Source organism: Melanerpes formicivorus, unplaced genomic scaffold (genome assembly GCF_026170545.1).
Source record: "Melanerpes formicivorus ecotype bairdi unplaced genomic scaffold, bMelFor1.0.p_v2 SCAF_49, whole genome shotgun sequence".
In the NCBI taxonomy this organism is placed as follows: domain Eukaryota; kingdom Metazoa; phylum Chordata; class Aves; order Piciformes; family Picidae; genus Melanerpes; species Melanerpes formicivorus.
The window spans coordinates 2,017,574-2,154,938 of record NW_027142401.1 but is presented as its reverse complement, the minus strand read 5'-3'; the positions used below and the strand labels follow the sequence as shown (position 1 = coordinate 2,154,938).

The window sequence follows — 137,365 nt, the reverse complement described above, 5'->3', positions numbered from 1 at the left end:
CTGTCAGGACACAGTCTCAAGTTACACCAGGGGAGGTTTAGGCTGGATGTTAGGAAGAAGTGCTTCACAGAAAGGGTGATTGCCCATTGGAATGGGCTGCCCAGGGAGGTGGTGGAGTGACCATCACTGGAGGTGTTTATGAAGAGACTGGGTGGGGTGCTTGGTGCCATGGTTTGGTTGATTGGATAGTGTTGGATGATGGGTTGGACTCAATGATCTCAAAGGTCTTCTCCAACCTGGTTAATTCTATTCTATCATGTAGGAGACCAAGTGGACAATGCATACTGTATGTTCTAGTGTTACAACAGGTTCATTACTCTTCAGATCCTTGTAAAAGTGCTGCTATAAGCCCATGAAAACCACACTACTGAACTTTCTAGGAATGATTGCTCCACAAACTACCTTATACCCAGACATACCTCTGATTACATCTGCTTTCAAGGAGAGGTCTGCCAGGAGCTAGCTCAGTATCAGCACAGCTGGCATACCAGAGGTTGCTTAAATGAATTGGAGATAAGGAGGAGAGAGAGGCATAGAGGTAAGTCTTCAATGCTTAGAAAGATGACATCTACATCATATGGTAAATACATGACCCAGCTGTAACTAATCAGCTTTACCTGAGAGCTACCAGCTGCTTTTCAGTCAGTGTCATCCTTGTCACCAGATTTCATGCTGTCAGACAAAATGCTGCTGAGCCACACACTTCCAAAGGGATTGCTATTGGGAAATTATTATGTTGAAAGAAAACCCAAATCATTACATCTTATTTTTTAATGGGCTTGATGTTCTGTGCAACTCAGCTGAAGGCATGTTTCTCAGATTTATTCTGCTCACTGAATTTTGCCTTTCCCTTTTTGTTAGCTTCAGGATTATTTGATCTGTACTTGCTCTGGGCTTAATCTTCCTTGCCACAGGACTGGCCAAATAAGTTGGAGGCTGTGTGCTTCTGGAATATCAGGAGATGGATTTCTTCACCAAGAATCCTGGAGTCTTAGAATAGAATAGAATAGACCAGGTTGGAAGAGACCTTCAAGATCATTGCATCCAACCTATCACCCAACACCACCTAATCAACTAACCCATGGCACCAAGCACCCCATCAAGTCTCCTCCTGAACACCTCCAGTGACGGCGACTCCACCACCTCCCCGGGCAGTCCATTCCAATGGGCAATCACTCTCTCTGTGTAAAACTTCCTCCTGACCTCCAGCCTGAACCTCCCCTGGTGCAGCCTGAGACTGTGTCCTCTTGTTCTGGTGCTGGCTGCCTGGGAGAAGAGACCAACCTCTGCCTGTTTACAACCCCCCTTCAGGTAGCTGTAGAGAGCAATAAGAGTCCTTTCATTTCTCCCCTTTTTTCCTGTCTCAGTTTCCTGTAAGCCCAGTCTGTCATAGGTGTGTGGGAGAGCACCTGATTCTTGTAATATTTCTACTAGCTTATCTGCTAGGAAATTAATCTTCTTGTCTCTGCCCTGTTGTTTGGGGGAGTAGGTATAAAAAACGCCTGTAGAACACTATTTTAGGCTTCCAAATAAGTTTGGTTTTGTTTTCCCTCCATGCTCACCTTACCTCCAAGTTTAAAATTGGCTTTTCACATTTACTGACCTCACCATAACCAAAAATAACGCAGCTGATACCTCTGTAACCTTTCACTGGGGTCCCTTTGCCATTTGCTTTCATTTATTTTAGCAAAATGGAGAAAAATTAGAAAAGGCATTTGGGAAATATTCCTGCTTCAGAAAAATAAGATTAACTCACCACTTGAATACTTTCCTAACTCTCTTGGCTCAGATCTGCAAAATATCTTGGTATAGATCTTCCAGATGAGTACTTTGACTTAATCTGTTAACTTTGGCAGCTACCAGTAGTGTCGAGTAGACTGTCTTCTTGCTGATAATGATGAAGCAGTTGTGGTTGTGATGGCTTTGTTGTCAGAACAGTTTTCACATATGTAATAGGCTCTGAAGGGCTCATAAATAAAGCCAGGGGTAGTGAGAGCAATCTCGGTCTCAGTTTTGTGGCACTGTGTAGAAATTCTGCTGAAAAGTCAAATAATTTTTGTTTCAGTGTGGTGTTTGGTTTTCAGTGGAGACTGTGTCATTGGAGGTGTTCAGGAGGAGACTTGATGGGGTGCTTGGTGCCATGGGTTAGTTGTTTAGGTGGGTTGGATTGGTTGATGGGTTGGACACGATGATCTTGAAGGTCTCTTCCAACCTGTTCTGTTCTATTCTATTCACCTTTTATCCTTCCCTTTTGAATTTGTGTATGTTACCCTTCCTTAAAGTTTTCTGGATGTGCTGTAGGCTTTCGCACACATGCAGACGAGGAGGCAGGGCAGCTGACATCTTGGCTAAAGGTGAATTTTGTGGCAACACCCCAGCTGTGCAGTGCCAGAGATGAAGTACCTTGAGTACTGTGTCCAGTTCTGGGCCCCTCAGTTTAGGAAGGACATTGAGAAACTTGAACGTGTCCAGAGAAGGGCAATGAGGCTGGGGAGAGGCCTTGAGCACAAGCCCTGTGAGGCGAGGCTGAGGGAGCTGGGATTGTTTAGCCTGGAGAAGAGGAGGCTCAGGGGAGATGTTATCGCTCTCTACACTTACCTGAAGGGTGCTTGTAGCCAGGAGGGAGTTGGTCTCTTCTCTCAAGCAAGCAGCACCAGAACAAGAGGACACAGTCTCAAGCTGTGCCAGGGGAACTTTAGGCTCAAGGTGAGGAGAAAGTTCTTCACAGAGAGAGTTGTTAGCCATTGGAATGTGCTGCCCAGGGAGGTGGTGGAGTCACCGTCCCTGGAGGTGTTCAAGAGGGAATTGGACATGGCATTTGGTGCCATGGTTTAGTCATGAGGTCTGTGTTGACAGGTTGCACTTGATGATCTTTGAGGTCTTTGCAGAGCTAGCAGAAGGAGCCAGGGAGCTGCACAGTTTCCCTATGTTCCATGAGGCGGTAGTTGGAACTCTCCTTAGCAGCTTGGATCCCCACAAGTCCATGGGACCAGATGGGATTCATCCTAGGGTGCTGAGAGAGCTGGCAGATGAGCTGGCCAAGCCACTCTCCATAATTTTCCAGCAGTCCTGGCTCACTGGCGAGGTCCCAGAGGACTGGAAGCTGGCCAACGTGGTGCCCATCCATAAGAAGGGCCGGTTGGATGAGCCAGGGAATTACAGGCCTGTCAGCCTGACCTCAGTGCCAGGCAAGATCATGGAACAGGTCATCCTGAGTTCAATAACACAACACTTACAGGATGGCCAAGGGATCAGGCCTAGCCAGCATGGATTTAGGAAGGGCAGGTCCTGCCTGACCAACCTGATCTCCTTCTATGATCAGGTGACCCGCCTGGTGGATGTGGGGAGGCCTGTTGATGTAGTCTACCTGGACCTCAGCAAGGCCTTTGACACCGTCCCCCATAGCAAACTGCTGGCCAAGCTGTCAGCCCATGGCTTGGACGGGAGCACACTGCGATGGGTTAGGAACTGGCTGGAGGGCCGAGCCCAGAGAGTGGTGGTGAATGGTGCCACATCCAGCTGGCAGCCAGTCACTAGTGGTGTGCCCCAAGGATCAGTGCTGGGCCCTGTGCTCTTTAACATCTTTATTGATGATCTGGATGAGGGCATTGAGTCCATCATCAGTAAATTTGCTGACGACACCAAGCTGGGGGCAAGAGTTGATCTGCTGGAGGGTAGAGAGGCTCTGCAGAGAGACCTGGACAGGCTGGACAGATGGGCAGAATCCAACGGCATGAGATTTAACACATCCAAATGCCGGGTTCTGCACATTGGCCACAACAACCCCATGCAGTGCTACAGGCTGGGGTCAGAGTGGCTAGAGAGCAGCCAGGCAGAGAGGGATCTGGGGGTGCTGGTTGATGGTAGGCTTAACATGAGCCTGCAGTGTGCCCAGGCAGCCAAGAGGGCCAATGGCATCCTGGCCTGCATCAAGAACAGTGTGGCCAGCAGGAGCAGGGAGGTCATTCTGCCCCTGTACACTGCACTGGTTAGGCCACACCTCGAGTACTGTGTCCAGTTCTGGGCCCCTCAGTTTAGGAAGGAGGTTGACTTGCTGGAACGAGTCCAGAGAAGAGCAACAAAGTTGGTGAGGGGTTTGGAACACAAGCCCTATGAGGAGAGGCTGAGGGAGCTGGGGCTGCTTAGCCTGGAGAAGAGGAGACTTAGGGGTGACCTTATCACTCTCTACAACTACCTGAAGGGAGGTTGTAGACAGGCTGATGATGGTCTCTTCTCCCAGGCACCCAGTACCAGAACAAGAGGACACAGTCTCAAGCTGCGCCAGGGGAGGTTCAGGTTGGATGTTAGGAAGAAGTTCTATACAGAAAGAGTGATTGCGCTATGGAATGGGCTGCCCGGGGAGGTGGTGGAGTCGCCGTCATTGAAGGTGTTCAGAAGGAGACTTGACGGGGTGCTTGGTGCCATGGGTTAGCTGTTTGGGTGGGTTGGATTGGTTGATGGGTTGGACACGATGATCTTGAAGGTCTCTTCCAACCTGGTTTGGTTTATTCTAATATTCTAAAGGTCTCTTCCAACCTTGGTGATTCTGTGAAGCTTGTAATGTTCAGAGGGTGTAACTCACTGAGTGCAAGGAGCAGGATTACACCAGGGTAGCAAGAAATGAAACAAGTTTTACCACTAGAATTTTACCTGTGACTGTTTTCTTACCTGTAAGGTTTTAAAATATAACTTCCGAGTGAATTACTTGGCCTTTTCAATAATGGTTTCAGGAGGAAAAAAGCAAATTCCCTTGTCCTGCCTCCCTTCAAGGCTTCATTACATGATTGATTTTTCAGGATTCACAAATTGCAAAAATCCCTGGGCTTCTGGCACTTGACTCTCTCCAAACCTAAGTGGTCTCAAACCAGTTGTGTTTTATCCTTGATGAAAATTTCATTGAAGCAAATTCCTTTTTTTTGCCAAAAGAATCCCTCTGTCTGGCAGCAGACAGGGTTTGCAAAGCATAGATGTGGAAAAATGCATCAATGTCTCTGCTTGACTGAGAAATGCATTTAGAATAGGATAGAGTAAACCAGGTTGGAAGAGACCTTTAAGATTATCATATCCAACCTATCATCCAACACCACCTAATCAACTAAACCATGCAACCAAGCACCTTATCTCCTCCTGAACACCTCCAGTGATGGTGACCTGTGGTGGGTTTGAGAGAAGGGCTCAGCCTTCTCCCCCCCACAAAGAGGAAGAAAGAAACCACAGCTAGCCAGCTGGAGGAGGAAAAGGGAAATGCTATATTTTACAGGCAATGTTGGGGAATGCAGGATATATACACAATTTACAGTATTTACAATATATACACAGAAATGTACAACAAAGTAAAAAACCAACAATAATACAGGAATGAAATTCCCTCCTCTGGAGGATGGTTCCCCCCCCCCATACCCCCTTGTCTCCCCTTTTTCCCCAACAAGGGTTAGAAAGGGAGAAAAAGTGCAATTATTACTACAGCAGAATATTAATAGGCCTTAGTTGCTTATCTGTCCAAGGTTTGTCTTAAAACTGCTTAAAACTGCATTTTTACCAATCCACCAATGAAATTAGTTTAGAATATCTGGTTGTTTCTGTTAACATTCCAAAACATTCAGCCATAGTGTCCCAGCACTGTCTCTTTTCTTAAAGGCACAGCCTCAAACGGTCACAGTGACCCCACCATCCCCCCAGGCAGCCCATTCCAATGGGCAATCACTCTCTGTGTGTTAAACTTCCTCCTAACCTCCAGCCTAAACCTCCCCTGGTGCAGCTTGAGACTGTGTCCTCTTGTTCTGGTACTGGTTGCCTGGGAGAAGAGACCAACCTCTGCCTGTCTACAACTCCCCTTAAGGTAGCTGTAGACAGCAATAAGGTCACCCCTGAGTCTCCTCCTCTCTGGCTAAGCAACCCCAGCTCCCTCAGTCTCTCCTCATAGGGTTTATGTTCCAAACCCCTCACCAACTTTGTTGCTCTTCTCTGGACTCATTCCAGCAAGTCAACCTCCTTCCTAAACTGAGGGGCCCAGAACTGGACACAGGACTCGAGGTGTGGCCTAACCAGTGCAGTGTACAGGGGCAGAATGACCTCCCTGCTCCTGCTGGCCACACTATTCCTGATGCAGGCCAGGATGCCATTGGCCCTCTTGTCTGCCTGGGCACACTGCAGGCTCATGTTCAGCCTACCATCAACCAGCATCCCCAGGTCCCTCTCTGCCTGGCTGCTCTCCAGCCACTCTGACCCCAGCCTGTAGCACTGCATGGGGTTGTTGTGGCCAATGTGCAGAGCCCAGCACTTGGATGTGTTAAATCTCATGCTGTTGGATTCTGCCCATCTGTCCAGCCTGTCGAGGTCCCTCTGCATTTAAAGGCAGATTGTCATGTCTAATGATTCCCATTTCATATGATTGAATAATTTAAGATACTAGTACCTAGATAAAGAAAAGCATTTCCATAGATGGATGCTGGTTTTTGGAGGGTGAAAGGGAGATTTTTCTACCTGAAATCTGTAGGACTTCTCAGGAGTTCTCCCTTGCCGTTAGGTCAGTTCGGTCTTTCCCCACCACTCCACATCCTTGTTTTTCTTTCATGTTGGTTTAAAAGGATTTTAATCCTCTGGCTTTTAGCTCTGCCCTGTAGTATTTTACATGCCAAGTGGAGTTTTGCAAGTGAGAAAGAGAAAATCTGCATGTGAAAAACGTCTGGGTCGAAAGCAGAGAAAAGAAATTAGAGTGGAGAGGAGAACTTGGTAGAATCATTTGTCTGGAGAAAATTAACAAGTCAGCAATGGGCAATACCATTAGCATCAATAGTGCAATGATTTTGGTATGGCTCTTTAGTTTCCTAGAAGTAGTGTCATAAATGCTGAAATGATAAAAGCCACAGCTGGGATTAAAAAAAACCATATGCAATTTGTGCTTTCAAGAGAAGAAAAAGACACTAAATATTTACTGGTATTTAAATTGCATCTCTTCTGTCTGTCATGGTGGTGAATAGGTCCTTGATGCCTCAAGGATCTATTAGCAGTGGCAGCCACCCTTGTAAATTTTGGATTGGCTTCCTACAGCTGTCGAAGCATTTGATTCTCAGAAGGCTCAGATTGTTGCTGCTTTTCTATTCATCTGTGGGCAAGTGGGAGAGGTGACTGGGACTCTTTTGGGTGTTGATCTCCCAGTGCCTTGTCTCATGGGCAGAGAGATATATTGCGCTGTCCTCAGTGTTTGCAAATGCGTAAGTGAGCTGTCAGTTGGCATTGTTGTTTCACCTGGAGACAATGTTTGTGTGTTTTGTGCATATATTAGGGATTTTCAAGAAGGGCTCAAGTTGGGCTGTTACCCTTGGAGTTGTGAGTAAAACAACAATGGGGGGGTGGGGTGGGGAAGGACACAGATGTCATATCTGCAAACTGTCTGTGAGAGCAAGTGCTTGAATATAGTAATTGTAAGGACAAGGGTTTTGTTTATGGCTTATGAAATATTGAGAGCTTGGAGTAATTTGTTGCTAGCAGTCAGTAGTGGTTGGAAATCTGCATTAGAACCAAGCTGTAGGCTGCAGAAATGTTTTGTCCCTAAAGCTGCTGGTACTGCCTGTGCTGGAGGTGCTGGGCTGGATGGCTTGCCTGCTCTTGCTGGTATCACTGTTGCTATTTCCTGGGGGTGGATGCATTTGAATACTCTGCTGCTGCCAGTGTTGAAGGACATTTGAAATTGCATTGTAATTTCTGCCTGTAAAAGTGTTAGGACAAGATTTTTCTGGGGGGAAGAAAAGGCAGTGAAATAGTTCAAATGTCTTTATGTGAAAGGTGCTGGTCAGGCAGAGAGGCTTGGCAGCAATACATTTATGGTGGGGTATGAGGCAAATAACACATTTTGATGCCCACAAACCTGCAGAAGCTGTGGGGGCAAGGAGGACACTGACCACCTACAGCCTAAGCCCTGCGGAGGTACCCGCGCCTGGCCACGTGGCCACTCCCAGGCCTGTTGTCAGACAGGAAGAATTAATGAAATTGGGGAAATTCTTGAGTTCCTTTCCACTTAAATAGTGGTTCATTTATTCAGACTTCTGCTAACCAAGCCCATGCTGTACACCTTTGCTTGCTTTTTGCTTACGAGCAGTGCCACTGCTTCGGCAAAGGCCCGTTTCAAAACGGAAGCCGTGGAAAGGTCAGATCTAGTTTATAGCATTGGTATTCACCAGTGCTTCTCTGGGAAGTGCATTCAGACACCTGATTGATGCAAAAATAGTTTTGCAAAGTGAAAGCTCTTTTTCCTGTGCTAGTTTTGAATTCCAGAGAAATGCATTATTTCACCAAGGCTCCAGAGCAGTGTGTGAAAAGCAGGTTGGTACTGTTGGTGCGCTTCCCTTTAATAAAGCCCATTCTCCTTCTGGTGGTACCTTTCTTGGCCTCCTACCCTTCCTCCTCAAACAAAAGTCTTTAGCTACACGTAGCATACCAGCTTAAGTACACTTTAAAAATGATAATTTAAAAGCCCTGTATAGCCAAAATAGCTCTGTTCCGGAACGACTCACAGCATGGTCTTTAAAACAGAACACCCAGCCACTAAGCTGTTCTGTGTCACCTCAAAACATCTGCTGGAAAACAAGGCTATAATAGATACATTGTTCTCAGATGCTGTTTCTTCTTTTTTGTTAAATCTTGTTAACTAGCCAGTATTTCATTTCAGTAGAACAGGGCCCTTTTCTCTTGCGATAGGAAAAACTTTCCTCCTACAAGGATAATTCTCTGTGCGTGCATGCCTCTACTTTCTTTTACATCTTTCCTTTTAAGAGACTCCAATTAAGAGCTAATCTAACTCAAATGGTGGCTGTTTACCCCTCTTGACTATTTCTTTCCTACAGTGCATGTGGCCCCCTCCTTCTTTCCCATGCCTTTACTTGCACTGGTACTCTTGCCTCGCTCCCTACAAAAGGATGGTGTTCATGCATGTGGCTGTGGTGCATTTTACCTTTGCTCTTCACCCTGTCACTCTAAATGTCTGCTGCTCTCTAGGTTCTGTTCTTCATCTACAGCCCTCAAAGCTGGCACCAACTGTGTCCAGTTCTGGAGCCCCTATTACCAGAGGGATGTGGAGGTGCTGGAACGTGTCCAGAGAAGGGCCACAAGGATGAGCAGAGGGCTGGAGCACCTCTCCTATGAGGACAGACTGAAGGAGTTGGGGCTGTTCAGTCTGGAGAAGAGAAGGCTCCGAGGTGACCTAATTGTGGCCTTCCAGTATCTGAAGGGGGTCTACAGGAAGGCTGGGGAAGGACTGCTCAGGATCTCAGGTAGTGACGGGACTAGGGGGAATGGAATGAAGCTGGAGGTGGGGAGATTCAGGCTGGATGTGAGGAGGAGGTTCTTCACCATGAGAGTGGTGAAACCCTGGAATGGGTTGTCCAGGGAGGTGGTTGAGGCCCCATCCCTGGAGGTGTTTAAGAGCAGGCTGGATGAGGCTCTGTCCAGCCTGATCTAGTGTGGGGTGTCCCTGCCCATGGCAGGGGGGTTGGAACTAGATGATCCTTGTGGTCCCTTCCAACCCTGAATGAAACTATGAAACTATGAAACCATGTATTTCTCCTACAAACATACCCTCTTCTGTGGTCCATGAAGCAACAACCTGGTCCTATGATGGTCAGATCAACTGGGTACTCACACTGTGGCATTGGTGTCCATCCACAACTCCCCTTCCCCTCTTCCTTGAGAGCAGAGTGTGAAGTAAGCTGAGCTATGCTGAATCTACAAGGAAGCTTTGTAGTTGCTTTTAAGTCTAGGTTTAGAAATATAGAAGATAAAATTAGAAATTAAAGTAGCTTTGTGACTCAGCTTGTAACCCAAGAGGGACCCTTTGGGGGTAGCCAGCAGAGGAGGAATCTCCTGAGGCCTTTGTTTTTGTTATTCCTTTGATCAGGAGTGTTTGCCTCTGAAATGGCAAAGGAGGGCCACCAAAATGATCAGAGGTCTGGAGTACCTCTGCTGTGAGGGCGGGCTGAGGGAGCTGGGGTTGTTCAGCCTGGAGAAGAGAAGCCTCTGGGGAGACCTAATAGTAGCCTTGAAGTACCTGAAAGGGGCCTACAAGAAAGCTGGAGGGGGGCTGTTTACAAAGGTCTGCAGCAATGGGATGAAGGACAATGGGTTTAAATGAGAGGAGAGTAGATTTAGATTGGATGTTAGGAGGAAGCTCTTTACCATGAGGGTGGTGGAACACTAGAAGAGGTTGCCCAGGGAGGTGGTTGAAGCCCCATCCTTGGAGATATTCAAGGTCAGGCTGGACAAGGCTCTGAGCAACCTGATCTAGTGGAGAATGTCCCTGCTTACTGCAGGGGGGTAGGCTTGGATAACCATTGGAGGTCCCTTCTAACTGCAACCATTCTTTGTTCAGACTTCAAGTACAACAAAGGTACTTGCATGAGGAAGGCAACACATTCATCTAGAGTAAATGAGACATGGAAAGTGTTAAGATTCCTAAAACCATGCTTTGTGTTTAATCATGAGCTTGGCTTTTGCCCTTAGGTGTGCGAATAGATATTGCATGTCTGTGTGTACAGATATTTCTGAGGAGTTTTGGGGATGAACAAAAGGACACACAAAGATATTACAGGTGGATATTCCTTGGCTGTTGTCCTTTGTTACATTTCAGGAATTTGATTCACATAGAGCTGGGTATTCCTGTAGGAGTACCAGTCTCTCCAGAACACTTAGGGCCATGATCAGGAACAGTGTGGCCAGCAGGAGCAGGGAGGTCATTCTGCCCCTGTACACTGCACTGGTTAGGCTGCACCTCGAGTACTGTGTCCAGTTCTGGGCCCCTCAGTTTAGGAAGGAGGTTGACTTGCTGGAGTGTGTCCAGAGAAGAGCAACAAAGTTGGTGAGGGGTTTGGAACACAAACCCTATGAGGAGAGGCTGAGGGAGCTGGGGTTGCTCAGCCTGAAGAAGAGGAGACTCAGGGGTGGCCTTATTGCTGTCTACAACTACCTGAAGGGAGGTTGTAGACAGGCAGAGGTTGGTCTCTTCTCCCAGGCAGCCAGTACCAGAACAAGAGGACACAGTCTCAGGCTGCACCAGGGGAGGTTCAGGCTGGAGGTTAGGAGGAAGTTTTACACAGAGAGAGTGATTGCCCATTGGAATGGGCTGCCTGGGGAGGTGGTGGAGTCACAATCACTGGAGGTGTTCAGGAGGAGACTTGAGAGGGTGCTTGGTTGCATGGGTTAGTTGATTAGGTGGTGTTGGATGATAGGTTGGAAGTGATGATCTTGAAGGTCTCTTCCAAGCTGGTCTGTTCTATTCTATGCCTCACAAGGAGGACTGCTGGCATAAACTGACATTTTCCTGCATCCAAACAGCTGTAGCAGTATTTGTAGCAAAAGATAACTTCTGTTTGTAGCCAGCTTCTTCCTGATGCATGGAGCTAGTTGAGAGTTTGTTTCCTTTCCAATACAGGGCTTGCAGCAAAGTAACAGCAGGACCAAACCCAATGTTTTGATTTTTTTTTTTTCTCCTTTGGTGCAATATCTTGGAGCCACCTGTAGTCATTTGAGCTGTGTTTTCTTCTGTTGACAGCAGATCTGCAGGCTCTCTTTGGATAGGCAGCATTCATTTTTTCCCTGGTATTCAGTGCTGTGCCTAAACATGTGAAGTTGTTAGATAGTTCCTTGGTAGCTGATTCTTCTAGTGAAGGATGCCAGTGTGTCCCCAGCCTCATCCCTGGATCAGCAGGATGTGATTTTAGGTGCTGGAGTCTCCCTTCTGTCCCTGTTTGGTGACAGTGGCTACCAACCATACATGCTCATTAGAGGTTCATGACTCAGTGCCCTGCTCCTCTTCTGGCCATCCTGCTGTGGGGGAGAGAGAAGAAAGGGAGAGAGATGGCTCCGGAGGGATGGGGCCCACTATTGTCGGTGTTGCTGCTGGGTTATGCGCTAATTGCTACTGTGGAAAGTGCATGGGAGCCTGCATAGTGTCTCTGCAGTCTTGCTGACTGGTAGTACCATTACTTTCTGTCCTTGCCTTTCATTTTAGGGTAGAATCTCTCTCCTTTTATGATCCCTCCCCCTTCCCGCACTCCTGCTTGAACCATCTTTACATCTTGACGCCTTAGGGAGGGCCTGATTCTCCACTGTAAGGGAAGGGTGGAATCCCTTCAGTTACCAACCTCACCTGTGGTTACACTGAACAATGAGCATTTGACTGTTCCAGAGCTCTTCATAAACCAAAAAAACTAGTCCTAAGCCTGCCAGCCATGTGAATGCTTCCTTCTGTTTGTGTCATCCCAAGACCTTCTGATCTGGGCCTTCAGGTGGGAAAAGGAAGGTGGCTCATCTTGACCTACCCTTACTGATGCCGCTCGAGTTCCCTACCCAGGCATCAAAGCTTTCTGTGCTGTCTGGCTTTTAGACCACGGCACTGGGCCTTACAGAATACTGTTCCTCAAGCTTCAGAGGCGCTGGAGTTTGAGCAGCAAGGAAATCCTTGTCCTGGACAATCTGTGAGTTGCAGAGCTGAGATCTAGGCTGTGTTGAAACTTACAGCTCTAGCAGTCATGGGGTTGCAGACACTGCCAAACTAAGGTGGTATTGAAGATGCAGCTACAAATCAGTCCTCCCATCCCTCTCCAGTTTAACCTTCAAAGTGAGGAGCCAAACAACCCAAACCCAACAAGCCTGAGACGTTGGCATTTGACGCAGTGACTGCTCGCTTACAGACGTTAGGATGCAGAAGTGGAAGTCTTCTCACATTTAGGAGCGTGATCAGAAAAATTGGAACACTGTGTGTAGAAGGGGTAAATTTTAGGGAACTGGTAAAAATACTTGAACACAATGGAATCCCTTCAAGGCAGTGATTTTAAGTACAAGGATGGGGGAGTCCTAGGGTAAGACTGTCTTTTGGTGAATACCTTTTTGAGGTCATTTAACTTTTCTATTGATAGTGTGTGTGTGTGTGTGGGAAAGATGTATCTGAGTATCACAAAAATGTGACCTATTAACTAAATGATGGAGACATTTGCTGTTGGTTTCTGTCTTTGATAATTTCCAAAGAATTCTGGATCCAAGGCAGCCCAAGTTGCATTTACTTTTTTTACCACTGTTTTTGTTCCCCAAACAAGCATTTATTAGTAATAGGTGACAGAAAGCAAGGTCATCGTGTGCTAAATCTCATGTGTTGTTTTTTTGCTTCAGGAACTTTGGATGTACAAACACTTCTGTGGGTTTGGGAAGGGAACTAGCTGTTTCCTTTGAGGTATCAGTCAGTGTGAGCATTTTGGGGCTAAATCCTTGTCTCTGCTGGGACACTGAAATAGGTTTCTAAGGCCCTTTTATGCAGTTTAGGGCTCACACCAGTGTTGATGAAAACCCTTTAAAAACTGTCAGGCTCTGAGGAAGGCCTGGCTAGGATAGTGATGAGCTTGGCACTTGAAGCCCAGATTCCAACCAGATAGAGACCAGGCCAGGAGCATAGCAGAACAAATTACAAATGACACCTAAAGCAGGAAAAGGAACTTGGAAGACATTGTGGATTTGGTGTTCATGGCTGGACAGCCACAATTGCAAAACTACATCAGTTTTCATCAGGTTTTCACTGACTGGTTGACTAAGCAGGATACTATCCCACAGTCCAGGGAGTGTGCTTTTGATCATTGGCATTGCAGTGAACTGAAGGGGAGAGGCAAGGGAAAAAAAGACAGACACACTTAATTCTAATTAACAAGCAGGAGATTTTATCACCAAAAGAACCCCAAAACAAACACAAAGAAACCCCCAAAATGTCTCTGCAGGAGGGTGACTTCCTTTTTGGTTCACCTATTTTCATGCTTGTGCTCTGAGCCTGCTGAATTCAGCTTTTCCAGTGAGGGGTGAGTGTGGCTAAAGATCTGAGCACTCTCTTTTCACCGAGAGTCCTGGGCTGATGACAACACACTTTTTTTTTTCTTGCTCCATGCAAGGCAAGATTAACAGATTCCCTCCCCTGGGGAGAAAACATGATCTGCAGAACCATCAGAAAGCTGTTGAAGTGCCTAGCAAAGACTGGTACAATTTTCCAATGAGGGCTTCAGAACAATCCCCAGGCATACAGTGAGTATCCGCCAAGTGTGTTTGTCTTTGATGCTCCTAGATTTCCAGTTGTTTTTCTTTCCTCTTCTCTTTCAAACTCCCATGTATCTCCCACCTAATGGTTCCAGTAACCACAAATTCCCTGGAGGTGTTCAAGGCCAGGATGGATGAGGCCTTGGACAACCAAGTCTGGTTGAGAAGTATCTCTGCCCAAGTGGGGTTGGAGTAGATGATCTCTGAGGTCCCTTCCAACCTAAGCCATCCCATGTTCTAGTTTGAGGGTGAGTTCACATCCCAGCTGGAGCTCAATAGTTTAGCTGTCAACACTCACAGGAAAATGAAACAAAAGATCCTCCTGGGGGACTGGAACATACTGCTTAAGGAATCTGAAGAAAATGTTGTGCCAGCCATCTTTCACATCTTTCATATATAGAAATCAAGGCTCTATTTTAGTGTGAGCAAACCTGGCACCACAGCAACAAGCCTTGCTCAAATCCACAAAAAGTATGCACCTGCCTGTGAAACATGCCAGAATCCATCATCTGTTGTTGCTATCTCTCTCTTGTATGGTTTTGTGACCTAGGATCATTGAATGGCTTAGGTTAGAAGGGACCTTAAGGATTATCCACTCCAACCCCCCCACCGTGGGCAGGGATGCCTCTCAACTAGAGTCAGCTCCTCCAGGCCTTGTCCAACCTGGCCTTGAACACCCCCAGGAAGGAGGCAGCCACAGCCTCCCTGTGCAACTTATTCCAGTCTCACCACCCTCCTACTGAGGAACTAAGATCCAGTCTAAACCCTCATCTTAAAACCATTCTCCCTTGTCATGTTGCTGGATACCCTCATGGAAAGTCCCTCTCCAGCCTTCCTGTAGGATCCCTTTTAGGTAATGGAAGGCATCTCTAAGGCCCCCACTGGAGTCTTCTCTAGGCTAAACAACCCCAGCTCCCTCAGCTTATCCTTATAGCACAGTGACTGGCTATAAACTGGTAAGCTTGCCAAAGAGCCACTAACAATGTTTACCTCTAAATGAACCATGGAGAATTCTTGTACAACCTTCTACACTCCCAATTTCACAAGAGGTACTTGGGGTGAAAGACCATGGCACAAACCCCACCCTGCCATAACACAGGTTGTCAGAAGAGCAGTAGCATCACATACACCGTTACAGAGAGAGGGAATAGTGAATCTGAGATTTTAATTGTAACTGAGTTTTAGGACTACTAATGCAACCCAGAAAATTAGTTTTGAGAGGAAAGAGAAGTATGTTGGAGTACAAAAACTGTATTTATTCATCTTTTAAAAGAAACAAACCCAGAACTAACCATGCTAGCACCACAGGCCACCACAGATGACCCAGCCACAAACAAAACCTATCTCCAGAGGCAGTGTAAAGACTGCAAAGAAGTTCTTGAAGACAGCCATGCAAGTAATTTCTGGCATCTTTACAGTTTACTGAAACAGCACATTCTGCAAGCTGTAATTTAGGAGTGCTCCTGGTTTAAAGGAATAGAGTCCATCATATCACAGGCAGCCACAAGATCTGGACAGAAAGTGGGCAGCAGTTTTTTTCAGGAGTTGGCCGTCAGCTGCAGGGTTAAACCTCTGCAGAAGAAACTCAGTTTTCTTGGGGATGGGTTATAGTTCAAGCTCCCACAACAAACTCCCATAGGAAGCAATAAACACCTTAAATGTCATTTTCTTTTCCAAAAGCACTTTGTCCTTGTTTCACTAACAGATACATTAGGGAATAGAGTAACAAACTGCATTTGACACAGTGAGGTCTTGCTGGCTGAGGTATGGGAGCGTGCTAACATACATCAACTATAATTAACACCACAATATTTAGTGACTTGGCAAAGTTAGAAGTTTATAGCAGTGCATGGAGTAGCTTACACCACTGGTTAATTAAATAACATTATTACTTTTTGATGACACAGTCTATGCATTGTTACACTCTTAAGGAACAGCTGAGTTTCTCATAGGAGTGTTCTGGGAAAAACATCTAGCTGGAGGAAAAGTATTGCCCTTAGAGAAAAACTAACATTCAGCACTGAAGACTAGTGCAAAAAGCACTGCTGAAAAATGGGTGAGTCAGGCACTCTCAGGATCTCACAGTTCAAGAAACTCATATGTGTGGTTTTTTGTTTGTGTGTGTGAGGCCTCACTTTGAAGACTTGATACTGCAGCAGCAGTAGCACTGCTGTTTCATAGAATGGTCTGGGTTGGAAGGGCCTCCACAGGTCATCTAGTCCAACCCCCTCTGCAGTAAGCAGGGGAATTCTCTACTAGATTTGGTTACCCAGAGCCCTGTTGAGCCTCACTTTGAATATCTCCAGGGATGGGGCCTCAGCTACCTCCCTGGGCAACCTCTTCCAGTGTTTCCAGAGAGGATGTTTCCAGAGGCAGAGACCTACATCCATAAAGAAATGTTCTTGCCTTCTCTCAATTCCTGTATGTTCTGTACAGAGCTGTAATTACTGGCAAAATGTAATTATATCATGAGGTTCTTCAAACTTCTAAACCACCCCTACCTCATGCAGTTCTTGCAAACTACCTTAAGGATGTGATTATGAAACAGAGCTGTTCTGTGAGAATGACTTGGTTTCTTCCCCAATGTAACAGTCAAAGCAGGTACAATAGAAAGTGCAGAAGAAATGATTAAGGATTTCACTGCTTTTCAGTTCAAAACTGACTGTGTAGGCAAGCATTCTTCTCTTAACCTTAAGAGAAAAGCTAAATTAATCTATCAGAAACTGGTACTGAAGGTATCTTCAGGTACATCTTTGGATCATCAAGCAAAGCGTGCACAAGTCCAAGTACAATGACCGGGGTGAAATAAAAGGGTAAGAAGTAGGAGTGGCTCTCTTGGACTAAGGCTGGCTGTGGTCCTGAAAGGCTGGTTTGTCCTTTTCAATTCTGTTCAGTAAGATAATCTGGCTTTCAAGAAGAACATATCTCCTAAAGACAGATTTGACCTTTTCATCAAGCTATTGCTTTGTTTACTGTAACAGAAGCTACGTCTAAGAACTTGATTTCAGCCAGCTCTGTCACACACCACAGCTAATACTGCATTTGGAATGTAATAACAATGTGAAACTGAGCCCCAACACAACCACAGCAGGTTTCAAGGTTTATTTGTGAAATGCTGATATACACTGCATTAATTACAGATCTTGTTGGAGAGGTTAGCATAAGAAATGGGTTAAACTTTTAATACAATGACAAAATTAGAGATAAGAAGACGTCTGAATGTTGTAACAATTCTCTGTTGTCAGGTTGCCATCCAGGTAATGGTGTTTCAGCCTTATTTCTGGCCAAGTTGGGACAGCTAAAGATAAAGAGACAGAAAACCATTAGGCTGCTATCGTATTCCTTTAGTCAAACTCATCTGCAGTGCATACAGTAAGTAGTTCTGTCCTATAAGCTGTGTTTGTCTCTTACAACCAAAAATATGCTGGCAATAGAATATTTCATGCATTCTCCTCACAGGAGAGGATCTGAGCTTCAAATCTTAAGATCTGAACAAACCTCAGAGGTAAAGGTGCAGTATCCAGTCAAGCCAACAAGAGTTAGTGTTACAAGCTGGTGAGTACCATTTGTCTCCTTCAAGTGCAACAAGAATCAACTTTAGTTCTTGAAAGCATGGGTTTGAATAGTAATTTATTCACATCTTAGTAGGAAGCAAAACCATAGCTGGGTCCTGCTTATGACCACCATGAATAAATTCTTCTTTCCCATTTGTGTTGGAATAAGGGATAGAGAAGTCCTGGGGATGGCAATGTTTTTAACAGCACTGAGAGACTGATTTTTGTTTAGGCACAGACATCAACCTCCTACGTAGGCCAATTAGTTATAAACAGCAACATTTATCACAGATGTTTAATGCCAGTTTTTAACTTGGCACTAGGATAGCCTGGAAAGGTACCCACCTGTTTGATAAACTGTGTGGCATTAAAAAGTTCACTGCAGCCATACAGGACGTGTTTGCCTTGTTTACCCTAAAGAAAGGACAGGAAGGAAGGAGGTGTTTAATGGAGTAGCAGAAGTGTTTTAAGCTCTCTGTATACCAACAAATAAAAACAGCTTGATGATATTGACAGAAAAAAGAATAGCTGTCCCACCAAAGGAAGAAAAACAGTTCCATGGAAGTGGAAACTGACAGACCCAGGGTAGAAAGTGGGAAAAAAAGTAGGGCATTTTACACATTTAAGCTCACTAGAATACTAGATTCCCTGACATATCTCTGAATGGCTTGGGGAAGCAATACCCTTACTTCAGCAAACCCTGCCCCTTAAAATAACTGGGCACTGTGCTAAGACCAGTAGCAACATATTTATTGTGTTGTGTTAGAGCCTAGAGAGCTTCCACCTGCAATTCATTTCCATATGCTGGGGACATTAAGACCTGCACTTTTTCTGGGTAAAGGGATTCTGAAGCAAACCATGATGTTCATTTCAGCCCAATGCGTGACAGACAGTTTGCTGTTTACCAATACTCGCTTGGCAGTAAGGTTACCAAAGTGCTGTTAGCATTTTGGAAGTGAAAATTGGCTTAAGTAATACATAGTTTCAAACTGACTTTATTCCCAGTGTTGGGTAGTCAAGACAGTAGAATAGGCTGCCCAGGGAGGTGGTTGAGTCACAATCCCTGGATGTGTTTAAAGATAGTTTAGATGTGGTGCTTGGGGATGAGGTTTAGGGGTGAGCTTTGTAGCGTGGGGTCCATAGTTGGACTTAGCAATCCCAGGGGTCTTTGCCAACCTGAATAAATGACTCTAATAAGCACACCTATTCTGACTTTATAGTCTTCAAGATTTACCTGGACATAAATCTCTCCTGGGCTTGTTTTGTGGAAGAAGTGTTGGGTTTTTTTTCCTCCATATTTATTCTTTTGGGTGAAAAGCCTCAGTCTGGTCCATCACAGGACAGGATAATTGTACTATGAACAAGGTTAAGAGCATGAATGAATGATGGTGTGCTGCTGCTCTTAGAGATTCATTACCTACTTCAGAATTTGATCAAGATTCCTTTTTGTATTTACTTCTGGACAGTGCTTGAATGAAGACCACTCCTGTAATGGCACAGAGTTAGTCTTTTGCTATCCAGGCGTTCTGCTAGGCTGGCCAGCCAGAACTAGAAACCTTAACTCTGTTGCCTAGAAGGTTACATATGTTGTTGTATGTTACATATTTATTTGTGCATATGACCTCTTAGGATTTTAACACACAGATTCTGCAGCACATCAAGAATAAGCTTCCATCAATTCATTAAACTTCTGAATGTGGGTAAATACTAAATGCTTGGATATTGATGCCAACCTGATCTTTGCTTTGACAGCAGAGGATTTGCATGACATTGGCTTCTGAAACAACAGAACTTGTGCTCAGGTAAGATTGCTTGTAAAATAAGATACTGTTATCTGCAGGCCTCCTTCTGAACTGACTTGGTCTTCATATGTTGGATACAAAGGAGGACTGGAGTGTGTCTTTGGTGAGATTTAGGGAAGCGAGAGAATTCTGAGCAGTTCCTGATTTTTCAAGGCCATGACACTCTACAGCTGCTTTATTTAACAACAACAAAATAGTAACAGCACTCTTAAGTAACTCAAGTAACAGAGTGACCACCAGACTGACAGCATTTGATGTATCAGTACAGAGTACACTTTTCAACCATGTTGTATAGCACGAAGAGGAAACAAAGCCCCATGCAGTTTATTTACTCAATTTGGAAGTGCAACATGAGCAAAACCATCAGAAACAGTAACTCTTTGTTGGTCTGAATGAGTAATCCATGTTTTCTACTAATACCTTTTCCCCAGACTCTGTACATAACAAAAAGGTTAAGGCTAATTTAATAGACTTGATCTTCTAAATGCTACATGTTACAGACAACCTACTCTTATCAGTAAGTTGTGGGTGACAACTGACAGCAATGCACATACCTTTATGTAGTCAATAAGATTCTGATATTCAATGTAGTTGCCTCCTCCAACTACAAACACTATGGCCTAAAAGGCAACACACACATCATCAGAGTATGCAAATTCTGAAAGTTCCAGCAGTAAAAGATTAGCAAAACCATTAACCCTGCAGCAAAAATCATCCTAACCCCCCTGCAGCCAAGTAACAACTGCACACAGAAGCCCTGTGTCCCTACCTGAAAGAAGCTAACAGGAGTGTCTTAGCAGGATGCAGAAGAGCAAGCTGAGAGCTTTTAACACATCATTACCGTCTACTAAAGAAAGATTTGAAACAGATGCAGTTTCAAGGTGTTACTTTTTTCCGAGGAGATGTTTGCAGTGTCCCTAGGAACAGTTACAATATTTCCTTGGACACTTAAGAATGAATTTGGGGCACAAATAAAATACATCAGTTACAAAGGAAGACAGCTTTTCATTATTGGGTGTAACAGCTGATGAGAAGCTCACCATGAGCTGCCAGTGTGCTCATGCAGCCTAGAAGGCAAATCCTATCATAGACTGCATCAAGAGGAGTGTGGCCAGCAGGTTGAGGAGATTGTGCTCTTGTAAGACCCCACCTCAAATACTGTGTCCAGTTCCCCAATCTCCATCATAAGGACACAGAACTGCTGGAGCAAGTCCAGATGAGGGCTACAAAGATGACCCAAGGGCTGGAACACCTCTGCTGTCAGGATAGGCTGAGGGAGCTGGGGTTGGCTCAGCCTAAAGAGAAGACTGTAGGGAGACCTTAGAGCTGCCTTATGATACCTGAAATGGGGGATCCTACAGGAAGGCTGCAGAGGGACTCTTCATAAGGGTGTCTAGCAATAGGACAAGGGGGAATGGTTTGAAGCTGAGGGAGAGCAGGGTTAGACTGGATCTTAGGAAGCAGTTCTTCAGTGTGAGGTTGTAGATGCCTCCTCCCTTGGGAGTGTTCATGGCCAGGCTGGATGAGACCTTGAGCAGCTGAGTCTAGTTGAGGGGCATCCCTGCCCATGTCAGGGAAGCTGGAGTAGATTTTGGTTATGAAACTTTGTAGTACAAGCAGGTAAGCAAGACTTTTACTATTTGCAAATATTTATCTTGAAAAACACTGAAAGCTAGTGGCATGTGTGTGAAATGACAACATCTGTTGGTTTGCTTTTGTGCTTTAATTGCAGAGACTCTTGAAAGCACTGCCAACTTAACCCAGGGGCTAACACTGCTGTTTAAGAAAAGGATTAAATCCAGAGAGCATTCTAAAGATCTGGTATAAAAAAAAGGAAGAGTTTAAATTTTTGTGTACCTGATTCTGCCAAACAGAAAGGGACTGGGGGTGCTGATTGACAGCTGACTGAACATGAGCCAGCAGTGTGCCCAGGTGGCCAAGAAGGCCAATGGCATCCTGGCCTGCATTAGGAACAGTGTGGCCAGCAGGAGGAGGTAAGTCATTGTGCCCTGTACTCTGCATTGGTTAGGCCACACCTTGAGTACTGTGTCCAGTTCTGGGCCCCTCAATTTAAGAAGGACAGCGAAACACTTGAACGTGTCCAGAGAAGGGCAACAAGGCTGGGGAGAGGCCTTGAGCACAGCCCTGTGAGGAGAGGCTGAGGGAGCTGGGATTGTTTAGCCTGGAGAAGAGGAGGCTTAGGGGAGACCTTATTGCTCTCTGCAACTACCTGAAGGGTGGTTCTGGCCAGGAGGGGTCTGGTCTCTTCTCCCAGGCAACCAGCACCAGAACAAGAGGACACAGTCTCAGGCTGTGCCAGGGGAGGTTTAGGCTGGAGGTGAGGAGAAAGTTCTTCACTGATAGAGTCGTTAGCCATTGGGATGTGCTGCCCAGGGAGGTGGTGGAGTCACCATCCCTGGAGGTGTTCAAGAGGGGATTGGATGTGGCACTTGGTGCCACATGAGGTCTGTGGTGACAGGTTGGACTTGATGATCTTTAAGGTCTCTTCCAACCTGGGTGATTCTGTGATTATGATATTAATAAATCCCTGTCATTACCTCCAGAGGAAATAGCTGATTTTGTTCCACTCCAGTTTTAGTTAATGCTGATACAGTTCTTTGAAAAGACTTCTTTGGAATAACAGCTAATTGTAATTAATAGTGGAGAGAATTGGTGTAAGTGGTTTTTGTTTTGAAAGACTTCTCATTTTCTATGACTGGCACTTCAGAATTAATTTTTTTTCCCAACAAAAATGAACACTGAAAAAAAGGTCTCTGTGACTTACCTCCTGGAATGGATTTTTGTTTCTTGGAACTGAGCTGTAAGAAGAAACAGAAACAAATTACAACTTACATTAGCTATCAATGTGTAAAATAAATATCATGTACACATCACAGTTATGGAACACCATGTAATATATGAACCACTATATAGTATTAGATTAATATATTAAACAGAGCAGTAATTGCCTGGCCAAGTTATTTTACCTATTAGGTATGGAAAAGGCTGGAGGATGCTGGAGTGGAGAGCAGCCCTGAAGAAAAGGACTTGGGGGTGCTGGTGGATGAGAGCCAACAGTATGAGCTTGCAGCCCAGAAGGCCAGTGGCATCCTGGGCTACATCAAGATGAGAGAGGTGATTCTGCCACCTTTACTCTGCTCTGGTAAGACTTCACCTGGAGTACTGCATCCAGCTCTAGAACCCTCAATATAGGAAGGACATGGGCCTGATGGGAGTGGGTCCAGAGGAGGGCCACAAAGATGACTGGGGGGCTGGAACACCTCTCCTACAAGGGCAGGCTTAGGGAGCTGGGGTTGTTCAGCCTGGAGAACAGAAGGCTCTGGGGAGACCTAATAGCAGCCTTCCAGTACCTAAAGGGGGCCTACAAGAAGGCTGCAGAGGGACTGTTCCAAAAGGCCTGGAATGATAGGACAAGGGGCAATGGCATCAAACTAGAGAAAAGTAGGTTTAATTGGATGTTAGGAACAAGCTCTTTACCATAAGGGTGGTAGAACACTGGAACCTGTTGCCCAGGGCGACAGTTGAGGCCCCCTCCTTGGAAATAGCCAAGGTCAGGCAAGACAGGGCTCTGTACAACCTGATCTAAGGAGGATGTCCCTGCTAAGTGCAGTGGGGGTTAGAGTAGAAACTTTTGAAGGTCCCTTCCAACCCAACCCATTCTATGATGCTATGATTCATTCTACAGAACTTAATACACAAGTAGCTAGGGGGGTTTATGCCATCAGCTTTAAGGTTACTGTTTGAATCCTAAGCTTTATGACAGCTCTTGTTTTAGAGCATGAATGCTCCAACTGCAGTGCTCCTGTGCCATCCTTTCAGAGGGCAAGGCCTGTTTACACCTGACATAGGCTTTACTCAGGATACAAGGAGACTGTTTTGCTAAGACTAAATTATAGTAATGCAGTTCCTACTCTTTTGGAGAAGAAAAGGTAGAAATGCCAGGAGTTCTTCAAAGAGAAGCAGGTTTGGGGGAGGGAAAATCAGTCAATTTTCAGTGCCATCCCCTTGACTTTACCATTTGACATTGTTATTTCACACCAGTAACATTTTTCACATAGCTAACCTATTTTTTTTTATCATCTACAAGAATACTTGAAGAGAAAATTAGACAAACCTCTCTACTGCTATATTAGAGTTTTCTTGTCATGCCCCTGTATGACTTAAGAAATGTAATTTATGTTCAAAATCCAAACCAACCTCAAATCAGATTTTGTTCAAAATGATTGTTATAGCAGTCCAGAATGACACCTTTCTGACCTGCTGTAAATACTTATCTCCATCTGTAAAGCAACATAAAAAAAAGCCCCACATAAAGCAACATAAAAACCACAGGGAGTGGGTAATAGTCCTCATTTACATGACAGAAACCCTTTGGATTTATACCTCCAAATCTTGGTACTTTTGCAGACAATTCTCCACCAACACTCTAGAAGTGTAATAAAATAATGACCCTTGCAACTGAGATGAAACATAAACCGCTGGGAATTCTCTTCTTTGGTGCTTTCAAAATCTGCTTATCTTAGAAGCTGTCCAAGATAACACTTTCAACAGAATGTTACCTGAAATTTGTCTCCAGTTCCTGATTATGCTGTCACAAATACACCTTTCACGTTTCAAGAACTGAAGAAGCAGGGACAGGTTTTAATAGCAATAACTAAGACCTGCTCCATCAATACACATTCTGTAACAAACCTTTGCTGATTGTTCTTCCACAGGTCTGATTAAAATGGTTTTAGGAGGTTCTGCTAAAATGAAGCAGTTCCAGGATATCAGAGGTGAGATTGTCAGCCACAGTTATTGGTCAAAGATATAAAGAAAATGAGTTAGATTTACAAATTTCTGGTGTAATTCCTCTTCCCCTCTTTTTTTTTGGGCAAAATAAACTATATCCAACTCTCCCTTGATATGCACAACACTATACAATGTGCAAATGCTTCAAGAAAAGCAAATGCAACCAATTTTTAATGATTTTGTTTTTCTTTTGCATCCTTACTAGCAAATTACTAAGGAAGGGTCATTTTCAGATTCATATTTTAACTGTTTAAAAAGGGGTAAAAGAAATTTTGGTGCACTGTGCAATGACTTTGTAATTTAACAGTGAAAAATCTCCCAAGGTTCAAATGAACCAAATGGTGCTACTCTAAAGAATTGTAACACTGATTACTGCTAAGCAGGAGTAGATACTGCTGTGACTTATCTGATGTACAACGTTAGGAGCATCTTCAGTCCCTGGCCTGCATCAAGAACAGTGTGGCCAGCAGGAGCAGGGAGGTCATTGTGCCCCTGTACGCTGCACTGGTTAGGCCACACCTCGAGTACTGTGTCCAGTTCTGGGCCCCTCAGTTTAGGAAGGAGGTTGACTTGCTGGAGTGTGTCCAGAAAAGGGCAACAAAGTTGGTGAGGGGTTTGGAACACAAGCCCTATGAGGAGAGACTGAGGGAGCTGGGGTTGCTCAGCCTGGAGAAGAGGAGACTCAGGGGTGACCTTATTGCTCTCTACAACTACCTGAAGGGAGGTTGTAGCCAGGCGGAGGTTGGTCTCTTCTCCCAGGCAGCCAGCACCAGAACAAGAGGACACAGTCTCCGGCTGCACCAGGGGAGGTTTAGGCTGGATGTTACGAAGAAGTTCTATACAGAGAGCCCATTGGAACGGGCTGCCCGGGGAGGTGGTGGAGTCACCTTCATTGGAGATGTTCAGGAGGAGACTTGATGGGGTGCTTGGTGCCATGGGTTAGTTGTTTAGGTGGGTTGGATTGGTTGATGGGTTGGACGTGATGATCTTGAAGGTCTCTTCCAACCTGGTCTGGTCTATTCTATTCTATTCTATTTGCAGCATTCTAGAAATGGATCTGGTTTATCTGAGCTCCCCCTGTGAATTTCTTTCTAAGTCAAGTGTCTTGACTTAGAATTAATTATTAAAATGAATAATTGTGGTCAGCAAAGGGGTTTTTTCCCTCTTAATTTGTCCTTTTCACAGGGTACAAGGAGGGAAGCAAAACTCAAAGTGAACTCACCTGTCGCTGCCTCGCAGCATCTTGGGGTCAAAATACCGGTAGTCATCTGTCTCCTGTCAAAAAGGATGGTTTTATCTCAAAAGAGGATTTCTGCTTGTACCTACTACACTCAACATCATTCAAACCAAGGCTGCTTCCCACATAGCAAGCACATCATTCAAAAGTGATTGTGTGGTCCACTGATGTTTACAGGCTTTGTAGAGAACAGAAAGCGGATTGCTCTGAAAGGTGCTATTGTGCTGCTTTGCTTCTGGTTCATCTAGAATGAGCTATTACAAAAAATACACTGGCTGCTTAATAAATCCCAACAGCAAGGCAGGATGCAAAGAGGAAAATTAAGGCGTTAGCAGCTTTAGAAGGAAATGACATGGCTAGTTGTAAATGCTAAGTTTTTCCATGCTACAGAGAGCTGCTGTTGATTTAAGATTACAAAACACTTTAATGGCAATGAATGCTAAATAGAAGATTGATCAAAATCTGCTACTGTTATGTAACTCACCCTTTTCATGTCATGATTTATGACTACTATTAAACCACAATTAAGCTCTTGATTCCACAAGAACTGGGAAAGTCTGACTGTCTAAACTGTATAAAACTTATTTTGCTTCACACAAAACACTGAGGCACTTCCACTGTTTTTATTGGCAATGAGCAGGGGGGTTGCCAATTACTATGGATGAAAACCAAAACTTCTTAGTAACTCCTTCTGACAACTACTTGGTTTCGTTTCTCTATTTCATTTTGATCCAGGTACTGTGAGGTTTAGTTTGTGGACAAACTGCCTGCAGAACTACAGTTGATTTCATCTGCGTGCTTACATGCAAGATCTCTGTCTTTTGAGGATTCTGTAGAGCAGAAGTAATTCTTCTTGAGCAGCAGACAGATTATCTGGGAAGCCTCTGAGAGCTCACAAAGCCTGTCTCTAGTACTACAAAATATTTAGTATGCACGTGGTAGTTACAAATGTGGAGAAGACATCTGCTTGATCTTATGGACTTTTATGCACTTACATTAACTAAGTCTCTAATCCTCCAATTTGGCTTTAAAAAAACCCAACCAAACAGATCTGATTCCCACTGAACCTCTGTAAAATGCTTTAATATGCTCCACTGGCAATTTAGGCTGCATTTGAAAACTCTGCCAGCATACATGATTTTGGCAGCCTCATACGTGAAGGTGGTACAGCAACTCTGAAGTAAGGAGAGAGCTGGGAACAGACAAATGCTGCTAGACTAAAAGCATGGCCTGCAGATTGAGAGAGGGGATTCTGCCCCTTTACTCTGCTCTTCTGAGACCCACCTTGAACATTGCATGCCCATCACAAGAAGGACACAGAGCTGTTGGAGTGAGTCCAGAGGAGGGCCACAAAGATGATCCAAGAGCTAGAACACTTCTGCTGTGAGGATGGGCTGAGGGAACTGGGGTTGTTTAGCCTAGAGGAGACGCCAGGGGGACCTTAGAGCTGCCTTCAGATACCTGAAAGGGATCCTACAGGAAGGCTGCAGAGGGACTTTTCATAAGGGTGCTTAGCAATAGGACAAGGGGGAATGGTTTGAAGCTGAGGGAGAGTAGGTCTACACTGGATCTTAGGAAGAAGTTCTTCGGTACCAGAGTGGTGAGATTGTGGAATAGGCAGCCCAGGTAGACTGTGGCTGCCTCCTACCTGGGGGTGTTCAGGGCCAGGTTGGATGAGGCCTTGAGCAGCCTAGTTGACAGGCATCCCTGCCTCTCAACCCCTGGGAGGTTGAAGTACATAGGACCCTAAGGTCCCTTCTAATCTAAGCCTTTCTGTGAATGTTTCTAAGTATTTAAAGAAGAAGTCTAACTATAGGTTAACAGTCAAACAAATTTTCAGAATCACAGGATGGTATTGCCCAGAACCTTGCAGAAGCAGCAATAGGCAGAACAATGTAGAAGAGCCCAGGTGAAGACTCAGCTGTCCTTTCTGGCAGCTGACAACAGAAGCAGCAGGGGTAAGTGATTTACAGACAGCCCTACAGAGTTTTGCACACTGTAACATTCTGGTTAGGTTTAAAATTCCAGCTTGTGGCTGTTGGTGGCACGAGCTGCATGTTCCACAGATTGAATTTATTGCTGCATTTTGTATCTAGAATATAACTTAGGTTATTTACATTCCTTGTGAGAGTTGTTTGACTTCTCAATAACGTGCTCTAATTTTGCTTTATGACTTTGAGCTGTATGTATGTTTCATATTATATTAATCACTGTGGTAGTAAGAGTCAATGAACTGTACAGGAGAATTTTTCTGTATTGTAAAAAATCCCAAATCTGAAGCTTTTTTCCCCCCTGTTTTGTTTTGCCTGCAATGCAGCAATCTTCTGTTCTGGGTAACTGAAAAGGACTTCAAACATCAGAAGATGAACAGAGGCCATAGTGATGTATTTCTACACATTGACCTTTTCCAGATACAATTTCACTTCTGTTAATGGCACAGCAAGTCTAAAAATATTCCACAATTACTCTCTGGCTTGCTTCTGTTAGCTGAAACCTACTCAAAAAGTTGCTGCCAATTTTCCTACAGGTTAGGAGAATCACTGCATTTAAGGCTTGCCTGGTCTTGTACAACATCAATAGCAGGACTCCCCATTTTGGGCACTGAATTCCAGTCTCTGGCCAGGCAGTGAGATGTAAAGCTACTGACTGGCTCAATCTCTGCTTTTTCAAGTAAGAAGTTCACTGTTTTCTCCAAATTATTGACATGATGGTGGCTTATTTCTACTAAGTGAAATGTGATCCTATCAAGTCAACAAATTACCCTGTGTATGACTTGGAAACTTTTCCAAATCAATTCCTAAACTTGTACCCTGAGCAAGCTGGTATTGAGTTGAACCCCCCCAGCTGTTTCATTTTTCACCTACATGTAAGTTATCTGTACTTCCTAACTTTGGCTTCCTCTGTTATGTGTTCTGAGTGGCCTCTGCTGGTTGACCAGGTAAAATGAGCCCTGTACATCTTTTCCAGGGCTTGCAAACAGGAACAACAATTCACTGCCACTGAAATTCATTGGCATTAAAACCAATGCCAGTTTGTTTGTTAAAAGCAAGCACATTTTCTGCTAGTAATCATGACATATATTCATAAAATCGCAGAATGCACTGGTTTGAAAGGAACCTTTAAAGGCCATCCAGTCAAACAACTGCCCTGCAGTAAGCAGGGCCATCCCCAACTAGATCAGGTTGCTCAAAGCCTCATCAAGCCTGACTTTAAATGTCTATGAAGGACAGTTTAAGGAAAGCTAGGGTTACTTCCATGGTGATAACTTTCATATTTTATCATTATTGAACTCCCTTTATACCCAGTGAATGGTGAAAGTGGACTACAAAGGTTTTTAATCTTCTCATAACCAGTATGAGATATTACAACTGTATCTCTCTGCCTGATGCTAATGCCATGAAGACAGCAAGACTGACAGGATGTGGCAAACATAGTAAAGCTTTCTAGAGGAATGCTACTGGTGGCTTTTTCAGAACAAGTTTGTACAGGGGGTGGTCTGAAGGAACAAAGTACACAGCAAGGCTGCTTTGACTACACAAGGAGTATAAAAAAGGCTAGGGGCTATTTTTAACTGCAAATCTAGCAAATGCCTTGACTATTTAGCTAAAATGGAAACATCTCAGAAGTTTGCAATTTATGGGACTCTGAGTAAATTTTCAGAGAAACAAGAGGAAAAGAGGACTTTTCTTACACAAAACCAACTCTGCTTGCAAACAGCAAGAGGTGGGGGTTGGTCTCTTCTCCCAGGCAACCAGCACCAGAACAAGAGGACACAGTCTCAAGCTGTGCCAGGGGAGGTTTAGGCTGGCTGTTAGGAAGAAGTTCTTCATAGAAAGAGTGATTGGCCATTGGAATGTGCTGCCCAGGGATGTGGTAGAGTCATCATCACTGGACGTGTTTAAGAGGAGACTGGATGAGGCACTTGGTGCCATGGTTTAGTTGATTAGATGGTGTTGGGTGATAGGCTGGATGATCTCAAAGGTCTTTTCCAACCTGGTCTATTCTATTCTATGCTATGCTATGCTATTCTATAATATTTTCTTCTAAGTAGCAAAGCTTTAAAGATGTTGGAAACCGAACTTAAAATTTAAAAGGACTGATTCTGTGTGGTTAGACTTAATTGGTTCATCATGAGAAGAAAAGGCCATGGTCTATTACATATTATAGCCTAAATATTTCATTGGTTGCACCTCTTTCCTTGCAGTTATACTCACAGGGTTTGACTTCATCTCCATAAGGTTGTCCAATATACGTGTGACTGGCAGGTTCTGGAAAACATAATGGGAAATTAGTGAGGCTGAAATGCTTACTGAGAATTAGTCACAGGCCACACTTACTTATGGAATAGTTACAGAGGATGTGAAATACTAAACACATGTTTTGTAGAATTTGAATGTTTTTATCATCACCTGTGTAGAAAAGGCAAACAGCTGCCAAGCATCTAGCTAGAGGATGAACAGAAAGTGGAAAAGAAGTGTGAAGACAGGAACAGAACTGTATTTGGGTATTACCTATATATATACACATATATATATATACATGCAGACATGTGATGAAATATTAATTCCTATTAAAGAAATACCTTGCAGTTTAAGAAAAGAATTTTAAAGCTGAAAATGAAAACTAAAGTGTGAACCTAAGCAAAAGAATTAATGTTGTCAAGCAATCCTGGCAAAAAAATGTTTGGATGAACTGGAAAGGAATACACTGAGGTGAGATTCAAGATCATTCTTGCTTATTTAAGACAGGCAACGTTAGCTTGGACAAAAGAGCTGAAGTATTAAACAGTCAAACCACCGAGGGAGAGAACTGGAAATGTATCTTGTTGACAGAATACATCAAAACAGGATATTCCAAAGGAGGATCTATGAGTAACATTGAAAAATGCTTTGCAAAAAGCCAATGTAAATCTCTGGAGGACTGAATAAGAATAAAAAAATTAACTTTAATAGAAATACCACAGACCTACACTGGACTTAGAAATATGAGGAAGAGCAGCATTTTACTTGGCTACCCTAAAAATACCTGGAGAAAGAATTAAAAGCCAGAAAAAAACATCCTGAAAACATCAGCAGTGTGGTTTCTTACTCACAACCCAAAACAAAGCAAGCCATTTTGTCAAGAATAACACTAATGTTCTTAAGCCATACATGTTAAGAGAAACAATGTTTAATAGAAGAGGGAAAGAAAGTTTCATTGAGGTTACAATTATTAGACAAGAAACAGTTATCTGAAGATATCTCTATAGAAGATAACATATTTCAGGCCATACCACTTCTCTGTAACTGCCCACTGCAACTTACCCTATGTAGCTACAGCAAAAGTCCTGCAGAACTGATTTCACAGAATGGCTTAGGCTGGAAGGGACCTCAGAGATCATCTACTCCAACATCCCCACCAGGGGTAGGGACACCTCTCAACCAGACTCGGCTGCTCAAGGCCTCACTCAGCATGGCCTTGAACACCACCAGGGAGGAAGCATCCACAGCCTCCCTAGGCAACCTATTCCAGAATCTCACCACCCTCATACTGAAAAGCTTCTTCCTAAGATCCAGTCTAACCCTACTCTCCCTCACCTTCAAACCATTCCCCATTGTCATATTGCTAGACACCTTAATGAAAAGTCCCTCTGCAGCCTTGGATCCCTTCAGGTATTGGAAAGCAGCTCTGAGGTCCCTCTGCATGTGCCTCTTCTCTAAGCTGGACACCCCCAGACCTTGAATCATCTTTTGATTTCCTTGACTACTCTCCAAAAGCCACAGACACAATTTTTAAAACCTTTTCTGTGAGAGCTGAATCTTTTCATGCATTAATTATGTGCAGAATGGGATGAGAAAATGAACCACAACTATCCTAAGATTAACTACGTCAGAAGGCTGCACACATAGAGGTGAGATTTTACTTAGTACTGTATTTCTAAGTTAAATCCTGATTCTTCCACTGAGAATTCTAATGTGAGGAGAGTGATCTTTTGCTTTAAAATGTTGATGTTCACATATTACAGAAGTAAGATTTTAAACTCTAAGGATTTATTTAATAGCCATCTGATCAAAGTGTATATTGGAGGAACCCTGTCTGCTATAGGCAAGCAGGATCCTGGGAACCCCAACTCTGAACTTCAGCTAACATGACTCACACCACCAGGTGTCTTATTGATGTTGTGTGTTTTCTTTTGGGGGGTGTATAGTGAAATTTGCAGGCAAGTTATGCTTGAAAATATTTTCTGAAGTGAAGTGAATGTTTGAAGACAGCCAGGTCATTATAAATCCACTCTGAGTTTCAAGCACATCTCAAGACTTTGGCTGCTGTAGATGTGAGAAAACTAGAAATGCTTGCAATTTAACTGAGCAGAGAACAAACACTGTCAGCCTTTCAGTCTCTCTGGAATAGATGCATTTAACACATGCTGTTCTAAGTAAAGACACAGAGGGGTTTTTTATTGCTTATGAAGGTCTCCTCTATTTTGAGTATGCCACAGCTGCTCTTTCTAGAATGCTGAAATCAGTCTTAATTGCATGCACAGAAATCTAGTTCCTTACAGGGGTATCAAAAGAAAACTGGAGCACTGTTCATTATTGGTCTAAAAACTGGAAGCTACAAAGTGATAGATCTACCTACCAACAGAGCTTGATGGCTTGGGGTTTTTTTTCCTGTGCAATTAATGTTATTAATATGACAGAGGTATTTAGTTGTTTTTCTAAATGCTGACAATACTCAGGTGATAGACCTTTTGTTAATTGTTTTTCTCACTTACTTGTTGCTTCAGTACCAAGTTCTTCACTCCTTCCATTACAAACTGTGATCCTGTATTCATAACAAGCGAGAACAGCCTGAAAGACAAAATAAAGATGATGTGTAAGACATTGTTTTCTTCAGTTTGCATTCTTAAGCTTTATGCTGACATTGAGTTTCCATTAAAGTCGATGAGACTCAATTGCCAAGCCCTTCCATCTGTCATGAAACATGGTCTTCAAATCACATGCCAACCAGGTGTATGGGAATACATCTGTCATCTAGCAGTTAGATCCTCACCTAGCAATAGGAGTCTTGAATTCTAGTCTCTTATCCATTGAACAGTTTAGTTTACAACTTCAGTAATGCAAGGATTTGAGTGCTCCTTTCAAGAGGCTGTCCTAATCACCAGTTAACAGAGGTGCTCAGTGTCTCCAAGCAAACAGTAATTTTCCCAAGTGAGACAGCACTGGAATTCTCTCTAATCATACTGCACCACAGTTTCCTCGTGGCAGTGCATTCCTGAAAGCAAAGTTAGTAATGAGGATTCAAATCCTCTCAAGCATGGAAATACTCAAGTCCCTCATCCTGTACCCTGTATGGAATATCTGTACCCTTAGCACAGGCAGTATCTTTCCTTTTCACTTCTTGAACTAAACAACTACATCTTTGAACAAGCAGCCAGACACCCAGGCCAGGAGATCCTAATGAAGAAGCAGTGTATTCTTGCATTCCTGACAGGCTCCAAGCCCTGGAGATAACCAGTTCTGAACACACAGGGCTGTTCTTCTGCCTTTGACTAAAGGCTCAAAATGGTGACAGTCAGAGATGCTGTGCTGGTGCCAGATTCTTCCATGAGAGTACATTTAAGGTGCAGGTGCAGACTGTCCCTGTATTAAGTTACTCTGTGGATTTAGTCACAGATACTTCTATTTGCTTTTGGGTAAGTCCTACGCAATGTTAAGGGGAGATGAGTGCTTGTAATTGTAACTTAAAACCTTTTACAAATAGGGAAATGTTTTATTCTGGGCCTTGTATAGCACTAATCACACTTCCAGGACTACTAAAATAAGCTAAAGAACCCAAAGGCTTACACACAACTAATAAAACACATACCCCGAAGGTTTAGGCTTAGTGTTTCCATAGCTGGTTGGAGCTGAAGCCATCTTTGTGAAAGCCCTGTGAAAGCAGAGAGAGAAATCAAATGTTTATCTCATGGCACATACTGCTGTAGAACATTCTACTCTGGTCATCTGTGAAAGTGAAAAAACTTCTCCAACACTTCCAGGAAGGAACTATTTATTACATGCATCCCTCTTGTGTAGAAATAGAATAGATAAGGAACTGAAACTAATTAGAATTCACACCTCAAAGACAAGAGACTTTATTTTGGTACCAACTAGAGTGACAGGCAGCATGGCCCTCTGGTATGAACCAAAAAAAAGTGGAGTGTGAGTGAGCACAACTTTCCAGGAAGTTGTTTCTGTCTTGGATCATTAAATAAACTACTGTGTGTCATGTTCAGGAGCATGCTGGAATTACTGGAGTTTAATTTGAAAACAGGATTTGATAACAATGTTGAGTTCTATAAAGTTACCCAGCTATAGTGTCATGTAGGAGAATGTGTCCTGAGAAGGGCCATGAGGATGATCAGAGAGCTGGAGCTCCTCTCCTATGAGGACAGGCTGAGAGAGTTGGGGCTGTTCAGTTAGGAGAAGAGAAGGCTCTGAGAAGGCCTTCTTGTGGCCTTCAAATATCTGACAGGGGCCTACAAGAAAGCTGGTGAAGGACTTTTTAGGGTGTCAGGTAGTGATAGGACTAGGGAGAATGGATCCAAGCTAGAGGAGGGGAGATTTAGGTTGGACATTGGGAAGAAGTTCTTCACCATAAGGATGGTGAGACACTGGAACACATTGCCCAGGAAGGGGATAGAAGTCTCACCCCCGGATGTTTTTAAGGCCAGGCTGGATGTGGCTCTGAGCAACCTGATGTAGTGGAAAGTATCCCTGCCCGTGGCAGCGGGGTTGGAACTAGATGATCCTTGAGGTCCCTTCCAACCCTAACAACTGTGTGAGAAAAAAGAACCTACTTACTTCCATTGTTTTATGTAGCTCAAAGGAGCAAGGTTACAACCTGCATCCGTCAACGCTTTTTTGTACTGCTCCAAATCAATCTGAAATGATCAAGTGGAGAATTGCAAAATGTTGAAACTACTCTTAACTCTCTGTGTGGAAAGACCAAGATAACCTTAACTAAATTTTCAATAAGCAATGTAAAGTTAGAGCATTAACCAAACTTCAAAAGCAATTGTGAGTCTTAATCCCACTTTCTACCGAGTATGAAAAGAGAACTCGAAATGCAGTTTGCTATGAGCAGATCTCATTGAACTTAAGAGTAGCTGTGGAATTAAATCACGTGTACTTTCACATGTTTGAAGAGCCTTTTACATCAGCACCTTCTGAAAACCTGGCAGAAAATTGGTTTCTGTAAAACGCCACAGCAGCAAATGATAAAAATGAAGGGGAATCAATATACATTCATCAGAGCACATTCTCTTTGCCCAACTCAACACATCTTTTCTACCACACAATACTTCTACAGTACAATAAAAGTCTTCCTTGAAACTAATCATCCTAACTTCAAAGGAGATATTAAGAAATGGTTTCCTGAATTATTCAGATATGGGCACAAGAAGCCAATCCTTGAACACACAAGGATAGAGTGAAGAGAGTCCCATTAACATTTGGGCTTTTCTAATTCTATTGGGCAAGAAGAGCAGAATAATGGGAAGTGTGCAGTAACTGTGAACTCAATCTGAAAGAAAATGTCCTTCTTGCTGGCCATCCAAATTCTTTGAAATGGTGGCAAATTAAGCCTTGGGAGTAGATTCTCTGACAACACTTCAGCATTTATTTGAAGCTTCAGTATTTCCTGGGCATTTAATACTTTGCCTCCAAGAGAAGCAGAAATACCAAGCAATACCAAAAAAAGTCCTTTGGTGTGGGAAGCTGTAAATGATAAATACATACCTCTGAGGGTGCCTGAGCTGAGCTGATGTAATAGATCAGAAATAATCGCATTTTGTCTTCTGGAGTGCCTGCTGCAGTGACAGGGGAGGGAAACACCACAGTTAAAACTATACTGCTGTGTGACTTGCTCATCAGTACTAACTTAGGTACATCCAGGCCTGTAGTTATGACAACAGCTGTTACCTATAACCATGGCCTTGTTCAGTGGACAGACATTTAGCAGTGTTATTAGAAGCTGGGTTAGACTGGCTCATTGTCTCTTAGAGTTTACTTGCACTTCCCCCTTTTGCCTGTAGTTAATGTTACCCTTCAAGTGATATACTACTCTTAGGTAGTGGCCTTACTTTTTATTTAATGCAAGGACTGCAAGCATGAGCAGGGAGTAGATCCATCAAAGGGGGAGACTAAAGAAAACCCAGCAAAGTAAAAGTCACAGCAAGTTATTTTTTAGCTCCACAATTTGTTTATGCAGCTCTGTGGTTGAATGTACTGAAACATGAGGGCTGCAAAAGCACTTAGGAGAACTTCTGGTCAGGAAAAAAATCCTACACTTCCAACTTGCCTTCAGGAAGGACTCCGCCTCCTAAATCATCTTTGGTCACGCCACTTGATGGACAAAAACACTGCTGCAAGTTCTTGGGAAGTATTATCAATGGCAATCAAAATTCCTCTCTCTCAGATCATAACAATGATGTGGCTGTAAGCTATAACCTACCCTGGCAGATTCTGACTTGTCTCTAGGAGAGAATCTCTGCTGGTGAAGGACCATAGATTGAAATGAGGATTTCAGAAGTATAGCTTCTCAGAACAAACATTTCCAATTTGTACTGCAATACTTCAATTAACAAGCTCAATACCTTTAGATATGCTACAATATATTACAGAAGTGCACTTTGTTGTGCTTGGGAGAAAAGAGGATGGTTTTCAGTTTGGTTGGCTTTGGGGTTTTGTGTGTGTGTGTTTGGGTTTTTGTGGATTTTGTTTGGTTTGGGTATCTCACTTCCCCAGTATGGAATGTGGATCATGTCAGCAGGGGATCATCTAATCTAATCTGCAGCTTCTGTTTATGTATGAGCATATATTTAGTTTGACAGCAGTTAAGAGTAGGTACTGTCAAAATGAACATTTATTTGCCTGGAAAAGCTGTACCAAGTCATAAGTCTTATTAACCTTTACAAAATAGAATCATAGCATCAGTAAGGTTGGAAAAGACCTCAGAGATCATCAAGTCCAACCTATCACCCAACACCTCATGACTAACTAAACCATGGCTTCAAGTGCCATGTCCAATCCTTTTCTGAACACCTCCAGGGACAGTGACTCCACCACCTCCCTGGGCAGCACATTCCAATGGCCAATTACTTTCTGCGAAGAACTTTCTCCTCACCTCGAGCCTAAATCTCCCCAGGCACAGCTTAAGACTGTGTCCTCTTGTTCTGTTGGTGGTTGCTTGGGAGAAGAGACCAACCCCCACCTATCTACAACCTCCTTTCAGGGAGTTGTAAAGAGCAATAAGGTCTCCCCTGAGCCTCCTCTTCTCCAGGCTGAACACCCCCAGCTCCTTCAGCCTCAAGCCAGAAGATCAAGAACTGAAGAAACTCAAACCCCAGTTTTCAAGTTAGACATCCATGTGGGAGTTCACTTAGATATAAAAAGCACTTAAGCATTCTAACTACAGTAATTGACTTGGGTACCTCAAGGGTATTGGAACACTGGAACAGGTTGCCTAGGGAGGTAGCTGAGGCCCCTTCCCGGGAAATATTCAAGGTGAGGCTTGGCAGGGCTCTGGGCAACCTGGTCTAGTTGAGGAAGCCCCTGCTTACTGCAGAGGGGGCTGGACTGGATGACCTTTGGAGGTCGCTCCCAACTCAGAGCATTCTATGATTCTAAATGACTTGAAAACTTGGGTTTCTAGCTTGTTTCATGACTTCCCTGATCACTGCCTTTGTTTCAACTGGAACGTGCCAGCCCCTAGCGTGTCCCTCCCTGGGCCTATTTACCACATTCACAAACTCCTAGAAGGTTTATACTCACAGGAGTGTAAGCGGTCTCACAGAGTGTAAGTGGTATTTTGTTTTACTACAAGATAATAAAGTTAAACAAATCTGTGGTTGTATTATGCACACTTTACTGAATCTTAGGAAAACCACTTTGTCTGGCAAAAGTCCTTAACTCTTTGCATAGCAGTGATGCAAAGCATAGCTGTGCTGAACAGCTATGACACCCAGGTCAGTTGCCTGTAAAACCTTCATTATTTTTTGCTAGGTCTCTGACAGCATAGAGAAAGTAAACTTAGCTTGGTAACCTAGAACACAACAATCTTATTCTATCATCAAAATCCTGAAGGTACCCTGTAAGGCTACTAATTAAGTGATGAAGCAAAACAAAACCTCAGGGTATGAGAGGCTGAAAGGAGAGCTGATGCTGTGATACTTTGCAAAGCTGAGAAGGCCCATTCTGGTCTCAGCCTTTTACAGAATGACCCCTACTGACTCTTGCTAACAGAGAATCTGAGCATCACCCAGTGTGCAAGCTTTGTTATGTATGGACCACACAGGAAACAGAAGCTGGGGTGCATTGCTCTTGGATGATGGAAACAGACATGCCACAGCTGGGTCAACAAATGCAAAATTCCAGGCGAGCCTCTCAGCGAATTGGCTGATTTATGCCTTCCCTTCTCTCCACCTTCTCCCAGCCATCTTTTTCCTCACAGACAAGCAAGAGCTACCTACATCACAACTCCTTGCTTCTATGAAATGCCCTTTTTCATTCTGTCTGTGAGATATGTTAAGTGATAAAACATGCAGTAGGGTTTTAAAGCATCCTATTGTTCAGACCACACAGGTCCACGCTATACCAATAAAAACTGTAGCACCAAAGTGAAAATACTTTGACCTTCAGACACAAGGAGTTAGGAAAGCATTTTAGTGGAGCTGCAGAGGTTGCCAGTATTTTGGACATTACTCAACCAAAATACTCAACTCTCTAGACTGATACTAAGAAGCAATAAAAAGCTGTTTTCTTTTCAAGTCTTGCAAAGGTTGCACCTAAGCTCTTTACAACTCTGAGGTCCCAGTGGGCACAGATTTGTTGTGTATCTTGACAAGTTTTATACCAAATTGAGACTGAAAAGTACTCACCATCTGGGTCAGAAATCATGTCCAGAAGGGATTTATCCAGCGTGGATTTGCTCATTATTTTTTCCTCATATTCAAAATAGACATCCAGCTTTCGACTCTGATTAACAGGAAGTGTTAGGGTTAGCATCTTTAGGACTATGAAGGAATATTTCTCTCCTCTTTAAAAAAAATTACCTAAATTACCTAAATGTATTTTAGAATAAAACTTCAGTCACAATAACTAATGCCTGCAGTACAACATACTTGTATTAAGCCTCAGGAATTGGGCACTTCTGTGATTCTTACATTAAAAGTGACAGTTCAAGTCAAAAAAGGGATGTGTGACGTGGAAATGAACTCGAAGAGGAGCTTTGTTTTCAACTGTGGTCTTGCCATAGCTGCAAACTACATGCTGCAACAAGAAATCAAGTGAATATGATGTCCAATCTAGGCTGAACCTCGAGTGTCTCGCTCTACATTTCTGTCACTTCTGTAATGTATAGAAACCTTTTATGTTTGGTGAAAATACAGAGGAAAAATGTCTTTACTGAAAGAGTGGTCGGGCATTGGAACAAGCTGCACAGGGAAGCAGCAGAGTCATCATCTCTGTAAGTATCCAAAGTGCCTTTGCATTTCAGGACACGGTCGTTGTGGTAGTGTTGGTTGATGGTTGGACTTGATGATCTTAGAGGTCTTTTCCAATCTTATTGATTCTATGTCTTCTATGTCTTACAAGGCAGTTGCTGACTTGGGCTGGTCCCAAGCCACCTTAGGTCAAAGGCTTGCTGCAGTGGGCAGTAGTGTCCTCCCTACTTTAGTCATGAGGTCTGTGGTGACAGGTTGGACTTGATGATCTCTGAGGTCTCTTCCAACCTTTGGAATACTGAATACCTCTTCTAATACATTCATATCAGAGGACTTCACAATTGGATTCTCTTGCTAAAACTGCAAAAGAAGTCTCTCATTCTGCAATGAAACATGAAGATCAAGCTGTGAGAGTCCTTTTTTAGGGAGGATGGCACAAGGAATTAATGAGGCAAAAGCTTTGTGGGAGACATCACATGGCTGTGCAACAAAGGACTGCACTGCAATGCATCTGCATGAACAGACAAGCTTTGCACTTCTCAACCACTGCATCACTGCCATACAGCCTAGAGATAAAAAGACACATTCCCAAACTTCTTGTAAAACCTTCTGTTACATCACAGATCATTCTGAATGTTTGAACATTGAAATGTAACATCACAACAAATGTTACAACTACTTGGCTTACAAAAATCTCAATATTCAGGAACTAGCTAAATCCTGGTGTTTGGATGCATTCAGCTTTCTCTTGGCTCAAAGAAGAGAGGTTCTCCATCTCCATTCCCACAAAACTGGGAGGAGTGGCTGACACATTCCATAAGGCTGTGCTGCCATTCAGTGGGAGCTGAACAGGCTGCAGAGTTAGGTGGAGAGAAATTGAATGAAATACAAGGCCAGATGTCTTACACCTGGGAAAGAATAACCCCATGGACCTGTATAGGTTGGGACTGACCTGACCTGAAAGGGTCCTGGGAGTCCTGGTGGACAGAAGAATGACCACGAGCCAGCAATGTGCCCTTGTGGGCAAGAAGGCAAATGGCATCCTGCGGTGTATTAGAAGGGGTGTGGCTAATAGGTCAAGAGAGGTTCTCCTCCCCATCTACTCTGCTCAAGAAGATGATGTTAAAAGAGTTTGAAGTATAATAGTACTGGTGAGACCACATCAGGAATATTCTGCTCAGTTGTGGGCCCCTCACTTTAAGAAGGACCTCAGGGAACGGCTTCATAGAGTCCAGCAGAGAGCCACAAAGATGCTGAAGGGAGTGGAACATCTCCCTTACAAGGAATGCTGAGGCAGCTGGGAGGAGACTTTAGCTTGGAGAAGGGGACACCAAGGGGTGACCTCATTCATGTTTATAAAGATGTGAAGGGTGACTTCCATTGCATTCCCTTGCTTTTTGTATTTTAACTACATTTCTATCTCCTTACATGGAGCTAAATTCAATATTTTAACGGTTAAATTCTTTTTTTCTCCAGACAAAAAGCGTCCAACAACAACAACAAAAATCCTCTTGACATGTGGAAACTTAGTAAGATAAATATATTAGAATAGAATAGAATAGACCAGACCAGGTTGGAAGAAACCCTCAAGATCATCATGTCCAACCTATCATCCAACCTGATCAACTAAATCATGGCACCAAGCACCATATCAAGTCTCCTCCTGAACACCTCCAGTGATGGTGACTCCACCACCTCCTTGGGCAGCCCATTCCAATGGGCAATCACTCTCTGTGTGTTAAACTTCCTCCTAACCTCCAGCCTAAACCTCCCCTGGTGCAGCCTGAGACTGTGTCCTCTTGTTCTGGTGCTGGCTGCCTGGGAGAAGAGACCACCCTCTGCCTGTCTACAACCTCCCTTCAGGTAGTTGTAGAGAGCAATAAGGTCACCCCTGAGTCTCCTCTTCTCCAGGCTAAGCAGCCCCAGCTCCCTCAGTCTCTCCTCATAGGGCTTGTGTTCCAAGCCCCTCACCAACTTTGTTGCCCTTCTCTGGACACACTCCAGCAAGTCAACCTCCTTCCTAAACTGAGGGGCCCAGAACTGGACACAGGACTCGAGGTGTGGCCTAACCAGTGCTGTGTACAGGGGCAGAATGACCTCCCTGCTCCTGCTGGCCACACTGTTCCTGATGCAGGCCAGGATGCCATTGGCCCTCCTGGCTGCCTGGGCACACTGCAGGCTCATGTTCATCCTACCATCAACCAGTACCCCCAGGTCCCTCTCTACCTGGCTGCTCTCCAGCCACTCTGACCCCAGCCTGTAGCTCTGCATGGGGTTGCTGTGGCCAGTGTGCAGAACCCAGCACTTGGATGTGTTCAATCTCCTGCCCTTGGACTCTGCCCATCTGTCCAGCCTGTCGAGGTCCCTCTGCAGAGCCTCTCTACCCTCCAGCAGATCTACTCCTGCCCCCAGCTTGGTGTCATCAGCAAATTTACTGATGATGGACTCAATGCCCTCATCCAGATCATCAACAAAGATGTTAAAGAGCCTAAAATGAACAACTAAAGGTACATGTACACTTGCTCACCTCAAAAATTTTAGACAATTCTGAAGTGTGAACTTAGCACTCTGGGGGAAAAAATAACCCAGAAACAAAGTGAAAATCCTAAAACTCCAGGCCCTTTATTCCTACCTGCAAAAGGTAAGCAACAATCTAAAATCTTCAAGACTCTGATGAGACAGAAGCATGAACTAAAGAGAGAGATCAATATGGTGAGTTTAGTCAGCTGCTTCCTCACTAGGTAACAAATGAAGGTCACCAGCAAATATGCTGATGAGCATCTTAACACTGTTTTGCTCAGTTAGATGGGCACCTAATCAAATTTCATATGGGTTACTGAATAACCTTAAACACTTCAGGTTACCTTTTGACAGATTTCCCAGATATGCCACAGCAATGAGACAGTTACTTCCCCAGCAGCCAACTTGTCTAAGAAGTGCTGATAAGAAGCAGATGTCCCACTTAATTGAAGTAAGTGCAATTTTGCTCACTCAATGGCAAACTCACAGGCATGCCAAGAGGAAAAGCTGGGAAACAGGAGCTAAATAATCCTGTAGGTTCAATTGGAAAAAAAAAAGACAGCAAGAAGAGGTTCTTATGGGTGCCAAGCTGGCAAGTGAGGTGAAGAAAAATAATCACAAAAAGCAGTAATAAAATCAAGATATATTTACATCTATTTCCTTTCTGCCTCCTGCCCTTGATTTCCTACTATGACATCTTTTAGGAAAGATGTTGAGTTGCTGGAAGGTGTCCAGAGAAGGGCAACAAAGCTGGGGAGGGGTTTGGAGCACAGCCCTATGAGGAGAGGCTGAGGGAGCTAGGGTTGCTTAGCCTGGAGGAGGCTCAGAGGAGACCTTATTGCTGTCTACAACTACCTGAAGGGAGGTTGTAGCCAGGTGGGGGTTGGCCTCTTCTCCCGGGTGGCCAGCACCAGAACAAGAGGACACAGTCTCAAGCTGTGCCAGGGGAGGTTTAGGCTGGATGTTAGGAAAAAATTCTTCCCAGCAAGGGAGATTGGCCACTGGAATGTGCTGCCCAGGGAGGTGGTGGAGTCACCATCACTGGAGGGGTTTAGGAAGAGACTGGATGGGGTGCTTGGTGCCATGGTTTAGTTGAGTAGATGGTGTTGGATGATAGGTTGGACTCAATGATCTCCAAGGTCTTTTCCAACCTGGTTAATTCCATTCCATTCCATTCCATCCCATTCCATCTTGTTCCACACCAGCCTCATTCAGGAGACCTTTTTGTCTGCCAGTCCAGGACAGGATTTATATTGCATTTGAAGTGCTCACTTCAGCTTGCTTTGTCTTTTTTTTTTAACGATAGATTTGTGACAGCTTTCAGCTTAGCCTCTTTACAAATGGTCTGTTGCAAGCCAAAATTTATTCTAGGGAAAATTACTGAGCACTGCATTCCTAAATGAACACAGAATTCTTCCTCTTTTAAGCAGAGAAGTGGAAGCAAGACTCATCGAAATCTCCTAGGGGGTCATTTTTGTAAGGATTTGCAGGAGGCTCTCCTGTTCTCTTTACAGCACAAATATTCCTCCTTTTAGGGAGACAGAGAATGTGCCAGAAGAAATGAAATTTTCTGAGAAATTACTGGGAGGAATTTCTCAATGATACTGACAAAAACCAACCAGGACTAGCAGCTGCAGAATGCCTGAGGTTGGTCAGGCAATTACAGTGCTCATGACAAGGGGAGGAGAAACTCTGAGAGAAGGTCACTTCCCTTTGACTGAACTGCACAGAATGATGCTGGAAAGGTCACTAACTCCACTCAGAAGAAGATGTTGTTCACTGGAAAGTTACTAAATTATCAGCTCTCAACTACAGCAAGCCAGCCTGAACCACTGTGATATATATATTGCACAAACACCACTTCTGCTCACACAGCAAGGCAGAAGTGTAATCTCATTTCAGAGAGTTCCAACAGTGGAGTTCCTTTAGAAAATATGAATTTGATAATTTGAAAAGCTACTGGTAATCTCAGCAATGGAACCAGTCAAAGTATCAGGCCTTGAGAGCAAGCAAAATTGGAGCTACATGGCAAGAAAATTATGTAGGAATTAAAACCTCACCCCTGAAGCACTTCTACCTTGCTTTTATCTAATCTAACCCATCTCCAGTTTGAGAAATCTCTGTCCCAGTTTAACACATTTCAGTAATCCCAGCATTCATTTGAGAATGACAAGCAACTATACACATTACTTGAAACTCTAGAGCAGTTAGAAAGGTACCCACAATTCTAGCCCTAAATCTGTTATCTGTTGAGTACCTTCAGTCACCAGCTGCTTCAGACAGACACCAATTAATGCAAACCAAGGATGCATTTGTTCTAAGCACTGACAATAAATACCTGATGTTTCACTTTGTGAGCCATTATTTCACTAAACAATTAGATATGCCAGAGAAGAGATGATTTGAGAGAAGTGATTCTGCCACTTTGCTCTGGTAAGATCTCACCTGGAGTACTGTGTCCTGTACTCTGTAGCCCTCAACACAGGAAAGACATGGGTCTAGAAGAGGGCCATGAAAATGGTCAGGGAGCTGGAGCACCTCTGCTATGAGGACAGGCTGAGGGAGCTGGGGTTGTTCAGCCTGGAGAAGACAAAGCTCCAGGGAGAGCTAAGAGTGGACTTCCAGTACCTGAAAGGATGATCAGAGGGCTGGAGCACCTCTCCTCTGAGGACAGACTGAAGGAGTTGGGGCTGTTCAGTCTGGAGAAGAGAAGGCTCCCAGGTGACCTAATTGTGGCCTTCCAGTATCTGAAGGGGGCCTACAGGAAGGCTGAGGAGGAACTTCTCAGGATCTCAGGTAGTGATAGGACTAGGGGGAATGGAATGAAGCTGGAGGTGGGGAGATTCAGGCTAGATGTGAGGAGGAGGTTCTTCACCACGAGAGTGGTGAGACCCTGGAATGGGTTGTCCAGGGAGGTGGTCGAGGCCCCGTCCCTAGGGGTGTTTAAGAGCAGGCTGGATGAGGCTCTGTCCAGCCTGCTCTAGTGTGGGGTGTCCCTGCCCACGGCAGGGGGGTTGGAACTAGCTGATCCTTGTGGTCCCTTCCAACCCTGAATGAAACTATGAAACGGGCCTCCAAGAAGGCTGCAGAGGGACTGTTTCCAAAGGCCTGCAGGATGAGGGGCAGTGGTTTCAAACTAGGGAAGAGCAGATTTAGATTGGATGTTAGGAAAAATTTCTCTCCCATGAGGGTGGTGGAATACTGATATAGGTTGCCCAGGGAGGTAGGTGAGGCCCCATCCCTGGAGATACTGAAGGTCAGGCTCGACAAGGCTCTGAGCAACCTGATGTCCCTGCTCACTTCAGGGGGTTGGAGTAGATAACCTTTGGAGGTCACTTCCAACCCAAACCATTCTGTGATTCTATGACAGCTGCCAGGACTCACAAGTACATGATTCATTTCTGTTTTCCTCTTGCTGTGTTGTAGAAAATAATCTGAGAGAATGTGGAAAGCAGCTGTAAGCTGAGCACTAAATATGACCACAAGAAGAATTAAATTCACTTAGTACTTCTAAAACAGGTCTCATAGCATTCTTCCCACAGATTCTCATCTATTCAGTGAAGAAAAATGCTTAAACATTAAGGTAGTGACAAAACTTAATGGACAATGCAAACAGTTTGTTCTGAAGTAGGAATGTGCTCCAAGTTAGTTCAGAAGTTAAAATATAGTAACCTGAGGAAGAACACAGCACCACGCTGTGTGCCAGGAGTGTGGCCAGCAGGGCAAGACAGGGCACTTTGCCCCTTTACTCTTGGCAGACCCCACCTCGAATACTGCATCCTGTTCAGGTGTCCCCATCATAAGAAGGACACATTGCTGCTGGAGCAAGTCCTGAGGAGGGCCACAAAGATCACAGTATCACCAAGGTTGGAAGTGACCTCAAAGATCATCAAGTCCAACATGTCACCACAGACCTCAGGACTAGACCATGGCACCAAGTGCCAAGGGCTTCAAGATGGCTATGAGCATAGGCTGAGGGAGTTGTCGGTGTTCAAGCTGAGAGAAGTGAAGGCTCCAGAGGGACTTCAGAGCCGGACTCCTTCAGAGTACTCTCCTTCAGAGAAGGACTTTTCCTAAGGGTGTCTAGCAATAGGACAAGGGGAAATGTGTTGAAGCTGAGAGAGAGTAGGTTTAGACTGGATCTTAGGAAGAAGTTCTTCAGTACACAGGGGGTGAGACTCTGGAATAGGCTGCCTAGGGAGGTTGTGGCTGCCTCCTCCCTCGGGGTGTTGAAAGAGATTGGATGAGGCCTTGAGCAGCTGAGCCTGGTTGAAAGGTGGCCCTGCCCATAGTAGGGAGGTTGGAGTAGATGATCCCTGAAGTCCCTTCCAACCTAAGCCATGCTAGATTCCATGATTCACACCAGCTACTCATGACTACTCATGGTTTAGTTTCTGTGTGATCTGCTCCAGGTGATCCTGCTCTGGCAGGGGGGTTGGACTGGGTGATCTTTTGAGGTCCCTTCCAGCTCCTAATATTCTGTGATTGTGTGTAATCTTTTTAACTGTATGCAAAACCTAATCACCATAGCCTCAAGGTGCCATCAGAATGTCTTTTTAAAAGTACTGGCTGAGACACTGCCCTTTCTCAGAGTATTTCTGAGGAATCAAAAACTGAGTTAGTGTATCATCCTGCACATTGAAATTCCACAGCTTGCTTGACCTATATACTTTTTGTAGCACTGGTGAGTGAAAAGGGGAGAAAATGGACAGGACAAGGCAGCTGGAAGAAGCTTTACAGTAAATGGCTTTAGTGTAGGTAATTCCCAACTAAAATAAAATCCATGTGCTTTGGTGTTAGTTTAAGTTAGCTTCTTAAATATGTGGAGGTGAAGGAAGTGATTCTTTCTAAATTAAAAGATGACAGAGATGCATGCATTATCAGTATAGGAAGAAGCTGCATGCCTCTGCCTGACAATCTCTGGACAGGTACAGAATAAAAAGGCAATGAGCCTGAGCACTTCACAACACCAGGATTAAGGAGAAATGGATCACCACTGCCTGGGAACTCTCTCCTAAGAGGCTGTCCTTCAGAGGAGAGTCTGAGGACTAGTAGAGTGCTACAGCAGAGGGACCCTATGGTAATTCCTTCTATGTCTAGGTAGCAGAAAAGTGTGTCACTATCACCTAATGGAGAATGAACAAGCACATCTGACTGCAGCCCACCACCAAGAGCACACTGGTGATCAAAACAGATGTTACTGCCATTCTCCATCCTGCTCTGAAACCTGTCTTCCCTTCAGCATTTAGAACACCACTGGTGTCAGCCTGCCATGCCTGTCTCAGCACCTTTCTTAGAAAACTAAGTAGACAGACAAGGCCTCCAATGAAATATTGACATTGTCACCTACTTCTCCCCTCCAATGGCATTAATGTACTGCTTTTAAATTGCCAGACATGAGAACTGGCATGCTGAGTAGTGCAAAAGCACATGAACTAGCCCCTCCAGTAATGAGCCAGAAGCCTACTTTTATCTCTTCCTCAATGTTACAAAGACATAAAATTAATGTAAGTATTAACATTCAGAATGAATCCTTTGCTCATTTATAGTGTTTAGTTCAGCAAAACATCAGGAGCAATAATAATTGAGGACAGATGTTATGCACTTTACAGATGTTAAAATTAGCTTCAAAACACACTGCCTTCCATGAGTTTCAAATAGCACAGGATAACATTTTGTAACTATTGATTTCCAGTGAGACTTAGTGCTTGTATCACTTTCAAAATCAGAACTTCAGTGCTTCTGAAAGCCTCCTCTCTGATTTCTGCTTTCACTAGGAAAACAGATCCACCTTCCAAGTTACCCTTCTTGATACTGAAACTGCAAGCTCTCTGATAAAAGAGCAGCAGGCTTGAAAAGAGGGAAAGCATCTTTCTGAAGTGCTTAAATCATGCTCAAGACAGCTAACAGCCCTCACTAGAAAGGTCAGGTTAGTGACAGGCAGCATTCCTGCCACACCTCTGGTTATCACTATTGTTGGTGAACAGTAAGCAGTAGCTTTCAGATAAAGAGAACAGAAATCTGATCAGCCTGAAGTCGTAACTTGCCAGTAAATGAAACACTTCCTTCATAATCTTCCAGAAAGACTTTAACCCACAATAAATGCTGTGGCAATCATAAAAAAGTAGCATGAGAGTATACTAATAAATTCTGATAAGAAAAAAATAGATTCTGATAAGAATAAAATGATGTTTACTTTGCTTTCTACACAGAGCCATTCAGAATGCATTCCCTCTCACCCCTCAACACTACCTAAGGTCATACAGTGATTCCTGTAAGAGGCAGCACAACTGAGAAGGCTCACTTCTCTTACTTCACCTGCTCAATTCATTTCTCCAGGTAAGGAGCACTACAGATAGAGAAGTGAAGTCGGAGAGCAATCATACCTTTATATGCTCCAAAACAGCTGTTGCAACATTTGTATGAAGATCAATGAGCCTCTTCTTTTCCAGAAGTTCTGGAAGAGAGCTGAAGAGATTAAATACAAACTAACCTGCTGAGGTGCACAGTTAGTTGAGTTGTGTATTGCACTGAGTCAGTACAAAAGAAATCAGAGAATCATAGAAGAGATTGGCTTAGAAGTGACCTTGAGAGATTACTGGAGTCTAAAACTATATAACACAGTAGGGTTTGAACTAAAAGTTAGGAAGCATAAATGTAAGGATTCTCCTACCAGAAGGATACCCACATACAATGTAGCAAACCAGGCTTTTACCCTGAGTAGCAAAAAAAATCCACACAGTGGGGGTAACTTAATATTTGTATTGAAAGCTTGTGATCAGCAACAGATGCATGCCCTCTTGATGTAAACAAGCAAACTACTAGAATTAGGGCTGCTGTAATCAGCATTTGGTTCATGTCTGATACATACAGAAGTGTCAATATCAGTCAAATAATAATCTCTGCCAAATACTATCAAATCACATGAAATATTTATGAAGTAATAATAAAAAGATCTGTCAGATAAACACAAAACCTCTGATGCCCTGGGATTTGTTATAAGTGCTCCTGCAGAGAACACAGCCCTCTGTGCAGGACTCATGATGGAAAGCTTCTGTTTTGTGACATGGGAAGCAATGGTTAAATTCACTTAAAAGTTTTGTTACTTCAGGTGTTTTGATCTACGTGGCTTCCACAGCTGGCACTTAGGCATCACGTATGGAGAAGACACATCACATACAGAAATGACACTTTCACAGCCAAAAGCACTCTGGACAGGCAGTTTAACACTGAGCAGATGTGAAGGTACTTAATGACATTGACTGCAAGTCCTGAAGAAATGTAGAATCATAGAATGGTTCAGGGTGGAAGGGCCATCTAAGTCCAACCCCCCACAGTCAGCAGGGACATCCTCCACTAGACCAGGCTGCTCAGAATCTTGTAAAGACTGACCTTGAATACCCCCAGGGATGGGGCCTCAACTACCTCCTTGGGCAACCTCTTCCAGTCTACCACCACCCTCATGGGAAAGAACTTGTCCCTAACATCCAATCTACATCTCCTCTTCTCTCATCTCAAACCGTTGCCCCTTGTCCTATCCCTGCAGGCCTTTGTTAAAAGTCTCTCTGCAGCCTTCTTGAAGGCCCCCTTCGTGTATTGGAAGTCCACTCTTAGGTATCCCTGGAGCTTTCTCTTCTCCAGCCTAAACAACTCCAGCTCCCCCAGCTTGCCTTCACATCAGAGGTATTCCAGCCCCCTGATCATTTTGGTGGCTCTCCTCTGGACCACCAGAGCTGAAGGCTCCAGAGCTTGATGCAGTACTTCAGGTGATTAAAGGAGGAAAGAAAGTTTGGTTACTTAACCATGAAGTGAAGTCACCAAGTTTTCTTTTTTCCTTCAAGCAATCACATAATCAATGTTACCTATGGTGACTGGCCCCAAATGACCTTAAAGCTGCCCTTGTAAAGGACTCACACCTCTGTTTTTTAATTACTAGTAGATAGTCTAAAATGTTCTAGAAAACTTTAAAGCCTAAGACAACCCTGAAGGGTATCTCTTCCTGTTAGCAGACAGTGGACAACAAAACCAACCAAGTCTAACTGATTATTTAATCAAACATGCCTAAAAGGAAGATCTTAATGGTATTTGGACTTCTCAGATTAGAGCCATAAATTTCAACAGGAGAGTTTACTGTGTTAGACACTTTTCTGGCTTTAATAATGCCATATACAAAAGAGTCATATAGAGGCTAACTGACCAGTAAAACTTCCTGATGAAGCTTTAATCATCAGACCTTTATTGTTTGCTATCAGTTTAAAGCTTTTGATGCCTGTCAGTCACTTTTATATTTTGCTGCTTCAACCTAAACCCCAGCATCCTGAAATGTACAAAACCTTTTACAATTTTTATGGGTGGAGCTTGGAAACATCTGTTCCATTTTGTTACATTGTCTGGTCCATCACACTGCCTAACTCCAATCAAATTCTAACCATGGCACAGCACACAAAACTTTGGAACCTCAGAGACAACTAACTAATGCAGACACATGCTGGATTTCACAGGACACTGGGCATATCACCTCATCTAGCCTCAGACTGATTAGCCTTCCTTCTTGCTTCTGATTGGGGTCTTTGCAAAAGGCAGCAAAATGAGCATGTTCCTTCTCCAAGCCATCAGCAGAATGAAAACCAGATTTACAACGAGGAACAAGTCTAAATGTCAGATTTACAATGAGGAACAAGTCTAAATGTCAGATTTACAATGAGGAAAATCAGATTTACAATGAGGAGCAAGTCTAAATGTCAGATTTACAAAGAGGAAAAGCAGATTTACAATGAGGAGCAAGTCTAAATCTCACTTTCAGTGTCATACATGGTGGCTAGGTTTCCAAAAGCAAGAGAGTAAACTTCCCAAGCAGGGTCCTTAATGACTTCAATCTTGCCAATGGATGTCACAGTAACTGCATTACTCAAAATGTATTTATACTTTGTGCAAAGCAAGTAGGTACTTCAGGAAGCACATTTCACTAAGGGAGCAATAAAGAGAGAGAGAGTTGGGTTCTTCTGGTGCAAGAGTGTAAGCAAATCTATGGTGCACCTAGATTATTCAGTTCTGCTGAGGAAACACTCCAGAGCCATGGGCTTGCTACCTGTCTAGGACACTGCATTCATTATTTACCAGAATTATGAAGCATTTAAACTCTATATTGAGCTCAAAAGCCTACTTCTGAGGCTATTTCAAAAGGTATTAAAAGGGAAATGACAGAAAGAATAAGAAATGGTTCCCAATTAATTAAACAATCATGCATTATTGGTGATTACTTACCTGACAGCTGAAGTTAGCTTAGCTGTATTATCAGAAAGCATACTTATTGCTCCTTCGTCCTCCCCTTCTATACCCTGGGTTTTGGAAAAGGATTTGGAAAGAGGAATAAAAGTAGTCATAAATACAGAGATCACACATGCAAATACAGTCAGTGCATTCAGAACCTCTTTTCTCATAGCAGTATGAATGTCTGGGCTGTGTTTTACACTTAATATGGAAGTTGTATAAACATAATATAACTAGACATAAGAAATTAAAGCTTCTTAGGAAATAGAGCACTTGTAGTCCTGCTCCACACTATGCCTAAAATTCAGCATCTGCTGGTAATTTTTATAGGGAGGGTGATGGTGGGCTAAGCATAACTACAATCACAGAAACACAGAATGTTAGGGGTTGGAAAGGGCTTTGAAAGATCATCCAGCCCAACCCCCCTGCCAGTGTTGGATCATCTAGAGTAGATCACAAAGGAACACATCCAGGCAGGTTTTGAATGTCTCCAGAGAAGAAGACTCCACAGCCACTCTGGGCAGCCTGTTCCAGGGCTCTGTCACCCTCACAGTGAAATAATTTTTCCTTATGTTCACATGGAACTTTCTATGCTCCAGCTTTCACCCACTGTCCCTTGCCCTACCATTGGACACCACTGAGAATAGCCCCCGTCCCTCTAACACTCCCCCTTCATATATTTATAAACATTAACGAGGTGACTGCTCAGTTTCCTCTCCTCCAAGCTAAAGAGCCCCAGCTCCCTCAGTCTCTCAAGAGAGATGTTCCACTCCCTTCAGCATCCTTCTGGCTCAGCACTGGACTCTTTGAATCAGTTGCCTGAGGTCCTTCTTGAACTGAGGGGCCCACAACTGGACACAGCATTCCAGATGCAGCCTAACCAGTCCTGTTACACTTTACATAAAGCACACAGAAGGGACTTACCATGATGCTTTTAAGTCTTTTAACTTCATCTTCTTGAGCTCTGTAGGATTCCAGCTCTTGCTGAACAGACTCAGCTACCTCTGGAAAAGGGCTAACGCAACAGTCTGCATTAGGCTCAGATGAGACAACAAATTGCAACAACAGAACCACAAAGGCTGCATCATCAAGATCATGATGAAAACATTTCCCAGAAGTATCAATGCAGCATTATCAAATCAGTGAAAATAATGACCCCTTACCATAGGTAAGGTACCTGGACTTTCTGAGATACAGTCACACTGCTTGGGATATTTTAACATCATTAATACAAAAATGTTGTGCTCTGTAACAAAAAGCTACAAAGATATTTGCAAAAGAGATTAAAAATAGAACTACCTTAATATGAAGACTACTGAGAATTTCTATTGACTAAATTAACTCTGTACCTACACAGCTTACCTGCCCTTGTGCTTTTGCCAGAACTTATCAGATGCAGTTAAATCATAAGACTTCTTATTTTTTTTCTTAGGTCTAGCACCTGCTGGAGAACTTTCTGTTCCTGTTGATTCTTCCAAGTTAACTCTATTCAAGTGGAAATCCTAGAAGATAAAATTAAAAAAGGGAAACTTATGTACACAGTTGAAGTTTTCTTTAACCAGTCTTTTATATTCAATCAAGTCCCCTTCTAGAAGAATTTCTAAAACATCATTAAGGCCACTATTTATCAGAATTTCCTAAGAGGGCAGGAAAGTTTACTAACCAGATAATAACAACAGCAGTGTAAGAACTCCAACATTGCTCACACTTCTTGAAGAAACACCAAACAAAAGAACAAATGCTAAGCAGAGATATTTGACTGCCTCATATTCAATCTTCTGACACTGAACTCTGAACAGAAAATTGATTTAGCAATAACTGACCACTAACAACTGACCAAAACCTTAGAGGAATAAAAGTTTCTGTGTTGTAAACAAAAAAAATTGTTGCTAAGGCTGAGTTTCACTTACACAACTACACCAAAAGCATCAAAACTGCAAAGGATAGAATAGAATAGAATAGACCAGACCAGACCGGGAGAGACCCTCAAGATCATCGCGTCCAACCTATCATCCAACACAACCTAATCAACTAAACCACGCAACCAAGCACCCTATCAAGTCTCCTCCTAAACACCTCCAATGATGGTGACTCCACCACCTCCCTGGTCAGCACATTCCAATGGCCAATCACTCTGTCTGTGAAGAACTTTCTCCTCACTGTAGTGGGGTGGAAGGGTAAGGCCAAGAAGCCTCCTCCCTTCCCCCTTGTAAGGCAAAGGGAAAGAAACTTGAAGGGAAAGGAAAAAAAAAACTCACAAGCTGAATTAGCAAGGCAGTGGAGCTATATTTACAAAGCAATGTAGGGTATGCAGTGGAATATTTACAAATTTACAATATCTACAATATATATACAAAGATATACAACAGAGTAACACAGAAATGAGAGTAACCCCCCTCGGCAGAGGGGGTTCCCCACCTCCGCTCTCCCCTCTTTCCCCCCCCCTTTCCCCAGAATGGGATAGAAAGAGAAAGAAAAGAGAGGAAAAAAAAAATGTTAGAAGCAGTTTGTGTTAATTGGAAAGGAGTTAATACAGGCCTTTATCGGTTCTCAAGGCCAAAGCCTTGGCAGAAAGCCTAGCACAGAGATAGCTGCTGCACTGTGGAGAGGCGGAGCAAGACTGATAGAAAAGTCCTGGAAATGCTCAGTTCACTCCCAGTTCAGAAGGTGCTTCCTCCCACTTCACCAATGAAATAGTTTAGATTATTCTTTCCGTTTACCAACTTCCGTCCACCATATTCCCTTTCTTAAGGGTACAGCCTCAAACGGTCACACTCACCTTGAGCCTAAACCTCCCCAGGTACAGCTTAAGACTGTGTCCTCTTGTTCTCCCAATATTACTCTAATAACATTCTTCTACTATTACTCTAATACCCTCCACATTTGTAGCATTGGTTGTACTCAGTTTCCACTACATCTTTGACCCCCCTGCATCTTGATGCACTGAAGTTCTACCTTAATATATGCCTGAGGCCACCTGATGGTACCTGCTCTACCTGGCAGCTGAGCAGAAGGCAAGTACATAGAACTTTGCATGGATTTCCTACCTAGTAAGTGAGCATTTGCTGATTAAATGGTTGGAGGTAACAAGCTGAAAAAAGTTTACATGTGTAAATATACATATGTTCTAATTTGGGCTTCTATTCCCTACTCTTTAAGTGATTACTCAAAAGAAACCAGCAGAAATTCAGCACTTCTAATTGCAAGTCTCAACAAGTCTCAAGCCAGTTCAACAGGAAGAGTGGAAAACACAGTGCACACTTTGTCCTTCCTATATGCCTGTCCTAAAGACAAAAACTGCTGGTAAAAAGCAGCCTTAAGTTCAGGAGGTTCAGGCTGGAGGTCAGGAGGAAGTTTTACACAGAGAGAGTGATTGCCCATTGGAACAGGCTGCGTGGGGAGGTGGTGGAGTCGCCATCACTGGAGGTGTTCAGGAGGAGACTTGACAGGGTGCTTGGTTGCATGGGTTAGTTGATTAGGTGGTGTTGGATGATAGGTTGGATGCGATGATCTTGAAGGTCTCTTCCAACCTGGTCTGGTCTATTCTATTCTACTCTAGAACATGAAACTACTGAAGAAAAGAAAGCTAGGATTGATGAATTTCCTCTCTTCTGAAAGCATCAAAATGTCAGTGTTTTAACCCTTTTAGAAGCTATTGCTAAATAAACCTTCTGGAGAAAAGTCTTCCAAGTTATTCTTTTTCACTAAGCAACTTCCAGATAAAGGAGACAAAACAGATTTTGGATTAAGAGAGAATCTTGTATTAGGTTTCATAACAACCTGAGAGAAAAAATAGTTTTGGTAAAAGAAATCAGACTTATTCTTACCAGAACATCATGCACTAAAGCTTGGTATGTCCAAGTATGATGTAGAGGAGTTGCTAAATCTATGTTTCTGTCAACAAGGACTAATAGGGGCCTCTGGAAGCTGAAAAGATGAGACTGTATTAGTACATCTTTGAACACATTTAGAACACCCCAGTAACACCTTGAGTGATATCAGTCACTTCCTAAATCATATTTCAACTGCAGAGTTCCTCCAGCCTTCCCCAAGCAGAAAGTCCACGAATCACTACTGTCTTGGTAATGATACAAAGATGGCCTTCCAGGATCTGAAAGGGGCCTACAGGAAGGCTGGGGAGGGACTTCTCAGGCTATCAGGTAGTGATAGGACTAGGGGGAATGGAATGAAGCTGGAGGTGGGGAGATTCAGGCTGGATGTGAGGAGGAAGTTCTTCACCATGAGAGTGGTGAAGCCCTGGAATGGGTTGTCCAGGGAGGTGGTCGAGGCCCTGTCCCTGGAGGTGTTTAAGACCAGGCTGGACGAGGCTCTGGCCAGGCTGATCTAGTGTGGGGTGTCCCTGCCCATGGCAGCGGGGTTGGAACTAGATGTGGTCCCTTCCAACCCTGACTGATACTATGATTTTATTCTGTACTAAGTGAAATTACCAATGCATAAATATTGAGCAGAAGCCAAAACACTAATCACTAACTAGCCTTTTAGGTATTAACTAATATCTTTTTGAGCTCCAAACAACTATTGCTGTGGGTAACATCTGACCTTAATACTCATCATGAACCTCAAGTCCGAAATCTCTGTCGAGGGCTTTTAATTTAATTTCTCTCTTTGCTTGTATACAAAGCCCACTGAAACAAAAGTACTTCTGATGTACACTGTGGGAATTCTATCAATACTTTATTTGGTGCAAACAGAATGCAGAGATGGCTAAATGACATGGGTTATGGCTACATGAAAAATTTATGGTGAAGCTAAGAATGCTGTCAATTGACAGAACATTGTGGCAACCATTTCCCTTAAGCACATGAACCTCATAGCAAATGCAATGGCTAAATTACAGTGTATGTGAACAGAGTAAAAGCATGTTAATCCCTTGCAGTATGTATTTCTGTGCAGATATTTAACCTGAAGAGCCTTGGTCACCTGATTCTGAAAACCAAACTGAAGACCTGATTTAGTAAATTAAAGTTCCTGTATTTCCTTTTCCTCAAACTTTGATTTTCTGAAGCTAATGATGCTATACTATGAGACAAACAAGCCAAGCCCCCTCTGAAGGGGAAACAGTGGCTGTAATCCAGGTCCCATGAAAATGATGGGACTGGTATTTCACAGCTGTTGTCTATCCTAATAACCTTCCACTCACCATTTTGCCACTCCTGATGTTTTTGGGGTCTTTTATCTAAGTGCTGCTCTTAAATTTGAGACAAAAACATGATGACTATTTTATACCCAGTTATGAGATCATCACTGTTTTCTTCAGTTACAGTCATCCCAATACATCTCCCCACCTCTTCATGCACAGCCTGAACTCCTCTAATACACTTTCCAAAGGCAGCCTGTCTGGAGGGAAATGGTGCACACAGGAGGCAAGCATCTGCAATGTCTTTTCTCCCCTCAAAGGATTCAAATGGTCATGACTAACAGTCCTTAACTACTAAACTATCCAAGCAGTTCTCTTCTGGTTAATACATGGATCAGCTGAGAAACACTTGCTTTTGACATAACTATAACTGATAACACCCCTCACAAGTGAGAAAATGAGCATTTCATTGTTTCTAGTGTATTAAAGACCACTAACAGGCATGTTGAGATATCCAACTGCACATCATGGTCCTGCAAACAGGTTATGGGAACAAAATTACCTACTTCGTTAACTCTTTTGTTGTCTCACTGTGCTAGGACAGCTCACTTACTAGCCACAGAAGATTTCAAAGTGGTTACTGAGAGACTGGAAAACTGCCTTAGGAGTATGTAGGTTTTTTTTTTAATGGAGTTTGAACCAAATTCTTGCCAATACAATCTGAAGCACAGTGGTGACATCCTAATAATCTATTGCAAACAACTGAAATATGCAAAATAAAAATACACAGCTATTAGTAACACCATACCTGAACTGGCCAGCTCCCAGTGTGTCACCTGTAAAAAGACTGTTTCTGGCATCTCTCAGATTCTCTCTGAGCTTCTTATCTAACTTCTGAGGGGAGGCAAAAAACAAAACAGCTTTTAACAACACAATGGTTCCTTACTCCCCAAATGCTCAATATTTACAGCCTTATTGTGCTGGTTTTATAGTTTATAATTGTCTCAGCTGTAGGAAGTCAAGTCCACTGCACACAGGAGAGAAAGGAATCTCTTTATTCTACTTTCTCCCTTCTACTTTCTGGATTACACAGTAGATGTTTCCATTATGTCCAATAATCTCTATCCAGACAATTAGCACCCTCTCCCTAGATATCCAAAGAGAAAACATCAGTTAAGAAACACCATGAGTGAAGCATGGCAGGAGCAGCAAACAGGGCTGTTAGGCACTGCCATGCTAAGTGTTTCCTAACCTTAAGATTACCCTCAATATGCTCAGGTTTGATCAATATGAAGGTTTCACTAATGTCCTGATTTGGGTCAGAACAGAACTAATTCTGTTCAATGACTTTACTTTTCAGCTCAGTCTCTCTTAAGAACTGCCCTTTCTGAAAGTAGCAGCAATGTCTGCTTCTAGCAGTGATAACTCAATGTTTCTGGTTGGTACCAAGGACTGGTGTGCAGACCAAGGTCACCACTAATTCTTGTGTAGCCAGCTGGAGGTGCAGAGTAAAATGCCACACCTGCAGGGAGGTGCAGACAGTTCAGATGACTCTGAATTGACCAGTGAGGTTTTCCTTCCATTCCATTCCACATATACCTCATAAATCTGTCAAGGGCTGTCAATGGGTCCATGTCCCAGTGGAGGCCAGTGACAAGCAGAGTCCCTCAGGGATCAGTCCTGGGACCTGTCTTGTTCAACATCTTTGTGGGTGCCATGGACAGTGGCATTGAGTGCACCCTCAGCAAGTTTGCTGATGACACCAAGCTGTGTGGTGCAGGAGACAAGCTGGAGGGAAGGGAGGCCATCCAGAGGGACCTTGACAGGCTGGAGAGGTGGGCACAAGCCAACCTCAGGAGGTTCAATAAGAGCAAGTGCAGGGTCCTGCATCTGGGTTGAGGCAATCCCAGGCACAAATCCAGGCTGGGCAGTGACTGGCTGGAAAGCAGCCCTGAGGAGAGAGACTTGGGGGTGCTGGTGGACAAGAAGCTCAACATGAGCTCTCAGTGTGCACTTGCAGCCCGCCAAGCCAATCAGATCCTGGGCTGCATCAGGAGAAGTGTGGCTAGCAGGTCAAGGGAGGTGATCCTCCCCCTCTACTCAGCTCTGGTGAGACCCCACCTGGAGTACTGCCGCCAGTTCTGGAGCCCCTATTACAAGAGGGATATGGACGTGCTGGAACGTGTCCAGAGAAGGGCCACGATTTTGCATTGTGATTTAACTTGTCAATTTCATCCCTACATGATAATCAAGCTCAGTGTCAGTTTAGTCTGCTATAGTGAAAATGACTTGTTTTTACAGGGTTTCCCAGTAAGACAGGGGAAAATTAAGACACACAGTAAAATCCAGGCCAGGTAGCCACTTTAAAAACTGTGTAGATAGAGCTTAACAGTTTAAAACAACAATCTTGATAAACTCTAGATTAGGAATGATCATTCATGTTTAAGTTTCTCATCAGCTGATTCCATTAATATTACAATTCCCAGAGGTGAGTTCCATGCAACTGAAATCAGAACAGAAAAGTGGTGGATCTCCTTTCTAGTTCTATTTCCTTCATCAGGTAAAAGCAACAATGACACGAGCCAGCCTGCTCTAGAGTGGGGTGTCCCTGCCCATGGCAGGGGGGTTGGAGCTAGATGATCCCTGTGGTCCCTTCCAACCCTGACTGATACTGTGATACTATCTCTGCCTAGTACTGAGAAAAGCAAGCAGTGTGTTAGGAAAGTTTCAAAACAACAGCACTTCATTAGAAAATACTTTCTTACCACTGCCACCATTTCAGCTGCAGTTCCTCTTGAGCATCTGATTATAGGAATAGCCCCTAATAAAAGACACATTGACTTCTACTTGCATGATGATTTTCAGATAATATGTTAGCATGCTTATCACAAAACAATTTGTTACTGACATTCTAAGAAGAATTCTTTCAAGGAGACAATACAAAACATGCTACAGTTGTCTCTTGCAGTCTTCATCTATGTAACAGAAAATATGAAGCAGAAATATTACAGTTTTACACAATTAGATGAATGCCTCCTAAAGGAATTTGGGTATAGTGTACACTACAAAGAGAGCTTGCAGGTTTCAAAAGCTTCAGCTACTGTTCCTTGCTTATCTGTACAAAGATGCAAATTCCAATACCACAGAGCTGAAGTGACTGAGTATAAAAGAGATTAAATTTTTATCACACTAACACTTGACAAAACTCAACAGGCCCAAGGAAATCCTTCTTGAACAACTGCTGCATAGCAATCCCCAACTCCCCTTGTAGGAATACTCTCAGAGTGACTGACTTTGGTGACAACCTAAGCACCAAGAAAACTCACAATAAAAGAAGTAAATTTCTATTTCTTCAGTTGTTTCAGCTAGATCTTTGCAGGGTTTGTGTGAGGGTCTTTTTTTTCCCCTTCTTCATCTGTGGGATGTATTTTTGAGAGCCACAAATCCAAACTCAAAGCACTACTGGTGTTCATTGCATAGTAGGATTTCTAAATACACTGAATGCAAACTTTCCCATTACAGTATTGTTCTCCCATTGATACTCAAGACTAAAGCTCAGTTCCCAGGGAGGACAGCCTTTATTGCCTCTTGCAGTGATCTATAGCAACAACTTGTGCAGGATCATTAACCCACTCCATGAACTACCAAGATTTCCCTCACAGACCTAATTCTCTCTTTGTTTTATGAAATCTCTAAACTTCTAGTTACTGAATATGGAACTTTTCTGGAAGGAAGAGAAAATACAATAGAATCAGACAACTTACCAAGTGTAACAAAGAAACAGAAGAGACTATCAACAATAGTGTCCATTATAGTTTCCATTTCTGTGTCTGTTATATCTGGTCTGTTAATGGCTAAAACAGGGTGGAAAAGATTGAAGAATAAAGAAGTTTATGCCACTTCAATACTGAGAAAGCAAAGCCCTGCTTACCTAATGGCTCTTAATAGTCAGTGCTTTTGTTGTGGAAGAAATGAAAGCATGAAATGCCCCTCTTACTACATCCTTTAGTTTCCCCCCTTTTTTTTTTTTGTTCCTTTCTTTTTTTTAGGACAAAAATTGGGAGAACTCAATTTGTGCTTATTTTGCAAGGTCCAACACTACACTACAGACACTACAGACCGAAGGAGCTGGGGCTGTTCAGTCTGGAGAAGAGAAGGCTCCGAGGTGACCTAATTGTGGCCTTCCAGTATCTGAAGGGGGCCTACAGGAAGGCTGGGGAGGGACTTCTCAGGATCTCAGGTAGTGATAGGACTAGGGGGAATGGAATGAAGCTGGAGGTGGGGAGATTCAGGCTGGATGTGAGGAGGAAGTTCTTCACCATGAGAGTGGTGAAGCCCTGGAATGGGTTGTCCAGGGAGGTGGTCGAGGCCCTGTCCCTGGAGGTGTTTAAGAGCAGGCTGGATGAGGCTCTGTCCAGCCTGATCTAGTGTGGGGTGTCCCTGCCCATGGCAGGGGGGTTGGAACTAGATGATCCTTGTGGTCCCTTCCAACCCTGACAGATACTATGACACTATGATACAATCCTTTCCAGTTCTCTCTGACAAGACATATTTTAATTTCAGGACTGACCATTCAAACAAAATACTTAATGCCTTCAGAACTGCAGGAGGGCTTGTGACTAAAAAGTGGTGCTAATCACAGCAGCCACTCAGTGTCTGTGTGTGTCAACAATACTGGGGGTTTTTCTGTATTATTCCATGTAAAAAAAGCTCTACTGGCCATATTTGCCTATACTGAAGTTTTGCTTTACTAAATTTGTTTTAAAACACATAATTACTTTTCAATATTACAACAGCTGAGTAGTAAAGGTGATGAATTTATTATCTAAGAACTGCTACCTTCATGACTTTAAACTACACTTCTAACAGATTATCCTGAATCTGAGCAGATAAAAGCAAAACAGAATCAAAGAACACCAGAGATCATCAAGTCCAACCTCCCTGCCAAAGTAGGATCACTTAGGGCAGCCCACACAGGAATCATAGTATCATAGTATCAGTCAGGGTTGGAAGGGACCACAAGGACCATCTCGTTCCAACCCCCCTGCCATGGGCAGGGACACCCCACACTAGATCAGCCTGACCAGAGCCTCACCCAGCCTGGGCTTAAACACCTCCAGGGACGGGGCCCCGACCACCTCCCTGGACAACCCATTCCAGGGCTTCACCACTCTCATGGTGAAGAACTTCCTCCTCACATCCAGCCTGAATCTCCCCACCTCCAGCTTCATTCCATTCCCCCTAGTCCTAGCACTACCTGAGATCCTGAGAAGTCCCTCCCCAGCCTTCCTGTAGGCCCCCTTCAGATACTGGAAGGCCACAATTAGGTCACCTCAGAGCCTTCTCTTCTCCAGACTGAACAGCCCCAACTCCTTCAGTCTGTCCTCATAGGAATGCATCCAGGCAGGTTTTGAAAGTCTCCAGAGAAGGAGACTCCACAACCTCTCTGGGCAGCCTGTTCCAGTGCTCCATCACCCTCACAGGAAAGAAGTTTCTCCTCATGTTGAGGTGAAATCTTCTATGTTCAAGTTTGTACCTGTTGTTCCTGGTCTTATTACTGCACACCACTGAAAAGAGATTGGCCCCCTCCACTTGACACCCACCCCTCAGATATTTATAGACATTGATCAGATCCTCTCTCAGTCTTCTCAAGACTAAACAGCCCCAGATCTCTCAGTCTCTCTACATAGGGAAGATGCTCAAGTCCCTTAATCATCCTTGTGGCTCTCCATTGGACTCTACAACAGACCCCTGTCTCTCTTGAACGGGGGAGCCCAAAATTGGACACAATACTCCAGGTGTGGTCTCACTAGGGCAGAGTAGACAGAGAGAAGAACCTCCCTAGACCTGCTGAACACATTTTTCTTGATGCTCCCTGGGATACCATTGGCTCTCTTGGCCACAAGGGCACATTGCTGTCCCATGAAGAACTTTCTGTCTACTAGGACTCCAAGGTCTTTAAACCCATTGCTTGGTATTGGTGACAGCTTCAAAGGTACATTTCAACTGCAGACATTCCAATACAATTTTCACACCAATTTTACTTACCACGATACGAAACAAGTTCTTTGTTTTGGTTACACAACACAAACATGTCATCCTCTAAAGTAATAAAATTAAGATACTGATCAAACACCTGGAAAACAAGGAATAATGGTCAAAACAGTCCAAAAGGAAGCATAACCCCCACCCCCCATTTATCACTGCTTCTTTTTGACCTTTTACAGAACTGCCAATGAAAACAAAGAAATGCAGGATACAATGTAGGAGCTTAAAAGCCTGTGTAAGGATTGAGCACCAACACAGTATCACTAAGGTTGGAAGAGACCTCGAGGATCATCGAGTCCAACCTGTCTCCACAGACCTCATGACTAGACCATGGCACCAAACACAAAACATGAGAGCACCTGAAAATTGCTAAACCAGTCCAACTGCAAATATTGATGTGGACAAATTATTAGTAGCAAATCATCACTGGAAAAAACCAAAACATATGGAGGGCATCATAAAATTGTAAGTTTGTTTTTTTTGTTAGTACAAAGGGCTACAACACAAACAGTGCTGAGCTCTCAGACAGGAAATTAGAATAGAATAGACCAGACCAGGTTGGAAGAGACCTTCAAGATCATCGTGTCCAACCTATCATCCAACACCACCTAATCAACTAAACCATGCAACCAAGCACCCCATCAAGTCTCCTCCTGAACACCTCCAGTGATGGTGACTCCACCACCTCCCCAGGCAGCCCATTCCAAGGGGCAATCACTCTCTCTGTGTAAAACTTCCTCCTGACCTCCAGCCTGAACCTCTCCTGGCGCAGCCTGAGACTGTGTCCTCTTGTTCTGGTACTGGCTGCCTGGGAGAAGAGACCAACCTCTGCCTGTCTACAACCTCCCTTCAGGTAGTTGTAGAGAGCAATAAGGTCACCCCTGAGTCTCCTCTTCTCCAGGCTAAGCAACCTCAGCTCCCTCAGTCTCTCCTCATAGGGCTTGTGTTCCAAGCCCCTCACCAACTTTGTTGCCCTTCTCTGGACATGCTCCAGCAAGTCAACCTCCTTCCTAAACTGAGGGGCCCAGAACTGAACACAGTACTCGAGGTGTGGCCTAACCAGTGCAGAGTACAGGGGCACAATGACCTCCCTGCTCCTGCTGGCTGTTCTTAATGCAGGCCAGGATGCCATTGGCCCTCCTGGCCGCCTGGGCACACTGCAGGCTCATGCTCAGCCTACCATCAACCAGCACCCCCAGTTCCCTCTCTGCCTGGCTGCTCTCCAGCCACTCTGACCCCAGCCTGTAGCACTGCATGGGGTTGTTGTGGCCGATGTGCAGAACCCGGCACTTGGATGTGTTCAATCTCATGCCCTTGGATTCTGCCCATCTGTAGATAGGAAAGAGGGAAGTACCTACACAAGGAGAGGTTATAGCTCATGGATTCTAATTTTTCTGTAACATGCCTGTGCATTCAGGAAAAAAAAAGTAAACATAGAATAGAATAGAATAGAATAGAATAGAATAGAATAGAATAGAATAGAATAGAATAGAATAGAATAGAATAGAATAAACCAGGTTGGAAGAGACCTTCAAGATCATCGTGTCCAACCTATCACCCAACACCACCCAATCAACTAACCCATGTAACCAAGCACCCTGTCAAGTCTCCTCCTGAACACCTCCAGTGACGGCGACTCCACCACCTCCCCAGGCAGCCCATTTCAATGGGCAATCACTCTCTCTGTGTAAAATCTATAGCCTACACTGTTAAAGGGACATCACAACAGAAAAACAGATTTAAGAAGGTTAGTCCACAGTGCTGTTGGTCAATTTACTCCTGCTGAAGACCTCGGGCTTAAACAATACCAACAGTTTTCATTTCACAGCATTTTCTTTCTCTTGTGCCAGTGGTACTCCCCATCAGGAGTGAGAAAAAGGTGAATGTGTTTAAGATTATGTGAAAAGAATGATAAATTTGCAGATTTGGGCACAGAGATTTAACAAAAATAAGAGAGTACACACCTGACACTTGCCTTTAAGTCATTAATATGTAGGAGTGCACTGAGTAACTGTGTATGTATGAAACATCCACCTCTACAATGACAACTGCACTCATACTGTACTTTTCCTGGTTTTAGGAGCTAAAATTCCATTCCATTATATAGGAACTGGATGCACTGATTGAGAATGCTCTGAAACCATCATTGTGCACAAAGGTTTTGCAGCACTTGGGATTTCTGATCTTAAGTACAGCACTAATCTGCATTGAGGAGATCAGCATTAGAGACTGAGGGATTTTTCTTACCTTAGCCACTTGGGTTACTGCATTAGCACCTATGGCAGCATTTGCAATGTCTTCCAGTTTACTTCTTGAAATGGCAGAAATGAAGTTTAAATAGTAAGATTCATAAAGCTGGTTTCGAAGATCCTGAAAGGAAGGAAAACCTACAAGTTTTTTTCTTGAATAAGTACTACTATACTCCTGAATGATTAAAAAACAATTCCTACTTTTACTGTATGATGTTCCAATTATTCAGTCAAACTACATTTTCAGAAGTGCTTAGCCATCTCTCCAATACAAGCCTGCACACAGGGCTTGGACTGCAGATATAACCAACCTAACAGAGAACTGCAAAACCCAGGAAATCCAATTGAAGCTATCAGACAGCAGCTACAACTCCACACCAGACCATGAATCACCCTTTACTCTTTTTCCTCCCTTTGGTGAAGATATCAATTCCTCCCAGAAGATTGTGAAAAGCTGAGGTTAGTCAACCTGCTCAAAGAGGAGTTGAGTAGAGCAGGACTGCGTCCAGCTGGGCTTTGAACACCTCCAAGGATGGAGACTCCATGAGTTCTCCAGGCAATGTATTCCAGTGTTCAGCCTATATTTTGGTTTGTGCCCACTGCCTCTTGTTTTTTTCACTCCCAAAACTCCCTCCCAGAAACACAGCAGACATATCATGTATCACAGAACATTAGGGGCTGGAAGGGACCTCAAAAGATGATCTAGTCCAACCCTCCTGCCAGGGCAGAGTTTACCCTTCTACTTCCTGGCAAGTGGAAGTTTTGCATGTAAAAATTTTGGGTAGGGTTTTTGTGACAAATATCTGCCAGTATATAAAAAGAAGCAAGCAAAGGGTGTTTCAGACACACACAAGAATTGGATACACACACACATACATTCTGTTGTGTTTGCTGATGTGAAATACTTAGCATGCAAGTTACCTGGCACATTCTGTCAATGTTTTCTTCTGTTGGCATCACAAAGTAAATAGCTGGAACATCCGGAATAGAATCCCGGTCTGAATGCAAAAGCCTGAAAGAAATGAAAAGTACATCTCCAATGTGTTCCTCCTCTGGTATGTGTAAAGTTATGAAAGTTAAAGAAACTACTTGTTTGTGCAGACATGTTTAATTCCTTCCGGGTTTTTTTTTTGCTGGGTTCTGCACATCGGCCACAACAACCCCAGGCAGAGCTACAGGCTGGGGTCAGAGTGGCTGGAGAGTGGCCAGGTAGAGAGGGACCTGGGGGTGCTGGTTGATGGTAGGATGAACATGAGCCTGCAGTGTGCCCAGGCAGACAAGAGGGCCAATGGCATCCTGGTCTGCATCAGAAATAGTGTGGCCAGCAGCAGCAGAGAGGTCATTCTGCCCCTGTACACTGCACTGGTTAAGCCACACCTCGAGTACTGTGTCCAGTTCCGGGCCCCTCAGTTTAGGAAGGAGGTTGACTTGCTGGAGCGTGTCCAGAGAAGGGCAACAAAGTTGGTGAGGGGTTTGGAACACAAGCCCTATGAGGAGAGACTGAGGGAGCTGGGGCTGCTTAGCCTGGAGAAGAGGAGACTCAGGGGTGACCTTATTGCTCTCTACAACTACCTGAAGGGAGGTTGTAGACAGGCAGAGGTTGGTCTCTTCTCCCAGGCAGCCAGTACCAGAACAAGAGGACACAGTCTCAGGCTGTGCCAGGGGAGGTTTAGGCTGGATGTTAGGAAGAAGTTCCATACAGAGAGAGTGATTGCCCATTGGAATGGGCTGCCCGGGGAGGTGGTGGAGTCACCATCACTGGAGGTGTTCAGGAGGAGACTTGCTGGGGTGCTTGGTGCCATGGGTTAGTTGTTTAGGTGGGTTGGATTGGTTGATGGGTTGGATGAGATGATCTTGAAGGTCTCTTCCAACCTGGTTTATTCTATTCTATTCAAAGTTTCTCCACCACTATTACCACAGCCATGGAATGGCAATGAGCTCAATAATACCTGAGAAAGGGAAACTCCTTATTCTTGACAAGTGACAAATTCTACAGATAGGAGGACAGGCAGAGCATATGCGCAGTCTCATGTAATAGTTTGTCCAAAATAATTTTAACACACATGAATACAGAGGGACTTGCACAGACAGATTCCTCAAAAACCACCTATTGGATAGTTTGTATTTTTTAACAGGAGCCTCCTAGACTCAGTAAGAAATTGTACTGAACAGTGTTTGGAATTGTCTCTCCACTCCCTGATTCTGAATAACACTATCTGATTTTAGGAAGAAGTCAGGGTATAATCTTTATTTCAGTAGCTATTCATTGAATGATTTTCATTGTTTTGTTCACAGTTTCAGGGAATACCAAATAAGTTCTTTTCAGAAAAAGAACAACAAACAGTAAAAATACTTACAGATGCAAAGTGATCCCCATATCTCTCAGCTCTTTCACTGACAGCAAAGGTGAGATTATATCTTGGCCAAATCTGTCATAAATGAGAACCTGAAATAGATACACATAAAGTGCTGTAAAAAGTGCATACTGTAGAACACAGCATCACAGAAGCATTCAGGTTGGAAAAGACCCTTGGGACCATCAAGTCCAAACATTAACCCTACTCTACAAACTTCACCCCTAAACCATAACCCCAAGCATCACATTGGAGCTGTTCAGAAGGAGACTTGATAGGGTGCTTGGTTGCATGGTGTAGTTGATTAGGTGGTGTTGGATGATAGGTTGTATGTGATGATCTTAAAGGTCTCTTCCAACCAGGTCTGGTCTGGTCTGGTCTGGTCTGGTCTATTCTATTCTATTCTATTCCATTCCATTCCATGCCATGCCATGCCATGCCATCCTAAATGACCTTTAAACACATCCAGGATTGGTGACTCAACCACCTCCCTGGGCAACCTATTCCAATGTCTGACCACTCTTCCTGTGAAAAAGTTTTGCCTAAACCTACCCTGCTGCAGTTTGAGGATACACTGGATACAAAAATTCAGGCTTAAGGAACCACTATCTTAACCTGAAAAGGTGAAACATTTATCAATTTATAATAAATCATTAATCTGTCACAGACTTCCATTTGTGCTTACTAATAAATACATTTTTAAAAGGAACAAAGAGAAACTCAGTGATAAAGGGGGGAAAAAAAAAACCATGCCTTTCACCTCCTGAAAGACATCAGTCAAAGGGGAATCTGCTGTCAGCAATTTATTAGTCCAGGCAGAATTTCTCTGACTGAATTGGGAAGGGAACAAAGAGAGATGCAGAAAGAAATGGAAAAAGAAGGAAGTAGTGAAAAAAAGATGAAGAGGGAATACATGCTTTGCAGTAGTAAAAATTTCTCATTAATTACAAGTTACTTACTTTTTAATACTCCTAAGGGTAACCTGAGCTCAGCTTGCTCTAAATATAAGGCTATTAATGGTTCTTCCCTTCCTATGGGCTTCTTTCTGACTGAGTTCACTTGCAAGGTACCGTGCAAGTTCTTGTCAAAAGGTACTGGGCAGATCTAAGTACATATTTAAAATATTCTCCACTTTCTCAGAGATGATCAGAGGGCTGGAGCACCTCTCCTATGAGGACAGACTGAGAGAGCTGGGGCTGTTCAGAGAAGAGAAGGCTCCGAAGTGACCTAATTGTGGCCTTCCAGGATCTGAAGGGGGCCTACAAGAAGGCTGGGGAGGGACTTCTCAGGATCTCGGGTAGTGATAGGACTAGGGGGAATAGAATGAATCTGGAAGTGGGGAGATTCAGGCTGGATTTGAGGAGGAAGTTTTTCACCATGAGAGTGGTGAAGCCCTGGAATGGGTTGTCCAGGGAGGTGGTTGAAGCTCCATCCCTGGAGGTGTTTAAGAGCAAGCTGGATGAGGCTCTGTCCAGCCTGATCTAGTGTGGGGTGTCCCTGCCCATGGCAGGGGGGTTGGAACTAGATGATCCTTGTGGTCCCTTCCAACCCTGAATGATACTATGATACTCAATAAAATACTGCCTAAAGAATCAGCCACTGGATCTTCAAGCAGCTAGTATCTCAAACACAAATTTTCCTGAGTTATTCTGACACTAAATTCTGCATATTCAGATAAAATTATTTTGTAGAGGTTGATAATACAGAGAAGACACTGAAGTTAGTTAAAATTTGAAAGTCTGAATGTTTCTGAACACTACACAATTCTCCTATGCTTGAGTCACATAGTTCTTACCTTCCATACTGGCTCTCCTGTGCTGTTTTTAACAGGAGGAACATTGAAGTTCAGCATACGTTTCAGAGCCACTGGAAAATAAAGCAGAATAATGCTTTGCTCTTTTTATACTGCAACAACAGAGATTAAACACATTAACAGGATTTGATTACACATTCCAGTGGAGAGAAAAACCATCATAAAATATAAATGCAACAAGTCATGCTTTCATTATTATCATGCAGCTCTGAATGTCAAGGGGCATGCATTAACTAGAATTTACAGGCTCTGGGAAACACTGCAAAAGGAGAAGAACCAAGTCCTAAAACACAAGGCAAGAATCTCTCCTTAGTTATACAGAGAGTTTGCCTTAAACACGAATTTCAATATCTTCTAAAGCTGTGTTCTGTACACTGGGAACCAGTTTGCTTTATAGCCCTGATCTGCTTTTCCTACCCGATAGGAGTAACATTACAAGTAACACACCTGAATAAAACTGATAGACACTTTGAAACATGTTGAGGAAGAAACCACTGCCCTAAGAGGTAAAAAAATACACCAGAAACAGCAATAAGCATTCACTTAAATTCCCACTTTACAGAGTAACCAAGGAAGATTCCTTCACAGAATCACAGACCTCAAAGATCACCCAGTCCAACTTTCAACCAAGCACTGAAGGGTCATCACTAAGTCATGTCCCTAAGTGCCAGCTCCACACACTGCTTGAACCCCTCCACTGTGACCCCACCACTGCCCTGGGCAGACCATTACAATGTCTGATAACCCTCTCTGTGAAGAAGTTATCTCCTAGCATCCAGCCTGAACCTACCCTGCAAAGCTTGAAACCATTTCCTCCTGTCCTGTTGTTTGCCACCAATGAGAAGAGGCTGTCCCCCTCCTCACTCCAACAAACTCCCCTTCACATACCTCTAACTTACAGTGAGTCCTTCCTCATTTATCTGATTAAACAGTAGACTATGTGCTGTTGTCCCATCTTTGACTAGCAACAAAAGACTATTTGCATCAATATAACTTGTGTGCTATTCTCTTCAAACTCACAAACAAAATCAATCACAGAGTTTTGCACAGAGGAAGAGCTTCCAGAAGTGAAAGCACTGTACACCAGTTTGCTCCTAAGTGAAGAGCAGCAGAGACAATTTTCTTCTGACTCTTGGGCTGAATGAAGCTTGTAAACATACTCAGTGCAGTTCCCTGTGGTTTACCAGGCCCTTGGGAGATTTCTAGCCCAATCTCCTGCTCAAGTATGGACAGCTGGGAAGCCAAGAAGGGCTGCTCAGGGCTTTAACCAGTCAGGTCTCCTGGAACAGAGATGTCACAACCACGCTGCAACTTGCAGCACTGACTGTGAAGAAGTCTTTCCTAATACCCAGTTTAAACATCTTGTTTCCGTTTATACTTCTTGTCCCTCACCCTCTTGCCATAGATCACCAAGAGAAACCTGGCTCCAACTTCTCAATGCCCCGCACAGGTACCAGGGAACTGCTGTTAGGTCCTTCCTGAAGATGCCTTTTCTCTGGGAAGAACAAGCCATAGTCCTGCAGCCTCACTTCGCAGTGCTCCAGCCCCTGATCATCTTGGTAGTCCTTTGCTGAACTCCCTCCAACTGACAAACACATTTCCTGTATTGGTAGCCACAAATGGGACATATTCTCTAGATGTGGTTTCCTGGGGCTGAGTACAGTGGGACACACAATAGCTCCCCTTGAACTACTGGCTGTGCTCCTGAAAATATGACCCAGGATGTTGCTAAACCCACTGTGGGCTCATGTTGAGCTTGCTGGGCACTGTGAGCCCTCACGGGCCTTTTTGGCAAGGCTGCTCTCCAGTCTGCTAGTCCCCTGCACTGTCACCTCTACATTACAAAGGGTTTGCTCTTTACAGGCACAGGAATTTACATTGCTCATTGTTGAATTTCCTACCGTCCCTGCTGGCCCATTTCTCTTGCCCATCTAGGTACTCCAGAACATATTCAAGGGTGAAGGTGCCACTTAACAGATTCTTCTAGTTTGCTGTCACTGATCTATGGGGTGCTCCACCTGTTACCAGCCTCCAGGTGTACTGCAACTCATTAATCACAACCTGCTGAGCCTGGTCATCCAACCCTGTTTACTTATCTAGTTGCTCATCCATGCAGCTCACAACATCCTTACTCAGACACAAGAATACAGTGTCAAAAGCCTGCTGAAGCCCAGCTGAATGACATACTCTGCTCTCCTGCTGTCTATGAATCCAGTAATTCTACTGGTGAAGATAATCAGGCTGGTCAGGCATGATTTACCACACATAAATCCATGCTTGCCTTGTCCTTCATGTGATGAGAAGTATTTTCCAAGAGGATTCACTCCATAATTGACTCTAAAGTGACTCAAAGGCCTAGGAGAATTTGTTAACAAAGTCACTGGGTACCTCAGCCTTCTCTGTGTCCATCACTTCTAACTGACCAGCTCCATTTAGCAATGATCCAACATTTCTCTTTATTCATGTTCTTGCCACTAATACCACAGCAGAAGCCCTTCTCATTGCTCTTGACAACCACTGCAAGCCTCAACTCCATTTGAGCTATACCTTTCCCAACACCATCCAACCATGCCCAGCCAACATTTCTGCAGTCCTTCTTCACAGAAGTGAGTGCTGGGTCTTCCTAGAACCCAGCTGCCCACTTGCTTAATACTTTTCTATTTCTATTTTTTAATACTATAGAGTCCCTGGACTTCTTTTGTTTGTATTGATATTGCTATTTCATTTACACTTCAACTGAACACTCTCTGGAACAAGGAGCTGGTTTTTATTGTGCTTGCACAATAATATGCTCTGACTGGTTATGAACCAGGATAAAGGTCACAACAGATAGTGCACAGACATGGCAATACAGACACTAATCTCCCCCTGTATGCTGCACTGGTTAAGCCACACCTTGAGTACTGTATCAAGTTCTGGTCCCCTCAGTTTAGGAAAGATGTTGAGATGCTGGAAGGTGTCCAGAGAAGGGCAACAAAGTTGGTGAGGGGTTTGGAACACAAGCCCTATGAGGAGAGGCTGAGGGAGCTGGGGTTGCTTAGCCTGGAGAAAAGAAGGCTCAGGGGTGACCTTATTGCTGTCTACAACTACCTGAAGGGAGGTTGTGGACAGGCAGAGGTTGGTCTCTTCTCCCAGGCGGCCAGTACCAGAACAAGAGGACACAGTCTCAGGCTGCACCAGGGGAGGTTTAGACTGGATGTTAGGAAGAAGTTCTATACAGAGAGAGTGATTGCCCATTGGAATGGGCTGCCCAGGGAGGTGGTGGAGTTACCATCACTGGAGGTGTTCAGGAGGAGACTTGATGGGGTGCTTGGTGCCATGGGTTAGTTGTTTAGGTGGGTTGGATTGGTTGATAGGTTGGACACGATGATCTTGAAGGTTTCTTCTAACCTGGTCTGGTCTATTCTATTCTAATGATAATAGATCTTTTTCCTTTTCTGAGTATCTTTCAGTTGTTCCTTCTACCTCCTTGCAAAAGACAACATAAGTGCAGTGATAAAAGTTGACTGAAATAACCAAGTAACAATGTGAAACACAGCAGAAAAGAAAAAACTTCTATGGAAATAAGGGCTCCAAGACCAGTGGGCAGAAGTAAAGAGAAGAAAAGGGCTGCAAAGGAACATCAAATAGCACTATTGATTGTAAATGACCAAAAGAAAGTAGACATGCTACAAAAAGGAGATGAAGAGTCGTTAGCCATTGGAATGTGCTGCCCAGGGAGGTGGTGGAGTCACTGTCCCTGGAGGTGTTCAAGAGAGGACTGGATGTGGCACTTGGTGCCATGGTCTAATCATGAGGTCTGTGGTGACAGGTTGGACTTGATGATCTTTGAGGTCTCTTCCAACCTTGGTGACACTGTGATACTGTATACATATTTAAGGTCCACTCAGAGACTTAGACTGAGATTTTTACACAGAGCATTTTAGTAATTTCATGTTAAAAGCACCAAAAAATCCTCTACACCATCATAAACATACTGCAGTTGTCACAGTGCAGGTGACAAGATTAGAGCTCAAGCTAGTGATCAAAACTTCAGCAAGTAGAGGACTATGGAGCTGGCAAGCCCTGTGCAGTATGTTCAAATGAGTGGCTCAAGGCTCCACAAAGCCTATCAGAGAGAGAACAGATCAATCACAGACTCGTAGCAATGTGTACGGAAGGACCCTCTCCACAGTGAAAACCTCCTGCAGTTCCAGTTGTTAATCTGGTATTCTCAATTTCTTACTTGAGCACATGCTCCGAGGCCCTTGCACTGTCTCAGCAGAACCATCACACAGCAGCTTTATCATCGCACCACTGACAACTATTTCCAGTTGATCCTTGCCACGGGCAAAAAGGAAGTTGGAAGGGACCACAACCTGCTCCCCACGGCCTCCCCACCCTACGGGAGACGGGCACCGCTGAGTGCCGGGCTGGCTCCCGGCCCTCCTCGGCGGCACCTGCGGACACGTCCCCGAGAGCCTGGGACCACCGCCGCTCCCGCAGGACGCGCCGCAAGGCCCCGTGCCCCTCGGCGGGGCCGCCCACCCCGGCAAAAGCTGCGGCCAGAGGCCCTCAGAGCCCTGGTGCTGCAAAGGCAGCTGAGCGGCGCCGCACCGGCCGCCTGGGAAAACCAGAGGAGACCCCGTCCCGCTCCGGGAGACCCAAGCCCGGTGCGAGGGCGCGAATCCCCCGGCGGAGGAGACGGAGACACCCACATCCCGCCCCGGGGCTCCAAAGGGGGCCGAGGGGGAAAGCAGGCAGGAGCCCCCCGCTGCAGCGTGAGGCTGGCCTTATTCCCTGCAGCCCCAGAAGAGCAGACGCAGCACCGAACAACGACGACGGCGGGACGCCGCTTACCTATCTGCTTCTCCCGGATACCGGCCGCCATTTTCCTGCCCCGCCAAGCCGGCCGCGGCGTCCCGCCCACCGCTGCCCGACGACGTGGCGGCCCCTACGACGGCGGGAGGCGGGCTCTGGCCGCGCTTCTTCCGCTGCTCCGCCAGGTGCGAGGCTCAGCCGAGCTACCTGGGCGCTCCTCGACCCCGTCCCCCCGGGCAAAGCCCCAATAACGGGGCAAGGGCTGCCCCCTACCCGGAGACAGCCTCCGGCACCCCTAGCCCCAGTCCCCGCTCCTGAGGGAGGTGTAATTAGAAACGGCACCTGATTTAAACGCTTGCACCTGTGCTTTTCTCCAGCTGAGAAAAAACAACAGGTGAAGGTACTTATTCCCTCCCCACTGAATTTTCCAGAAAAGGGAACAGAAAGGCTGCCTGGAACATTGCTTAAATGCAAGCAGGGCAGGGCTGCGGCGCTTCATTTAACTAGGTGAAAAGAACCTAACGTTTCAAAGCCGGGCACCGTACTGCAGTCATCAGGTTTTAGTGGGTTACTGAAAAGGTTATTTGCTTGTCTGGATCTCGGGTTGCATGTAACCAGCCGAAGGGAGGCTGCATGTTGGTTCTCCATGCTGTGACAGCTGTACCTTCCAGAGAAATCCTACAGGAGGGAGAGCCCCATTCACTCGTTTTGGATAAAAAGGGATATAGGCAAACATGCAATAGATGTATATAAAGATGTCTTCATATAGGGGAGTGTGTGTGTATAGAGTGTTTAGAGGTACACACATAAAACTGCAGAAAATTGTGATAACTTCTGGAGAAAAACCCCATTAACTGACCGAAACAAAAACACCAAAGAAAGTTATAGTTTCTCCCAACAACTGTAACCCTTTATTGCACTTTGGAACATACACACGACAGTTACACCCCACAATTACTGATTTCAACACTGATGCTGCATCTGTCAAGTACAATATTGGTGGAAGATGCAACATTTCAGGCACTGAGAGTGCAGTTCAAGTTAGAAGTATTTACAGAATGTATTTGTGAGAGTGTAAAAAGAACATTGCTTAAACAGTACAAAATAAGAGGGTTGCATTTCCCCCCCCCCCCCCCCCCATTTCTTTACAAACATTAAGATTTGGACAACAATTTCCTGCATGCATATGACTTGACATTTCAGCAGGTTTTGCCTTTTAATTTTTCTTATAGTCAACTAACAATTCCCTTAAGTAAAAAACAAACACACAACCCCCCCAAAAACCAGCTGTCATAATACAGAATCAAGATAAACTTTAAAGGCATTTTGTAGCCTCCAGTTGCATTTCCTGGTTTTTGAATTACAATTTTTTGATACTCTTTTCCAAATGCACATGCAGAGTGCAAGTGTGAATAAATGACTAACACTCTGGCTCTACACTTTAAATAGACCTCTCAAAATCCCAAGTCTTCCAAGACTGAACATCTTCAGGCAGAAAGTCAAAGCTGCAGCACATGACCTTGAGCATAAACCAATATTAATTTCTTCTCCTTCTGACACTCAAACCAGTTGAAAATGCCTGAGACTTTTGTTTGCAAGCACTCATTGCATGGGTGAAGGCAAGCCACAGAAATTTCTTATCCATTGTTTTTCCAAACAGGGCTAAAATACTTGAGGGGAGAGACTATATTAAACCCATTAATACTAATCTATCATTATTTACTAGAAAATGATCACTCTAGGAAATAACTTACTGATGTGCTAACTCCAGATAGAAGCTTCAGATTTGATGCAGAAACTGAAGTGAAGTTCTTTGCCCAAACACAAAGACTGCTGCAATAGTTCTCTCATGCCCCTGACTAACCAGACAAAACCATCTATAAATATATATATTTAATATACAACAGCAAATGACTGTGCAATTCTTTGTGTTACAGAAATAGTGAAAGAAAGCACCTTCCCCTGATTTGCAGATGTGCCTGAGGGTAGAGTTTATGTGAAATGAAACCTACCTAATAATATTCCATTTCAGAGATGTGCTAATAGCCATTAAAAAGTCTGATGGTCATTATAGCTACAGAAATGGGTTTCCAGACCCCCAAAAAACCCCAAAACAAACAAATAAAACACCACACCACCAAAAAACCCCAACCCAACAACAAACCCAAAAAACCCCACCCAAAACCACCAAACCCAAATAAAACAGTATGTTTTGATGCATTGGAAATCATTTTGTTTAATGGAATTTTCATGAACAGAGAGGAAGTTCCTTCTCCATGGCAGCATTTAGGAATACCACTGGGATGTATTGTTAAAATGTCTAGATAGAGCTGATCAAACTGACAAGGCAGAATTAACCAGGCTGGAAAAGACCTTTGAGATCATCAAGTGCAACCTATCACCCAACACCATCTGATCAACTAAACCATGGCACCAAGTGCCTCATCCAGTCTCTTCTTAAACACCTCCAGGGATGGTGACTCCACCACCTCCCTGGGCAGTCCATTCCAATGACGATTTGTCCTGAATGTGTGCACATCAGTATTAGAAAGTGGGAGCAAGTTCTGTGTAACAAAGATACTTTCAAGCAGTGTTGAAAGGCCAGAGGATTTTACTAATTCAAAGTTTTGATGCAACATTGTATACAAAATAGTTTTAAAGATAAGATTTTTCTGCAGCTGGCAAATAGCTTAGTTCTACCTTTATGTAAGATTTATAAACTGCTGAATGCAAAAGAATAAGCAATAAATGTGTGAACCCTATTTTTATCTCAGATACCTTTTAAAGCCTTGTATGTGCAGTACTTCATTTTCTTTTCCCACTGAAGGTTTTTTTGAGTTCTAAGTTGCAAACCATTTCCTTGACCACAGTAGGTACTAAAAATCCAAAGAACTCAAGATTATTCACACTCTGCTTGCTACTCCTGCAAATTCTGTATTTCCCATACAGAAAAGTAACACTACAGAAGACATTTATCTCTGACCAGGAAAAAAGAAGAATACTGCACTGGGTACAGTTCTCACTTTTGAAGTATAATACTCTATCTGAAGAAGACACATAGGGATTCATGTTATATCTTTGTATTTCTGAAACACAGCTTACTATGCAACTTTTGGCTCAGAACCAGGCCACCACTAGCCTTGTCTTAATTTCAAATACTCTCAAATTTGTAAAGACAGGACTTTGATGAGATTGAATTGCTTTAGCTATTTGAAAGTAGTGAGAAATGTCAGATGTAAGCCTTACAACAGTTTGGACTTTGCAGTAAAAAGCCCCCACAAACCTAAACCCAGTGGCATTCACACTTTTGTTACCCAGAAATAGATCTGTATAAAAAAAGAGATTAGCACCTCTCCCAAGATCAGGAAAGAAAGAGAAGCTGCAGCAGTTGAAGAAATAATTCAGGATACCTGTACATTATTAAATGGAATGTATTTTAATACTGTCTGTAGCCCTTTTCATAACATAGTATCATAGTATCAGTCAGGGTTGGAAGGGTCCACAACGATCATCTAGTTCCAACCCCCCTGCCATGGGCAGGGACACCCCACACTAGATCAGGCTGGCCAGAGCCTCATCCAGCCTGGGCTTAAACACCTCCAGGGACGGGGCCCCAACCACCTCCCTGGACAACCCATTCCAGGGCTTCACTACTCTCATGGTGAAGAACCTCCTCCTCACCTCCAGCCTGAATCTCCCCACCTCCAGCTTCATTCCATTCCCCCTAGTCCTGTAGGCCCCCTTCAGATACTGGAAGGCCATAATTAGGGCCCCTCAGAGCCTTCTCTTCTCCAGTCTGAACAGCCCCCACTCCTTCAGTCTGTCCTCATAGGAGAGGTGCATGATCTCAAATTCAGTGAGTCTCTACTGCCACTTCCACAATTCAGTTGCAGTTCACGGCTGTGTAATTAGCATTAAGTAATAGAATTTAATTAAGAGGATTACTTGCAATGAACCATAAACCAGAACTTGGAACCAGATTGGTTTGGATGTTTGGTGGGTTTTTTTTTTAGAAGCACCTGTTTATAATTTACTTTGGACCTACTTCTTGTCAAAACATGCAAAAGCAAAGAAATCCTCCTTGTATTTTCAATTAAAAGCCAAGCCACTTTAATCAAGTATATCAATTCTTTTCACTATATTGAAGAAAGTAGAAAGACAGAGATATATGCATCTATAGTATTACCTGTGTTTGGGAGATAGTATAGGTGGTTAAAACTACCAGGGGAAATAGTAGTTTAAAAAACTTGCACTTAAATACCCTTTTAGCTTCAGTTTTACTATTAGTAAGATTAAAGTGTTACCATATAGGAATTTCACTACTTTTATGGCTTAATGGTATTTATGCAAATACTGCAGAATTGACATATTTTATACAGTTGAAGTTGCTCAGAGTGCAGCTACACCTGCACAGGAATAGTTTAGACTAAAAGCTTGGAAAGTGTCAGGCACTGACAACCTTAATGGTAGACTGCCTTTAGTTTAACAAATAGTGTTAGTGCACATTGCTGTGAAAATACTGAAAGACCAAAGTCTTACACTTTCAGACTCAACAACATTAAGCCCAACTTGTGTTTTTATTTTTAAAAGACCACTTGTTGCACATTTAAGACTTACTTTGGGGTTTCACTGGTTTGGCTATATGTATAATTAAGAAGTAATGTACAGCCTAAAACTACCACAAATGCAGAAACTTGTGCAAATGTCAAAGATTGCTTAACAACAGGAACTCAAGTTCAACCAAATTTTGTCCCTGTGACAGATTATTTTGCCTAGGTGTTCTCCAGACATTAATTGTATTTTAATGCACTAACCACAAGGACTTTAAAACTGGCCAGTTGCATAACTTTCAAAAATCAATCCTCTAAAAGATAAATGAATCATCATCAATACAAAAAAACAATTAAAGAAAAAAATAGACATGGAACAACTAAAGGACTGCATCACAGTTACTTAAGACAAAGCTCCACAACAGCTACCTTAAAAATGTACCTGATTTAATGTTGATAAATAAGTTACTGAAGTCTGTAATCCAAGCAACACACTCACCCACAGGGAACTGCTAGAATGTTAAGAGTTTGCTAACATGTTATGCTTGTCTATAGCAAGACATTTAAAGCACTTCTGCAAGAGCCAGAATTTAGAAAGATGATTCAACAGAAATAATGTATTTTGATTTAAGAATTGTTTTCCATCTTACAGGATTACTACTTTTAGCCTATCACTGGGGGAAAGTGGGAGAAGGCTGAGAGCATGGTGTCCAAAAACGCAGAGCAGATGATCCTGCAGAGAACTGACGTTTCCAACATCCAGTTTAGTAGCAAGAGTATTTATTCTCTTTCAACTCTTAGTGCATTTCTGATGGTGAAGTCCATTTTCTTTTTAAAGGTCTCATATGTCTTTGTTATAGGGAGCTCCAAGCAATTAAGGAGTCTGTTTCCAACAGGATGCCTTATATGCAAAAATTTAACAGTAGGTTCAGGATCAAAACCAACGGGTGGTATTGAAAATGAGCCTGTTGTGAAGAGCAGAATATCCTCCAATGTCACTACAGACTCACCACCTAAAAGAATAAGGTTAACATGTATCATTTGTTGCTTATTACCCAGAAACCATTATCCTGCATGTAAAGTCTTAAGAGGAAAAAAACCCCAAGGAATCTCGCAGTCAGGAAATCCCAGAGCAACGTATGCTGAATAATAGGTAGCTGTATGACCAAGAAGAAAACTTTTAGCAAGGAAAAAGCTCTGGGGGAAAAAAAATAATCTTAACTGAATAGAAGAAAAAAAACTCTTCTGCAAGGTCTACAGACCACTGCCTCCTTTTTTGAGGCAAACATTATCTAGTAAGTTCATAGCAAAGGTTAAAGAGGGGATGATTTTTCTGTACCACTTGGGCTAATGTGTGGGCCTTTGTTCCTAGTTATTTTTGTTTGTTTGTTTTTGCTAAAACCCAAACCACCAACCAAAACATCCCAACCAAACACAAGCCCAACTCTCTGTTCTAGTGCCAATATTTACCCCTTTCAAGTTCAATTCTAATGAGGCAACAGTTGGAGATTGTAATTAGTAAGCATGAGGGGAAAGATGGAACACTTAGGACTTGACAATGACCTCAAACCCTTCATTTTTTTATCCCACTAAACTTTAAACCCCAAGCCTTCTATGTATTCCAGCAGCCACACACCCTGAACAGGGAACTGGGAGAAGAAGAGAATTTACTTACTTTCCACATCTTGTAAGTAACCCATCCAAAAATCTGTACCTCCAACTTTATTTACATCTGACGAGGAATGGATTGTAAAGAGATCACAAAGAGTTTCTGCTGAGAGTCGTTCAGGTTTGTGGCACAAGATACTGAAGAACTTATCTGGGTGTGCTTGCATTTTCTCTAGCACACCAAGAGTTTTCAAACCTTGCCTAAAACTAGGAAGGGGGAAAACCAAACAACAACAAAAATCAAGTGAGCATGCATCAGAAAGTTACCTACTGGCTAAGTGTACTCTACATTTGGACATAAAAGTTTCCCCTCTGCCATCTCCAAGTCTTGTCAATAAGGTGTACAGAGTACACCCATTTTATTTTAATCTTGGAAAACTTATTTAATTCTTATTTCAACACTTAATCTTAACTAGTTTAATTACTTAACAGCTGCCACATAATCCACTGAAAATTACAGTACCTATCATTGGAATACATAACACGTGGAAGTTAGTTTTAGCAATGTGTTCTTTACTGTTTCAGTGAGGGGGAAAAAAAAAATCCAGGAAGTTTGACCAAAAAAAAATATCAAACCAAACCTTTCTAAGGGTGAGATGATTCTCTTGATCACATGATAGTTCAGTATGTCATCAACTAGCTTATCCTTGTCACACAGTGCTTTTAAAGGTCTTAAACATCCAGCAGCAGCGAGGAATTCATAACAGTCATGTACGGTAGATGTTAGGCTGGACAGACTGTTTGCATATTTTATCTGTATCAGAAGATGAAAGTCAGAAAAGTTTACTCTGTGTGTATATGTATTTATATATAAAAAAAATTAAACAAACCCAGGCCTTCTAATAAGCCCTTTATCCCCAAATATAGCTTTGAACAAGAATTTGCCAAGGAAGTTGAGCTTTATTTACCATTTTTATTGTTTCTGCTACATCAGCATCAGCAACATCTTCCAAAGTTGGCTTCACATTCTCTGGCCCATAGACAAGACAATTGAAAAGGGTTTTGGAAAAGAAACCAGGAGATGGGCCACCATGAACCAGAGAAACTGCAATCATTTTACCAGCTTCAAAATAAAGATTCTCTCTTACAGCTGCAAATGAATAGAAAACACAATTATTATATATGCACACACAAAACCAATAGTGAACCTCAATATGTTTTAAAGAGAACAAAAATCTCATAAAGCTATTCCTTATGTTAGGAGAGAATAGAATAGAATAAATCAGGTTGGAAGAGAGCTTCAAGATCATCGCATCCAACCCATCAACCAACCCAACCCACCTAAACAACTAACCCATGGCACCAAGCACCCCATCAAGAGGCAACAAATGAGCTCTGCTATCTCCTGCTGGTTGAAGCAATAAGACTGGTATTGTTTTTCCATAGCAGTACCACACTCTTTCACTCAAACTACTCAGCCACTGTTGGAGTTTGGGAGGAGACGTAACTTCCTCTTCCACTTTGCACCCAATGCACATTTAATTTTGAAGCATTGGAACTCAAAGAGCCTAACTCAGGGTCTTCAGGAAGCATGCTACAAGAAATAATATTCTAATAATTTGTGCAAAGGAAAATAAGTAACAGAGAAAAGTAAGGAAGAAAGAAATTTACTTAGAAAGAAGAAATACACTAAAAGTTCCTAACTGCATGCTCCATTTTTATCTTGGTTTGTCACCAACTTCTCTAACTAAAGCAAATTTGTTTATTGTAAATCTGCACCCCATCCCCCCCAGAACTGAAAAGCAAGAAAATTCAAAACCCTATTTCTGTCCATCAGGACTAGAATTGTGAACTGAGCGTCTTACTGGCTGCAGATTTGAAAACCTTTTAAGTTACATAGCTCTTAATGTATTTTTTGAACAAAGCATTTAGGTACCTTGAAAATCAAGGGACAAGTTCTTTGCAGAACAGCCCTCAAACAATGATGAATTCTGAAGGTGAAGCATTAACAGTTGGAAGAAGTGGTGTTTTGATGCTGCAGGAGTATCTGTCTTCAACCTGGCTTTGCAGTTTATGAACTTGATTTCAATGGTGTTCATGGGACCGAAGCTGCGCTGTCTGAATCCTTTTAAAGCACTGTTCCAGATATTTTCTGCATTGATGTTAAGCCTTGTAGTTTTTGTAGTAATTTGTAGCTTTAAAGCCTTCAGAATATTAGAAGCTTCCCTTCCTTCCTTTACTAAAAACCTAGAAGAAAATTACATTTTCAGGTAGAATCTATGATTTGTAGTTAGCAATAGTTATACATCCTTAACTCTGTTAAGAAACACAGTTCTTTAAATACTTAGAATTTAATCAATGTCTAAATGTATTAATCAGTACAGCAGTTGGTGTAGATCCTTCAGATTCTATTGCTGTAGTTGCAAATTTTGAAGTATCTCTGTGAACTAGAAAAAGCAGAGGCAGAAGTAATTACCTTGGCATTAAATGAAGCTATTTTCTTAATTAAGCTACACCAACGGTGCCAAACAATTCTCACACCATCATTCTACATTTGCACAATGTGAAACAACTGAGAGCTTACCATGTTTGTCCTAAAGATGGTTTGCAAGCTAATTAGAACACACTTGTCAACTATTCAATAATATTTAATCTCTCACTACAAGCAGGTTGCCCAGTGAGGTGGTTGAGGTCCCATCCCTGGACATATTAAAGGTGAGGCTCAACGAGGTTCTGGGTGACCTGATCTAGTTAAGGATGTCCCTCCTCACTGCAGGGGTTTTGGATTAGACTACCTTTGGAGGTCCCTTCCAAGCCATGAGATGGTATGATTCTAAGCAAAACTACATCTGAGTAGGGAGAAACATGGCAGTTCTCATTAAAAAAACACCACAACAAACCACTAGTCTAAATAAAGACTCTTTGCTTTGTTTTCTACCTTGCAACCAAAACTATTTCAAATACCCTACCTACTAGAAGAAACTAATTCCCTCATCAGACTTTTTGACATGTTGCAGGTAAAATTCATAAATTATATATAGAGCAAAACAAAGAATTTTGTATCCTTAAATAGAATATTACATAATGAAACAGGTACCACTTATTTTACCATAATCACGATCTATTCCTAAGGTAAAAAAGCAAAAACATTGGAAATTCAGGGTATGTCTACTTTGAACAAAGTTACTACTATTCTTTTTAGTTCCCATTTCATAAATAAAGGTTAGCCATGCTTTTGTAAGGACAAATAGGCATTTCTGGTTTTTGATTCCCTCACTACCTAACCTAAAAATTCTCAATAGGTATCATGCTCTTCTCCTCACCTTCCTCTAGCCTTTAGCAGAAGCCTTTATCAAGTAATGATTTCATCATACTCCCTGACTTTGTCCAGTGAACTCATTCCATTTTCTAGTGACTATACACACACACATAGCCACTCCACCCATCTATCCATCTCTCTCTCAGTATCCATCTTTATATATTCACACATCTCCTCCCCCCCAACACTGTCTGTATGAAATACAGTATAAAGCCATGTGCTAGATTACTCTTCAATGCAAGAAAAATAGGAAAATACCTTTTCCTCAGGGACCACTTCCTGTTTGACATCATTGGAGATAAGGACATTGTCACTCTGTTGGATGCTGGAAGTTCTAGGTGTGAGCAGGGCAACGAGCTGTTTGGACACATTCTCTTTGGTGAGCTATAAGCAAACCCATTATTTTAATGAGAGATAGCACTGAAGAATGCATAAACATTCATTTGAAAGCTCCAATCTAATTTCCCACTATTTTACTTTTGAATCTCATTTGCATCCTTATTTACATGAAATCCATCAGTGCCTGGATAATAAAAAACCAAACAAATAAACCCAGTATTTTGTTGTGTGGTGGTTCTAGGATCTGGTTTTAGTTACATCCCACACAGAGAATGGAAGTCCTGACTGATAGAATAAGTAAAACTTAAAACCGTAATTCAGTCACTGAACTTTACTCCCATGTCATTCAATTTATAGTTTAGTGCAAGATGTCTCTCTGCAGACTAAGTCATCACATCCTCATGTTTAAATGCTATGTTACAAGCAGTTTCTACTTGAAAACAGAAAATTACACACTGGAGAAAACTGCGTGGAGTTCCAGGTGACTGCCGAGGGCGCTTGGGAGATGGCTCTTCAAGGAAACAAGGTGTCCCATCTGCCTTGTCAGAGGCAGCCAAAGAACGCTTTCTCTGTCTGCTATAGTTCCCTGCATGATTAAATTAATGTAATTTAGTGAATTTGACAGCTGCAAAATACACAGTATTGAAATTTATCCTTTCAAGAAGGATCCATAACTTCACCTGATTTTGCAAAGATGCTTCTACATTCCAAGCACTCCCAGTTCTGCTTCCATGACTTCAGAGCTGCACAGGCCATGTGAGTTCCACGGGAACCACAGTACTGACAACGCTTTATTTCCCATTTACTATTTAAAAACAGACAGAAGAATGAGGCTAGTTAAAACCAAGCATATTCACCACTCAGTGTAATCCAAACACTACATTATCAAAACTAATGTTATCAGTCTGGCAGGCTGGTATATACAAAAGGGAACTTCCTTCAGACAAGCTGTACTCCTAATTGGTGGCTGCAACAACAACAAAGCTACTCATGTTCCAACATCTAGCATTGAAAGAAGCTATGAGTTACTGTGCTCCCCTGCCCTGAAGTCCATATATTGCAGCCAGTATTTTCTCCTTGTGTTCCTAGCCAGCAACATCCTCTGTTGTTTGTCAGTGTTCACCTTTCCCAAATGGTAAGGTTTTTTATAGGAGTATATCCAATTATTCCTGCACATTCTGAATAAGAGTTTTCTTCAAGGACAGTGTTTAAACATCTGCTAAGTTTTTGCCCAGATTTCTTGAATTTTTGCTTAAACATAAAATGAAACAATGTGAAGGGTATTAGTTCAAGTACTGGAAGCATAAGGTACAACTCTCAAAGGCAGAGTAAATCCTGAAGTGCACAAACAACACAAATGAACCAAGCAATGTTTGGCCAAATCCATATAAAGTTAATGTCTACAGGGAGTAGCCTACCACAGTACTACAGAAACAAGTCTTCAAAAGTAAAGGCTCTGCATTACAGCTTTGAACAATACTCATACCACTGAAATTACACATTTTCTGAAACATCCAAGTAAAACAAGGAAGACTGCAGAAAAACTTGTTAAATCAAAAATCAAGCAGAATAAAACCTTTGACATGGTCATTCAAGCCTCTCATTAAGCTATCAGCAATATTCTAGATGGCATTTGCATGCAAAGGGATAGCTCACAACTATATCAATTTGTAGACTGATTTTATGCAGCTAGTTCATTTTCAGCTAAGCCTAGCATTTTTGTAAGGTATTAATAAGTCTAGCAATTACTACATTGTTAAATTAAGCTTTGAAATGAAGGGCACACAGCATTAGTTTAGGCACATGCTACTCTACGTGTTACGTGGATGTACCAATTCCACTACAGCTCTGCTATACCAAATGAGAACAAGATCATGAATTTATTTTCTTTTCTTTGCTGTTTCCTGATTAGAGAAAATGAGCATTGAAATAGGATTAGAAAAAGCAAAATACTTTGTTTGGACATGGTGTCTTGGCTTCACATTAAAACTGGATGCTGAAAAGCATTAAAGCATTTAAATCCAAGCAGGATCCCCACCGACAAACTATTCCATCCCAGGTTACACCTTCCTGCAAGTCTCATACCTGTCAGGTTCATTATAGTCCCTTCCTTTCTTGCAGAGACACCTTTCAATATCACAGTGTTGATAACACTGCAATAGCTCTTGATATGCATTCTCTTCGAGTTCCCAAGATGCATCCCTATACAGAAGGCAGAAGATCTGTTATTACAATTGTATTTTCAATTGTTTAATGCACATAACAGCCACATGAAGATATTTCAATTAATGCTCTAGGCAGTGGCTAGATAATTGAGAGGGGAAGAAAAAGATCTAGGAACAAATATACTGCTATAAATGCAAGAAGCCCATGTGTACAGTTATTTTGATTAAAGTATTTGTTTTCATGTGACCTCCGTGCTTGCTTTGTTTGGTATTCTTTTGCTTTCTCTCTCATAGAAGATGTGTCTTTGTTTTGGGAAGCTACTCAAGTTACCACTGAAAATCATAGAATCAGTCAGGGTTGGAAGGGACCACAAGGATCATCTAGTTCCAACCCCTCTGCCGTGGGCAGGGACACATCACACTAGATCAGGCTGGACAGAGCCTCATCCAGCCTGCTCTTAAACACCTCCAGGGACGGGGCCTCAACCACCTCCCTGGACAACCCATTCCAGGGCTTCACCACTCTCATGGGGAAGAACTTCTTCCTCACACCCAGTCTGAATCTCCCCACCTCCAGCTTCATTCCATTCCCCCTAGTCCTATCACTACCTGATAACCTGAGAAGTCCCTTCCCAGCCTTCTTGGCAGGGCCCCTTCAGATACTGGAAGGCCACAATTAGGTCACCTCGGAGCCTTCTCTTCTGCAGACTGAACAGCCCCAACTCGTTCAGTCTGTCCTCATAGGAGAGGTGCTCCAGCCCTCTGCTCATCCTCGTGGCCCTTCTCTGGACACCTTCCAGCACCTCCATATCCCTCTTGTAATAGGGGCTCCAGAACTGGATGCAGTACTCACAGCAGAAGAGTGATTATTTACAAAGTTACTTACTTTTCTGGAATGTGTATGCCCATTCTCAGCATTTCTTTCTGAAATTTGTCCATGTTATTACATACTGTGCACCTAAAGAAAAATATCCCAGCACTCAAAGCTTGATACTGTGTCAAGGAGAAGAAGAAAACAAAAACACAACAAAAAAACCAAACCAATTATTAAATTACTACCATCCTTCGGATGCCAATAAAGAATGCCTTAATACCTGTAACCACTCATGAAGGGATACTATCCTGATACAGATGTTAAAGCAGACATCAATCAGGATGTCACGACATTGAAGCAAATGGTGAGCATATTCTCTTCCTTTAAAGGACAAAAGATCACCTTCTAGAATCAGGTTCATAAACAAAAGCAGAACTTCAGATGTGGAATGAGTTTACAAAAGAACCTTACAACTTTTTCTAGCTCTGGACTGAATCAGAAAACTTATGATGGATAAATGACAAGTTTAGCATTTAGAAACTCCATGTAATGACTTACAAGGTGGCAGCTACCTAGGGTGGCCTTTAGTCCCTAAAAATAGCTAAAGGTATGAAGTGTATCAAATATGCAGAAGCTTGGCAGAGTGGTGAAAATTAAGAGCCTTAAACAAAAAAAGACTTCTTTTAAGACACTGGTCTCCCAAACACAACTTCAGCATTGTCCTTCAAACCTACTGTATTTCCATACCTACTGCCTACACTAACCCTAAGCATTTTTACACACTTTGAAGCAAATATTCCATTATTTTTTTTTTCAACACAACAAGGTATGTGATCTCTGTGAATGCAAAGAGACAAGGAGAACCTGTATTACCTGCAAGCATTCTCGATGAAACCAAGCGTTTTTACAGCAAGGGCCTCTCAATACAGAGTATGTTGGAACTTGTTCAACCAAATCCAGGCATATTGTACACTGTGCAGTTCCTTTACGTTCTTCATGTGGTATCTTTTGGACTGGCTTATGGTCCCAACAGTAAGATCTAAAAATAATAATGGAAGATTCTTTTATCAAAACAGTGTTTTAAGAACCCCCACAGCATCACAGGATGTTAGGGGTTGGAAGGGACTTTGAAGGATTGAGCAGGATCACCTAGGGCAGATCATGCAGGAACTTATCCAGGCAGGTTTTGAATGTCTCCAGAGGAGACTCCACAACCTCTCTCAGCAGCCTGGTCCAGTGTTTTGTCACTCATGATATTTGAATATGGCAAAATTAAATTCCTATTCTATCTGGTTGGTTTTGTTTTTTAATGACTAAACACTGTGCAACAAGCTAAAAAGGCAGAGATTTGCTGGTGTTAGCTGGGATGTAATTAATTTTCTTAGTAGTAATTAGCATGGTGCTGTGTTTTGGAACTGTGATGAAAAGTGCTGGTAACACAGGGATGCTTTAGCTGTTGTTGAGCAGTGCTTACATAGATTCAAGGTGCTTTCTGTTTCTAATGCTGCTGCACCAGCAAGTTGGCTGGGGGCGTACAAGAAGCTGCAAGGAGGCACACCTGACTCCAACTGACCAAAGGGATGTTCCATACCATGCTACTATCCTCAGCAATAAAACTGAAGGAAAGAAGGAGGAAGAGATGTTCAGAGGTATGGCATTTTGTTTTCCTAGGTAAGTGAATGAATTCTCTATTTTGCTTTGCTCACACATGCAGCCACTGCTTTACCTATTAAAAACATTTTAAAATCTCAATCCACAAGTTTTCTCACTCTTACTCTTCTGATTCCACCCCCACCATGTCCTGCTAGGGGTAGTAAGCAAGCAGCTGTGGAGCGCTCTGGTGCTTATCAGGGTGGAACCACAACACATGTAAGCAAATGATGTATCTAACAGAGCAAGTCAACACAATGATAGCAAGGAAGGAGTGTGTTAGCAAACAACTCTCTATAAATTACCAAGATCATGTAGCCCCATCTCTCAACATTTCTGATTCTAAGGCATTTCCTGTCCTCAGAACTTCAGGTTCTTCCTGTATTATTTTAATGCTACTATGACCTTAAATGAGAAATTTCAAGTCTGTGTACTAATTTTGCAGAGTCTAGGTAATGTGATAAATGCTATAATTTACCACTCTTACAAGGAAGCAAAAACAGTCATGAAATGCAGATCTAGAAGAAAGCTTCCTGAAAATGCATTACTTTCACATGTGCTTGACTAACAGGAGTTGTTCATTTAAGTTCTAGTGCCTGCCAGACTTCCATCCACCATCCTACAAACTCAGCTTAGTGTATGCAGAATAAAAGCACTATCAAATATACCCTTCACAGAATGGCAGGGGCTGGAAGGGACCTCAAGAAATCATCGAGTCCAACCCCCCTGCCAAGGCAGGATCACCTATACCAGGTCACACAGGGACTCATCTAGGCAGGTCTTGACTGTCTACAGAGTGGGAGACTCCGCAAACTCCCTGGGCAGCCTGTTCTAGGCTTGACTCTTGACTACAGCCAAGATGCTGGACAGATGAAAAGAAAATTTTAAACATTTACTATTAAACCCATTTCTTCTGCACTCCATCTCTGATCAGTAGATTAAGAAGTTTTGGGCTTTGAAACAACAGAATGGCATACAGCGTGTTTTGAGTTCTGAGAGCAATGGGCAGCCAGACCACTGCCTTTCAACAATGCAGAGAAGGCAGACAAAAGAACCAAACCAAACCACTTTTCAGTTTATTGGAGAGCTTAGGCTTTAAGACTCAATTTTATGAATAATTTAACTGCTTACAGAAGCAATGATATCTTTCACAGTGCTGAGAATTTAGTTTATAGGTACTAGTATGCAAGATAACTGCTTGGCCTTCATGTTACCCACAAATCAGGTATTTTACTTAGTTAGATGCCATTACATTTAACAACTCATGAAAAACCCAAAGCAAAACCCTTCCTTTATAAATATACTGCATTGAAAATGAAAAAGCAACAAAACCTACCTAAAGTTTTCCATGAACTGGAAAATACATTCTTTCTGTATCCCACAAGGAAAATGGTAACTTCGTTTGCATTTAGGAGATACACAGCCTATTGAAGCACCTTTCTTCTTACAGATGTTGCATTTCTAGGAACAATTTGTTACAGAAATAACAGAATATTAATAGCTAATAATCAAAGTAAAATTACAGGAATTAAACAGAAAAGAATTACAAGTATGTAAAAAAAAAAATGTATTATCAGTCCATGGATTGTAACTGTGACAAGAATAAGCCTTAGCTCTATTTAAAAGAGTCAAGACCTTTACTTATTTCAGACTTTATGTGTTGTCTGACATGCTCACTGGATGAGGAAAAGGCTTTAGATGTTGTGTACTCAGTCTTTATTAAAGCTTTTGAAATCATTTCTCACAGTATTCTCCTGGGGAAACTGGCTGCTCATGGCCTGCATGGGCATATGCTTCACTGGATAAAAAGCTACCTGGATGGCTGGGCCCAAAGAGTGGTAATGAATGGAGTTAAAATCTAGTAGGCAGCTAGTCACAATCAGGTTCCCCACAGCTCAGTTCTAGGGCTTGTTCTTGTTAACATCTGTATCAATGATCTGGACCAGGGGGTTGAATGCAACTCCACTAAGTTTGCAGATGACACCGAGTCGAGTGGGAGTGTTGATTTGCTTGATGTAGGAAGGATATGGATAGACTGGATGAATGGGCTAAGACCAATGATATGAGGTTCACCAAGTCCAATCTTTGGGTCACAACAACCCCATGTAATGATACAGACTTGGGGAAGCATGTCTGCATACCTGCCTGGCAGAAAAAGACCTGGACCTACTTGTTGACAGCTAGCTGAATGCAAGCCAACATACTTAAAATATTTATAGAAGTGGCACTGAGGGCCACAGTTTAGCAGTGGCTTGGTAGTGCTAGGTTAATGACTAGACTTGATGATCTGAAAGGTCTCTTCCAGCCAAAATGATTCTATGATTCTATGTTTTAATCCATGTTGACTTGTGGCTTGTAGCCAAAACTGCAGCTGCATCTATGAAATTATGTAATGTCAGCTTGAGGCTCAGCATGCTGTCATGAGGCATTATGCACATGCAATTGGCTCTTACTCAGTTGTCTCAAATTCACCCAGGAAATACAAATATTAAACTTCCACAGGTTCTATTGTCTCTTGTGGCTTCCACAAAATCAACACACTTGTTACTTAAATGTAAAATTCAGATGCTTGAATGGGTCCAGCACACTGCCCATTGGAGAAAGGAAACAAACCCTTTTTCTCATTGTACATACCAAAGACTTCATTCTTACCAGCTTTGCAGCTCTATTTACTTCTTTTCTAATATCTGTGAATAAAAATCCATCCACACCTTCATCTTCTTCCCCTCTCTGCCAAATGCCACTTGACATCAGCTACAAAACCAAATTACATGTTTTAGAATATTTAACTACATAAAGGTTTAAAATTACCTGTGGTGTGTTTAAGAGAGAAGTTTATTCTAACAAAGCTGATGTGATCCAAAACATCCATGTATTTATCTGATATAACACAATCTGTGCATTTATCTAACAGCAGCAAAAGAGGAGCAAGCAGTGTTCAAAGTAAGAGCTAGGTACTGAAGCCACAAAGGTGATCCAAGGGCTGAAGCATCTCTGCTATGAGGATGGGCTGAAGGAGCTGGAGAGGACTCGGGGGGGGACCTTGGAAATGCCTTCTGGTACCTGAAGGGATCCTGCAGGAAGGCTGAAGAGGGACTTTTCATAAGGGTGTCTAGTGATGGGACAAGGGTGAATGGTTTGAAGCTGAGGGAGAGCAGGTTTACACTGGATCTTAGGAAATTTCTTCAGTACAAGGATGGAGAGTCTGGAAAAGGTTGCCTAGGGAGGCTGTGGATGCCCCCTCCATGGGGGTGGTCCAAGGCCAGGTTGGATGAGGTCCAGGGCACGCAAGTTTAGTTGAGAGGTGTCCCTGCCAACGGCACAGAGGTTGGACTTGATGATCTCTCAGGTCTCTCCCAACCTAGACCATTCTATGTTTCTAATCTAGTAACCAGTAACATGAAAAGAAGTATTTCATAACAGTCTTATGCAATCCTGTAAAGCCCAAGAAGGTGTATTTTACCTTCCTTTGTGAAGTGTGTGGACTACTCAGATAAACTATTTCAGCATAAAAAGCTTCAGAGGAAGTAAAATCAAATTAGTTTAGTTTATGTAAGTAACAGCTGCGCCGTTGAGATAACGAAGCACAGTAGGTACTATCTGTACTGAAGTGCAATGAAGAGGAAAAGCAGCTCACTTTGGAGAAGAGTTAAATAAAACCAGAATCAAGCAGCTAGGCAAGTCAGAAGAGCCTGATGATAATTCAGATTGAAATTACTTAGTAAGGCAGTCACATCACAAACCTCAACTAGTTTCACACTTGATGCCTCCTGTGTTCTTAGAGTTCTCATTTTATAATTTCCAAACAGCACCACTTCTATTTATAGAAGAACTCTTTTCTAATCTAATAATCACTGTATTTAAGTTACATCACAGGGGTTTGGGGTTTTTTGCTTTGAAAAAGAAGCAGGGACCAAAGCCTAGAAGACAACTGCAGGAAGCTCATCACAGTGACATCTCTTAAAAATTGTAACACTCAGTGTTGCTGCTCTGCTCTATCAGGAAAGGACTTTCACCCAGTATTTCATATGGCCTTATGTATGAGACAAAATTATCACAGAGAGACCTAAATTTCCTTCCAGCTGCTTAAGGAAAAAACCTTTTCTGTCTTCATGTAACTTCAGAAAACTTCCCCTTTCTGAATCTTTAAATGACTTCATATCCAACCTATAAAGTCACCTGCAATTAACTCAGTATTTAAAGAACTGGTGTTAAAAAAAACCCCCACAACAAAACACCAAATTGTTCCTGATATTCTTGAGACTGGCTTTTAAAACGTGGGGGACATTTCAAACTGTATTTATCTACTGTGCTGGGTTGAAGCAGCCCCCTCCCCACCACGGTACAGAACCAAAACTCAGACAAACGGACTGCAAAAGTGATGGAAAGTTTAAATAGAAAACAGTGAATGCTTACAGAAAGCCAAAAGCACAGTGACAAAGAAAGATCCCAAAACAGACCCACAGAGATCCCATCCCCACCTGAGGGTACACCCAAGACCCCCAGGGCTCCTTCTTCCCCCTCCCACTGCTAGGCTAGTCTCAGCTGGCCAGGTCTGAGACTGCCCATCTCCCCATGGCCTTGGGTCTAGCCAGGCCCAAAGCCAGGAGACATCTCCGCCAGTTACTGGCTGATGGAGGAGGAAGAAAAGAGGAGGTGCTAGACCCCACACTGGATCTTAGAGTGGTGCAAAAAATTGTGGTAAGAAATACCTAATTTCCTGTGTCCACCCCTCTGGGCTGGATTTCTGGACACAGGAAGTAAACACAGCAGGGGGCACCCAGCTCAAACTGCAGCATGCACAAAGAAAATAGTTTAACTATACCTTTAAGAACATGAATCTTCAAGAGTGATAATGAAATCTGCAGTTTATATCCATAGCTTTGTTCAAATGAAACACTTCTACTGAACAGTGATGCTGTAGCTGTATATGATCAGTAGGGTACCTATTACTGAACTGACAAGTAGGATTATTTCTCAAGTGTTACAATGTCCTGTGTAATGTCAGAGGATAGCTCACAGCCAAACAAGAACTCATTTTTTATACAAGGGGCAGAATTTTCACAGTAAATTCTGAAACTACACTGCTCTTATAGAAGGGAAGATGCAGGTGCAATCTGTTCCCTTTCTCTCAGTGTGTACCATCACTGCTCTGATAGCTCAGAACAATCAACTCAATTTATTTAGACAGCTCATGAACAGAATTTGGCTTTGAATAAAGGCTTGTGGGGATTTATTACATTATTTATATACATTTTATTATACATATTATATATTTATATCTACATATTAATTATTATATTATTTATATATATTCTTCCAAGGATGCAAGTTAAAGTGTAATAGTTTTGTTTTGGCATTTACTTCCTCTTTTTAAGTTAAGCCAGACAAGCTCCAAGATCAGCAACACATACTTACCAAACAGTAATAATGAACAGTGACATTGTATTCTACAAAGGTCCTTTTTTCTCCATACTTTTTTGGGCAGTCATCTGTCCGTCCACAGAGAACGCAGACTAAAACAGAGAATCACCTTTACAATCAGTGAATGTACTGGAATTGCTATGGATCATCTGTAGAGCAGTAAAGTTCATCTCTTTTAATCACATGCATCTGGAAGTAGGTTACTAGATCAAGGACAGACACCCCTCTCCCTTCAAGAAAATATATTACCAGTTCCACCTGCCTGCTGATTCAAGAGGCAGCTATCACCCAAGCCAGTCACAAGCTGATCATGCTACCCAAAACACCCAAAGATAATTACCAAATTGTCACCAATGTCCAGGTGTGTGAAATATGTGATCTATTTGCTTTTAACATTTCCCACAAAGACATCCACCACATTACAATCCATGAAGTAACTTAAGGATTTTAGTACACCTATGTGAACAGCATATGTAGCCAGGGAGGGGTTGGCCTCTTCTCCCAGGCAACCAGCACCAGAACAAGGGGACACAGTCTCAAGCTGCGCCAGGGGAGGTTTGGACGTGGCACTTGGTGCCATGGTCTAGTCATGGGGTCTGTGTTGATAGGCTGGACTCGATGATCCTCGAGGTCCTTTCCAACCTAAGTGATACTGTGATATGAATGGCATCCTGAATGTTTCAAGCCACATGCTACCACTGGTGCTTTTGGAAAGCTTTCAAGGACTTGTGACAAGATTTTAGTTGTTCCTAATGTTGAAGATTTTCCCATTTCTGCAGTTCCTAGCCCACTAAAATACCTCAACAGATAAATCTTCCCTTCAATTTTCAGCAGGCACATGTTCAATACACTTAATAACAAGACCTGTCATAACAGCGATGAGATGAGAGGTATAGCTTCAGCTTAAGTCAGTCTTGAATGGTACACCTCAAACAGCTGAGTGTGATTTCATAGAATCAATAAGGTTGGAAAAGACCTTGGAGGTCATCAAATCCAACCTATCACCCAACACCTCATGACTAACTAAACCATGGCTTCAAGTGCCACATCCAATCCCCGCTTGAGCACCTCCAGGGATGGTGATTCCACCACCTCCCTGGGCAGCCCATTCCAATGGGCAATCACCCCCTCCAGGAAGAACTTTCTCCTCACCTTGGGTCTAAACTTCCCCTGGCACAGCTTGAGACTGTCTCTTCTTGTTCTCTTGCTGGTTGCCTGGGCGAAGGGACCAACTCCCACCTGGCTACAACCTCCCTTCAGGTCATTATAGAGAGCAATAAGGTCTGCTCTTCTCCAGGCTAAACAACCTCACCTCCCTCAGCCTCTCCTCATAGGGCTTGTGCTCGAGACCTCTCACCAGCCTCGTTGCCCTTCCCTGGACACATTCAAGTATCTTAATATCGTTCTGAAATTGAGGGGCCTAGAATTGGACAACACACAGCTGAAATCCCAAGGCTACTGAGCACATCTGCAGAAATGACTGGTTTTAAAAATCCCAATTAAAGAAAACAAATCCAAGGAAGTTGACATGGTATTGGAACGTGCTGCCCAGGGAGGTGGTGGAGTCACCGTCCCTGGAGGTGTTTAAGAGGGGATTGGACATGGCACTTGGTGCCATGGTCTAGTCTTGGGGTCTGTGTTGATAGGTTGGACTTGATGATCCTCGAGGTCTCTTCCAACCTCAGCTATACTGTGAAATCATACTACTGTGGTTCTTCAGTCCCTAAGACATGGGGGTCCAACACAATTTGATTACTGAAAATCCACCTATTCTTTGATCCCACATAAAGCAAAATTTACATATATAATGATATATAATGGATATTATAGAATTCTTTAGTCTACATAAACATTTTAATAAAAAAAACCTCTTACTTACGTGGACTTTGAAGATCAAAATTGTTGGTTTTGCTCATCCTGACTTCTTCTGACTGGCTGTCACAAAAAAGAAAGGATGTGTTACATCTAGTGCATTAACCCTGACCATTAGACATTGCTTTTACATTTTAAATTGGAAAACCCCTCAGTAAACTCAATAAAGTAAAAATGAGATTCAATAACAAAAGAAAATCATAATTCAAACTCCCTCTGCCAGTTTTATGATTCTAACATCAGCTAAAGGGTGGGAGGCAAGAGGATGGGGCTCAACTCTTTCCAGTGGTGCCCAGTGATAGGAGAAGGAACAATGATCACAAACTGGAACACAGGAAGTTCCACATCAACATAAGGGCAAACTTCTTTACTATAAGGGTGTCAGAGGCCTGGAGCAGGCTGCCCAGAGATGTTGTGGAGTCTCCTCTGAAGAGATATGACAGTCATCAGGACACTGCGATCTTTCTCTGTGTGACTCTGCTTTAGCAGGAGGGTTGGACTAGGTGATCTCTAGAAGTACCTTCCAGCTCTCAATGTTCTGAGATTCTGAGACAGGGTTTCAAAAAGCAGGATGCAAATGTTCACAGCAAAGGCATTCCCAAGCCAATAAAACACAGCAACTTTAGAACTATTTCCTCAAACTAACAAACAAGAAGCCTGACTAGGTCCAAGCTATTATCAGAGCTTTGGTAGTTACAGTTTAGATGACTGCCAGGTACAGGCTTCAGGAGCAAACCTCAGGTTAATCAGAACTCTTGCAAATAAAGGACTGAAATCATTCCATTGGTGTATTAGGAAAGGAGTTGTATTGAGAAAGGAAAAAAAAGGGAGGCAGTAGTTGCAAGCTTAAGGCGAGGATATTGCACTTCCTAGAGGACCAGAGCAGTTTTACACGAAAGATTTTTGCCATAAAACGGTCTATAAATAAAAACAAACAAAAAATAAACAACACTGCAACCAAATTAGGTCAAGAAGCTCTTCAGAACATGCGCTGCAAACAAACAGAAAAGCACCTTCCTACTTTTCCTTGGCTCCAGCAAAGCGGGGGGAAATAAATCGTTACCCTTCCCCCAGAGCTCCTACTTTTCTCCTGCTCTTTCAGGGAAATGAACCTGGAGCTCGAATTTGCAAGTTAAAAGACACCATTGTGGCTTCATGTGTAAATCCTACAGGGCTTTCTACGGGAACAAAGCAATTTTGTATCGGTCTACTTTCAAGACAAGAATACATTATCACCCAGTATTTATAAACCCGAAGTGTAAATAAAACGTGTCTACTTTGCCTGAGACGGCAAAAAATTTCCCCCGAGTGGCTATTTCGGTTTTGTCAAGTTTTGTAACTCTTCACTGCTCCAAGTTTTCAAACTAGAGAATGGGGGAAAAAAACAAGCAAACCAACCCACCAACAAAACAGCCAAACACAACAAACCACCTCCTCAACAGACCAGGTTTCAGCTGTGCATTTTTCCCTAGCATAGGAACAAAAGAATCCTTCCAGACCACATCCGTTCGTGCTCTGTGTCCTGAATTTACATCTGCGAGGGTCTTCATCACGATGCCGTGTCCTGAAGAAACCCATCCCACAGCAACGGGGTGTGGGGGGAAGAGCACTCCCGCCACGCTTCGAGGAACCCCGGCCAGTTGGTTAAGATTCGGGTGGCTACTTACAATCAGAGTCTCACACAGGTTCAGCCACGGAACCAGATGGGCGTCGCTTTAAAAGGCACAAAGGCCACGGCAGTTTTCGAGAGAGGACCTACCGACAGCCCCCGTCCTACCTCCTCGCCACCCGTGTCCTGCCGGGCGAGTCTCTCCGCGGCGCTACTCGCCTCCCACTAGCTATCCTCCCAGAAACATGCTAGGGAGAGGACAGATTTCTTCGCAGATTAGTTATTCCGTTCTCTGCTGCCCCGAAATAGGCGGCAGCTGGGAAGCTCTTGCACACCGCTCCCCTCACAGAGGAGCAGGGGGCTCCTGCTCCTCTGCCACGGCACCTTAAACTCAACGCGTGGCCCGCCTCCCCTCGCCTCCTTACCCCCAGGCTCAGCCAACCCCGAGGCCACGGGCAGCAGGTCAAAGCCTCAGCTCACATAAGGCGAAACTCAGTCCGAAGGCAGCTCCGCCAGCAACGCACGCAGACTCGAAGCCTCCAGCGCTAACCGACAGACAATTCAAACCCCAACATCCGCCGCCGTCCCGGAAGCGGGCAGCCAGTCCCCCGCTCCGCCCACCATCCGTTACATCTGCGCTCGCCTACGTTTGTCTAGCACGCAAGCTCAGCTGGCGGAGACGTGCGATCCTGGGGATCGGTACTTGACTGTCGGATCTAGCGCCGCGGCGGGCACGTGGGCGGGGCTGTGCCGCCGGCGTTGCGGCTCGTTGGTTGGGATCGGCGCGGCCAGGGTTGGTGCCGCACGGGACGGTGCGGAGGGGCGCGGCGCCGGGCACAAACATAAGTCCTACAAGCGGCTGTGGCCGGGAGTAACGTGTCGGCAGCCTGTCCTGTCCTCACCGGCAACCCTTGCCCAGGCGAGACGCAGGGGCTCCGCAAACCCTCAGCCTTGCAAACTCCGTAACACCCGGCAGTCTTCCAGAAAGCCTGTTTTGGAGTACATTGGAGTATATTTCTAAGAAAACAACTTCTTTGTTTTTCTCTTCCCCCTCCCCCCCTCCCCGTCTCTTGCCTGAATAATCCACTTTTAAAAAAATATTTTAAAATCGCCGTCTTTTCCAGCTGGCTCTGAAGGTGCTGAAGGTACCCCACAATTAGTCTGCAGTGCTGACCTGCTTTGCCATAGCTGATAGTAAACCTCCTAGCACACAGTGACACTTGGTACAGCTAGATGGAGTTTCTCAAGCTGTTATGGTTTGACATCTGAATGTGAACTGTGTCACAAGGATGCTCAGTCCAGTGGGCTTCAGGAGGCAGTAGATCAGCTCTCTTTCCATGTCTGCTACAGCCAGGCTACTGCAGTTTCTTGGCGTCATGGCCAGCTGATGGGAATGCTGAGCAGATATAATCACTACATCCCAGACCATTAAGCAGTGTTGGTCACAGATCTCCCGCCTCATCCACTTCTGTACAGGCAGGTCTGTCCCACAGAGAGATCTCCATGAGGTGGTCCAGACCTATGTTTCCCCTGGTAAATTGTCAAATCTTGAGTCCCTCCAGTACCTGTCACCCAGACCTGGTGGTTGCACTTCTGAAAAAGAAGAGCATCTCTGGATGTGAACCAGGGAAAAGGTAGAGATAGGTGATTATAGGCAATTATCAGGTTGTTTATTAAAATAAAAGGTGGTTTTTTACAAATTACATTGGTTTTCCTCAACGTGCCTCAGTATGCTGGATGTTGCATTTTATCCAATAACCAAGCACCTATCTGCTATGTGAAAAATCCAGAACAGAATCTTTCCTCCTGCATGGATTTGAATCTACATTTTCAAAAAGTATAGAGTGTCCTTCTTGTCTGTACCCTCTCTGGTTTGCTGGCTGTTCTAATATACAAAAGGAAGTGCTACACTGCCAATGGAAATAATGAGCTTTAGTGTTGTCTTTGGTTAAAACCCCAGTCTGCCACATTCGTAGTATCATAGTATCATTCAGGGTTGAAAGGGACCACAAGGATCATCTAGTTCCAACCCCCCTGCCATGGGCAGGGACACCCCACACTAGATCAGGCTGGCCAGAGCCTCATCCAGCCTGGGCTTAAACACCTCCAGGGATGGGGCCTCAAACACCTCCCTGGACAACCCATTCCAGGGTTTCACCACTCTCATGGTGAAGAACCTCCTCCTCACATCTAGCCTGAATCTCTCCACCTCCAGCTTATCCATTCTGGATAAGTACCCCCAGTAACAGACTACTGAACAAAGAAAAGATGTTACTGTTATACTAGCTCCATCTTTTGTAATATATATTGCTTATATAATGCTAATAAATTCCTAAGAGAGAATATTCCATTTTGGGTCAGATGAGATGCTCTGCTAGGTTTTTAAATATTACTCTTACCAGTCAGAAAACAACTCCATATTTTTTGTTTGCTTTCAAGTCATTATCAGTCATTCAGATGGTGCCACTCAGAAGAGAGGAATAGCTCTGGAGGAAGAATTCTGCTTTGAATGTGTTTGTGTTTTATGGATATATATATATCTCTTTTTTAAATGAGACAGCCTCAAACATTTTTCTATATTTATGTAAAATAAATATTTCAAATAAAACAAAATGAAAAGAAAAACAATAATCACAGAATACATCCAGTTGGAAGAGACTTCAGAGATCATCCAGTCCAGTTGATCTGCTGGAGGGTAGAGAGGCTTTGCAGAGGGCCCCCGACAGGATGGACAGATGGGCAGAATCCAACGGCATGAGATTGAACACATCCAAGTGCCGGGTTCTGCACATTGGCCACAACAACCCCAGGCAGTGCTACAGGCTGGGGTCAGAGTGGCTGGAGAGCGGCCAGGCAGAGAGGGACCTGGGGGTACTGGTCAATGGCAGGCTGAACATGAGCCTGCAGTGAGCCCAGGCAGCCAAGAGGGCCAATGGCATCCTGACCTGCATCAGGAACAGTGTGGCCAGCAGGAGCAGGGAGGTCATTCTGCCCCTGTACACTGCACTGGTTAGGCCACACCTCGAGTCCTGTGTCCAGTTCTGGGCCCCTCAGTTTAGGAAGGAGGTTGACTTGCTGGATTGTGTCCAGGGAAGGGCAACAAAGTTGGTGAGGGGTTTGGAACACAAACCCTATGAGGAGAGACTGAGGGAGCTGGGGTTGCTTAGCCTGGAGAAGAGGAGACTCAGGGGTGACCTTATTGCTGTCTACAACTACCTGAAGGGGGGTTGTAGACAGATGGATGTTGGTCTCTTCTCCCAGGCAGCCAGTACCAGAACAAGAGGACACAGTCTCAGACTGCACCAGGGGAGGTTTAGGTTGGATGTTAGGAAGAAGTTCTATACAGAGAGAGTGATTGTCCTTTGGAATGGGCTGCCCGGGGAGGTGGTGGAGTCGCCGTCATTGGAGGTGTTCAGGAGGAGACTTGATGGGGTGCTTGGTGCCATGGTTTAGTTGATGAGGTGGGTTGGATTGGTTGATGGGTTGGACACAATGATCCTGAAGGCCTCTTCCAACCTGGTCTGGTCTGGTCTATTCCTATTCTATTCTATTCTATTCTATTCTATTCTATTCTATTCTATTCTATTCTATCCCTCAACCCAGAACTGAAGGGTCAATGATTAATAAAGAAAAAAATCCAAAATAGTACCCTCCTCTGAACATCTAAGTATAGTAGGCTGTCTAGAACTCAAAGTCATTTACAGAGATGCTCAGTCACAGCATGGCTTATTAAGTTTTCGGGGACCAAACCATCAAGGCAGCATTTTATACTATATTTGCATGGTTATATATTAATAACATTAAAATGTCAACTCATCAAGTCTTTATTTGTTAATTGTTTGTAGGAGATGGTGGCCACCTTAATTTATGTATCTATTTATTTATTTATTTATGTATGTATGTTAAATAATGAACTCTTTTTACCACAGACCACAAGCTGGCTGTTTTGTTTTGTTTTGTTTCATTCCCCCCTATTTCTCTCCTATTATGTTTCCTCATCCTAGTTTGAATGTTTTCATCTGAAATCTCTTCTTACTGTTCTTGGTGTCTTTTAAACTCAAACATACCACCTCATGGCAGCAGGAATTTCCTCACAAAACAGCAATTTCAGGTCTCCTGGTACTGGGTTGCTCAGATAATAAGCAGGTATGTGAGCAGCAGTAGTTAGGGGTGATATTTCTCCTGCTGTGAGACAGTGTGGCTTCACCCTGCAGAGCTCATCTGCTGCCTGCATTGCTGTGTTCATCCTGGGTCAGGAGCTTAATGTGTCTATATAAATTCAATACTGCTCTCTTCCATTGCTTGGCCTTTCAGACAGGACATAAGCTAAATTGCTTATAATTTTTCCTTCCTGAGCTAAAAGTTTAAATGGTGTTTCTCCTTTGAGGTATCTGAACACTGTGCCACACAATCAGCACTCTGCCAGGGCAAGCCAATTGCATTGGGTGGATAAACCCTGGGGGGAGCAACCATGATATCAAGGTGAAAGTGATTACACACACTTCATCTGTTACCCTTCCTGAAGCTGAGAAAACACTTAAAATTACCTTTCTACATATGAAGACCACGTGTAGTTTTTGTATTTGCTTTCTTTTTGTTTCTTTTCTTGCTTGTTTACTGAAATCTTTTGGGTTCGTAAAAAAACTTACAACATTTTTCCTAGGAGGCAGAAAAACTTCCACTTAGTATCTCCCATCCAGATGAAAAACCTGTAGGTGTAAATGTGCTGTTTTGCTTGAATGTTTGAATGTTTTCTTTTATGTTTCAAAGTCATGTTTAAATGTCAGTCAATACTTTCCTTGCAGAAAGCATTTTGTAGAGTCGTTAACTGCAAATTGTGGATGATGATGCTGCTGCTGCTTTGTGAAGTATTGGATTATAATGCAAGCAGCCAGCCAAAACATCTTTTCATAGAGTAAGATATAGCCTGTTCTTTAAAGGACAGGACTGTATATAAGAAGTGGTCCTACATAGCTTCTTCAGCACTCTGAATTTGTTTCTATAAAGGGAAATACTTGTGGTGTATTAGGTGACTTACAAAATGCCACAAAAGGATGTTGCATCTTTATTTTGTACAGGAAGTAGCTCTGAGGAAAAGAACTAGCTGGGAAAAGGTTCTGATATTTTATTGCCACTAAGTTCTTGGAATGTTAAGTCTTTCAGTATTTCTTAACTCTCTTAAACAGGCTAAGGCTAATTTGAAAATGCAAATATTTTGGATAATTTGGGAGATAGGTAGCCTTGCTTATGCAATTTCTAACCCACCTCAGGCAAGGATCTCATCTATAAAGGGTAAGTACAAGATAAAGCATTTTCTCTGAGCATTTAAATAAAGTACTTGTTTTAAAGGTGGGTAGAGGTTGTTCCTTTAAGGGCTGGAATTTTCTGTTTAATTTACATGCAAGTCTTAAACATTCTGTAAGCAAACTGCCAAAATCTGTGGAACCGAAGTACTTGAGTCAGATAGGCAGTAGTTGGCTTAATTATTGAGTAATAACTAAACAAATCCATGTCAGTGCAGAGTGAAATAGGTTGCCTTAAACCTTCCAGGAAGACTCAGGTGAGGGAGCACTCAGAAACAGAAATTTCTCAAACATCTCAAAATCAACCAAAAGTGTATATCAGATGATGGCTTTTTTCTTTGAAGAGTTTTGTCTGTTCCCTCCTGACATGTTACTTCTGCTGAAAACTGATGGAGAATCCTGCTGGAGAGGTAATGGAAACTAGTTTTCCATTTCTTAATGAAATAGGACTTGTTACTGTTTTGCTGGTCATTAATGAAGATCAAAAGAGCAGCAGCTTTTGGAAACCATGAGAACACATCTCTGAATTGTCATTGAGGGTTAACTGTCATTTAGAGTTGACTTTAAATTTCCTTCACTTAATATCCAGTCAATTGTCTTTTCTTTTCCTTCTATGCTGATGCTTGCTTAGCCTGGAGAAGAGGAGACTCAGGGATGACCTTATCACTCTCTACAACTACCTGAAGGGAGGTTGTAGACAGGCGGATGATGGTCTCTTCTCCCAGGCAGCCAGTACCAGAACAAGAGGACACAGTCTCAGGCTGCGCCAGGGGAGGTTTAGGCTGGATGTTAGGAAGAAGTTCTATACAGAAAGAGTGATTGCCCATTGGAATGGGCTGCCCAAGGAGGTAGTGGAGTCGCTGTCATTGGAGGTTTTCAGGAGGAGACTTGCTGGGGTGCTTGGTGCCATGGGTTAGTTGTTTAGGTGGGTTGGATTGGTTGATGGGTTGGACACAATGATCTTGAAGGCCTCTTCCAACCTGGTTTGGTTTATTCTAAATAAAGTTTTATTCAACCTGAAACTCCTGGATGCCACCATAATTAAAGAACAATAGTGTCCTCTCTTGCCATGTTCCACTCAGAGGATTGTCACTAACAATCATTCCCAACTTAGATGGGCAAGGCTTACAATTTTTAACAGATACAAGGACAAAGCTTCGTGCACCAAAAAAGAAGCTAACCTGGCAAAAGTAAGGTTGTTTTGTTGTTGTTTGTTTTGTTTTTAAAGACCTTTGAGTCTAACTGTGACAATCAGCATGCTAATTTTGGCTTCTCAGACAATGGTAGATCATCCTTCAGTGAATCCTGCAAACACTTTGCTTTCGTTAGACCCAGACAAGACAGAAACACAGTTCTACACCCATGTGGAACTGGTGGTGTCCCCTGAGGGAGTAATTGTCCTGTGCTGCACAAATGCCTTTGAATTCCATATGAATGAAGATCACAGTTCTGTTGGAGTTTGATTGGTTTGTAACATCATCTCTTTTCAAAAGATCTGAAAGTTAATATAGGAAATGCAGGAAAGATTAGTTCTGGAGTGTGACAAAAGCAGCAGAAAAATTATGATGGCCTCGGTGAACTCTCTGCTGATGTACTTCACTAAGTAAAAAGCAGGAAGGTATCAAGGGGTTATGATACCTACATTTTATTTGCCACAATAAAGAGTCTGGGAGAGAAGGGCCTGTGCCATGCTCTCATGAATCTGGTGGATAGATGTGAGAAAAATGCCAGGCAAGCTAAGACCAGCCAAGGATGTTTTGACAAATGAGTCTTGATTTTTGTACTTGCTACCAGGGATTTCTTTTGTATTTACAGAGGAATTAAATTTTAAATCTTAAACCTCTTTATTGTTTCATTTCAAGTGCTGAGGTGAGGTAAAATTCTCAGGCCTGAAATGGCTAGACAAGATGAAATCTTGATTAGTTTAGTGATTATGGTGTACTCTGCACCTGAATTTAGCTAATCCTCCCATTCTACTGAGGAAGACCTCTGGAGAGCGCAAGTTAAGTTTGGTTGAGGTGTTGTCTTGGAAGTATTATCTCACTGTAGGAATTTAGCACTGAAACACACTACTGCAATCCACGATTATCCAAACTTCTCTTGCTCTGCTAATTGCCCAAGATCTGAAAATTGGCTAGACAAAAGGTTAAAAATAGCAGGAGATTATTTAGTTCCTTGAATACATCCTTTTATTGGATCACTATCAAGGGAGTACAGCCTTTATTCTTTTCAAATATGCAAATAGTTACAAATAAAGATTTCTTTTTTATTATAAAATTGATAGTTTTTAAACTAGAAGCATGGCAAATTGTTCCTATTAAAAAGTCTGTTCGTATGTGTAGGCATTTTTCCTTTCTCTAAGGTATGAGTGGCATAGGAGAAGAAGTTTCTAATGTTCACCTCTAAAACCACAGTATTAGAACTGTGCACTGGAGACCAGCTCTGGGCTGTAATTTCAAGGACAAATTGAAGTATGCCAGTACCTGACACTGGTCCTTTTTAATGGATTAATAAGGCTGTATTTCTTACAACTCTGTTTGCTGCATCACTTATCATGCAAAATATAGGACTGTATTTATTTCAAGTTCTGGATTTATTGTGTTGCTCTACATCTTATGAACAGCCAGAAGAGCAGTGAACTCATATCAAACCACTCATACCAAATTCTGAGATGCTGTAGGGGATGTCTTATATCCCAAATGACTGATCTCTTGCTGGGCTGCAGTTGGCTCATGTATGAAGACCTGAAGTGATCTCCATCACTTGAAAATTGGAAAAGAATATATTCCTCTTGTGTTTGTTTTGATAATAATCTCTGATGGATAAGTATCCTATGAAATTCCAGCATGTTTTTAAACTGTTTAGCTGCTGAGTTACTCTCAGTTATTTAGAGAGTTATTTAAAGATGCTCTATTCATCCACAGATGTTGACAAGGACAGCATGTGGAACACTACTTAGTCCTGGAACACGTGTAATGGCTTGGCAGAATGTTTGCTAGCAGCAAAGAATTCCTTTTCATTTCATTTTTCGTTAGTATTTTTGTCAAAGGAAGATAGGTTTGAGTGGGAGAGGGTTTAGCTGTACAAAATCTGCAAATCAACTGTGGCTGATTAAAACCAGCAGAGGGTAAGTGAGCTTCTTTATCAACGTGTCCTATTTATACTGCTTTTAGGAAAGCAGTTTGCCAAGTTTACTCACTCAGAATAATCTTTGGGTAATTTCACCAGAGATTGCTTTCAACATTAAAGTTTTAGTTCTGAAAGCATGGTTCACTCTAGTGCTGATCCTTCATTCAGTGTCCTGTGTGTTATGGCTGTACAGAGTATGACTGAGAAGATAGTGATAAAGGTGGAGATCAAGCTAGAGTTGAACCCAAATCATCCTGCTTGTGGAATGATGTTTATTTGTATTAGTAAGCGAATTTTTTCCCCCCATAAATGTAGATAATTTCACATTTTATTCATAACTTTCCAAATTATTAACTGGGGAGTGTTATGTGTTTTGTTTTACATAGAACAGGACAATATTTGGGACATTTTTATTGCCCTACCATGGAAACTCTGGAAATTAATACTAGGCCTTCTTCCCAAGGCCCACTATATTGCTTGAAGAGTGTTGTTGTAAAAATAGACATAAAAATGAACCTAGTTTGATTTCCACACACCCCCAAAGCCCCAAACCTTCATGGAGTTAAAATCACTTGTCTCTAGTTCCTTTGAGCCGGATCACTATGGACTTAATTTTCCTTTTCCCTGAGTAAACATGTGGCACCCTGGTACACACTGCTTTCCAAGGGTCTCAAACTGCATAAGCAGACTTACATTTTTGTTGTTATATAAACAGGAATAGCCAAAATTACTTGAATCTTTCTGTTTTAGACTAGAGTAGAGTAGAGGTAACCAGGTTGGAAATGACCTTTGAGATCATCAAGTCCAACCTATCATCCAACACTATCTAATCAACTAACTTCACCTGCATTAAGTGCTTTTGAAATAAGTGAGTTGTTGCCCTGGGGATTTGACATAGTTCTTTTCCCCTGGGAATAGGTAGATCACTGGAGAGGGGCAGTGTAAATTTCTTCATGCCATGCTGCCACTTCACTTCAATTTTACATTCATGGGGACTGAGTAAAAGGATCATGATCTGAAGTCTGAGTCTTTGTATGAACTCAGCAGGCTGCAAATGTGGTTGCTTGCAGTACCTAAGGTGGTGGCTGCAGTGAAATGGCTTCCTCTGCTAAGTTATAAAATGAAAAAATGCCATTTAATTTCATATGCCATGGCAGAGTACCAACCATCACTAGTCTTGTGCTGATTTGCTACAAAGACATCCAAGGAGAAGGACTCTGCCTTCCTTACCCTGGTTCTCTGCAGGATAACCCTGAGCCATGTGGCTGGGGAGGATAAGGTTCCTTTCCACATTATGGCACTGGCCAAAAATTGTCTCATTTTCACCTGTTGCAGCTTCCCAAGCTGTAGTATATGAAAAATGATGTTGCCTTCTTTGCAAGAAACATTGAGCACCATTCTTGGAAGAGATATGGGTGCTAATACCATTTTTTCTTCCCCCTAAGATTAAAATTTACACAGCTAAGCATAGGTTTAGAAACTGATTTACTATAAAAAGTCTAAAAGCTTTTCATACATGAATCAAGCAGATTGCTGGCAACCTGTTGTTGTTTCTTGAAGTGTACCAAATTATAATCAAAGTTTGGGATAGAGTTCCCGAGTGAAAGATTCCAGAAAGTCACCACTAGATGGAGGCAATGATTTTCTGAATTACTCTTCCTCGCTAGCCGCAACAGAGCTGCGAAATGATGATGATCACTGAGTTAAGTGGAATATGATAATTTAAGTAGCTCACCTGTATCTTGTTAGAATTGCATTATCTGTTCTTTAAGCTTTACAATTCTATGATTTTTCACCTCATCTAAAAATATTTTTTTTTTACAATTTGATGCTGAATAACAATATTTAGAATTCTTTATCAGACTCACAATATCCTGTGCCAATGCTCACCTTCCTTATTCGGGGGGCTAAGTTGTTCTTACGATTCTCTTCAATCCTGCCATTTCGAAGAGTAAGTTCAGTTCTAGGGGTTTGATCCTTTTTAGTCATTATGAATTGATAAACAGGGAGAATTGCTGTAGTTATGGTTTTTAGTTCATGTTTAAATATAAATACTGTTATGCACTGCACTGAGAAGCAACTTGGAAATCATTAACGGTGCTGAAATGCCAACTGTTACAAGTAAGCTCTGCTCAGGTTGCGCCAGGGGAGGTTTAGGTTGGATGTTAGGAAGAAGTTCTATACAGAGAGAGTGATTGCCCATTGGAATGGGCTGCCCAAGGAGGTGGTGGAGTCACCATCATTGGAGGTGTTCAGGAGGAGACTTGATGGGGTACTTGGTGCAATGGTTTAGTTGTTTAGGTGGGTTGGATTGGTTGGACACGATGATCTTGAAGGTCTCTTCCAACCTGGTCTATCCTATCCTATCCTATCCTATCCTATCCTATCCTATCCTATCCTATCCTATCCTATCCTATCCTATCCTATCCTATCCTATCCTATCCTATCCTATTCTTCTGTCTGGTCTGAAAACTTCACCTTAGACTAGGATTATTTTCATTCCAAATGTCATCCAAGTGAAAATGTAATAATTTTTTCATGTTACATTACTAAGTGTAGTTTACTTTCCTTATCTGGAGGTAGCTACCCAGCCAAATATATCTTATATTTTTGTTGGTTTTCTATAAAACAGAACTGGTGTTCACCAAAGACTTCTCTAGATCTGCCAGCTTTCTTCCCATGGGCCATCACTCAGGTTGTGCAGAATATACAACCATTCTCAACTTCTATAATTTTCTGAGGTTTTTAGCCTGCAGGCAGACCCATTGTGGTTGTCTTTTGTACAACATCAAAAAAGAGAATATATTTCTCTTCAACAATATTGCTCTTCCTGGACTACAAGCACCAGGCAGATTTTTAGCAGTTTGTTGAAGAAAAGCACTTATTTTAGTTCTTCTATTAACAATGAGGGGAGAAAAAATAAAAAGAATGTCAACTTACACTTAATGTTTCTGTTACTGGGAAGAGTAGTTAGTGCTTTCAGGATATTAACTTTTGCCCAGCTTCTTAGGCTGTTTGTTTATACTAATAAAGGAATTATTAGTGATACTGAAACAAGAAGATCATTATTTTCGATATGTATAGTGCATAGTGCAAAAGCCCACATAAACAGAAAGATCACAGAATCACAGAATGCGTCCTGTTGGAAGAGACCTCAAAGATCATCCAGCCCAACCCAGACCCAGGACTGAAGGCTCAACACTAAACCATGTCTCTAATATGCCAGGTCCACAGGCTGCTTAAAAATCTCCAGGTATGGTGACTGCAGCACTGCCCTGGGCAGACCATTCCACTGTTTGATAACCCTTTCAGTGAAGAAGTATTTCCTAACATCCAGCCTGAACCTCCCCTGATGCAGCTTGAAACCAGTATTTAACCATATTATTTAAAGACAATAGTTTCCTAGTATGTAAACAATGAGAAAAGTGTAACTTTAAAATCTACTGTTGGTTGTAGCTATACAAAATGATAACTATTTAAAGAGAGCAGATGACTTGCATTTTTATTTGTAAATTGTCTTCATTGAAAAGTGATACTGAGAGGAAATGAAGAGGTTTCTGTCAATCCCTTACTGGCTTGCTTTTAGTCATCTTGTGTTTAGCAAAAAATATAAACAAAACTGATGAGGAAGGAAAGAAAAACAGCGTTTTGTTTCGAGCCAAAAGCCTGTGCTTTGTTGTATATCTAAAATCTGTGCCCTATTATTCCTGTATAATATTACTGTGGAACTCAACTAGTCACATTCAAGCTTTTTCTAGTCAGGTTGCTGACAGCCAGACTGAGGATTTATTTAAAATCTGCTAATTATTTTTGGTCAAGTTTTGTCCAAAGCACAATTATTTTGCAGAGCAAATTAACGTCCTTTTTTATCAACTACTGCTGCAGGGCCATAGGTTTAAAAATACACAGTACAATTACTTTCATAGATAATGATGTAGCTAAGGCTTTAATAGTTTGTGGTGTCTTTCCACATCTAAACAAGTAAATGGGTTTATGCAACAACTCTGCTGAATGAAGGTCACACACTAACAAACGAACTGGAGCACAGTAGAATAAGAGATTTATCTGAAAGCTCAGTGTTGTAAAGTTTGCAAAGGTTGTTTTTAAACCACATGTGGGCTGAGAGTCAGCTATATTGTGTATCTGATGGTACAGTCAGTTTGTTTCACTATCCAATTAATTTCACATTTATACTGCATGGATTTGGTGTGTTTGCTTTATGCATTCATAGTTCTTATCAAGGACTTTTAAGGGCTTACTAACTCCCACCCATGAATAATGATTTTTCCTTTGTAAAACTGGAAGGATGTGGCAGAATAGAAGCAAGAAGAGTTTGTACACCTCCTCTTGTCAGTCTGAATGATTCACTAGTCATGGTAGGCTGTATGCTCTATATCAATACAATTAAATAATCAGTACCTGTAAGTTAAATCACTTCTCACACCCACTAGTAAAAATATGACAATAAACCTATTCCCATTATAGTTTTCTTTTTTTTTTCATTGAAAAAAATTACATATAGCAACTACAGCTCCAAGACACAAAAAAGATATGTAAAGCTTCTGCTCTGTTGGTAATAAACTAAACAGGAGAAAATATACATTTCTGTAGAAGTATGGTATGTAATTTTTACAGGGACAAGACATTGAGGGATGGAAAAGTATCTTTTGTTTATTTAATTGTAGGCCCTGTAAATGTCACTAGGATCCTAGACAAACAGTATTTCTGACTTGAGAATCAACTGCATGATGCAGTAGTTCTCAAATGAACATACGAAATATTGTTTTTTAAGGTGAAGTGTTGGCCTAACACTTAAACTCATTCAGTAGGATGATGGTGCTTACTCTTACAGTGAGATGCATGGCTAGATCTAATAACATGCATTGGATCTTGACAGCTCAAAAGTTCTAATAATTTCATGTAAAACCTGTGACTTGCATATTATGGTTCCATTAGAAACACAGGTGGCCACAAAAGTTTTTTGCTAGCTGTTCACAGGGTTCTTGATCTACAATGAAGTTGTTACCAGTGTGGTAGTTATAGTGTAAAAAATATCATTGTATCATAGTATCAGTCAGGGTTGGAAGGGACCACAAGGATCATCTAGTTCCAACCCCCCTGCCATGCGCAGGGACACCCCACACTACATCAGACTGGCCAGAGCCTCATCCAGCCTGGGCTTAAACACCTCCAGGGACAGGGCCTTGACCACCTCCCTGGACAACCCATTCCAGGGCTTCACCACTCTCATGGTGAAGAACCTCCTCCTCACATCCAGCCAGAATCTCCCCACCTCCAGCTTCATTCCATTCCCCCTAGTCCTATCACTTCCTGGGATCCTGAGAAGTCCCTCCCCAGCCTTCTTGTAGGCCCCCTTCAGATACTGGAAGGCCACAATTAGGTCACCTGGGAGCCTTCTCTTCTCCAGGCTGAACAGCCCCAACTCCCTCAGTCTGTCCTCATAGGAGAGGTGCTCCAGCCCTCTGATCATCCTTGTGGCCCTTCTCTGGACACCTTCCAGCGCGTCCATATCCCTCTTGTAATAGAGGCTCCAGAACTGGACCCAGGATTTAGTATCTCTGGACTTGTGACTTTCTCTGCTCTAAACCATATCCAAGCACCATGAGAAATCCATTTCACTGTTGTTTTAATCTGATTTCAACCACAGCTTTAAGAAATCATGAGACAACAATAATGTTCATCTCTACAGATTTATGTTCTACCATGATTTGTGCTGTAGCGGTGGACAGGTCAACCTTGGGCTCTTTATACCTTAGAAATGAATATAAAAGGTAACTCCTACTTTTTGTTGTGTTTGAGTAATGAGTACCTAAATAATGTAGCTGAGCTCTTTTTGACACCATCGACAGGCAGAAAGGGACCTGGGGCTACTGGTTGACAATAGGCTGGACGTGAGCCAGCAGTGTGCCTACATAGCCAAGAAGGTAAATGTCATCCTGGCCTGTATCAGGAATAGTGTGACCAGTAAAGTCACTCTGCCCCTGTACTCAGCACTGGTTAGACCACACCTTGAGTACTGTGTCCAGTTCTGGACCCCTGAATTCAGTAAAGATGTTGAGTTGCTTGAACACATCCAGAGAAGGGCAACAAAGCTTGTGAGGAGTTTGGAGCACAAGCCCTATGAGGAGAGGCTGAGGGAGATGGGGTTGCTTAGCCTGGAGAAGATAGGCTCAGGGGAGACCTTATTGATGTCTACAACTACCTGAAGAGAGGTTGTAGTAAGGTGGGGGCTGGTCTCTTCTCTCAGGCAACCAGAACCAGAATGAGAGGACACAGTCTCAAGCTGTGCAGGGGGAAATTTAGGCTTGATGTTAAAAAGTTCTTCATGGAAGGGGTGATTGCCCCTTGGAATGGGCTGCCCAGGGCGGTGGTGGGGTCGAAGTTCCTGGATGTGTTTAAGAAAGGACTGGATGAGGCACTTAGTGCCATGGTCTAGTTGATAAGTTAGGGTTGGGTGATTGGTTAGACTTGATGATTTTGGAGGTCTCTTCCCACCTGGTTGATTCTATGTGTGATTCTGTGTGTGAACACCAGCTTACAAAACAAAACACTCCAGGTATGAAATTTAGATGTTCAGTCTAGACAGAGAGTACAATCTAGCAACAGTGTTTTGAATCTGCATATAGCATTCAACGTGCATGAAAAGAGATTTTATATATATATATAAATAAATCATGTCTTTTAGTAACTTAAATGACCATTTGAAGGGAGGGAGGATAATGAAAACAAGTGATGCAACTGGGCATCAGTGAAGAAGGGGTAGAAAAGGAAGCATCTCAAGGCTTTTCTGTTTTGCAGGAAGGTTTCATTTTGCCTTGTAAATTTTTGTGCATACTTCTCTCACCCTGGAACTCTTCTTTTTTACTATGAGAGAATATTTTAAGCCTTCTTTATGAAAAAAAATAAAAATAAATCTTTTAGACTTTCTGCCTTTTGGCCAGATTTAGAATGAGCATAGATGTCTAATTAAAAGGCAGATGAGTTTCTGTCTCAATAAGAAGTATTATGTGAAGAAGTTACAGAACAGAGCAAGACATTTTGAGCAATACATCTTGACAGACTGATTTTGTTGGCTTGCAGGGAGACAGACTGCAGACTTTATGTACTGAGGTTTGAAAATAAACTTAATTTGGCATTTATCTACGAAACTTAAGCAAGTTGCCTTTATTTTACAGTGTAATGCAATGTAATTTTAGAATGCACAATGTCTTCACTATTTTAAAGAGTCCTAAGAAGGAGAGTGGCCACACTGGAGGCTTTTGGGACACATTATGAGAGATGTGCTTGGACTGTAGGAAGCTTCCACACCCCCCCCGTCCAATCCCCCCCCCCCCCCCCCCCCCCCCCGCCCCAGACATCTATGCCAACAGCAAAATCTAGTGCTGAGACTAAAAATGGCATTTGTATTACAGAGTTCACAGCTACTCTTAAATGAATAGGCAAAAATCAACATACCTAATAGATTACTGCCCGAGGGTCCTGTAGTGAGGCAGGTGTTGGCCTCTTCTCCCTGCTAAGTGATAGGACAAGAGGAAATGGTCTCAAGTTGCACCAGGAGAGTTTTAAATTGGATAGAAAGAAGTCTCTTCACTGGAAAGGTTCACAAACACTGAAATAGGATCCCAGGTGAGGTAGTTGAATCTCCATCCCTGGAGGTGTTTTAAAGATACAGGGATGTGGTGCTAAGGGACACAGTTTAGCACCAGCCTTAGTAGAGTTAGATGATGGTTGGATTCCATGAGCTTTTCCAACCAAAATGATTCTATGATGCCTGCAGACTAGCCACAGTGCCACACTGGTTACTTCAAGGCCACAAAATGCAGCCCCTGTCCTGCCCCCTCGCATTTTCTGCAACGCAATTCAGTTACACATCTTCTAGCAAAGTTTATGAGCCAACTAGGCTGCACCCATAATACCTTCAGAGACTCTTTAAAGCCGTTCACATGCACTCTAAAGGTCTTAAACACGCCGTTCATGTGCACTCTAAAGGTCTTAAACATGCCCTCTAGCCCTTCCTAAGGTCTTGTGACATACCATGAAAATACAGGTATGATGAAGTGGCCTTTGTTCCTCTGTGAGTGCTGTGTGGTGTTGTTCCGTGCAGAGATGGTAGAAAGGAACAGACAAGAAGAATGCTGAGATTTTTCTGTCTGTGTCTATCATGAAAGATGTTTCAGAGCTCTTTGTGCTGAGTTTCCCACCTGTGCTACCAGGCTGTGCTACCAGAAGTTTTATGTCACCTGCTGCACACTGACCATAATAATTGGGATAAAAGGTCTTGTGAAGAGCTGACTCATGAGAAAGTGAGGAATGTCCTGACCTGCCACAGTGAAGGTTATTCCCACAGCGGAAGGCTATTCCCACAACTTTCTTTTCTTTTTGCTTGTGTGTGTGTGTAAAAGTGTGTTTTCCCCAAAGTGATACTGATGGCTGAGCTATCCTTTGACACACTCTGGGAGAAGGCAGGAAAAAAGAGATCTGCTCAGTTGTCAGCTATTACCTTGCAGAGTAGCTTAACAGGTACAAATGGTACTTAAAACCTGTGCAATTAACTCTGACTGATGAAGTCTATTGTGATTGGGACGGGCTGTTAGCTACAAGAGATTGTTGGAAGAGGTGATGTAGAAATGCTGGATAGGAGGCTATGGAGGGTTGGGGGCAGGAAGCATACTGCCTTTTGAAGCCGCAGGCTGGAAGAGGATAGGAGGTAACAGCTATGGTGATCAATTCAGGTCATGTGTATGGAAGTTTGGCAGGCTCCCTTCCAGGCCTGAGCATTTAATTTGTGACAATACTGCATTCTGCAGATAGAAAGAGAAGAGATGGCCTCAGATAGTGCCAGGGGAAGTTAGATTGGGTATTAAGAAAAATTCCTTTACCAAAAGAGTGATCTGACATTGGAATATGCTGCCCAGGGAGGTGGTGGAGTCACTGCCCTTGAAAGTGTACAAAAAATGTGTAGATGTGGCACTTCAGGATGTGGTTTAATTGCCATGGTGCTATTAGATTGATGGTTGGACTAGATCACAGTATCACAGTATAACTAAGGTTGGAAGAGACCTCAAGGATCATCGAGTCCAACCTGACACCACAGACCTCACGACTAGACCATGGCACCAAGTGCCGCATTCAATCTCCTCTTGAACACCTCCAGGGACGGTGACTCCACCACCTCCCTGGGCAGCCCATTCCAATGATGAACGACTCGCTTGGTGAAGAACTTTCTCCTCACCTCGAGTCTAAACCTCCTCTGGCGCATCTTAATACTGTGTCCCCTTGTTCTGATCCTAGAGAGCTTTTCCAACCAAAACAATTCTATGATTCTACTCCATAGTTCTATGATTCTGTGCACTCATGTGGTCCATTCCCCCCGGTATGTTACAGCTGTAGCAGCATGGGAGGTCCAGGGAACCCGTCCTAAACGCACAAAGCCTGCAGGGTAAGGGACTCTAATTAGTGAATTTTGTGAATGCAATATTACAATATTGGCAGATGGCAGTGGATATCTGTTACCTTTTTGTGGGCAGACCTCTCTAATGTCCCATTTCCTGGAGTGGCTTAAATTGAACTTTGGTTTTGGACAGTTTTTTAAACATTTGTTGTGATTTTTCTCCTATTAGCTGTGAACTGCATTTACATCAATACATGACTCATGTCAATAATTAGATCCTTAGTCAGTCAGCTTACAGAGTGCTCTTCTTATAATATTTAAGCCAACTATTTCCTTTCTGAGACAGAAAAAGGGCAGTGAATAATTCTGCTATGCAATTTGTGCTTCTGTGGCATAGATCTTTGAAGTAATTTTTCAGATTTATTTATGTATGAGATTTATTTATGTATCAGATTTATTTATGTATCAGTTTTTTCTCCTGATGCCTGCCAAAACTCAAGGTATGTCCAAATATGTTTGAGCCATATTTTGTATATGTCATTGCCTTTTATTTATTCAACAGTTAATACAAGCAGGAAGATATTAATTAAGTTTTTAGCTGGAGTGCTGACTGATTAGTTTTCCAAGAGGATGGCATCTAGGGTATTATATATTGTTTTGAGATGCACAGCACTGGTGATATTTATGAACACATGGTAGGTGTGTATAAATGAGTATGTTTATGTGCATGTAAAGTGGCATTATTGAAGAATCTGAGGTGGGTTGTCATGGAGATTAAAAGCTTCGAAATGCTATTCATTGGTATTAGTTGTGTTTGCTGGGCATAGGGATATTCATTCTGTTATGCTGAAACTTTCATTGTAAAAACAGTTGCACTTTTACTGGGATTATAAGGGCTAAGCAGATAAAAGACCTGATGAGCACATTCAGCTTAAGGAAAATGAACTGTTATCTGTTTTTGATCAACATTACAATTTTAGTCTCTTATCCATTAAGATGCTTGTCTTTTAACTGTGTAACATTTCAGGCTATTTATAATGTGGCAGAAAATTGCTAACTCCCCCAAACCTTCCCATCCCCTACAAAGAAAATAAGAAAGTCCTCTGGTAAATGAAAATATTTTCTTCAGATGAAAATGATACAGAAATTAAAAGCATCCAATATGCTTTTGCTAACATTTCCTTTTAGAGTATTGTGTACCTGTTCAGCTTCATCTGTATAAAAAGCTAGGGAATGTCTGGTGCTTTTCCCAAAGGAGTTAGGATAAAACCTTATAGGCAAGTTTATTTTTGAAGAGTGTTGTTTGCTGCTGTGCTTCAGTTAGTATGGTTGCTTTTTGATAAATAAATCAATAAAAATGCTGCAACAAATGCTGCACACATACACAACACCGCACACACTCTGAATGAGTAACACAGTTTTCATAACAGAACTGAAGTGATGATTATTAACTAGAATTATATATATTTATATTTAAACTGACACTACAGAATTCTTTTGAGTCTTGACAGATATGTGGAATATTTAAATGGAGTAATTGTAGTTACCAGACCTCCTGGGATTAACCTGCTGGAAAGAAAATGACATTTTGCAAAGAGAAAAATGAATTTCTAATGTACAAAAAGAAAAAGAAAAGGAAGCTAAAAATGAGGCTATGGTGTGCCTGTTTATAACCATTCAGGAGGAAAATATGTTTACACGGAGACACTAATATGCTGTAGCAATATACTTCACTTACACTTAATTATAGAGAGATTTTGAATGTAACTTATTGGGTTCTATGTTTCCTGAAATAGAATAAGCCATAATGAAGGGAAATTTATCAGTATTTGTGGGTTTGGTGCGTTCATGTTTAGGAGTTGATTCTGTGCTATTTATATTTTCATCAGGAATAACTCTACGGAATTCAACATGCTCTATGGAAAAATACATCCCAAAGAGACCAATATTAACCTCTTCCTCTGTGACACAAACTACTTGTGAATAAATCACATGCTTTCACATACAAAAGGGGCCTACTCTGTCAGGCATATTCAGATGTTCAATTAGAGCAGTTTCTTTAATGACAAACACTGCCTTCTGAGCTCTCCTGAACTGGAGTTGAACAAAATCACAGAATAGAATAGAATAGAATAAACCAGGTTGGAAGAGACCTTCAAGATCATCGCGTCCAACCTATCACCCAACACCACCTAATCAACTAACCCATCTAACCAAGCACCCTGTCAAGTCTCCTCCTGAACACCTCCAGTGACGGCGACTCCACCACCTCCCTGGGCAGCCTATTCCAATGGGCAATCACTCTCTGTGTGTAAAACTTCCTCCTGACCTCCAGCCTGAACTTCCCTTGGCGCAGCCTGAGACCATGTCCTCTTGTTCTTTAGGCTAGAAGAAATCTTTTGAGGTCATCTTGCCCTACTCAGAGCAGGACCAACTTAATATACTCTGTACCTTGGTTGATTGAGTTTTGAGCGGTGAGGATGGCACAACTTCCTTCTCAGGGAAACCTGTTCCATTGTTTGACTACTGTGAAAATATCTTTTCTAACATCTAATTGGGATTTCCCATGTTGCAATTACGCAGTATCACAGTATCACAACTTAGGTTGGAAAGGACCTCGAGGATTGAGTCCAACCTATCAACACAGACCCCATGACTAGACCATGGCACCAAATTTGTGTCCGCCACCTCTCATTCTATCATTGTGCACCACAGATAGAGTTTGTCTCTGGTCCTCTGTACCCTTCTAGTAGGTAACTGAAGACAACAATAACAGTCTTCCTTTTGCCTAAGACTGAACAATCCCACTTCTTTCAGCTCTTTCTTGGACACCATGTGGCTTGGTGGCTGCCTGGTACAGGCAACCACTGTCCATGATGATTGTGGTTGATTGTTAAGAATGGAGCTAGAAAAATAAAAGGATTAAGTGGAAAGAAGTGTTTTTTGTTTGTTTGCTTTTCAGAAGAAGGAAGTGACTAAGTAGAAGGGATATCAGCTGTTTATTTAGGGACTTGCAAAGACCTTAATGTGGAGTGTATGTCTAAACAACAGATAATGGCATCCATGAACTGCCAAAGAATTAGAGTTTAAGAGAGACATTACTTTCATGGGTGCCACAGGGACGTTACCTCATGATCTACCCATGTGCTGTGACATTATCACACCTTTTGCATTATCTGCAATAAGCATAATTCTTTTTTATCATTTTAACATATTTATCATATTTTCATAGTTTCATTCAGGGTTGGAAGGGACCACAAGGATCATCTAGTTCCAACCCCCCTGCCATGGGCAGGGACACCCCACACTAGATCAGACTGGACAGAGCCTCATCCAGCCTGCTCTTAAACACCTCCAGGGATGGGGCCTCAACCACCTCCCTGGACAACACATTCCAGGTTTTCACCACTCTCATGGTGAAGAACCTCCTCCTCACATCCAGCCTGAATCTCCCCACCTCCAGCTTCATTCCATTTCTCACCATCTTTCAATCAGACAGGGCACCATAAGAATGGTTCTTCTCCTAAATATTGCAGGCTAATGAACTGATAATGGATAACTTAGATGAGGTGAAATTCACACATGATCCTCTTTCTCTTTCTGTTTCATGCCATTTATCAGCTAAATCCCAAAGTCACTATCATTGTTTTTTCCTGTGATTATGATTATTAGGTAACTTCAACTGCTATTCCTATGAAAAAAAAACAACACTCTGTTGTTAGTCTCTTTCTAGCAGCAAAAATTTCTCCTACTTTTTTTCCACACCACAGTCATTCAGCCTTTACTGAAAGCTACACTTTCACAGAAATAACACCTGCTGTTATATTCTTTGGCCTCTTTCTCCCTTTGCCCAGGCAGAAAAAGAGGGTTCAGAAAACATATCTACACTACAGATTACCACAGCAAACCATGAAACTTATTAATTAAATACAATCATTGCGAATCATCTGGCCTGGTATTTACTGAAGGTAATCACATGCAGTTCCAATTATAGAATTTATCCCTTCCCTGAGAAGTAACCATGGTAGATGAAAAGTAAACAAAAGGGAAAAAAAAAAGACCAACCACAAACTCCAAATCTGTGAAGCCCCCTTGAAAGTATTTTCTCCGTTCTTGCACAGTCTTCTGTCTTCATCAGGGTAGTGTCAGCGCCTTGTAGTTGTGTGTGAAGCTAAGTGTATAATGAGTGGTTCATTCTCTTTCTTAGCTTCTCCTCAGGGGGAGAATTAAATGTGCACTCATATAGCCTGTTTTGGTGGGGGGTTATTTTTTAATTTTTTAAAGAAGATTTATGCAGAAGGTGCCTTAGCTGCAGAAAGTTGTCAGAATGAAGGACTCAAGGGACAGAGAATTAGAGAGCAGTACATTACTGCATAGCCTAGTAACTATTCTAATCCTGCCTCATCTTGTACAGCCACAAAGGGGCAGAAGGAACTGTACAGGCTTATTTCCCTGATTTCCCAAATCTTCATGTGATTCTACAAAGCAAGGCAAGCATTGGAATGCTTAACTATCAGGACCTCTGCTGGACTGTGGAATCTTCTCAGGCACGTGGAGGAATATAGGTAGTGTCATCCTGCTTGCAAATTGTCCTAGGGGATTTCTTTCCAGTAGCTACCCACACAGCAGAGCCAAGTCATTGTGGAAGAAGGTTTTCAACACAGGTCTTGGCTATTCAAGGTGAACGTACTACCTGCCAAACAACAGGTGACAGGCATGTTTCTGAGTTCCTCTTCTTAGAGGCCGCCTTCCACAGATGCTTCATTGGAGATTAAAAGCTGGGCTAATGTGGGAGTCAAAGGGTTGAAGGCTGCATCTAGTTCTGCAAAATGTTTGACTGCCCAGCACCTCTATATTAAAGAAGATTTAATAAGATGTCTGTCTTTTTCTCCGTTCTGTCTTCTCCTCTGTTTTTGCCTTTTGGATTGTCGCTGTGAAGGCAAGACAACATTGTAGCAAAACTAACTGAAATCTCTAAAGAGAGCTTAATAGACGTCTCCTTTCCCCCACTTCATTCTTTCACGTTTTGCTGAATATTGGGAGAATGAAAAGACAAGGAAGAGAGAAAAATATTTGCCTAATATGAGAGAGAGAGAGAGTTACAAAATGAGCATTCAACTTGAGAAGAATGTCAGGGAACAACAGTACCTTATACTGCACTCTGAAAAATTGTAAAAAGTACAAAGGTTCGTAACATATTGTAAAGAAATTTCTTTAGAAATTGCTCTGTTATCTTGGAGGTAACAGACACACCATATGCTGTGTCTGGCAGTTGCTATGGCAACTACTTAAAAAATTTAAGCATGGGGAAACTATTGCCTAAAATCTCCATGACTTGGGGCCAAATCTTGCACGATGCTGAGCACCAGGGAAGAGTAAAAAAAGACATAAAGGAAATCTTAAAATATCTTCCCCGTCAGCTTTTGAAATGTTATCTTATTTGTTTTGGAAGGCTGCAAGCTCCGGACTCCCGAGAGCGTTGCAGCAGAGCTGAAGGAAGTGTTTGCAATATCTTTAAGTTTAATAGCGTGCAAGCTATTTGCAAGGAAAAACAAAAATAGGAACCCCCAATTTGTTCATAGGGGCATTTCATGTGAAAATTGTGATAACAACCCGAATGTCATCTTCTTGCCACTGTTTTGTGAGCCCAGGAGTTCTTGCCTAGAAGTCAAAGAATAGTAAATTTCTGAAGGTAATACATCTTAATAACCTGCCACTGCTTATTAAAAATCAGCATATGCAGATTCAATTCTGTGGAAAAGTACTTTCAAGCTTTGAATAATGATTGTACCGTCCCATCAGCAGTCTGTCTAATGCACTTCTGAGGCAAAAGAGGCTTAAAATAGCAAAAAAGGATGCTTCTAAGGAGGCATTAAGATTTTGTCTGTCTTCACCTAAAAGGGTTTACTAGACCACGGTACAATGAAAGCTGGTGCAAACAAGTTCAGCACCTCACTAACTGGATTTCTGTGATCAAGCTGCATCATAAATTGTATCTTGCTCCTGTGCATTCTATAGTGCCTCCTAAAGGAGCCTGCAGGGGTGAGACATAATTTAGCCAGGATACAACAGTTGTATACTGTAGCTCTTAATAAAACTACCCATAGACATTGCACAAAGTGGCTTGGAGTCATTCAGTACCAGTCACATCCAAAGTCACTGAAATCAGTGGTATTCTCTCTATAGACATCCCCAGGCTTTCTTTGAGGCACTGCCCATGCTATTAACCTTACATTGATACATATCAGAGCAATTATTACCGTAAAGGTCTCATATTTTGAGCACACATCATATAACATTGGCTTTTTGACAGTAAATGTCTGTGGGGTTGTAATCGTATTTTCAAATCTTAGGTTATATGAGATGCTTGAAAGGAATTTCAATTTATCTCAAGGGTATTTATCTCATGCTGTTAGGTCAGACTGTGGTGAGAACTTTCTGCAAGTTCCCCCTCCAAAATAATGTGCCCTGAGAGCTATTATCCTGTGATTCTGGTTCTCATAAGCTGCCACCAAATTGCCAGTGCTGTTGTTCACCAGAGGAAAAGTTTAAACTTCAAACCTAGTGTAGGCACTAGTCCACCCAGGACCACTAAAATCAATTAAATGATGTATATTGTAAATGCAGCCTGTTCAACTACACAAGTCATTATCTATGTCTTCCACACTGTCTGCTGCTCACTAATGAAAGCACCTTAATTTAACAACTTTAAATATTCTTTGGTGGACAGCAGCAATAAAAAAGGTTAAACTGCCTTGCAAGTAATGTGACATTGACTAGATTATGAAAATGGCAAATACATTCCTTATCTGAAAAGTTATTAATATGTAGGAATCTGGAATGAATAGCAGAGGTTAGAAGAAAGTGAGGAAAAAGTTTTGTGTGGGTTGGTTTGTTTGTTTGTTTTAGCTACCAGTCCCATTGAAGCTTTCGTCAGGGAACTCTGAAAGAATCAGAACTGTACTGAAGGAGATTGGATTTAATCTGGCAGAACTAGCTGTTAGAATTCTAGCTGGTTTCTGGACCTACTATTCAAAAAGGTTTTAGCACATTTTCTTCTATTTCCTCTCTGGGGAAATGGTGACCAGCTTCTCCTTTCTTCCCTGTCCACCCAGGTATGGACCTAAAAGTCACTGCCACATCTGTGAGAAAAACAATCCTTGTTGACTGCTTGCTCCTGTTCCTGCCCTTTGGCTCTAGCTCTGTGCTGTCTGGCCTTCTACAAACATCTAATACCCGCTTGGCAGCCCATTCCTGAAGAGAATTTTGCCACAGGTCTGACAATTCTGGATGCCACATTAAGGTATTGGCTTGCAAAAGCCGACCTGCTGCTGAGTGTACGTTAAGGCACTGATGTTCACAGTATAGCTGATAGCTGGTGGAAATGAAATAATCTGTATTGACACATTTGGAAGTTTCACATCTTTTTCCACTTAACATGCTAACGTGATAATTGCTAGACTGATGATTTTTCCAGTGACACGTCTCCTTTTGTCAATATTTAGACCTGTGTATAGAAAGCTTATCTATCACACCTGGCTAATTTTCACTTAATTTAAAAATAAATGGAACATGTTTAGTTTGCAGGGTTAGCAGAACAAAAAGAGGTTTTTATAAACATTTTTTCTTGAAACATTCTTTGAAGGATAGGTAAAGATAGGGAATTAAAAAAGCATACAAAATCTAGCTCAAACGAAGCTAGATTTCATGAAGCAGTCAATTACTTTTAATGCTTAAATAAAACTGAACAGTGAACTTGAGGCTTCATTTTGCTTACCATTTAATGCAAATCAAAGCAAAACATAACGCAAATAAAACCAGCAACAACTAACCAATAAAAGGACTTAAGTACACTGAGGGAGACAGACAGATTTTGAGCCAAAGTGATTTTGTGTCTCACTGTTTTTAGGGTCTAAGCATTTGTTCTCAGGGGCTAAATATCAAATCCCAGGGCTCTATTACCCAAACCATTCAGTTACGCTTCTGTTTGCTGTGTGTGCAGTGGCTTTCACTATGGGTGAGTAGGTAGAATTTTATCAGTGAAGGTACATAGACAATAGTATTTTGAGTATCCTGAAAGGGCAGGAATCATAGCATGGCTTAGGTTGAAAGAGACTTTAATGATCACCTACTCCAACCTCCCCACCATGGGCAGGGATGCCTTTCAACTAAACTCAACTGCTTACGACCTCATCCAACCTGGCCTTGAACATCCCTAGGGAGAAGACATCCACAACCTCCCTGGGCAGCCTATTCCAGAGTCTTACCACCCTCTTACTGAAAAACTTCTCCCCAAGATCCAGACTAAACCTACTCAACCTATTCTGCCTGAGCTTAAAACTGTTCCCCTTTGTTCTGTTGCTAGACACTGTTATGAAAAGTCCCTTTGCAGCCTTCCTGTAGCATCTTCCCAGGTGTTGGAAGGCAGCAATGAGATCCCACCAAAGTCTTCTCTAGGCTGAACACTCCCAACTCCCTCAGCCTATCCTCATAGCAGAGGTGTTCTAGCCCTTGGATCATCTTTGTGCCCTCCTCTGGACTTGCTCCAACTACTCTGTGTCCTTCTTATGATGGGGACATGAGAACTGGAACATGGACCCCGTAGTTGAGGTGGGGTCTCACAAGAGCAGAGTAAAGGGGCAGAATCACCTCTCTTGACCTGCTGGCCACACTCCTCTTGATGCAGCCTAGGATGTGATTTGCCTTCTGGGCTGCACAAGCACACTGCTGGTTCATGGTGAGCTTCTCATCAATCAGTACACCCAAGGCACTTTCTTCAGAGCTACTCTCAAACTAGCCTGTGTTTGTGACTGGAACTGGCCATACTCAGATGTAGGACTTTACACTTTGACTTATTGAACCTCATACAGGAAAACTGTATTAGCTTTAGTTTTCTCTAGCTTTTCTCAGAAATGAGTATCACCAGGCTGTTCTCCAAGAATAGCTGCCGTGACCATGGAAAGAATAACTTAACTCTTACTCTGAAAGGTTGGAGTCACAACTTCACTTCTACATGTAGTTTCCATTCTTGCTGTCGTTCTGTTTACACACCAGCGTCTTACAACTGTGTTCTACTTATTGGAGTGGAAGCTTTACTCTCTAATCTTTAATAATTGCACTTCTGTTGAGAGGAGCTGTGTTCACCTACTTAAAGCCTTTAGTCTATCACACTTCTTAAGTTATTTTTCTTTATTGTGGCAAACACTGATATGCCAGTCACATGATGGAGAATCCAGTCATGGTCAGCTTTTACTAAGTCTGAATAGCTATGAAATCTTACATGTAATATGGGTGTTTCACAGGGCTTTCAGTACTCTATCTATGATATAACTTTTGAATGTCTTCAGTTAAGGAGGTGTGGGTTTTGGTGTTTTTTTGTGGGTTTTGTTGTTGTTGTTTGGTTGTTTTTCTTCCCCCCCCCCCCCTCCATGTTTTTCTTCATATAATGAGAACCCAGATTTGGGTTTTGCATTTGGAAAATTTTGCCTCACATTCTGAAGGATGGCTAGCATTCTGGCAATATGCTACTGCCAATTTGCAACATGCATCTACATATAAGAGGCATAATTCATACTTTTTTCCCGTAGGTCACCGTCATTCCTAATCCCTCTTTACTATTAACTTTTTTCCCAGTATCACAAATACGCAATCTGAAACCCTCACTTTTCTCTTGTACATTTTTATGACATCCTAGAAAGAATCTTTTTCTTCATGACCTCCGTTATCACAACAGCTTTGTCCTCTAGTTGCATGTTTATGAATGCACTTTAGCTTTTCATTGTGTTCTGTGGTGCAACTTGTGCTGAAACATGCAAACCAACTTCTTTCGCTGAGGGTCTGACAGTGCTTCTTCACTGAAAATCTTTGAGACTGTTTCCATGTGTCTTAGGAACAAAACTGGTCTTGCCATTTGACTGTAGCCAGACTCTGGTTTAATGCCCATTTATTAATTTTTATGTCACAGAGATGGCTTTACATATCTCACAGTAGATGGTTTTAATTTACCCTTCAAGGAGTTGCAATTGCTCGTGATATTTCTCAAACAGCTTGTCTTTGAGCGGGTATCAGGGATTCTGTATGCAGCCTTTACTGTTTTTTTCCCACTCCTTATACTTCACCATTATTGTGCAAGTCTTTAAAATCAGAAATGCAGGTAAGTGGGAAGAAAATGTGCTTTTGCAATCAATAGTCTTCTTAGAAATATTCTGAATTATTCTGTCTTGCAAGCCGCGCAAAAGACTTTGCAAGTCTCTCATTCTGCTGAAAGACGATGTCGTAGCTTTCTATAACCCGCAGTCACAGCTGAATACCTGATTTCCTGAGTGGTAGTTCTTTTGTCCACAAAAAATAAATAAATCTGGAAATATTGTCTTCATTTCATTAAATTCTCAGGTTCCAGAGTAAGAAATTCAGATGGCCATTTCCTCCTCCCCATCCCCTCCTCCCCCCGCAAAAAAAAACCTAAAGGAAAATTCATTCAATCGCGTAAATGTGTCAGAACATCTGCAGAATGCCAGCTACTTGAAAAGATCAGGATCATCAATGGGCCCTCAGTGTAAGAAGGATATTAAAACACTTGAATGTGTCCAGAGAAGGGCAATGAGGCCGGTGAGAGGTCTTGAGCACAAGCCCTATGAGGAGAGGCTGAGTGAGCTGGGGTTGTTTAGCCTGGAGAAGAGGAGGCTCAGGGGAGACCTTATTGCTCTCTACAACTACCTGAAAGGAGGTTGTAGACAGGTCGGGGTTGGTCCCTTTGCCCAGGCAACCAGCAAGAGAACAAGAGGACACAGACTCAAGATGTGCCAGGGGAAGTTTAGGCTTGAAGTGAGGAGAAAGCTCTTCACAGAAAGAATTATTGGCCATTGAAATGTGCTGCCCAGGGAGGTGGTAGAGTCACCGTCCCTGGAGGTGTTCGAGAGGGGATTGGATGTGGCACTTGAAGCCATAGTTTAGTTAGTCATGAGGTGTTGGATGATAGGTTGGACTTGCTGATCTCTGAGGTATTTTCTAACCTCATTGACTCTATGTTTCTATGATATGTTTGTACCCTTTCTCGTGGCAGTAGCCGTAAACTTCTGGAGCAATGAAACTGAACTGCAGCCCATGGATGCACCAATGCCATCGTTCACATTTTATCACAGTCCTGTGATACATGCTGCATTGGAATGGGCTGCCCAGGGAGGTGGTTGAGTCACTGTCCCTAGAAGTGTTCAAAAGAGGATTGGATGTGGCACTTGGAGCCATGGTTTTGTTAGTCATGAGGTGTTAGGTATTAGATAATAGGTTGGACTTGATGATCTCTGAGGTCTTTTCTAACCTGGTTGATTCTGTGACTCTATCATTTCTGTACATTGAAGCTGCTAAAAGCGTTTGGATAGATGGGAATCTGGGGATTTCTTTTAATAAAAATGTAATTTCCTAGGCTTTGTTTCTCAAAAAAAAACCCCAAAAAACCCAAACACCAGATCCAGATTTTCACCAGGATTTTAAACATTATCATGGAAATTCTGATATCTATTATTAAATGCATATTTTAAAAATTACTATAATATTGATCCCAAAGCAAAGAACAGGGAGCATTTTCTGATGCTTGAGTGCTTGATGGCTGATAATGTCATGAAGCAGGGCATGACTTGGCCACATCTCTGCATTTTCAGAATGACTGCATTATTTCTGCATGGGTTTGGTTTTCTGTAGGTATCTTTGCACAAAGAGGGAACCTTAGGACTCTGGAAGGGAAATATATAAACCCAGTGGTGACTAGCTTTGCCTTAAGACTAGACAGTGCTATAATTACCCTCCACAGCTTTGGGAAATGAGTCTTGGGTTTGCATTTAAATCTGTTTGGCAATATGCACTATGTCTCCCAGCCACTTGGCTATTTGTAGAATTTGCTGCATTCAGGGAGTTTGAAATACTTTAAAACAAATTGAGCTGAATGGGGAGCTGAAACCATTTCCTGATTGGTGTGTCTTCTAGCCCCTAATGTGCCTTTCTAGGTCTTAGTTATTTCCTTTTCATAAAAAAATAACTGCTCTTAAAAATGTTTAGTTGGATTTCTTTTGTAAGGAAGGTCGAACTGAGGAGCTCTAGGCAGATTAACTGGACTGCTTCGTTTAGTAGGCTCTCTGAGCTTTGAAGAGTGCTTCAAAAGTATGGAATAAAGCTCTTTTTCTTCCTATTTTTACACGGGCTAACAACTTCCCAGTCTTTTAATTTGCTGTCCTGTTGCATTAGAGTTCATTATCTTTGTGTTACAGTTTAGTAATTCTGCCTGAGTTTCTATCCTTTCTCTCTTCTGAGTCCCTGCTGAAAATGGCAATACAAGGAACACAGCAGAAGCTTGTATACAGACAGAAGATATAATGAGAATAGCACTTCTCGTGGGAATTAAATGCTGCATCACAGAGTTTCATTTGCAAATATCTGCAGTGGAAAAGCATGTTTAAAAGTGTATTCAAATTCACTGTTTGGAATCTCCTCTTTTCTGTACTATTCCTGCACTGTTCACATTATAAAACAAGGGATGCAGTCTGAGGCTGGCTGAGGGTTAGGTATGTAAATTTGGAAGAAACAAAGTCAGAACACGGTCTTAAGGTGCAGTGATGACAAAAACTGCTTTCAGCCTACAAGAGAAGCACAAAGCAATTTGGAAATACTGGTTGGTAATATCTTTCTTTTATGAATAAGAAATTCAAAGAACAAAGACTTCAGGTGATTCACCCAGTGTTGTTTGGTCAGATGGTGGCAAAATGCAGTTCTTAAGTGCTGACTTCTCAAGGAGGTTAGCACGTTGCCTTTGAACACGCAGATTTTGTTCTGAGTGGAAAAGCTGACCAGTCTTGGACCAGTCCAGAAGAAATGTTTTACAACAAAATGGAAGGTGAGGGGAATGGATGTGGATAGTTCCACACATGGCACTGCTTCTTCAGTGAAATGACTGGCTAGTGTCCTCAGGGTGTGTTTCATAGTTTCATAGTTTCATTCAGGGTTGGAAGGGACCACAAGGATCATCTAGTTCCAACCCCCCTGCCATGGGCAGGGACACCCTACACTAGATCAGGCTGGCCAGAGCCTCATCCAGCCTGGGCTTAAACACCTCCAGGGACGGGGCCTCGACCACCTCCCTGGACAACCCATTCCAGGGTTTCACCACTCTCATGGTGAAGAACCTCCTCCTCACGTCCAGCCTGAATCTCCCCACCTCCAGCTTCATTCCATTCCCCCTAGTCCTACCACTACCTGAGATCCTGAGAAGTCCTTCCCCAGCCTTCCTGTAGGCCCCCTTCAGATACTGGAAGGCCACAATTAGGTCACCTCTGAGCCTTCTCTTCTGCAGACTGAACAGCCCCAACTCCTTCAGTCTGTCCTCATAGGAGTAATTAACAGTTAAAATCTTGGGTGAAAAAAGATGTGGGAACAAAAAAAAAAATACTGTGGAAAAAAGATAGAGTGGCTCTTGTGTTCCCTTTGGCCTTCAAACAATCTTCTGTCAACTCCTTTGCTTTTTAAATATAACACTGGGGGAAAGCTTTAAATGTCAATGGAGATATTTTTTCTTTTAATGACAAAGAATACAAAACTTCCAGAAAGGCAATCTTGACTTGCAAAGAGATCTTGTCAGTTCTGTTGATGTCAGTATCAAAAGAAGTTAATAATTATCTGGAGAAAACACATTTCTCTTAGTTTCTTTTTTCCTACAAAATCTCTCAGGTTAATCACAGCGGCAGATCTGCAGGGGTAGCTACCGTGCGCCTTCACTTTTGCAGCACATTGTCTTAAATGCTACCAAGATTCATGCAGGCAATTATAGCATACCTTCTCTGGCATGACTAAACTTATGTTTGATAGGCTGCAGAGAGAAAAAACCTAGTAGTTATCTTAAACATATATTTCTTGTACAGTATAATTATGCCGAAGGAGTGGGCTGCCTTTTTACTATCTATAGGTCACATGTTTGGCCATGTTGTATATCATTTAAGAGGAACTAAAAGCAGATGTTGCAGGTGAACGGGCAACTTATGGAAAATGGCGAGTGAATTTCACACTTCTGTATGATTAATGCCTATTTGAGACAAACCTCAGCGTTATTTTTAAATGTAATGAGTTCTTCAGCCAGAATGGGCTGTGTTCTGTGGAGCACTGGTCTTGATTTTGAGCTGTACACCACTTCTGAAAGATTAACTCATGAAGCGACTGGAGAACTTCCTGATGAGTTTAATTTCAAACTGAATTGCCATCAAGATCAGTTGTGAAAATCATCTAGCTGCTGAAAGAAATAAAAATGCCTTCCTGGAGATGAAACAGTGATCATCCTTCCTTTTCTATAAGGAATAAAAGAAATTCTAATACAGTGGTGCTTTTGGGATTGTCTTTAACATTTCCTTCAGAATGCGAAAGGATATTCCTGTCTACAACTTCCTTCGGTTGGGGTTTTGCAGGATGATTCAGACAATGACATCTTCAGTTCTTCTCAACAGGAATTATCAGCAGAATAGTGCACTGCAACATGTATTCATTTATTTATTATGTTCTATTTTACAGAATTTTTAAAGGTCTCATAGCTTTAAAAGGCCTGGCTTTTGCCCATTAGGTTTCTTTCAGAGCTGCATCCATGAAAAGTGAAAGGAGCCTGGAAATGCTAGAAATTCAAAAATTCTCACATACTAATTTGCTCTCCTTTGGATTTTTCATAAAGACAAATCAGGCAGCACATTTCTGGGCCTTAGTTTCCTCAGCTGGAGAAAAAGGAGGAGAAAAAAAAAAAAAAAGAAGCTGTGCTAACTCCCACATATGTGGGGAGGATAAATGTATCTGATGGGCTCAAATGGAAAGTTTCACATGAGGATGTTTGCAATAATCTCTGCTTTATTTCACCTGTCCTCTCAGGAAAAGAAACACAGGGTTAATTCTGGAAGATAATTCTTGGAGCTATGCTGTTGTATGAATCTAACCTTTGTATTATTCAGTGCTATGTTCAGAAAAACACCACACTTTTTTTCTCCCTCTCTTTTAGTTTTTTATTTAGTTTTTAATTTCTTCTTCTTTTCTTTTTTTCTTCTTTACCCCCCCCCCCCCTCCAAATAGTACTGCACCATAATTACAATTGCTGTAGAGGCAGGAGCTAAGCAATTAAATTCCCCATAGGTGTTGGGTGTAATTGTACCCAGCGAGTCAGAAGATTAAACATGGCAACAATGCACAGCACAAGATAGCCTCAGCTCAGTTTTTCCTGCAGAACTGCAAATAGTAGCAAATCAAAAGACTGTTCTCCTTAATTACCACTGTATGAGGCATCAAGCTAAAAGCAGGCTCACTCTGTAATGTTTTCTATACAACTACAGTATGTACATACTATGCAAGTCTTTATGCACCACCTAATAGACAATATTATACACACAATTATTGCTAACTTTCATTTTACAAGGAGAAATCACTGGTGAGCCTAGGACATTGGCCTCTCAGCTTCCCCAGCAAGCAATGTGTTGACTAAACTAAGGGAACAGCTTTACTTCCTGAAGCCAGTAGAGACTATTTATACTTAAACACATTTCTTCACAACTTACAGCATGTTGTATTAGGTGAGAGTTTGCAAGCTGAACGGGCTGCAATCTCTGTGAGGTTTGCAAGCTGGAGCTTGTGGAGCACTTCACCAAGTTTACACATTTTTTCTCTCTCTGTATTCTGAAACCAGCTACCCTGCTGATCAGAAGTCCGTTTGGGACTTGAACTCAAGTCATCAAGAGTCAAAGAGCTGAAACAATGAAAACAATTTGGGGTTTGGGGGAATAAATTGTCATTCTTGTACATGTAGGAGTCTGATCAATTTTTTTGGTGTGGTTGTGCTGAGCCAAAATAAGTATTAGTGAAAGCTGAAGTATCTGTTGTTATCTGGCCTACCGCTTTTGCTAGGATTTTAGATAGTTTTATGCCGTTCTTTCTTTAATCAGCTTTTCAAGTGCTGTAAGGCATCAAGCTATCCCAGTAATGAGTGTTTTTTCCTACCGTAGGTTAACTGCTTGTTGAGATTTTCATTCAGTTGGAGAAACCATCTTGCTCTCTGACATGTTTTTACTGATTATCAAGGTTACTGGATACGCTGTGCACTGAATTTTAATTGGCATCAAGATATATACTTTTAGTGAGAAAAAGGGGAAGTGCTTTTCATGAAATCCTTGGGAATTCAAGTTCTGTCTTTGAGGAGAAACTAATTCATAAGATTTTACTGATTCACACATCAGAAGCAGATTATAAACCAACCTTCCCATTTATGAAAAGTTCACCTGAGGCACAAAGAAAAGAAACTGTGAAAATCCATATTTAAGCATAAAATTATACATGTTGTTATAGCAAGTATTATTTTACTTACTGTACAAGGTCACCAGCTGGCAAGTGAATTTTAACTTTGTAAGTGGATTTTAACTTAGAGCATATTAACCTGGTTTTATCTACGAATGGAATTAACTCAATTGTACGAAATAACCCCAAAGAGTTGCACTTTGTAAAATAAAAGTGGTTTTTTGTTTGGGGGTTTGTTTTTGCCTTAATAAAATACTGTATCAGAGAAACAAAAGTGGGAGAAATTAATTTACTGGTAAATTGCCTGAAGGATGGAAAGTGAAATAAGCCTAGGTAAGCAGATTTGCAGCAATTTTAACACCAGTAAGCAAAGAGAAGTTAAATTCTAAGTTTTATAACAAGTGAGTCAGAAAGACATACCCCTGAGTTGGAGTGCATCAAGGATTTGTTAATGATGGCACAGTAGACAATCTCATCCACCTGGAAAGCCTAGGTGCTATCTTTCAAGCCTGTAGTTATGAAATCCACTGCTTTGTCTTCTTGAAAGGACAGAAAATATCCTCTCAGAAAATATCATCACAGTCCAGCTAGCTGGGGGGAGAACGCTCTAGAGCAGTTTGTAATTCCACATATTTGCCATCAGTTAATTAAAAAGTAACATCCATAATCCACATTTTTATTAGGAAGCAGCAGGTAAAAGGATAAAGAGAATCATTAAGAAACACTATAGCCAAGGTAACACTATTGTTATGGAAATAAGATATACTCTTTTGATGCCATTTTATTAGTGATGGTTACACAAACCAAAAATTTTCACTACCTATGTTAGCAAAGAAGTTGCATCAATATATATTTCTTTAGAAATGTTTTAAGCACCTAAGAATTAGCCAGCCTAAAGGTGAAATTCACTGGGGATTTTTTTCTTCCCCTTTGGCATAGGATGATAAGCCACTGTTAAGGCACAAACAATGGAAATGTTGCAATGAAACTCTCTCAATGACTCTCGCTCAGTGCCTGAGCCTTATTTTCCTTCAAATCTAGCCTGATTTGTAGTTGTTTGCCCAGTTAATAATAGTTTAATTTTATTAGTTCACTGCAGAAAACCCTGATTTACATCTTGTGCAATTAAGTGATGAGTCAGGCTCAATCACATACTAATCTTGGTTACTCGAATGCAACACTGAAGGTGACCTCAATATGTTTTTGACATTGAACTTAGGAAAAAAAAAACATTCTGGAAAAACAAAGTTTTGATTGTGCCTCAAGGAAAGCAGAAACCTAAAAGACAGAACTTCACTTCTTTCATTTCCAAACTCATGTGGCAACAACTAGATTCTGATCCCAGTGACACCTTGCTAACACACCTGTGCTTAAGTTAGCTTATATTTTGGTTTCTAAATTTTGTTTCCTTCTTGAACTGTAAATTTTAGAAATGTGGTCTGTAGCCATCTGGTGAGCAAGGTAATCTTGCAGATACAGAAAGAATATTTTAGGATGGGAAATAGTCTAACTTGTGTGCTGAATAGCTATGTGGGAATTTGCTGCAGTAATTACCCTCCTATCATTAGTGACAAGTAATTGCTATAGCAACCCCACTGCCACCTGTCTCACACACTCTTTCTTTCAACTACACACACACACTCACACACTCTCACACGCTCACTACATATTCATAGTACTGAAACAAAAGCAGAAGAGCCAGTAGCTTAATGTCATTTGCCGAATCACTGTTTTTTCTAATCAACAAAATATAACCTCTTCCTCCCCTGCCAACTCCTCATAAATATTTATTAAAAATGAAATGTTTGTGTTGTAGAAAATAGTGCTGTTCAACCAAAGTATCTCTATTCAACACTAATTCTCGGAGGGAGAGAAAAGAGAATTCTCACAGCTTGATTTCTTCATTGCATACACTGGGCCTGAGACTGATTTCACAGATATGGATGTGAATTCTAACAAAGGCAACCATCTAACATATGTAAAACTGCTTGGATATTCACAACAAGGGCAGCTGAGATTTCTTCTCTTTCAATTAGACACATCAAAGCCCACCATTTTTTTTTGCAGCTTTCTGTAAGTACCAGGTACTGCTTTATCACATGCAAGCACTTATAATTTGTAACAATATTTTTATCTTGTTTGCAGTGGGAGGAGGCTGAAGAACAGGCTGGTGAGCACGGTTTCACTATAGCATCATCTAATCCTGGTTCTAGTCTTCTGTTTTGCTACCACTCTTGAATATATCAGTGGAACCTGACTGTGAAATCTTAAAATGAAGTAGAAGAATAGCAGTTCCATTCTATTTGAATGTACCAGAAACTCACTGTTCCCTGTGATTAGGCACTGAAAGGAGAGAACTGTTGCTGAGCCTTTTCTTCTGCAGCTTATGAAATGCCAGCCTTGCGCCCACAGCTACAATCATTCCTCATAATGCAGTGATCCCGCTACATCAGCACAGCACACAGAATTGACTAACAGCTCTGTCACCACTAGATGTCATTAAAATACCAAGAAAAGGGGGGTTAGACATGCAAATTTAAAACCTGTATCTCTCTAACCCTATCACTCAGCGTCTTCTAATATGAGGACGAAATAAACCAGCATTGGAAATACGAAAGAACAAGTGAGGAAACGCAGGGACAGCACACCTTGACATAAATAATTTGTGCCCCACACGCTTATTCCACCTCTTTTGAACAAAAGAGACCCTCCTTACTTTGTTTGGAATACACTTTCCCAAGCATGACGTAAATTTTCTCACTCTGCTCGCTCCACCTAAAAATAACTCTGTCCTACAGTTCTTTGTGCTGCTGAGGAAGAAGAGGAGGATGTCTAATGAAGCACAGCGGTATTCAATTCTTTTCAGATAAACAGATTGTGCTGAATATTATTGCAGATAACAGCTTGGCTGCAACCCCCCAAATATTTTATTGATTTATTTAATGGGAATGAGCCCCACGGTTTTCATGATTATGGTGACTAAAAAACTCAATTAAAAATAATTCAGCTCAGCCAGGTAGTAGTTTTAATCTTAAAATGACCTTGAAGACTTGTAATAAGGGCACTAAAAGCTGTGCGCCGCCTGAAATTCGCAGAACCGCTCCCTGCATCTGCTAGGAATCCGCATGTTTTATTTATCTGAAACTAACAGTGAGAAACCTGCTTTTGATCAGCTCACTGTTTAGTGTGGAATGGTTGGCCAGTCACGTGAAGCACGGGTAGACTTCAGCTTTCAGGAGGAAAATTCATGTGCTGTCCCTTATACTATTTGTCTCATCTATTCCCGATTAAATTATTCATTCTTTTTCGGATGCTCTATCTCAAGACAATATGGCCTGTCAAAATACAGGGTTTGCAAGCAGAAAGTAGTATTCATTTCCCAGACATGTGTAGTCCTTCTGTGCTAAATCTTTAAGCAGTATACAGTAATCCGAGGGATTTGTTGGTAAATTATGTCCTATAGTTTGTCACCCATATGTCTTGAATTGTTCCACATATTTGAGGAGGAAAAGGTCAGATATATTGTTAGTGGAAAATTTCTGCCTGTTAACAGCTGGGAATAATTTAAAGACAAATTGACAACAACAAGAAAGAAAAAAAATCTGCAAACATAGAAAACATGAAATGCTGCCTCAAAAACTTGGTAGCAGCAGCTATCTAATATTTTATAACGGAAAGGGACACACAGGCTTTAAGATGTCCATCAGAAATAAAACTGCAGGAGTTGCAGGAGTCTGCTTTTTTAATAGCATAGAATAGAATTAACCAGGTCAGAAAAGACCTTTGAGATCATCCAGTCCAACCTGTCATCCAACACTACTTCAAAATTGTCAGGGCTGCTTCAGCCAGTGCCAAATCATATTCAGCCTGGAGAAGAGAAGTCTTTGGGGAGACCTAAGAGCATCCTTCCAGTACCTGAAGGGGGCCTACAAGAAGGCTGCAGAGAGAGTGTTTCCAAGGCTCTGTAGTTACAGAATGAGGGGCAATGGCTTGAAATTAGAGAAGAGGAGAATTAGGTTGGATGTTAGGAGGAAGTTCTTTCCTCTGAGAGTGGTAGAACACTGGAACAGGTTGCCCAGGGAGGTAGTTTGGGCCCCACCCCTGGAGATATTCAAGGTCAGGCTGGACAGGGCTGTGAGCAAGATGATCTAGCAGAGGATGTCCTTGCTCACTGCAGTAGATGACCTTTAGAGGTCCCTTCCAACCCAAACCGCTCTATGATTCTATGGGTTGAGCTGCTTGTAACTCTGCTCTACTGTATGTTGATACTATTCAATGTTCTACAGAAACCACCCGTTTTATGGGTGCAAGTCCCCATTCTGAGTCCTTCAGAAAAAAAGAATCCCAAGGATTTCCCTGATGCTTACTGGTGGAAGTGAGCAATCCACTCCATTATTTCTGTGCTTGGTTCAGCCAACCAAGGAAATTAATTTTACTTTTGGCAGCAAAGAGGTGTTTGCACAATTTATCTCCTGATAAATTGTACAGAACTAAAGGCAAAAACCTGTAATGGTGAGTGTAAAAATCCAGTAACTGCTCAAGATTCAAGTGTTAAATAGCACACAAACTTTGTATTTCTGCCCCTTAAGCTTAGGAGGCTGATCTCTTCCTGATCCTACCCAGGAAACAACTCCTCCCGGGGATAGAAGCAGTGTTTCCTGGGGGCGGTGGTAGGTGATTGTACTCTCATAGCCTGATGGATGCTTGCAAGAAAACCCGCAACAGTGCCTTCATATTTGCAGATGGAAAGAGTATGAGCAACTCTTAAATCCACAGGCAGAAGGCTGGTTATTTCTCTAATGTAATGAAATAAAAGAAGAAAATATCCAGTTCACACCTGACTGTGGGTTTTGCAGACCCAAGGATCATTCTATTAAAGTCAAAGCCCATTAGCAGTGTGTAAACAACATCTTAGACACTGACTGTTCATGTTGAATATATTTTTAAATGTTTTCAGTTCTCATTCAAGGCAGAAATGTCAACACTTTTGCCAGACAGTAAAGGGCAGACATTAAAGGGTGCTACAATCTTGAGGCTGCCATCTGGTATCCTTGAGTGCCAGTCCTGATGGAAAGGAGAGGTGATACTTCAGAAGGATGACAACGGAGAGGCAGTGAGAGGGATTGATGCGGGGGGAGGCTTTGTCAGGAATTTCTGTTGCTCTTTCACACCGACTTTTCACTAAAACCTTGCACATAAATGATTTTTGTTTTTGGTTCTGGAGATGAAAACTGCTGTCCTCTCAAAATCTGCTTGGTATCTTACAGAATCTCAGTGCCTTATACATGTGATTCAAATACAAATAAAGAATTGATGGCATTTCTAACGTCTTCTACAGAAGGCATATTGATGGGGATTCATGAGTCACAAACAAATTGCACATGTGAAAGCAAACTGTATCAGAACACATTACACTTCCATCCAGAGGCTGTTTTAGGAAGCTAAATACTATGTCTTACTCATTACGGGGGAAACCTGCCTTTTAAATTTCAGTGGAATATATTCTCTGACACAAACAAATGAGGATTTTTTTCCCTTTACCTCTGTTGCCAGAAAGAAGGAGAAGAATCATCATCCCAGCACGATGGCAAATGTTTGAGGATCCAGGATATTGCAAATTGTGTTGTGTCCTCCTCATTGGACTTACACTGAAAGGGAATTCCCAAGTTATTCCCAGATAAGTAGGGATGAAGGATTCAGAATCCATTTTGTCTTTTCAGCCAAAGATCAAAGGTTTTATTTCTTTTTATCACCAACTTCTTTTATCTTTAAAATATCACATCTACATTTGCATCCAGAAACTTCTGGTGAAATTCTAGATTTCTGCCTGTGATGATAGATATTTGGAATCACTTTGCTTAATTATTTGTCAGATACGTGTACTAAATGTTTATTCAGCTAATGAATGTGGAGGGTTACCAAAAGACCACATTCTACAGTCAGTGTGTGTTTTGCTGTGATATAGCAGACCAAAATGCAGAGTAAATTGCACTTCAGTAGACTAAGATACTTAATTGAATACTAGCATATCTACTCTGATGTAGCTAAAAGCAAAGATAGCAAACATGAAAAATATCAGACCAGATGTTACTCAGACCAAAGACGCCTGGTGCTGCAAAGCCAGCCATTAAAGACTGAGGTTTCCCCATTCAGAAGCATCACTCACAGTGTGAGTTAAAGTATTTTCCAGGATAGTTCATGTGGAAGATTATGCCAAAATAACCGGTAAGATGGTAGCAATCTGCAGATTCTTTCTACCTCCTTGCAGCCTGATCATATTTTTAAAGCGAAAAACTGGGGTGTTGTGTTCAGGGGTTCTGAGGGAAACATTCTGGCAGAGGGAAAGGGAAGCTGGCCAGAAATTCAGAAAAACGAAAAAGCACTGTCAGTGCTAAAATTGAAAACTGGGACACTTTGTAGTAAGGACAGGTTGGGATAAATTTTTATCACTGTGTCACCTCTTCCCTGTCTCCATTTGCAATTTCATTCATTCAAACCTATCTCACGTCTTGCCCTCTTATGTCAACATGCACACCACCAATTGTAAACATGCTTTATTTCATTTTTCTCCTCTCTGTTTGACCAACTCGATTCAAACATTCTTAGCTCAGAGTCTCCCATAATTTTCCAGTTATTAATTTAAGATCTCTAAGGCCATTTAAACTCCCTCTTCCCAAATACTCCCCATTTCGGGTTACAATTTCCTCTTCCTCCTGTTTGAGTGTTATGCACTCAGAACCAACACTTCAGCACTGAATCTTCCATCGCTTAACAGGTTCAGGGTAC

At 42.4% G+C, this 137,365-nt stretch overlaps 2 protein-coding genes across 4 annotated transcripts; both read right to left on the bottom strand.

The window, feature by feature from the left end:
* Positions 1–17,151: 17,151 nt before the first annotated feature.
* SCFD1 (sec1 family domain containing 1) lies at positions 17,152–73,215 on the bottom strand. 2 transcript variants are annotated; one of them, XM_068160311.1, is made up of 25 exons: positions 73,126–73,215; positions 68,269–68,339; positions 66,477–66,565; positions 65,041–65,131; positions 64,118–64,240; positions 61,871–61,958; positions 59,587–59,676; positions 58,588–58,643; positions 56,631–56,716; positions 54,552–54,651; positions 52,087–52,226; positions 51,649–51,739; positions 50,719–50,792; positions 47,841–47,922; positions 38,371–38,467; positions 35,231–35,301; positions 34,295–34,374; positions 33,318–33,380; positions 32,224–32,299; positions 29,684–29,737; positions 25,455–25,507; positions 22,206–22,239; positions 19,975–20,040; positions 17,964–18,032; positions 17,152–17,362 (listed from the first exon to the last, which is right to left on the bottom strand). In XM_068160311.1, exons 1-25 carry the CDS (start codon positions 73,154–73,156, stop codon positions 17,339–17,341), a joined length of 1,899 nt encoding a protein of 632 aa, XP_068016412.1. In that variant the 5' UTR covers positions 73,157–73,215; the 3' UTR covers positions 17,152–17,338. The 2 variants fall into 2 exon arrangements, with proteins under 2 accessions (XP_068016412.1, XP_068016413.1); XM_068160312.1 differs by lacking the exons at positions 17,152–17,362; positions 17,964–18,032 and adding an exon at positions 18,842–18,972.
* A 1,007-nt stretch (positions 73,216–74,222) lies between these two features.
* On the bottom strand, positions 74,223–97,010 carry G2E3 (G2/M-phase specific E3 ubiquitin protein ligase). Of its 2 annotated transcripts, none has more exons than XM_068160309.1 (16): positions 96,862–97,010; positions 94,835–94,890; positions 92,950–93,047; positions 90,184–90,285; positions 88,868–88,992; positions 86,755–86,920; positions 85,954–86,060; positions 84,988–85,104; positions 83,583–83,707; positions 83,359–83,488; positions 82,822–82,947; positions 81,181–81,491; positions 80,213–80,394; positions 79,886–80,058; positions 79,312–79,511; positions 74,223–78,649 (listed from the first exon to the last, which is right to left on the bottom strand). In XM_068160309.1, exons 2-16 carry the CDS (start codon positions 94,869–94,871, stop codon positions 78,417–78,419), a joined length of 2,232 nt encoding a protein of 743 aa, XP_068016410.1. In that variant the 5' UTR covers positions 94,872–94,890; positions 96,862–97,010; the 3' UTR covers positions 74,223–78,416. The 2 variants fall into 2 exon arrangements, with proteins under 2 accessions (XP_068016410.1, XP_068016411.1); XM_068160310.1 differs by lacking the exon at positions 96,862–97,010 and adding an exon at positions 96,605–96,680.
* Between the last annotated feature and the right edge of the window lie 40,355 nt (positions 97,011–137,365).

Excerpts from the sequence above, each read along its gene's own strand:
- G2E3 (XM_068160309.1), bottom strand. The coding sequence starts at position 94,871 with ATGAGCAAAACCAACAATTTTGATCTTCAAAGTCCAC. Across the intron at positions 83,708-84,987 it reads GACTATAATGAACCTGACAG|TAAATGGGAAATAAAGCGTT; the intron begins GTATGAGACTTG and ends GTTTTTAAATAG. Across the intron at positions 78,650-79,311 it reads TTACTTACAAGATGTGGAAA|GTGGTGAGTCTGTAGTGACA; the intron begins GTAAGTAAATTC and ends TTATTCTTTTAG.
- SCFD1 (XM_068160311.1), bottom strand. The coding sequence starts at position 73,156 with ATGGCGGCCGGTATCCGGGAGAAGCAGATAG. Across the intron at positions 65,132-66,476 it reads ATGGGGATCACTTTGCATCT|GCTTTTGCATTCAGACCGGG; the intron begins GTAAGTATTTTT and ends CATTTCTTTCAG. Across the intron at positions 58,644-59,586 it reads CTGTTTCTTTGTTACACTTG|GGGCTATTCCTATAATCAGA; the intron begins GTAAGTTGTCTG and ends GTCTTTTATTAG.